General features: G+C 39.0%; 1 protein-coding gene across 2 annotated transcripts; it reads right to left on the bottom strand.

Moving 5' to 3' along the window:
* Nucleotides 1–10,038: 10,038 nt before the first annotated feature.
* PDE3A (phosphodiesterase 3A) lies at nt 10,039–102,869 on the bottom strand. 2 transcript variants are annotated; one of them, XM_035550854.1, is made up of 15 exons: nt 102,819–102,869; nt 53,481–53,741; nt 50,564–50,718; nt 45,763–45,878; nt 42,297–42,516; nt 38,380–38,465; nt 37,768–37,937; nt 36,308–36,445; nt 29,510–29,621; nt 25,907–26,020; nt 24,272–24,471; nt 22,424–22,627; nt 19,193–19,348; nt 14,637–14,877; nt 10,039–10,431 (listed from the first exon to the last, which is right to left on the bottom strand). In XM_035550854.1, the coding sequence occupies exons 1-15, from the start codon at nt 102,864–102,866 to the stop codon at nt 10,184–10,186; spliced, it is 2,469 nt and encodes an 822-aa protein (XP_035406747.1). In that variant the 5' UTR covers nt 102,867–102,869; the 3' UTR covers nt 10,039–10,183. The 2 variants fall into 2 exon arrangements, with proteins under 2 accessions (XP_035406747.1, XP_035406748.1); XM_035550855.1 differs by lacking the exons at nt 38,380–38,465; nt 42,297–42,516 and having other exon boundaries at nt 37,777–37,937.
* Between the last annotated feature and the right edge of the window lie 9,418 nt (nt 102,870–112,287).

Below are 112,287 nucleotides of genomic sequence, written 5' to 3'. Positions count from 1 at the left end.
GACAGATGTTGAAATAGAGGTCTTCATTAAAGAAGGATGTTTATAATGAAGCCTTCTAACAGATTGTCTGAGTCATGCAGCATTTAATGTGGTATTTATTAGTGATCTGAAATAAACTGCAGAATTCTACTGGTAAAGTTACAAATAATCAGATACCAATAAATGTGAGCAAGGGTCACAATCACATACAGAGCAGGGCTGGCAGATAATTCAATATTTACCTGCTTTATGGTATAGTCAAACATTTCAGAAGAAGGAATATATGATACATATGCACCAGCATAACCCTGCCATACCCAAACAGGAGAAAAAAACAAGATGGAGAAAGGGTAAAATACCTTCTGCATTGGCAGGACACACAATGGCAAAATGTGACCACTTTTAATGGCTGCACTTTCAAACAGCTGATGGCCAGCTGGTGGAAGTTCAGCAGAGGATTACAGGGACACTGAAGAGCAGGAGAGGGGCGAGCTTGGCAGCCACCACAAAGCCAGCAGCCCTCACCTCACCCTCTGCTCAGCTCGGTGTTTAAGTCACATAACTGGCCTTGAAACAAATTAGAAATCTGCCTTGTCTATGCTGAAAGTTATGTAGTATGAATGACGCCCAAGAGAAATCCTTCTTCAGGATTGTCTAGTATTATCAGTTACCTCTGCAGTTTGATGCTCACCTATTTTATACCCTCCTCCTGAAAGCTCAGAGAAAGCACGTGATTTTGGACATGATATAAAACTTGCTTAACTCCTCCCACAAACCTTACTGAATCAGAGTTTGAAGAGGTGATAGATCATCCATTGCCTGGCACTTAAGCAGAAAGCTGAGCACTGAAAGCAAATTTGTTCGATAAAGGAAAAAGAAACACAGCAAACAGGATACCACAGAATTATATTTATGTTGTACATTTGTCTTCACATTGCAACATCCACATTGTTCATTTTGTGACAAGTATTTCTAATAATTTTGAATACATATTTACTGTATAATACATTTTACCAAGAGGCACTTCCAGTAATTCTGGCAAAAAGGAGCTTCATTATAGTGTCTAACTTACAAAACAGTAAAAATAAATAATGTTTATCTAAAAGATTTTTTTTTCCTGTACAGAATCTATTTTGTACAAAACATTTATCAGGCATTAACTAAATCACTTAACAAATAGTTGTGAAGAGAATATATTAAGTATTGCTACATGTATTGAGTGCAAGATACTAGTGACAGGAAAAGAATTATTCCATTTATGAAAATCACCTAAAAATACAAGGCCTTTTTCCTGAAGTGTTTAAAAAGGAGAAGCTTGGTTACAACAATATTGACAATATATAAATATAAATTAACGTATGTAGTACTTAGTGAAAAGAACACTGTGTTAAAAATTGGTGTGTACAAATCCTGAACAAGATGGCACTCTTCTGCATTGCCACTTTGGTTGGCAGTTATTTTTCAAAATATTGCTTCAAAGGAATTACAATGGTATCCAAAACCCTTTCCAAATGCAGCCGTAAAAAAATTACGTTTCCCCCCTTTCTCTCACCTTCTGAGGTGAAAAAATCCAGGAGGGTTTAATTTGGAAATTCAGTGGTGATTTGCAGAAATGTGCTGCTCAAGCTGAATCTGAATGAACATCACAAAACCTGTCTGGAGCGCAGTGCCCTGGGGTCCCAAGGCAGTGCTGGGAGTCAACAGGAGTAAGGGCTCACAGGGTATGAAGGGAGATAATTCCTCAGGGTTTTCTGAACTCAGAAACCTCAGTTGGGCTTTTGTGGATTTGAAAATACAAAATTTGTATGATTTGGCCCCAAAATTTGGTCGGGAAGCAAGTATGTCAATTATATCAACACACCCAAAATTTTCATTCAGCAAGTGTTTTGACCTTGCTGGATTGATTTTTTTTAATTACTTCAATGAAAATGGGATTTTATTTATTTATTTATTTATTTAAATATAGCTTGTATGTGTTGTGCATACTTGCATATTTTTAGCCAGATAGCAAAACTGTGTTGGAAAACCACCATTTTTGAAAGGTACTACTTCCACTGGAGTTGCTGAGGCAAAGGTTAGAAAATGTGTTTCTGTTGGAAAATGTCCCAGATGTTCTTCTATCAAAAGCACTAAGAAAAAATAAACTGCCACCCCTCAGTGAAAATGTTATCTGTTAAACAAACATAACCTACAGTATGAATCACATCTTTTTTAAAATTGAACTTAAATTACTTTCGATCATGCAAACATCTTACATTGATTACTCAAGAAAAGACTTGACTTTAGAAAAGTAATGACCAAATGTATGTTGACATGGCTGAAATATTAAAAATACCATCAACACCACATGGCAGTTATAAATGCTGTCTTTGATCTTTTAGATACCATCTGCAGTACTGCATTAAGGTTTATAAACACCTAAAATGAAAATTTTGCATACAAATATAGATTTTAATTGTGTGTCAGAATCAGGGAGGAGTTTCAAAAAAGGAAAGATAGCTTTAGCAGATGATGGGCTTTCTATCCAAAAAAGTATGTACATGCCTGGCAAACTAACTGCTTTCTCTCTGCTCACATTACAGACCTATTTTTATATTTATTTTTCCTTTTCATAAAAGCATGGGGGCAAAATGACTGGGGTCGGGGAACAACATAACAAAAACAATTCTCCTTTAAATAAATATTTAAAAGCAACAAGCAATTGCTAATTCACATTAATTGTTTGCAAGTGTTCGCTGTGATAAAGGAAGACGGTGTTGGGAAACAAAGCATCTAAGCCCACTGCGCTTGGGGCTACAGCTGTGAGCCAACCATGGCGAGGTGGGTATAGAGTTGGATTGCTTTATCCACAGGTATTTCTCCAGCTGCTTTGACAACAGCACTCCGAAATCTGACATTTGTTCCCTCCTGCTGCATCCTCCACCATTCACAGGCTGATGGTGTGAGCACAGCTCCTGCTGCAAGCCTGAAGATGTGAGAGCAAATGCATGCCTGCCTTGCTGGGGCCACGGCATGTGCTGCACCTTGCTTGTTTAATCTGACTTCTACGGACAGGAGATTTCAGTCATAAAAGGATATGCAGCCCACAGCTGTGGCAAAGTCCCTTATGTCTGCTCTTATGCTTCTACACAGCCAGAAAACAGAAATGCATGTGTTTTCCCATCCAAGTCACTGCTGGGAGAAAAGACTTCCCATGCTTGCAAATTTTGGCGTGCTCCTGAGTGTACCCAGGTCTCATATGCCAGCAGCAGCAGGACAGGTCTCACCTCTTGTCCAATTTCCACACCGGACATACCACAAAGCACAGCTTAGGAAGTAAGAAACAACAAGCACAGTACAGCCACCTAAAAAATCTCAATTGAAATAAATATTATCATTTTTTCCTCCTCTAGCACCAAGAAAAGTTTTCTTTGATGACAGAGGACTAGAACACTTCAACCAAAAATCCTTCTTTTACTTCATACTTCAGCTCAACAGACCACTGACATGGCCGGTTGATTATACCTAAACTAATCACCTTTAAGAAGGAATTGTTTTACATCTGCAAGCACTCAGGGGAATTTCTGCGTACACCTCAAATGACACTGGCAAGCTTTCAAGCTGTGCAATGCTTTTTGTTGTTTCAGTTTTGCCAAAGAAGTATTGTTAACTAGCTCAAGCTTTTGCCCCCATCTGCCATTGTGAGAATGGACTCCCCAGAAATAAATCAGCGCTCATCTGCCTGCCAGCTCCTGAGGAGCTTGCATCTCCCTAAGACTTCAGGCAGGGACTCACAGGGGCAACGTTTGCATCCTACTGAGGAGGTGTGATGAATTTTTCATCAAAAATCACCTGCCTGCCAAGCAAATCATACTAAAAGACTCTGAATAAATTATAAGTAGGAAGTAAATGGAGGGTAACTCTTGCACTGCTCCCTCCAACATGGAGATTCAATAACTACCACAGCAGGGGCTAAAACCATGCTTTGATTTACCTCCAGAGGAATGTTGTTTTGCTAAATGAAAGTGATGAAATTCAAAGAAAGATTTATCTTACTCAGTTGTTCTCAAATGTACTGGTGCTATTTTGTTCTAATTCAAAGTTTGCCTTCAAAAATTTATATTTTTGCTAGTTTTTCCAATGATTGATTAAAATAGTTTTCACCTTGATTTCAGTTATTTCCCCATTCATTCAACAACACTTAACAGGTGCATTTTCTTCTGGAGGCCTGAACACTGAGAACACATCATAAGCGTATTTTCTTTACTCCTTCCTTTCAAATTTATAGGCTTTTACTCCTACTAACATTAAAAAAAAAAAAAAAAGTCATTCAGATGTCAAAGGGTGCTTTTATTTGTTGAGTCACTTAAAATTTGAAAAGAAGATTCCTCTGCCCTAGTTAATGTGAACATTTCTCTTTAATGCTGTGACCATTTTGACTAATGCTGCAACATCAACTAAAAACCCTGAAACTCCAGGCTTATTTCACTCCAATGGGATTAACATTTGATTTTGAAAGAAAAGGAAAATTAAACATGTTGCATAAAATTTGTTTCATGCTGGACTATATTTTCCTTTTCTCTTTCCTATGAATTGCCACTCTGACTCTCCCTGTATGTCTGAACTCAAAGACTACTTACAGCAGCACTGTGCTGCCAACCGAGGAATACCCAACTTCTCAAACCAATATCCAGGTCCAAGACTAGAGAGAACAAGCGAGCGTCCACATCTGCCTCCCACCTGCAGCAGACCAGGGAGAGGCACGTGCCCTGATTTAATGCTCAAGATTCTCATGCTCATGCTTAAACTGAAACCTTTTTGCTTTAAACATGTAATTCTGGAACATGTCAACCATAACAGTGCTTGAAAAAGAAATAGCAACTACTATACCTTTTATGAATCACAAGGTTTTCCAACAGTCAAGCCTCTGCTGTCTGAGAAAGAAAAGCCACAAACTCTTTGCTGCCCTCCCAGCCTATTGAGTGTCCCTTCTATTAGATGGTTCCTCTCTAGAATGAACTGCAGCACACCTGTGTTGCCTCTCCCACACTTGGATCAGCCGATGCATCTCTGAGCTGTTTGCTGGTCAAGCATCTTTTGCCTGCTCTGGGTCCCAGCCCTGGGCACAGCCAGGTTTGCTGCCTGCCCAGGTTCACACTGACTGGCACTTCTGGCAGTGCCTATGGAAAATCAGTGAGAGGGTGGATTCAAACCTCCACCCATGTACATCATCAGCAACCCCCTCACCATCACCCCAACACAGGATCACACCCCCACACAGGCCAAGCAGGATGTGCCAGGTAACTAATGAGGCTTTGCAAAACTACTTCATTAAAACCTGGGACCAACCACAAACCTTTTGCTGAATTACGCTGATGACAAATTTTTTCAGAAGTGCTTAAGGTTCATTTTGAAAATAGACAAAATTCTCTAACATCCTAAGTCCCAGCCTGTCAAGTACCTAAACTGACAGCCACTCCACACCTACTCAGTTCACAGCCTGGTAGCATGGATGAAGCACTGTGTGTGGAGGTGCCCAGACATAGGAACATCGGAACATAGGCTGGGAAGTGCTCATGGGCTGTACCACCGACTGATGCTCAGTTTGGTAAGAACCTTGGCCTCTCCACACTGCATTCTACTACCTGAGGCATTTTGGAGGGAAGGAGGGAAGGAAAGTAGAGAGGTCGGTCCAGACTTTCAAAAATATTTTTGTATCTAAAAACACATGTTAAAAATGCAGTCTCCAATCACATCTGCCTAGGAACCATCTATTCTCAGAATGTGACAGTTATTTGCAAGGAGAGCCAGCACCCTGCACAAGGTCACAGGGGAGGGTATTGGTGACACACAGTCATTTCTCCATCTTTCCGTAAGGGATTTCATTTACAGAGGAAGAAAATTTAAAATGCTGCAAGAAACACTGGAGAATTACTCTTTCCTAGTAGATTCCTACAACTTATTTCTGATCTATGGCTCACAGCATCACATCAAATGCTTTTTCTACTGGAGGAAGCAACTGATTTTTAGAGGTGTGTCAACACATTCTGTACATCAAATGAAACGTAATGCCAGGTTCCCTCAAAAATTGGAACATAAGAAGTAAACTATGACACTTTGAAAGTGGTAGAAATTTTTACTTCCAGACATTGTTTTGGGTTCTTGAAAACCAAAGTCTTAGACTCCTCATAAGAGAAAATGTAATAAAACAATTAAATTGAGTCTTTCATAATCTCTACTTCATTTTGTTCCTTCTGCACCACAAGCATAAAGAGAGAAGTTACATTCCACAGTAAACATCATATGACTACTAAGCAAACTGGGAATATGGGGACAAATGGGTTTATATGTAATTGCCACGTGATGAGGAGAGCATTCTTCTCACTGCACAAGAAGCTGCAAGTCCTACAAAAAGCCTCCAATTTAAGGAAACAGCAAACCTCCTAGACTAGAAAGGAACAGGATCATCCCCCAGGTGCCATTACAGTGGAAAAAGCAAAACATTGAATCTGGAAAACATAGTCTGATACTTCTCTCCCTCTCTGTTTTTAAAGAATTGAAAACTAAAATACTTTTTTTTTTTTAAACTGCAAAACACTGTTTAAATAGGGCTTACTTTCTCTAGCATTTGATGAACCCCTTTACACAATGTACATACCAGAAACCCATATCAACTCTTTAAAGATTCTACCAGAAATCTGAACACTTTGATGATATAATCCTTCCTTCCTTCCTTCCTTCCTTCCTTCCTTCGTTCCTTCCTTCCTTCCTTCCTTCCTTTTCTTTCTTTCTTTTCTTTCTTTCCATTTTTTTTCACCCACATACTGCACAGGTTGTGGTTTATTTAGGGTTTGCAACTCCAAAGGATTGCACAAAGTGGAAAACCATCAAGGTCTAGCCTCAAAAACAGTGCTGTAACTGCAGGTCAAAAGGTTTGCCTCCTTTGGACAAGAGACTAGTATAAAAACCAACAACAACAATAAAAACTAAAAACCAGTCTGTTTCACTATCTACTAAAAAAAAAAAAAAAGGCAAACAAATGTATTCACACATTTGATATAAAATATCTCTGACATTTTCTTTGTGTTACATTTAAACCAACCTGGGGAATTCCCTGTTCATTTTTTCCCCAGAAATACAATGCAAAGATGCAAAATCAGATTGATAAGGAGTGAATACCTGCAGAAATTGGATTTTACCATTAATTATGTGGAATGCAAAAAAAATCACCAGTCCCAGTCCCAGATACTTTTGCTTCTTTGCTAGCAGTTTGGATAAATTGCCTGTCAGAAATTCCCATACTGTAAAAGACCCCAGTTAATCAAACTGTACCCACAAATAGGCTTGTGTACCAATGTAGTAATTTATAACAGCTGCATTGTTATTATAGAAAGAAAGCTTAACAAATTAGAGCAGACAATGATTTTACCTATTGGCAACCAAAAATGATGAATAAGAAAAATATAATAATTCCCTTTCAGAAAATTTTTAGGATATTTTTTCTTGGTTCAACCCTGTATATTTGCTTAGATGAGTTAATGAAACTTTAGTCATGGGAACTGGCCTCATTCTTGATTGGCTCATCTTAATTTTACCAAGTGGGCACCCACTGACACTTTGTGTAATATTTTTTTTTCTTCTTCTAGCAAAAGCAATATAAAATCAATATAAAAAATCCAGTTCCAGTGAGCATGCACTGAAAAAAAGAAGAAAAATATGCTTAGAGATGTGATATTTTAAAGCATCTCTATGTTTAATTTTTAAGGGCAGAATTAAACACATTAAATAATTCTGGTACTATAACATATGCATGTCACTTGTACAAGAAAACCCCAAATTAAATGGTTAATTGAAGTAACAGAAAAGGTATGAAAACAATGCAAGCTGAAATTGGTGGAGACTTGCTGAGATCTTGGAGAACACTCAAGTGATGGCACTTTTTCTTTTGAATTAATTCTATCCTTTCCCTTTAAAACAATAGTGGAATTTGGATCTTTGTTCTTCTGATTTCACTGAAAACCACTGACTAGATTTTTCTGCTGGTAAGAGCATCCAGAGCCATGCTCTATGGTCATTCTGTCAAAATGCAAACATCCTCTCTGCTGGTAAAAAAACACAATCCTCTTTATGCAAAGCAAAAAGAAACTCTGACAACACACATTGGCTTTGATAGAGAGGGTTTTCTAACATTTTTGGGGAGGTATCAATAGGACTAGGAAATACTGTGAATGCATAACAATGGCAAAAAGCGATGGATGCAATGTCAGCAATTTAATATAGAAAGGACTTCTACGAACTCTTCCTTTCACAAGCATTCTCACTCCCACAAGCAATCCTCTTCTTGGCAAGGGACTGCAAGATTAGCATATAAAAAACATACATAGTCAAACCATTTTTGAGAGATATTGATCTTCATATATATATATATATATATATAATTATTTTTGTGGGGAAAAACAACAACAACCTGTAAATTGTGTGGTACTGGTTGGTGCTGCCAGTCCCAAAGAGCATTAATATGCTAAAGCCATGATTCTGTAGACCAGTGGCTTCCCAGAAAGTTTTACACGTATTCAAGACTTTATTTGTTGGGTTTGAAAATGGCTACACTGTATAAAAATGCTTTTGTATTTATTCTTAAAAAAATTAGCTTTACAAAAAAAATCCCTTTTTTTCTTTTTTTCTTTTTCTTAAAGATATCATTATCTACAGGAACCCATAAAAATTTCTCCATATTTACATCTAGATAGCTAATCATTGACAAATATAATATTGTGAAATAAAATATTGAAAGTGAATATTCAACCTTTTAAATAGACATTTGGCTCACAGCATAAACAACAGAGAAAAACAAACAGAACAAAACAAAAATATCTGCTCTTCTACAGGCCCGACCTTTTCCTCTCATTAAAAAAAAAAAAAAAAAGAAAAAAAAAAGAAAACAGCAAACAAAAAGTAAGTATATTGGTGGGATCAAACACACTGCTTCTAAGCAGAACGCCATCTACAAACTGCTCCCAACCAGCACTCACACTGAAAAACAAGCTCTCTGAAGCTCATGTGAGTGGTTGCTGAGACATACGCAGGACTGGCACCATTCTCCCATCCCTCTCCTAATGCAACATTCGCATTTATTTTGAGACATGACCCCCATGCTCCCCTTCTTTTGCTCTCAAGAGACGTTGGCTTAGCTTTGCTCCAAAATCGTTATGTTTGGCCACTGATGCACGGAGGCATACGGTTAGGGTGGAAAGATGGCAGCGTGCCTCTAGTTTCCATGTGCACACGTACATTTGCTTTCTTCTCTCTCCTGCTCAAACATATATGCCATTCACACACTCAGAAGTGGACAGAGGGCCAGATCCTTACGAGAGCAGTGTGCTGCACAACCCCTCGTAAGCCTCCCTGGAAATAAACGCCCTGGCACTTCCTTTTCACCAGCAGTCTGAGAAATGCCAGAAGAGGAGGAGGAGGAGACAGAGACAAAGCTAGCATGGGCCCTACTGCAAGGCTGCTGCCTGCAGCCGGTGTGCAACGCAGGACTTGGAGGATGACGGGAAATGCAGAGCTCCTCACAAAGGGCTCCGGCTTCCTCATGGGCACAAATTCTCTAAAATTCACACCTCCTGTTCATTGTCATGTATCGAGACATGTGCTACAGCTAGTCTAATGAGAACTCAAACTCTGCTATATGACACACACACACACACAAGCACCCCCCTCACACACACATGTATGTTGGCAGGATACATTGGCATTCATGTAAAGCTTTGGAACTGTTATCCCTCAGCATTAAGAGCAAAAGATACTTAACTGGTACCTCGCTGTTAACTGCAAATGTGCTTTAGAAGCAGCATTTCTTTAGATAACTTCCTTCTGTAAATATCACAGTGACCATAAAATATCATTAAATGTATTTTGCTGAAGTGCGCAGCCAATAACCCTGGCTATACATATATATATATATTTATATAATTCCATCCCCCACCCCCACCTCCAAATCTCTGTAAAGAAAGTCTGTAAAAGCCGGTGTCGCAGTGTGAAAGCTTCCTTGAGCATAGGAGTTTAAACAATGTACCTCACCATAAAAAGGAAAGAGAAACACATTAAACAGCTGTAGGCGCATAATCCCATACTTCTACAGTGTTGTGTCTAAATGCTGTGCTGGCTTGAGAAAGAGTTTGTGCACAAGTCAATCTGTCTTAAAATACTGCTGTAAATATTGTCATTGGTTTGGTTCTACAGTTGTGTCCTCCTCTTCATCCCTCTTGGGCTTCCCTTTCTCCTCCTCCTCTTCCCTGATGGCCTGAATTTGTTCTGAAGATTGGTGCAGTGTGGATTGCTCTGCGCCTTGCTTCTCTGTCCCAGCTAACCTCTCCTCATCCTCAATTACTTTCTTCCACATTTTATGGTTCTGGAGCAGGTGCTGAGTGATCTGACAGTATATTTTCCTCCTCTTGAACTTCTTCTTTCCTGTAAAATACCATGTGATGTTAATGTTCTGTGAGGGAAGAAGGAGAACAGACTGAAGGTGTAGGAAGTAGGGTGTGTTATAACATACAGGAATTGCACCAACAGATTTTTAAAATCACAAACTTAAAGATCCTTAAAAACTCAGAAAGTCATGTCAACCCAGACCTCCAGGAGAAAACTTTTCCCACACAGTTTGAGCCCCAGCCTTGTCTTACCATGGACTGCATGCTGTCCCTTACTGTATAGCTCACAGAGACATCTAGTGTTTGAACGATGATGCACAAAATATGTTTCTGAGCTGTTTCCACTCACTGTTTTGGGATTAAGTGCTTCAAGACAGCGATCATCTTACTCTGTAACACAGACATTAAATCCCCATCCCAAAACAGATCTCTGCTCACTGCTCTAGAAAAAAAAAATCCTGACTGTTTTCTCACATTTTGCCTTTGATCTGAGAAGTGTTGTAGGAGGGTAACAAACTGAGTAAGCATTAGGAATCAAAGGAGAGAACCCGTTCCTATGTTCCCTTGTCAAAGACAGAGATTTACTACTCTACCACTACAGTGAAGATGATCATAAAGCCTTTGCACAACATTGCTCCAGCAACAGAGTTTGATCACTGATGAAGTGGTCACATAGCCAAACACTATCAGGAAGTAACTCATATCTCTGTTTTTGATTCATCCGTCCCCTCCTGTAAATCTGACAAATGCTTTTGTCACTGTTAGTTCTCAGGGCTCCTGACACAGCTGCACCACAAGTGTTTTGCTTTCTGAAGTGGCTTTTTTTTTTCTTTTTTTTTTTTTTTTTTCTATGCCTGTATAGCCTGTCCAACACAAATTGTTAACAATACAAAGCTTGAAAATTTTCCCTGATCATTAACAGTGGCAACGTCAGTGATAGAACTGAAATAATAACCCCTCCAAAGACAACTGCTGATTTCTTTTTTTTTAAAGAAGGTGACGTACAAGAATGTTTTGTACCAAATAAATTTGCATGGATTAGCACTTGCAGGTTGCCTGAAGTATGTCTGTGTCAGGGTCCAAAATGTTTAGCCCTTGAAGCTTCTGAACTGGAAACAAAGAGCTTTTCACTGAGCACAGACCAAATCCAACTCAATCCTTCATTAGAAAGCCCTTGGTTCTCTGTAGGAAACCTTCAGGTTTAGCACTAATAAGAAGCCCCTACTCTGCCAATGCCACAGCAGGACATTCCCTCCTGGCTTTCCTGAGTGACCTGCATCTTGCTGCTCTCTGCCGAGACCACTGAGCACTTGCTGTGGTGATAAAATTTGCCTGAATCACTAAAGACTGTTTAATTTTTATATTTACAACAGAACTTTGAGAAAATTACATGCTCCTTTATAGTAACAAAATAAATCAATTTTAGGCTACCTTAAATTTTCATAACTCTACATATATCTCTGCTGTTTCAGTGAATTATCAGGAGCTACATTTTCTGCAACAACTATACTTCCATCTACCTAAATTTCATTTCCATCAAGAAAAACATCACCAATATCTCCACAACACATAGTATTTATGTATCTCACATCTCATCCTTTTATTTGTAAGTTTCATGAAGGTTTAGAACATCCATAACTGTGTTGATAATAGGAACAAATTTCTAATTACTTTTAAGACCTCTATATCCACACAAAAAATTCTGTAGATGCCTAATGCAGATCCATACAGTCACAGAGAATTTAGGGAACCAGAAGAAAACAGTTTTTAATACGTTCGTATGACTGAGATGAGCACCTCACATTCAGTAAGAAGGAAGCAGGAAGAACTTCTTTGGCTATTTCAAAACTTTTGATACATTCATTTTTAAGGTTTTGAAAAAGATGCAAAATGTAAAAGCAATAGCTTGAATAATAAAATATTATTATGAGGTAGAATATCATGAATCCTAGGGTCCTGAGGGAATTGGCTGATGCAGTCACCAAGCCACTCTCCATATTTGAAAAATCATGGCAGTCAGGTGAAGTCCCCTGTGACTGGAAAAAGGGGAAGATCACTCCCATTTTAAAACAGGGTAGAAAGGAAGACCTGGGGAACTACAGACTGGTGAGCCTCACCTCTGTGCTTGGAAAATCATGGAATGAATCCTCCTGGAGGCAATATTAAGGCACATGCAGGACAAGGAGGTGATCTGGGACAGCTAGCTTGGCTTCACCAAGGGTAAATCGTGCCTAACCAATCTGGTGGTCTTCTGTGATGGAGTAACTGCATCAGTCAACAAGGGAAGACTGACTGATGTCATCTCCTTGGATTTCTGTAAGCCCTTTGACACAGTCCCACACAACATCCTAATCCCTAAATTGGAAAGATACGGATTTGAAGGGCGGACCAGCTGGTAGATAAGGAATTGGCTTGACAGCTGCACCCAGAGAGTAGTGGTCAATAGTTCTATGTCCAGATGGAGACTGGTGATGAGTGGTGTCCCTCAGGCGTCTGTCTTGGGACCAGTGCTTTTCAATATCTTCATCAATGACATACATGATGGGATTCAGTGCAGTCTCGCAAGTTTGCAGATGACACCGAACTGAGTGGTACAGTTGATACCAAAGAAGGAAGGGATGCCATTCAAAGGGACCTGGGCAGGCTGGAGAAGTGGGCCAACATGAACTGCATGAGGTTCAACAAGTCCAAGTGCAAGGAGCTGCACCTGGGTCAGGACACTCCAAGACAGGAGTACAGCCTGAGAGAAGAACTCACTGAGACCAGCCATGCAGAGAAAGACTTGGAGGACTTGAGGGTTCTGGTGGATGAAAGGCTCAACATGAGCCAGCAGTCTGTGCTTGCAGCCCAGAAGGCCAACTGCATCCTGGGCTGCATCAAAAGAGGTGTGACCAGCAGGTCGAGGGAGGTGATTGTCCTCTTCTACTCTGCCCTTGTGAGGCCCCACCTGGAGTACTGCATCCAGGTTTGGGGCCCCCAGCACCAGAAAGAAGTGGACCTGTTAGAGTGAGTCCAGAGAAGGGCTACAAAGATGATCAGAGGACTGGAGCATCTCTCCTATGAAAAAAGGTGAGAGAGCTGGGGATGTTCAGCCTGGAGAAGAGAAGGCTCTAGGGAGACCTTTCAATTGAGACCTTTCAATTGAGACTTTTCATTGAGACCTTTCAATATTTAAAGGGGTCTTTATGGATGGAGAAGGACGCTTTACTTGGGTAGATAATGATAAGACAAGGGGGAATGGTCTTAACCTAAAAAAGGGTAGATTTAGACTAATCATTAGGAGGAAATTCTTCACTGTATGGGTAGTGAGGCACTGGAACAGGTTGCCAAGAGAAGTTGTGGATGCCTCATCCCTGGAGGTGTTCATGGCCAGGCTGGATGCGACATTGGCCAACCTGATCTAGTGGGTGGCATCCCTGCCTATGGCAGGGGTGTTGGAGTTAGATGATCTTTAAGGTCCCTTCCAACCCAAGCCATTCTATGATTCTATGATATGATTCTATGAATATTGAAAAGAAAACAGAAGATGACTAAAAAATGGTTGGTTTTCAGTATGACAGGTGTTAATGATGGCCCGTGCTTTTAACTTAAAAGCAGCATTGTCGGACTTGACTAGCAGGGACACAGAATATTACACAATACAGCAATGAGATGAATGGCGACTAAGAATTTAAAAGTAAGGCTAGACCCTAGAATGGATAAATGAGAACATACTTCATCTTTCTTCTTAATACAGAAACGTCAGTTTCAATGCTTTGGGGTCTCTGTTGGTTACCAACCTCATAGCTTTCCATCTGGTAGACAATTCCATAAATGTGAATCTGCCACAGAAATGTGTAGTTCTGTCTGCTATTAGAGAGATGATCCTGTAGAGCTGGTGGATGCTAAAATAAACCTGTGCACACTATATTATTTAATGTTTACTTTGAACTTTTGGCATGAAACGATTTGGGGAAGAATAGAAAAGGTAAGGTTGTTAGAGAAAAGGCTATGTATCAGTGTTTCACTAGGGCACTAAAGGCTGGTGCTTTCTAGACAGATGAGATACAGGGAAAGGAGTGCCAACGTTGACTAACCTCATGACAACTTCACCAAGGACAGCGCTGAATCACTGTAACTCTGGAGAGGTTCACGTAGAACATGACCAGCTCATGGTCTCTACGCTTTTACAATATGACTTCTTAGTTTTTGGTCATAATATGGAACTTTTTCTGTTGAAAAAAATAAGTGTGAGTAACTTACTGGATTCAGCATTTTCACACGTTTCCATTTCTGCTGTATCTTCCTCTTCATGCTCATCAGTGTCTCCTGATTCATCACTATCTTCTATCCATTTTCCTGGCATCAGCCCTGCTGAGTCATAGGAGTTACATAGTGGTCCCACAATGTGAGTGATGAAAGATTCCTGGAGGTGTGCCAGCTGAGGAGCAGAGCGATCCATGAAAGGACTGATAGGCAGGCCCAAGCTAGCCTCTTCATCACCCTGGAGAAGAAAAACAGCAGTAATTTCTCTGAAGTGAATGAAAGAAAAACCGTGTCATGAAAAGGAGCAATGCACATCAAACCCATTAAAAATGATGAAAGAAAAATAGTTCTACTGTAATGCCACTTCCATACCATGCCAGCGTGACATTATTACAGTGCCATCATGTCAAATGATTCATTGAAGTTACAGCTCTTTTCTTGTAAGAGGACCCACTACCAACAGTGTGAATTTAACAAGAATGTTACTTTGATGACTGCTCAAAATGATGCCTACCACCACTGTCCTGTACTTTGCACTGAGTTTGAAAGTTTGAAAACTGATGATTTCCTTATTTCTTTACATTATTTTCAGAAATGTTTTCTGATTTTGTGATTGTTAGCTCATTCTCCTTGTACTCAGCCAACTGTTTGCAGGGAACAAGACTGAATTGCTGCAAGCCAGAGCCATCTCATTGACCTAGTTTTCTTATGGATTTTGTCCTTATTACACATTTCTTAAAACGAAGAACTCCTTTTGGCTTTGGGTCATAATTATCTGCTTTCTGGAAATACTAGAATGATCCCCATCAAAGTAGGCATAACTCAGAAGCAGTAAATCTTTCCCATAAAGCTTTTTGCTATCTTTTCTTGGGGAGAGAGAGCTGAGAGGAGGTATAGGAAGACTTATTTGCCTCCTCTCATGATGTGAAAAAGGTCAAACTTTCTTGCAGTACAAAGTCTGATATTCTCACTCACCCCTATCATAGCAAAGCCTCTGGTGATATCAGCGAGTTTTCAGCTGAGTAGACATGTCAAGACTGAATGCCACTTCCCCAGTAAAACAAACAAACAAACAAAACAAAACAAAACAAAACAAAAAAACCACATCCCTTTAATCAAACCTGTTATGCAAATTAAGACATTAATACAACATGGAGGGCTATTTTTTGAGAATACAGATTAGAATCTGGGCAGACATATTCACCTTCCATGAATTTACATGTTGCCTGAATTTATTTCCTGGCAATCTACATTTTCCAAAAGTCAGAGACAATGTTATCTGGTCAACAACTCATTGATAGCTTGGAAGGTCAATGAATGAAAGTTCGATTTTGAAGCATGTACCACAAACATCTCACTTCCTTGTGGTTTGTTTTGTTTTTATTTTTGTAATAACCTACCAAAAACATTATACTCAATCATTAAATGCAGAATATTAGTCTTAACAAAACACTGAAACATGTCATCCATCCTTGAAATAACAAGCAAATTAAAAGAAGTGGCAACTCGCTCTTCTTCACAGTAACACATCTGAGATTTCATAGTTGTAAGTTGTCACTAGTGGGAAGAAAGCTGACTATTAAAATGTTTACAAGTTCTTTTTTCATGTCCAGTTAAAACATGATTTATTATGTGAAGTATATTACAGCGCATTTTTTGATTCTTTTTAATGTAAGTCTAGCCTAACTTTGAATAAATATGCTGAACACGTGGAGGGAAAAAATGAAACATACTGTAACAATATGGTACAGGTTTTTGAACAATTATATGCAATGCACTTGTTATTTTATGGGAGTTAAATTCTTCAGAGGAATTGGTGTTTATTAAAGGAAACCCAAGAAAAATATTTCACTATTCTCACAGCATAGGCTGAATGTATGCTTTTTGATAACAACAGTTCTGGGGAAGTTCAAACTTCCCATAAAATTTTCCTCTTCAGAAGTGAGAAAAAGAATGCTTTTCCCTACTCAGAAGAAAGTTGATGATCAAAAGCATGGTGAAGATGGTTTAATACAACACATATAGTATATTTCATTAAAGAAAGTCGGGTTTTGACCTAGGTTAAATAAATTGAAAATCTAACTTATTGTCCTTAATGTCAAAAGTAGGTCCTAGGAAGAATATGCTCTTTGTTTTCAGCCCCATCATAGAATCACAGAATTGTTTGTGTTGGAAGGGACCTTAACAACCATATGGTTCCAGCTGCCCCTGCCATGGGAAGGGACACCTCCAACCAGATCAGGTTTCCCAAAGTCCCATCCAACCTGGCGTTGAACACTTCCAGGGATGGGGTGTCCACAACTTCTTTGGGCAACCTGTTCCAGTGCTTCACAACCCTCTGAGTAAAGAATTTCTTCCTTATATCTAATCTAAACCTACCCTCTTTTAGTTTACTACACTTCTACACCATTAACTACACTTCCTGACAACTATACTTCCTGACAGAGTCCCTCTCCAGCTTTCTCAAAAGTCCCAGTATCCTGTCAGGAATGCAACAACTCATGTCAGGCAAAAGACAAAACAGAAAATGTATCAGTACATATTGATTTCTCACTATAGTGAATATACATCTTTTATTAAAACAAACAAACAACAACAAAAACAACAAAATCACACTGACCACCCAATGTCTTGTAATTCGCAAGGGAAGGTTTCAAAGACTTTTGCCCACAGTTCCCATGCCAAAAGTAAAGTCAGTAACGAAGATAACAAACGTGCTATTCTGAATCAAAATTTGCAGAGAAGATAAATCTTAAGATTATTTATTTTTAATTACAGTATTATGAGAAAGATTATCTGCAGCAGTCCTTTGGAGCAACTTCCAAGAGCATGAAAATATTAATAGCACAGCTTTCTGACTGATGGACAACGACATAGATTTTACTGTGGAAGAGCATCCTCTCACACATGTTCCTCCCAAGCTCAACTCAGAGCTCACTTTCTGACACTCTGATGATACCACTGTATTGGAGCACTTACTGCCCTCTGAAATTAGTTATTTTGGACCAAAGAAAAGTCATATCATATATATGATTAACAAGTTTTGTTTGCATGCAGTGGTCACACACATAAGCTATGATCATCACCAGAATTAGGTGAAGTACAATTTGTTGGGAGAACTTTAATGAGAATAAACAAAGAAAAGCATTTCCTGAAAGAAAATGTGGGAGATGAAGGTTAATTACTGCTGTTATGGGATTCATTCTCTTCTACAAAGAAAAAAAAATTAAAAGAAAAATTGAACTAACTATATTTGTAATATATTTAAGAATCTTTGCCATTTCTTTTCCTCAGGACTGTTTAAAGAAATGAAGGACCTTCAGGGCAATGTCTTAATTTTGACCCTTCTTCCATTTCTTTACATACTCCAGAATGCAGCAGCAGAAGAAAATCCTACTTTTTCCAAACTCTAAGTACAGTAAATTTGAGTGAAGATGACAAGGCTTTAAAAGGGGTTATCCTGTGACTTTAAGTCAGTCTACCTTCCCCTAGAAGACTGTCCAGTGTCTGATTCAGTGATTTAGCCTGCATGCTTCCTCCTGAAAAGACAGGATGTGAAGTTCAGTCTAACCAGCACATTCAAAACGTCTTTCCACTCAGGAAACAGAGGAATAACGTGGGAACAGCTCTGTCTCTTGCACTCAGCATGCCTAAATAAATTATAATGAGAAAAGTTTCAATTAAGAGCACCCTTATACCTGGCAGGAGAGCACCAGTGCCTGGCTATATTCCCAGGTCTTTGTAAATCAGTCTGTGGCTGTTCTCCTTCCTTGTGCTACCATCAGCTGAGTCTTGCATTATTATTGCTGTTGTACTAACAAACCTTTGGAAAGCTGAAAGTGATGTCAAAAAAAAAAAAAAGTATGAGCTAGGGAAAGCTGAAAGTGATATCAAAAAAAAAAAAGTATGAGCTAGGATCAACATGTAGGGAGCAGATATGGTTAGTCTGTAATAAAATGAAAGTCAACAATGTTACAATGGCATTCATATTCATTACACAAAGGTTCTGTGTGTGTGTGCATGCAGGGACATGGCCCAAGGGGAAACTGAAATAACCCCTCTTCTTTGTTTAGATCATCTCAATAAGGATGTCGTGTCCAGTTTTAGAGAGCACATGTCAACAAAAGTGTGAGCCACCTGGAGTCAATGCAGAGAAGAGCAATGAGAACCAGCAGATGTCTTGAAAAGATATGGAAGAAAGGATGAAAAGATAGTTTGTACTAAAGAAGACTGAAAGAAGGATGACAAGCCAACAGAAAAAAATAGGAAAAGAACAACTTGTTCACCATGTACATGGTAAGGATATTGACAGACTAGATTGGCTAAGCCTGTACAAAACCCCATCATCAGATGTCTTTGAGGACAAATTAGAAGCTTGAGTGCCATACGGACTATCACTGATCCAGCATACAAATGGTCTATTTGAACTCTAGGCATTCCCTTTAGCCCTGTTCTCTGCAATTTTCACTCATCATCAGCATTAGCACACTGCAGGACTGTTTAGCCCACAACATGCAACCAGCAGATACCACCTTGGACATGCATTTATTTACCTGTTCATAAAACTCATTGACAATGCCTTCTGTCCACTGCAGATGCAAGTCTTTGCATTTTGCAGGCCCGTTTATGTCAGCCAATTTGATGCACATTTGGCAAACCAGCAAGCGGTCATTCTCATTAGTCCAGTCAATCCCAACGTCATCATTCACCTGGCAGGCAGAGAAAGGAAATACATGACAGTAATGCTCAATAAGAATGCATCCACAGAGGAAATTCTGCCCTGGGATACCTTGTGGTTCAGCTACTTGACAGAATCACAAATGTAAGCAGGTGAGCTAACTTAAAGTTGAAATTTACAATCACCCGCATATCAACCTATAAAAAGAAAAATAAGTGAAAAACAAGGAACATTGAGATATATTATGAGAAATTAATATTTAGCAAATAATGTGTCTGTCTGAAAGCATTTACTAGGAAAACAAAACAAAAAAAAATGCAACATTTCCATGACATTTTCCAAGAAATTACTACCTAATTTGTGCACAAAAATAAATTGCCATTAAATGACATGCTGATTTTATTATAGCATGAAGATGCACGTAACAGGTCTATTTTTCTATTTGATCTAAATTTTTCTGACAGGATTCATATTTTTCCTTTTCTCAATTTTTCCCATACCTTCCACAATGAAATGTGATATATGCTATCGACTGCCTTAAAATCAAACCGTAACTTTCAAAGAGTCACAGAAAGGCTGAGGTTGGAAGGCACCTCTGGACTTGTCCAATCCCCTTGCTCAAGGCAGGGCCAGTTGTTAGACGCTGCTCAAGATCGCACGCAGTTGGATTTTGAGTATCTCCAACAAGAGGAAAACTCCACAGCCTCTTTGAGTAACTTTTTCCAGTATACAACACCTCTCACAGTAAACCAGTCCTTTCCTATTTTTAATGAGATTTTCTGTGTTTCCATTTGTACCCCTTGACTCTTGCCCTGTCACCACATAACACTGCAGAGGTCTTGCTCCATCTCCCATGGACTTGTGTATGTACAGTTTGTTAAAGTGTTCCCTCACTGAAGGTAAGTCTTCACTGCTCCCGACTTTCTCTGACATCTCTTGGATCTGGGATTCCCGAAGCCAGGTCTTACCCACAAAGACAGAGTCAGAGAACGCACTGAGGACCTTGGCCTTTTCCATCTCCAAATGGTCAGTGATACCAACCTTTGCTGCCATTAGCCACATTTTCCCATCTCAGCTTTTTTTCCTAAAACATCTCTGAGTGTCGGAGGGACTTTACTGTGTAATTAATTTTTTAAATTCAAATCCCTCCTTGAAACACAGCTTTAATTTTCAAGTTTGCAGTAGTTGAAAATGGATAGGAAGTTGTGTTATGACTAGACAAAACTTACATGTCCTCTGTCACCAGGTCCCCTGTCCCATATAGGAGTAGGTCCACAATGTTGAGGGCTATGCTATTAATATACATGATTTGACATAACTAGTGTCAGAGGACAGTAAGTGCTCTGATGCATTGATATCACCAAAGTGACAGACAGTGAGCTTCCTTCATTATTTCTTGTACTTTCCAGACAGCAAGATTTTCTCGTAGGAGGATGATTACATTACATGTGCTTACACTGACTTCTACAGTCTCTCTGACTATGGTCAATACACTAAACTACAGTTCAGCAACTCAATCAATAACATAATCATTTAGAGCTCAGCTTATCAGAGCTGCAGAAACTCAGATACAAACGTGTGAGGTCTGCTCTCGGAGGCCACTCTGGTACAAAAGAGGTTTTTCTAACCAAGTGTAAATAATCTCTTTTTAAGACAGTGATGACAGGGAAAGCTAGGATCAGCCACAAATACTGCTTAATAATTTCACTTTCTCCTCCTCTTTTTTTTTTTTCCTTTTTTTTTTTTTTTTCCCTCATATTACTTACTTTCACGGAAGTGAAGGTTTTGGTCCAAACTGTCAAAGGCAAAGGATTTATTCAGACAGCCTGAATTCACTGTACTTTATTGTCATGGGAGCCCTATCAGCTGAGAATCTGCCAGTAAGTTTAATACTTTAAGAGGAAATTAGGCAGGTGAAAATTGCCCTGGGGTTTAAAATTAAGACCTAAAGAAACCCCTCTGGTATCACCAGCAGGGATGTGGGACATGTCTAACAGGGGTCCAATGTTAAGGAGTTAAGACTTTTATGGATCTTCAGATCAGTTCCCTGTCTACCCTGGACCATAATTTAAGGCATTTCTTTACAACTCCTTAGAGCCAAACAAAGAGATATAGGGTAATGGAAAACAAAACCAGTCATACATCCGTAGGCTTCAGACTTTCAGGATACAGGTCCATCTTAAGCAATACCCCAAGAAAACATTTTATCTATGAAACTAAAACAGCTAGGAGGTCCCAATCCAGGACAAGAAATACACTGTGTTTGGTTTTATACAAGGAACAAGTAGGCAACATCAGCTCCCAAGCAGATATTATCCAGGTAACATACCTACAGCTTGGATAGATGGTGGAGTTTATTAAAATAAACTTATAGATAGTAATTTCCAATAAATTGAAACTAGATGACACTGTACAATAATTTTTAAAAATAGGTTCCCAGGGTTGTAATTTTATACTCACTGAGTTGAGCATAAATAAAAGATCTTTACTGACCTTTCTCGGGGGTTTACCCATTGGGAACAAAGTAGGAAAGAAAGATCTTTTACTGCATTTCAGATCAGAATTTCAAAATCATACAATATCTGTGTTTTGCTAATAGAACAGTACAATTAAACAGATAAAGAGTCACGTTAAGTATTTAGACATTACGGAAATGTGGTAAAACCTCTCCTTTTTTTTTTCCTTTTTTTTTTTTTTTTTCCTGAGTGTTTTGCTAATGTCTAAAATGCCAGCGGAGAAGAAAACAATATTGAAAAGTAGGATGTAAGTGGGATTTTCATCAAATTGTCCTATATTACATAATATCCTCAACAGGGCAAATTAGCCATTCTAAATCTGCTTCTGTATGTTATCAACAGGACAACAGATCCTGCCTTAAACCAACTTCTGAAAAACACAAGCATATATAAGAAAGGAAGCTGTGGCACTAAATTCAAATAGGTAAAAGAAATGCCAGATTAATATTCATCGGAATGTTTTACAGCAGCTGAGAGGCCATTCGGAACAAAAAGCAACACAGCAGCATTTTTAATCATTTAACTGTGATGCTACCAAGCCCTGGAAACTTTTCTGACTATCCACCAGAAACCCAAATGAATCTTTTTACCTTGGCATTGAATCTGGCAACAAAATCAAAGTGTTTTTTCAGGTCAGTAGCCAAAATTGCCTCAATGACGAGGAAGCGGAAATGCTTGAATTCCACATGGTCAAGGTTGACCAAGAAGTTGTATTCTGGCCTCGACATGAAAAGGTTCCAGGCAGCAGCAGCGTGGTGATTCTCCAGAACAGAGCGGTCATTGTACAGCACTGCCTGTGAAAGCAACATGGGCAGATGTTCAGCAAAAGAAACACCACAACTACAGAAATAAGAATGATGTGGGGATAATGCATGAGGGGCATTCAGGTTTGGATGATTTCATTTTTTTTTCAAGATTTTCCTGAGGTTTCAAATGTTATTTTGGCAGGAATAGTAGCTGCTTATTTGTAAAATCTGGATCTTTCCCTGCTTAAGGGTCTTCAGTTCCTGACTGAACCTCGTCATCTGACAACGAATGTCTAACATAATCTAGGCATATACATATGTATATTTAATATACATAGGCATGGTCAATATTATCCGCTAGTGTTTCCCTGTTTTCCAGAACAAGTCACAGTACTAACAGGGATTACTGCCTATGATGTTTGTATATGGCAATTTTATCCACATTAGATTGATTCCAAATGCAGAAACAAATGAAATCCCAGTTTGAAACCTGACAACATGCATTCAACATGGCAGATTTATCAATGCTAAAATCCAAATTATTTGGTTTATGGAAAGAAATGTTGTGTAAAGTCTCGTATATTTTTACACAAATATATATGGATAGTTTCCAGTGTTAGGACTTTTTTCATTACTTTTCAATTCAATTATATACTGTCATCTTGAGATGAAAAAAATCTACTCTATCATAAAGAATAGAATCTATTCTTTATCCCAGATGTAACTTCCTTTGTTGACTTTTACAACCACAAAGGTACAGCATTCATTTCTTAAAAATGGATTTAAGAATAGTGTGTCTTCCATCAGTCTATTTATCCAGCTAGAGTGTCAGAGTTCTTGGTCACAAAATATGTTGCAAGGATGAGGAGTATTACTATATAGACTGATACAGAGCAAGGCCAGATGACTTCCTTTTGCTAAGAAACGAATTCTGGATCCAAGGTGGGGAGTAAATCCATAATTTCTGCATCCCTAACCAAATTCTCATCATTACACCACCTTTCGTTCTTTCTTTCTGCTCAGAAATATCTTTCAGCAGAGTATGCTGAAGCCAGGCAGGTCAGCTATGTAAGGTAAGGAAAGATGATCTCATAATTAAGCCAATAAACAGTGCCTCAGAATTGCTGAATTTGACTGCCAGCATTGGCAGCAACATCTGTGTAACCTTAGGTAAGTCTCAATTATTCATTTGTAAAACAGAGATGTTTTTTTTTCCCCCGGTAGAGTCATAGTGTAAAGATACATTCATAAATGACTGCAGCTATTCATATACTACAGGAGCAACAGAAAATATATGTTATGATTGCGCACAAACTCACTTGCATGGTGCACTGGAAACTACACAGTTTGTTTGTCTGTTTGTTTTAATCTTTCTGTGCCTTATTGTGTAGAGTAATATTTCCCTTAATTTCACAAACAGTTACAGATTCTGTGACATGCAGCAGAACATTTGCTTCTCCTTCACAAAGACATTTTATCTATACCTTTCTTAACACTCCCCCTGAGTGTAGTGAGGGTGTGTAAGGAGACTTACTGGCAATCCCCAAGTGATTATTTCTTTCACTTTGATAAGCTATTTCAAAATATTTGGTATAACTGTGCTTGATGTAAGCTTCAGGTATCACCGACAAGTAAAATCTGCTACCATAGACCTTCCAAACTTGGCAGCAACACTGCCTGAGATTTATTTACCTGAGGAGCACTTGTTGCTACCAAAAAGGCATTGGTCCTTCCTGGATGGTCATAATCATGCATGGCTGCAGCTACGTAAAGAGCCATCAACTCGAGGGCTGGGATGTTGCCAGCTAGGCATCCGTAGCTGTCATCTGTAGGTGTGTATGTCTTCGAAAACACATAACCCATATGGCCGTGAGTGATTCCACTGTCAGAATCTGAGCAGAAATAAATAAGTTTAGAAAATTTCTTATCACCTTTTCAGTGACTTACTGAAACAGCTGGGAGCAGCAAAGCAGGAAGAGGAGTGGAGGATTCACAGTACCTAACTGAAGAGTAAACATGTCCTGGGCTGAACACTTTATGATGCTGTGTACATGACCCAGTGCAATAAGACATGCTGTTGAACAATTTCAGATCCCCCAGGGATCTTCCAGCCATCCAGCAGAGCCTAGTCTCAAACTACATAAGGCATTAACAATAAGATACGGGCCAACAGACATGCTGGACCCTTGTAAGTAACTCAATCTTTGCATTCCTTCCTCTAAGTGCTTCACCGTATAGATTAATTTATGAAATACTATCAGTTCTTAAAGTAGTGGAATACCATTTGTTAATTCAATTGGTATAGGTGCATGTTTTTCAATCCAATGTCTAGACTTTACTTTTTTGATGATAATTCTCTTACCAGCCTCTTTTTGAATCAGCTTGAACATACCACTGGCAGATTTTGAGGGAGATGCACTGAATGGAACTTGCATGCAAACGAACAACATCTTTCAAGTTACAAACACCGAAAGCCCCAAAACACAAGTCCTTTCATTCCACCCAGTTCACCTCAGCTACAAAGCCTCCAACAACATTTGCTGGTATGATTACTGACAAAATTTTCCAGGAATAGCAACCTTTCACACCACCAAAACATCCTGAGGAGTTTCATAAATGATATTCTAATGCCACACAAATGCACACACATGAAAAGTGGAAATGTTCTCTGTGGACCAAACTCCTGTTTTTTCAACAGCTCCCTCAGAATCCCCACAAAACACAGACAGGTCCTCTAGTTGCTACAGCTCAAGCTGGTGAAGTTAATATAAATGTGCAATAAGAGCTTCCTGTAAGTAGCAATCATAAAAGAGCAGACAGAGGGACTCGCAAACTAATTGCAAGGTGGTAAAAACTCTCCTTTGGAGACAGTGAGGAATGGCAAAGGAACACTTCACAACAGCCAAGCAGTAGCAGTACATGCCACTACCTGTGTGTCCCAGTAGTTTCATAATAGCAAAACAATGCAGGGTTTGAGGATTAAAAAGTCTACACTGTTTCTTGTAGCAGCATTAGAAAGCACTCCTAACACAGTTTCCTAGAAGAAAAACTATCGAAAAATCAAATGGTAATAAACATCTGTTATTACGGGTGACCGCAAAGGTTTCCATTCACACATTAAATGTAAAATATTAGGTTTTGGAGGACCAGCTACTTTCTCTTCAACGTTATACAAATATACATGCAGCATTCAACAGGCCATTGAATTTAAAAGTCTTTGTAACAGCAAGTACTGCACTCAACTCTCAATTGTTGGCCTTCTTCCAGCAAATTTCATGTCAAAAGCTTTAAAAAATACAACATATACACTAGCATATTTAAATATACCTGAATCACTTGCTGACCCATGATCATTAATCACAGTTGGCAGTCCTGGAATGGGCTGAGTAGTAAGGTACCAAACGGCATGCAGAACATCAGTTGCATGGATTCGGTTGTGATCTGTGATACAAAGCAAATGACCTTGCTATTAAACATGAGTATTTCCTACGGAGAGAAATCAGCACCATCTAGTGGGTACTGCATGACAGTCAATCGAGCAGAAACAAATCAAATGGTATCAGAACCATGAAAAACAGCTGTATAGTGTAAATGCTCAGCTTTTTACTATGGCTCAAGCAAATTCATTAGCAAGTCTCAACACCAGTCCAAAAAAGAGAAAAACAAGAGCAAAGCAGTGGTACCTGCACTGTAGGAAACTTTGTGAAGAAAGCATTAAGCAAGGAGTCTGACCCACGCTTCCAGCTCCATTCCTTTACTCCAGTGGTTGCTTTTCACTAGTTAAATGTCATAGGCTAAATATCTGTTGTTAGCCTTTGATTCAAATGAAATCATTGGGAAAACCCCATCTACTTCAGCAGATGGTTCTCCCAACTTCTAAACACGAGGCAGATAACACCTACCTGACTCTACTTGAGCAAATGTCAGTGCTGTGTTAATGGCAGCACTGCAAAGTCAAACTCAGGATATGTGTACACTGCACAGTTAAAACAAGTTCTTTCTGCAGTTTTCTGGCCAGGGATAAGATTTCAGGCCCTGACTCCTGTAATCTGGCTTGCTACAAATTCTCTTTGCAGAAATGAGAGATAAAAGTCACTCCAAGGCTCTTCCCACCAAATCCTTCAATGCCAGATAAACTATCCTACAATCAACACAACTGGCTGAAAAAGGAATCACACACTAGTTCAGCACAAAGTATCATTTAAACATACACTGGCAAAAGCAAACACGATGCTGAAAGAGGAGTAACACTTTGCTGCACGAGGACCAAAACTTACATCTGGAGTAGAATCACTGAAAGACAAGTATTTCAGCTTGTGATTCAGGCTAATTTTGGGCAGAGCACAGGTATATTCTACAGTGACTAACTAATGCTGCTAGCTGAATTATAGCTTGTGGCTACACTACCATTGTTGCAGTTCTGGAAAGATGCATTTCAGACGCCGAAGTACAGAAATGTGGGACTCCATCACTGGGTCGCCCCCATCAATATGACTCACAGGAGGCGGTAACAAAAACTCTGTACTCTGCGGGATGTAGAATGGTCTGTCATCAAGATGTGTAAGCAACCTGGTTTTATACCTGCCTCATCCTCAAGACAGGCAGTGTGCAGCTGACAGAGAGTTTCTTAGCACTGAAGCTGAACTTCACACTAAAGCTACCCTTCTGTGGGAAAAAAAAGAGAAGAAAGGAGAAGAGCTGGGATGGAGAAAGTACCCTGGGGAGCCAGATTTGCCTCTTTGCCACTGCTGGGGCATGGATGATTGCCTGTTCCTGCTGGGAAAAGCCACCTGCCTCCTCCAGGGAAGCAATGCTGCTACCATATTTCTAACCCTTGTCATCAGTGGGGCAAAAGCTGCCTGCCTGCATTTGCCCAGTTTTGGCATAGGAGGTGTAAAGAAGAGCTTCACCATCTTGCTAACCCAAGACTATGATGCTCAAGGCAACTTCCTACTTTGTCTACTTCTAAAATTGTCCTAAAATCCTGCCTGCCAAGGGCAGATGGGTGTAACACAAAGGCTTATTATATTCACATTTTGCAGTCACTTTGCTTACTCACTATATGTGAGCATAATGTCATGCCACTTGGCTTTGGTATTTACCCCTTTAATCTCTTGCTCTCCTGTGACTTTCTCCGTTTAGATATTTAGCTACTTTTTTATTAGTAGTATTAAGTAAAACAGTAAGCAGCATAGGACTGGATATTTTTTGAAAAGAACAAAGTAAAATATGGAAGAGATCTCCTCGCTGCTGCCTTTCTTTCTAAGTACTAAGAACATCTATCCTGAGAAACTAATCTCATGCAAAACCTAGAGGATGATCCTGCATAGGGGTCTAATGCTTTTCTCTGGAGTAAAGGCTGGATGAACCTCTTGTGAAACTTGTACTAACTTAATCCAGCAGGGATAGTCATAGTTAATTTTGTATGAATAACTCATTTTTCAGTTCAGCAACCAGGAGAAAAGACTGGTTCAATAAAAACAAATTGCTTTGGTTTTTACTCCTTCACAGAAATTAAAAACTGGAAGGTAAATTAATTATGTATTAGACAAAATATTCTTCTTGACTATAAAATTAAACACACATAAGAAAAGTCAAGGAAATGGAGGCTATATTTTTATAAATAGCTAGATTTACAAAAAAGTCCGGAGCCCCTATGAGTAGTTAAGTGTTTAAAACAAAGAGGAACAGCTCCAATAGGAAGGACAGACTGTGGAACATCCACCTATAACCCCTCTGGCTATAATCTGCTGCTTAAAATCCCTTCTCGGATTCAAACACAGGGAAAGATTTGAAATTTGGTCTCTCACTTTCCCAGAAGAGAGTCCAAACCACCTGGCTTGAGAGCATTTTGAGGCAGTTTTCGTTCAATCCCTTACATTGTAGCTGTTCCAATTTGTATTTAATATTTTGAGAGAGAGACTATATGCCTTAATAAGCCAATGTTTCAGACATTTTTCTGGGAGGTGGGAGAAAACAGGGTGTCCTATATTCCTCAGCACAGGAGTTATCTGCCAGCTAAAAGGGGGAATAACTGCCTCCCTCCTCCTGGAAAAAAAGAGTCTTTTGCAGTAGAAGTGGTTTGGTAAGTTTGATTTGAATTAGTAAATACTTTGGGAATGACTGAAAGCAAGTTTTTCTGTGAATAAATTATTCACACTGAAAAATACTAGCTTAGCTGTGATTGCAGAAGAACAGGAGACACTCAGCTACTGGGTATGTTTGGGCTTTACAAAGTATGTCTCTTTTGGTAGCATAGCACTGCTACTGTGTAAAAAAATCCAGATCTCTCACTGAGGGCAAATGTTTCAATAAAATCCACCGGGGCAGGGGCATACTTGCATAATCAAGAATACACACTTCAACAAGCACTTTGTAAGTATAACATCTTCACGTGGCTGCAGGCTTCTACAACTTTCCCACGAATTATTATTATACAACATGAAACAGTAAATGCAATGAAAAAGGACAAACGAAATTGTGGTGCAAAAACCACCCCCTGACTAGAGAGAACTGTCCATTTGGTAGTGACACAGCAGAAGAAAAATCTGAAGAAATATTCTTCTGTTAGTGCTCAAGAAAGCATGTATGCTTTCATGCATTGAGTAGAGTCTGCTATTATTACTGAGCTTTTCTTTTTTTTTTCAGTTTTTGTGCCCCCCCCCTTTTTTTTTTTTTTGATTTACACATTGCACCACTGTCTTCTGAAGCAGTTTGCTGTGGTAAATTATTATATTAATCAATATCAGCAATATATGATTTGAATTTATGGTCTCAGCCAATACATATGAAGGTTTAATGAAAAAGGCATCTCATTTAAAAAAACAATGTATCTGGTATATTGAGAGAATAAAGTATTCAAAACAAAGTGTGTAGAAAATACCCAAAACTTTAAGGAAGCACTATTGTCTGCTGGGAATTGTTACTTACAAGGTATCTCCCGGTATCCACATTCCAAGGCATGGAAATAGTTCATAAACTCCCTCACTGGAATTTTAAAGGTTTCAAACAGCCCCATGTCCTCAAAAAGCTTGTATGATACCTGAAAAAAACAAAAACAGCATTCTGCTAAATAGACGAGAAAGAATCGAAAAATTAGATACAAAACTCATTCTGTCAAATCACCCCATGTAGATGTGCTTTCTTCACAGTATTTTCTCAAGTGTATCACCTGATCCAGCTATAGCAGCAGGTACTCGCATTTCCATAGTGATGTGGTTACACAGACAAGCAGACAACCTATTAGTACCAAACAGTCCTCTCCATTCCTTCATTGAACCCTTCCAAATGTTCTGCTCTTCCTTTCAGGCATATGGACCCCCAGATTTTGCAGGCACCTCAGAAGCATATACACATAAAGGAAGGTGCCCAGAGCTCCTTTCCAGAGTCTTGTGAAAAAAAAATAAAATTAAAAAAAAATAAAAATCCCCATAACCCTCTCCAAGGAGCATTCATGAGTCAACTCAATTCCCAGAAAAAAGGGAAGCACGTGAAGGAATAAGAAAAGGAGAGGGTGATTTGGATCCTCTACATCATCTCCTTTCCCTCACTCAGATTTTGGCAGTGAAATGGTAAAACCGACTTCAGGATCTCAGAGGCAGCAAGTAGCTTAGGAGGCAGAGCTGCTCAAAGAGTTCATGCATGGCAAGATGACCACAGACATCCAGGAGAGGATACATCAGAAGGGAGAATGTGATGGATGAATGAGGGGGCATTCAGGAGAGAGGAAAGCTCAGAAATGTAGGAGGAACTGCAAAATAGACAAGATTCAAGGCAGCTTTGAACTTGACATACTGAACAATAGGACATTGTAAAATTACTGTATGACCTCTTCACTTCCTTCTTTCACAAGTCAGCTTCTTTATTTATTTACTGCCGTTAGCTAAATTCTGTCCTTTTTATGTCATTTACCTGGTAATGGTCTGTCTAGAGCAAAGCAATTTCAAACACGTTTAGAAGGATGAGTGCTATACTGATAAGAAATTGTTACAAATTCTGTTCCATGTTTCACACCTGAATTCAAATCAAATGGGTATCCACAGATGTTTCTTTCTGTATACTGTGTATATAAACTGGGACCTGTGAGCTGCACTTAAAGCTTAAGGAACAGAAATTTCAACTGTCCTGCCACTGTGTATTTTTATAGTAATAATAATCAAAAAGTATATGAATTTGCCATCTTAATAATCTTTTCTTTGCCTCCCCTCCTAGGCATTTCCCACCAGGAAAAATCAGCATGTCAACTAACTCTGGCAAAGCACTGCAACAGACCGTGACGATGCAGAGACAGGCTGAGTGTGGTGCCTGACACCATCTGGGATTCCTCTCTAATACTAGAAACATCTGACAGTTGTGGTTCTGGTGGTGGCCTCAGCTCTTACTTCCGTTACTGTCATAATCACTGAAGTGCCACTAGCAAGGCAGTCAGAAAAATACTTGCTGGTGGTAATTTCTCTTTGTGGCCACTGCTGTTGGCCATAGAGCGAAAAGCTCTTTGTAGTAAAGTAACTAATATACTACTGAGTCAGAGTGCACTGGAAAACACAAGCTTAGAATAAAACTAACCCAGCTTTGTATTTCCAGCTAATTGTCCCTGTCTACAGAGAGGAAGCATAAAGAAATATTGTTCTGCAAGACCAAATCTTACTGGGCTGCACTACCAATACCGGACAGGTATCTTAAATAAAATGTCATACAAGCACTTTTTTTATCCCCTTTGGATTTTCGGAGTGGAGCTGTGCAGCAGTTGAAAAGAGAAGCTGACTGGTGGATATGAATGATAGCATTATTCTTTCTCATCATTAGAGAGTGTAAATATCAAGCAAATAATTTAGACATTTTGAAATCTTTCCTTCCTTCCTTTCTTCCTTCCTTTACAATGGGGAGGAGGAAGAGGCAAAGGAAGATCAGAAAAAGGAAAAAATGCATTGATGTCTTTCAGAAGGTCAACTGTCTAAATTCTTTCATTAACAAAAAAAAAAAAAAAGGAAAAGTGTGAAGTTGTTATTATTATTATTATTATTATGTTATGTGAACAGAAAAAGGAGGACCACAGAAAACATAGATCCACTACTTGATGGGGAAGGTCACCTCACAGACAAGGACATAGGCAAAGCAGAGATGTTTAACGCCTTCTTTGCCTCTGTCTTCAATGCTGATGATGGGCCTTGGGACCCAGGGTGCCATGAGCTGGAGGATAATGACAGTGGGAATGATAAACTCCCAACCGACCCTGAACGTGTGGGGGATTTGCTGCTCTACCTGGATCCATACAAGTCCACGGATCTGGATGGGATTCATCCCAGGGTGCTTAGAGAGCTGGCTGATGTCATCACGGGACCTCTCTCAATTATTTTTCAATGGTCTTGGGAATCTGGAGAGGTCCCAGTAGACTGGAAGCTAGCAAATGTACCAATTTTCAGGAAGGGCTAGAAAGAAGACCCTGGTAGTTACAGGCCTGTCAGCCTCATGTCAGTGCCTGGAGAAGATAATCCTTGAAGTTATTGAAGCGCACCTGGGGGACAATGCAGTCATTGGTCCCAGCCAACATGGGTTCACGAAGGGTAGGTCCTGTTTAACAAATTTGATTTCCTTTTATGATAAGATCACCCACCTAGTCAATTAAGGGAAACCAGCTGATGTGATCTTTTTGGACTTCAGCAAAGCTTTTGACACGGTTTCTCATAGGATCCTACTGGACAAAATGTCCAGCACACAGCTAAACAAAAACATCATACGATGGGTGAGTAATTGAGTGATGGGCAGGGCTCAAAGGATTGTGGTAAATGGGGCCACATCAGGCTGGCGGATGGTCACCAGTGGGGTCCCCCAAGGCTTCATTTTAAGGCCAGTCATCTTCAATGTTTATATAAACGATTTGGAGGTAGGACTAGAAGGTATTTTGAGCAAATTTGCCAATGACACCAAACTTGGAGGAGTTGTGGACTCGGATGAGGGTGGAAAGGCCTTGCAGAGAGATCTGGACAGATTGGAGAGCTGGGCGATCACCAACCACATGAAGTTTAACAAAAGCAAGTGCCAGGTCCTGCACCTGGGACAGGGCAACCATTGCTATACATACAGACTGGGCGATGAGACGCTGGAGAGCAGCCCCGCAGAGAGGGATCTGGGGGTTGTGGTTGATAGCAAGTTGAATATGAGCCAGCAGTGTGCCCTGGCAGCCAGGAGGGCCAACCGCATCCTGGGATGCATCAAGCACGGCATCGCGAGTCGGTCAAGGGAAGTGATTGTCCCGCTCTACTCTGCGCTGGTGCGGCCTCACCTCGAGTACTGTGTGCAGTTCTGGGCACCACAGTACAAAAAGGATGTAAAACTGTTGGGGAGTGTCCAGAGGAGGGCTACAAAGACGGTGAAGGGCCTAGAGGGGAAGACATATGAGGAGCGGCAGAGGTCACTAGGCCTGTTCAGCCTGGAAAAGAGGAGGCTGAGGGGAGACCTCATCGCGGTCTACAGCTTCCTCACGAGGGAGAGTGGAGGGGAAGGTGCCGATCTATTCTGCTTAATCACCAGTGATAGGACCCACAGGAATGGTGTCAAGCTGAGGCAGGGGAGGGTTAGGCTAGACATCAGGAACAGGTTCTTCACTGAGAGGGTGGACGCACACTGGAACAGGCTCCCTAGGGGAGTAGTCACTGCACCAAGCCTGTTGGAGTTTAAGAAGTGTTTGGACTGTGCACTTAGTCACATGGTCTGAATTTTTGGGTAGACCTATGTGGTGCCAGGAGTTGGGCTCAATGATCCTTATGGGTCCTTCCAACTCGAGATATTCTATGATTCTATGATTCTATTGTTATTATTATTATTGTTATTACTGTTGTTGTTGTTGTTATTCATTGCTCTGGATTAACCACTTTTAAATTCTTCCACTTTTAAAATCTTTCCTCCACAAACTGCATGCTGCTTCATGAGCTCCCTGGCAGTCACCATCCCATAGACTGAGCCCAGTGCTCTTGCAGCCGTGGAGTGGTCCCTGCTGCCAGGGGCAAGCCCTGGGGAAGCTCTGACAGCATCCAGCCACTTGGCACTGGGTGCTCCACACAGCCTTCTCCCTCCTGCCTCCATTTTCTGTTCATCTGTGCAATGACTGCTAATGCTCAAGTGAATCATTTATAACTCAGATACTTCTGGTATTGCTGCCTGAACAAGTGCTTCTCCTGAATGATTTCTAAGGGAAGCTTTTATAGAAATGGGGATCATCATTCACGTGCAGCTCCTCTCTGGGGTGTTACAGGCACACGTAAATGTCTTGGAGGACATGTGCGAGGTTTAGGTTAGTGGTTCCCTATTCATTGCTTGCAGGCTGTAACTCCTTTTTTTGGCTCTTGTATATGATTTCTGCAAATGTGTGTTCCTTTTAAGTTGTCAGTGCTCGGTCTCCAGCTGTGACAAACATGACTTCTCACAAGGGCGGCTGTAATGATCCAGGGAATATTCCATCCCCCACAGACAGATTTCCCTTGTTCCCTTGTATAATGGCTGCAGTTTCTCTCTACGGAAGTCATACATGATGACTACGTATTCCTCTTGGCACCACAGAGGGACCAACTAACACGCACTCCAATGATGACCCTCTGTCTTGACGCTGCTGGTGTACCAGAAGTGTAGGAGCACCACCAGCATTTCTTGTCCCTATGGGCCCAGCAATAAAAGCTGGGGAGAGATCTTAACTCTAGCCTGTCCTTTTTCACTTTCACTATTTGCTTTTCAAAGCAAATGAGCTTCTCTTCTGCAGATTTTTTGTTTTTATAGGAGATGTAAGAAGAGCGTTAAGTGTGACTGAAAACATTATCTAAGTTTATGGCCTGTTGTGAAGCAGCAGCTCAGCTGGAGGGCTTTGCTGTTCCTTTCTGAAATGGACTGGTATGTAAATTCCTCCCTAGCCCCTATTATGCATATTTGTTAGTGCCACATTTAGAGTGTTTTCCACTATATTTTGCACAGATGCTTTTATGGCTGCTGACTGGTTCAGGGTCTCTTTACATGTCTAAATCAATTTAACTTTACAAAAAGGAGAAACAGACATCTCAAGCAGCCTTAAAGATGCTATGCCAGCATTTGCTTTCTAAACCAAATGCTTCCCTAGAGGCACGTGTCAACTTTGCAGTGTTCCATCTCATAAATTTAACCTAGCAAGGCAAACATAGTTAATCCAGCTTGTTAATTTACTTATTTTTTTTAATGGATGAGTCCACTTAATGGCAAAAAGCAGAGAATAAATCATTAGTGCTTTTGTTTTCCTTTGTTGATAATATCCCAGGATTTAAAAATTATACAAGAAAAATAATACTTTTAATTGCAGAAAAAAAAAGATTTATTTATTTCAGTTCTCTTATTTCTAAAAATTATTTTGTTAGGAACATATGAGTAGGTCGGGAAAAGAACTAAAGGAATGATCTTTATTTTACGAACAAGTTTGAACTTGCTGCATTCTGCTCTTAAGGAGTGAGAGTTAATACAAACAGCAGTTACAGAAGATACTGAATTTTGATCTTGAATATTATTTACTTAAGCTTCTCTATTATATTTCACAGGCTTCATTTTGTGTTACTGCAACAGTGATAATGTGCTCAGAACCTGATCAAAAAGCAAATATTTGGAAACAGTGTGGAGCTTTAGTGGAAACTGTGAGCAGCAGAGGGAAATTGTCCCAAGAGGTTCAAAACTCCATGCAACTTAGTAAAGTCCTTAACACCCATAGAAGTACCCATGAGAAAACAGAAGAATGTTTGACTCATTCAAACTACTGTTTTTGCCATCAAAAACATTCTGGTTTTCCTTATGTTTCATTTATGACTCTGTAAGATGCTTTGCTGCTAGACAAAAACATGATGAAGAAGACCTAGAAGGGAATTTTAATCACTTGTTCTCCATGTATTGCAAAGTTGTCTCAATGACCACTGGTGAATGTATATCAATACCCATATCCAGCCACAGTTTGCCTATTTGTCTAAAACTAACCTAGAGAGCTGGTGGGCTGGTTAAACATAGATGTTGCTTGGCAAGCTGCAGAACGATAAAAGACAGACCACAAGTAAATTTAAATTCATGCTGTGGTTTTCCTGGGTGACCACTGGAAAATTGAATATAGCTGAATAGTAGTTAACCCCAAAGGGACCAATATTTGATATAGCATTCTCTGGAGCTTGTTGCAGTGAGATCTGCTTGACCCACTAACCTCTGTGTTTGTGTGTGTGTGTTAATCTTCGCACATACCAATAAACATAATCACTTCTTTCCAGCGCTCATCACAACATAATGCCTTGCATTGCCTGACTGAAATCTCCAGTACAGAAAAAGATTTCCTGCATCAAAACTGAGTATTTTTACTGTTTAGCCCTCCCATGGTGGGCCCAAGATAAATCCTTTCACTAAGTACTTGGTAAGGTATGAGAACAGCTCCTGCAGAAAGGAGAGAATATTCAGAAGGGTTTACATAAACTCATTGGTGGACAGTAACAGGCATAATAGGTGTCTGTTTTTTTTTCCTTTGTTTGTTTTTGTTTTCTTTCACATTCTTAAATTAAAAGAGATGGGATTTTAAAAGTAAGGAATTTAATGAGAAGGAGTTCATATTGTCAGCTTTGAATTAGATGTCAGGGATCATAATTTATCAAATGAACAGCTTACAGGTCTTAAAAATACTTTGTCTAAATCATATCTCTAGATAAATAATCAAGCCAGTCATCACAGATGAGATACCCTTCCTACCTGACTGAGAATACGACCACATTTCTTTCCAATTTTTTCCACCAAATCAAAGATTGGAAAATTCCAGCTGTTTAGCTGCTCCATCAGGGGATCCAAGTTGTCCATAACCAGAGGCTCAGGAGCAAGCACAGGCTTGTCCTATGGAAGAAAGTAAAATAAAGATAAGTTTTAGTTCTGTGAAGCATCTAATGCAAAAGAAAAAAATGTGGTGTTAAAAACTAAGGTCATGTTAGCATCATTTCTAAGCCGATGGTACTTTATTCAGCTCAGCAAAGATGTTCCCATTTCTACCAGCCCTACAGCTAGTCACTCTCCTTTATAATTTTTTTTCACTTGAATGAATAGGAAATTCTGTATATGAAACATCATTCTCTGAACTTAGCCATGAGAGACATTCATTCGTTCATTCATGGGAATCATTCATTCATTTCCAAGGGAGTCTGTCTTCTTCATTGTTAAATTTGCTGGAGTAGAGAGGGAAAAATGTTCACTTTCTCCTTCCACATCAGGACACATTCATTATAATCTATCACATCTAATGGAGCATGTTCCATGAGAAGAATTATCCATCTTAAACTGAGACCTACCTCTTTTTCAAGGTCTGCAAAGTAAACATGGGGCATTCCCCTTTGTTCAAATTTCTCTCTGAACACTGCCTTGCATTTCATTATTACTAAGAAACTGTAAATGAGCGAACCCTAAAATATCTCAAGAAAGACGCCTTCTCTCAGCATGTCCAACTCCAATTCAACAGACTACAATATTTTTTTCAAGAGCTCAAACCATCTTAAAATTTATTAATCCAGTCCTACAGAAGGCTGTGAAAACAAACAAAAAAAACCCTAAATTTTCCTTCTACCTCTGAATCAAATTTACAGCTGAATACAGCAGTTGTGAGAAGATCAGCACCTGTCAATGTTCACCATACTGCAATGTTCTTAAGTTATATGCATGCTCATAATGTTATTCTGTTCAAGACAATAATATCATGTTGCACCCTCAGGGAAGTGTTAATTTCTTTAAAAGTAAGAATCACTGTATATATTAGCCAGGATTGCAAGGCCATTGAGAATTTGAAGTCGCTGAACAGGAAGACAATACTTTATGCTAGTAGTTTGAGATTACCATTTATTTTCTTTCCAATCTATTCCCTTTAAAGGCAACACTAACACAGAAGCCAAACATTTCTTAAGTGCCTAATGACAGATCTATAAGCCTGTATTCATTCATCAAAATAGATGGTTAGTGTCTCACGAGTGGCCAGTGCTTAGGAGCTCTCACACACTTCAGTGTGTCCTTTCAATTCTTCAGTCAAACCTCTTACTACAAGGTATTAGCTGCTGAAATTTTTGCTTAAAGTCATGGCCATAATCTTTAGATTGCTCTGGGGTTGTGTTAGTTTGTTTTTTCATTTCCATATACATTCAGTCTACGGTGACAGTGGAATTTAAACAAGCTACCTCAGGTGCTATCAAGGGATGCAGAATGATGGTCTCAGGTGCATATGTCCTACAGACGGATCCCTTCCGTGTCTGTTCTTTGGAGCAATCTGTCTCATCATCATTTTGTACGATATCACTGCTGTCACTGTTGTTGGTCTCATAGTCAGAAGTGGCTTGCGCAGGATCATCTACAACACAAATCACAGAGCTTGTTGTGTGAACAGACCTTCTGAATAATAGCAACAGGATCTCTGACTCATAATACATATGTGCTGCTTGGCTGTGTCTAATGTTGAGCAATCTGTCCAAAGACATTAAAGCATATATCCTGCAGAGAGTGAAAAATGGGATTAGTGATTGAAGAGCAGGAAAAAACTTGGTGACTGTTATTTGTACTGGCAAGGTTAGACAAAACCATATGGAAAACCATATTTATTATGCATTGTATCTATATTCTTCATGAGGGTTTTCCCCATCTTAAACAAGCAAAAAGGAAAGAAGTCTCTAAGGCAGTTTGGATGATCTCACCTACATATGTTTTCCTTCTGTGAGACAGAGGCATATTTGCCCTTCCAGTGAATAATTATTAAATTTTAAAGGAGGAGGAGTTTTTGATTGACAAAGAATTACCTGCTCTATTCAGGGAGTTTGTGGTACCATCACTTCTATCTAGCGTCCCATCACCAGCTTCTATTTGGTTATAGGGTCTGCCACAGCTGAAATACAACATCAGGAAACATACACCATATAAAGAATCGTGAGAGTTAGATAGTCTTATGTAAAACATATTCCTGCTGACAGTATACGATTATGTCACACATTTTAAGCTATGGTATAGGCTACATTCTAAAGACAAAATTACAAGAGTGAGCTGAAGTTTTACTGAAAGTCAGAAATGCAAAAAGACAGGTTTATACCTTAGACATAGCCAACACCATTAATTTGTGTTGCCAACAGTTAAACTATACCATGTGATTTTTTATAAATGCCTTTTTTTTATTATTATTTTCTAAGTTTATCAGTACAAAACAAGCAAACAAAAAGCTGGCTTTGTACTACAACTGTACTATAAACATGAATTAAAGAAAACAGTGAAAATTTGCCAAAGTGCCATACAATCTTATGTTTTGAACACAATCATGCTGAGGCTTCTTTGCTCAAAGTTTGAATACATTCCTCTTTAATAATGCAAATAGTTGTTTTGCCATTACTTTAGTGACAACAAACCATGTACAGCATAAACAAGGGGGCGTTTTGGATAGAACAAGAGGAGGGTGATTTAGCATCCAGACACTTAGCAAACAGAGTTTGCTTCATCATTGCCAGAGAAGAAAGACATTGTGGGAGGGATTGCAATAGTGAGGCCTTTCCAATGCCTGGTTCTTCCCTTCTGCTAAAATGCTTTATTCCTTGTGCGCTATTCCCTTTAAGCCCTAAACACGTATTCAGTACCAGCTGGAATATCTCAAATAACTATGTCCCAATATGACTGAATCTCAGACCTGAAGGAAGAATGATATAGCATGAAATCACAAGAGAAATTAACAAGTCTGAAGCCTCATTTAGCTTTTATATCAGATTTATATCAGATATATCAGATTTATATCAGATCTTCCCATGAAAAACTGACATTTTAATATCTTTCTCTGTTTGGACTTAGTCTTTTGTGGTGTAAACTACATATAGCAGTCTTTGTAAAGAAACAATTATAAAATTATCTAAATTGGTCAAACTTTGGATTAGAAACTTTGCACCATTGTTAGTGCACCATATAAAAATGGCTGAAATCCTATGCCTGATGATTTTGATGGGGTCAAAAACATATTCTGGAATTTGGTATGCGCTGCAAACATAATGTATCCCTGAAAGAATTCAAAATAACAGTACAAATCCACAAATAATGATACACATGGTGCACTGTCAAACAAATAAATCTCATATCACTCAGGTTTATAAACAAGATGAGAAAAAAAATCTCTCCCACATTCCTTGTGGTTGCCATAAGGTCAATGATAACAAGTAAAAATGTAAAAGTTATAGAGAAATAGAGTCTTTGGTTGTGATACTACAAGGCTTCTGCATTATTATGAGTGCACCTCTTTAATTCCAGAACATACACAAACTCGCACTGATTTAGTATAACCGGTCCACATAAAAAATTGTATTAATAAATAAATACATAAAAAATACTGAGCTACCTATTAGAACACTTGAAATCTGCTCTTTGTCAGAATTAAATGCGCCCATGCAACTTTAACCCAATCCCCCTTCATATGCAGGCACTATAATATACTTCTTAATCACAGGATTGTTTAACATTTTTTTTCACAGGATCCCTGCCACATCCACTAAGCAGAATTAAGAGTGATTACTTAAAAAGTATTTTAGTAGCATTGTTTGGTATACATTCTTGTTTAACATAGCCTTCAAACTCCATTGTCCTACCACATTTCACTTTGTATGTAAGTAAAACTTCTTGATGCCGTTGCCTGTGTAGATCTGATTTAAAGCACTGAATCCATTGAAACTTTATTTCCTCTTTTGTTGTTGGGGGAAGGAGTTGGTGGCAGAGGTTTGCTAACTCTAGTATTATTTTGTAGCAAGGCTTCATTTTTTTTTTTTTTTTTTTTTTTTACAGGAGATATAGAGCACTGCACAACATGACACATGAAGACCAGCAAGCTACACTGTGAATACTCAAACATGAAAAAATTCTTTTCCAGTTTTTGCTAATTTAACTCAGTTTGTCTTGGCCATTTCATCTCTTTATTGTGTGTGTGGTTTTTTTTAATTGTTTGTTTTCTTTTTATATATATATATATATATATGTTTTGTTTTTTTTTTGTTTGTTTCTTTATTGTGCTTATATTACTGAAGGGTGCGTTATTTATGTGCAGTTCAGTTTCTGTCTGTGGATATGACATCCCAGTATAGTAATGGCTAGAAATGTGATAGTGGTTATGATTTTTCAATAGACGTTAAAGGGACAGTGACTATTAATAATAGTGGATGTCAGTTCTATTAGCAGTCATTATACCATAATATTTTAAATAAGGTGTTTGTTTCAAATAATCAACAACAAAGTCTACACCAGCCAATGTCACTACTGGAAGTTCTTACACAGTCTAAGCATCTGAAAACAAGGAAATTAAGAACCAAAGTATGCTATGCAACTTCCACAGATCAAACAAGATAATAGCTATATAAAGGTTAATAAACATTTACCAGTGATTATATTGAAATCAAATTCTACACCTCTCAAGAAAATATATTTCATTACTACCTACAACAGTCTTAGATTGATCGGGGTTTTTATTTATTTATTTATTTATTGTTATTTTTATGAGATACCTGTTCTTTTTAACACAATATTGCCAGCAATAACTGTTACTAGTTAAAGTAATTTATTTAAAGTTTATTTAAAGTTAAAGTAATAATAATCTGTGTATGTAGTAATAAAGGCGAAGTTTAACAGGACTTACGTATATGTTCTTATGTATAATATAGGTTTCATTTCAGATGAATCAGTGCAAATCCCAGTTTTGCAATATCTTTGCAAAGCACTTCATTTCTATTTAACCACCTAACCTTGCCTTAAAAGCCTGTCAGGATCCCAGTCTGAATTCAAGTGAACATGGCTCCCTACAGGAAGCTTGCAAACTCAGTTATGAGTTTTTCACAGACTTCCTAGCCCTGTACACAAACAACACAGCAAGACACATCCTAAGTCACATGGCTGAAGCCAGAAACTAAAAGCTATTTTCAAAGATAGTTGGTACCTTGGTAACATTTAACCCAGCATATTGGTCAGACAGACATGCTGTCTGCTGTCTAGCCGATAATCACAAATACCCCACTACTATGACCAAAAGTAACATCTAACCAGTAAAGTAACCTTGAAACTGCACTGGAGCTGGCTTCTAAATACTGGTATTTGCAACTAGACACATACTGAAAACTCTATAATATAATAAATAATCTAATTTATCTAATTTATAATATAATAAATAATCTAACTTTACAAACCTAAAAATGGGCTGCCTTAAAGTGTGAAGTTAAACTATTACTGTAACTCTTAGCAGTTGGAGGAACTCATCTGCAGATGATTTCTGAAAAAAATCCTAGTAGGATATAACCTGACATTACCCTAGGGAGGTCAGGATTCACCCCTTTCGAGCCAGTGCTCAAAATTACTTACTCTTCAGGCATTGCTAGAACACCTGTATCACAGACACTGAGCACAGGGCTACAGGACAGCAGCTTTAAAACCCTAGCAGTCAGATTTTTGTATCAAACCTCAGGTGCCCATTTTGAAAGACTTGGCCTGGGACTGTTCATGTTAGCAGCATGGCATGAGAAACTCAAGTTGTTAACATGAAATCCAACTTTCAGATCTGAAAGTTATTGATGTAGAATTTGTTCATGAATCAAACAAGTAAAAGCTGAAAGTGTAGCTAACTGTCTTGCACTGTAAAAGCACTTTGTATCATCAATCCACATAATCACTCACATGCTAAAAAGTGCTTATGGTCAAACTACCATCTTACCTGCTGCAGATAACAGAGGGGCTGATGATAGGGTCTGACAGGCTAGGTGCACTCTGAGTAGCAGTTAAGACTTTGTGTGGCTTTAAACCTTGCTTCATGTCAGTATCTGTAGAGTCTGGAAATGACACAGATGATGTTTTTCCGGTAGGACTTGTAGCAGGCGTCCCCTGAATAGGTGAATGGCATGGGGAGGTGAGAGGTGAAATATTTGGTGGGATACCTGGCAAGAGAAAAGAAGAACCTTGTCAATTAACAGTAGCAGCAGATGGTTGTATGAGTTCACCATGCATAAATACTCCTCTTGCAATATGCAGGCACTAGCATAGCTTCCAAAATGAAAAACAGAGAGAAAACCCTCCCCTACTCTGAGTCAAGCTCATGGCTGTCATAGAATGATGAAGCTCCATCATCATCAATTGTTTCTGCCTTCTGAAGATCTGACATTAGCTGAAAGGCATGAAATGAAAGATGTGCTTAAGAGGCATCACTACAGGTATCACCATATTCTAGTGACAGAGGCACCAGACTCCAACTAGACTGTTCTGCAGAATGTCTTTGCTTCACTGTTTCCACCTGTACAGGAGGGACAAGAAAGGCTTACCCACATTCCTATCATATTTGAACTTCTACATGTGAGATCACAGAATCATGGAATCATTTCAGTTGGAAAAGACCTCTAAGATCATCAATTCCAACCATTAACCTAGCACTGCCAAATCTACCTACCACTAAACTATGTCCCTAAGCACCACACCCATGCCTTTTCTCTTTGAATCCACCTTATATTTTCCAGTCTCAGATGGAAAGGTCCCATTACAATAAAGTACAGGGGAGCAAACAACATCTATCTTAAAAGGAAATGTATTTAAATTGACATACCTCCTGACCTTTGTTCTAAAGTTTGAAGGAACACAGCCCCAGTTCATTTACCATGCTCATCTTCAGAGCTGAATGACAAAGACCTTGGGAACTTCAAACTGGTTTTATGTTTGAATTGTGCCCACTACCTAAATGCATTCCAGACACAATTAACTTAGAATAAGGTCCTATATTGATCTAAGTTTATGATATACTAACCTTGCAGTATATACGTGCAAAGTTCCAGCATTTTATCCCCATAACTTACTGTGATGTCAGCTTAAAATATGATTTACTGTTGACAATCCAAGAGTTAAAAATAATCTGTGAAGTTGCTACAGTGTAATTTTGAGATTCAACATCACCTAAATTTTGATTGGCAATTTCCTCAGAAAACATTATATATATTGCTGTCTTAATTCAACAATTGCAACTAAGATATTACACTAGTCTTGAGATCAGAAACGTACAGCCTACGAAGGAATTAAAAAATTATCAGATGGCCATGATATGGAAATGTAATTAAAATACAGATATCTGCTATTTTAGATTTTCTAATCCTTAGAGATATCTGCTTTCCTTCCAATGAAAATATGTTTTTAAAAACATTCCATAGTCTGTTAGTTGCACAAGGGATTGAGTTGGATTATTAACTATCTTTGAGGTATATGCTACCAGGTAATCTTTATGACTGTCAAAGAGTAAAATATATATGGTCATCTTTCAACAATTTAAAGCAAATCCAAGGAACTTAAACAATGACACAATTTCACAATAACATTCCTAACTTTGATGTGACATGAACTTACATTGGAGTTTACCTGAGAGTTTTGCCAAAACAGGTATAGCTAGAAGTATTTTAAAATGCTAAAGCTTTCAAGCATAATTAAAGACACATTTTGTAAATTAATAGGTTTACAAATTTAACTAGATCGAATCCTAGAGCGGAATTTGTATATATTGCCAATGGAGCTAATACACAAATGTTTAATTGATAATAATTATGGCAAATTGAAACAATTCTTTAGTTGGAACATAAAAACAAATCATAATTAAAAGTGCATGATTGTAAATATTTTAAAGCATCAAATTATCAATCTTCAGCATAAAAATCTGGGCCAAAATTTTTACTTCTGTGAATCGGTGCCCCTAGGAATTGCTTGTGATGGAACGGAGCTCTCCCTTCATTATTGGTTAGCTCACATCTTTGGGCAGCAAAGATTGCTACTAATGCTTTCTGAAAGTGGAACAGATGAAATGTAAAGCTGACTGATATGTGTGCTAAGTCTCGTTTTCCAAGTAGAAAATATTAACTATGCTTTTCCAAGTTAATGGGTTCATCTCTGAAAATCACAAGTCTAAACTGCTTTTGTTAAATTCTACAATAAATTCCTGGATTCCTGGTAGTATATCTCCATTATATTCCAGTTTATTTTTATTTCTTTTTAATTTGACTTTTTGCTACACTTTTAAGATAATACCGGGTTAGTTAATCTTCACTATGGCATAACACAGCTTCCGTACAAGAGGAGATTTAATAGACTCTTCAGTTTGAAAAAGAGATGTAATGTGACAGAGCTAGATATGCAGAACAATTGTGCAGCCATATCTTTAAATTCATTTCTAAGTTTGGATTCCCTGACTTTTTGAATGTCAGGCCTCAGGCATCTATCAATTGCCATCTGATGTCTCAGTGACGAGAACCTCTGAATAACATTATCCCAGCGTTATTCTATGTTTGGAAAAATAAAATAAAACAACAACAACCAACCAATCAATCAAAAATCAAACAAACAAAAGAAGCAAACAAACAAAAAAATGGGTTCATTTAAAACAAAAAGGAAGGCCTTGTGATCATTTTCAACTGCAATTTAAAGCATGGGTAAATTATATCTTATCCCTCCCTTGTATAGGGAAGAGAACCATGCTATTGTAGATTAAGACTACTTCATGACTGTCTTATTGAACGTTCCATTATCAGTGAGGAAGTCACCTTCTCCATTTCTTCTCAGTTAAAAGAGAATTTGTTTCTTTAAAGGCCCTACATGCCAAGTAAAACAAACAAACAAACAAACTACAAAACAAAACACGTTTCTCTTCTTTAAAGATCTGTAAGAGCTACCTGAACTTTTTTGATAATGAACGTACAGTGACAGACCTATGAGTTATATAATGGATTTGTCTTGGACATGTTTGTGTAAGAATGGTCACGTGCTGCCTCCAGCTCCAAATGGGCTTATGTAGGAAATCTCAGTGAGGCAATATACAAAGGCATTTAATTTAACATATGTTATAGAAAACACTCTTTCCTCAGCCCCATTTTAGTCACTGGAATTGCATGGATATAACTCACAACTAGCTTTAGTATAACACTTGCCACATCATGTAATGACTAACCTCTATAAATCATAAATGTCAAAACATTTACAATGGCATAACTGTGAGTTACAGTATTTTAAGCCACTGCTTTTTTAAATAAAGTAAAAAACTATACTCATACTGATGGAAAAACAAGAAGAGACACAGAGACCAAAAGCAGCTGCATGTGCTAATCACCAAGTTTTCTGGGAGCTAAGTGAGCCTGACAAAGTCATGGGTACCCACTCACCTTGCCGGCTCTGCCTTTTGGCATTCAGGTGGTTGGTAGGAGACATGGCATAAGATGTGGAGAAGGAGCGGCTCTTTGTGATTGTCATCATAAGGGAGCTGTTCCAGGAGTCAGTGCTGTAAAATGAGAGTGCAAACAAACGTTGTTTGACATAGGGAAAGCCTACAGGGAAAATCTGAAGAAATTAGAAGCCACAGCAAGAACAATGTGGTACTGAGATGGCAAAATATTGCTGAGGAGTAAACCAGCATCTATCTGCTTGCTGAATTGTTATTTGTGAGGAGTATTCAGAAAAAAAATGTTTACAATGTAGGCACTCCAAAGCTGGACTTCCTTCAATGCTTAGCCCTATTCACATTATTTATACAAAGATGTCTTCGGTATATTGTTCTGACAGTACAAAGAGGCTTAAAAGAAGACTTTAAATATGTTAAATTTATACTCTCTTTTAATGCCTCCTTACAACAACCAGAAGTACCCGAAGTTCTCAGTATAAATGAAAAATCAGTCTCCTCGATGTCTCTACTGCAACTGTGAAGACAGATACCCATTAACCCTTTGGGCACTAGAAGAGCTCCTCAGGAAGCCAGAAGAGGCTCAGCAGAGCCCTGCACTGATGCCACTGGTGGTGTGCCTTGTTGCTGGGTGAAGCACTTCATGCTGTCACCAGTTTAAGTACATGGTGCAAATCAAAAAAAACCTCCTGCCAACAGACCCTGCAGACATTCGTCATGGATCCAAGCTAAACTCTCTGAAGTAATAAGGAGTGTGGCAATGATGAACAAATGTTGGTTCTATATACAAAATGGGTGCATGGTTTCAGCCTTAAGGCTGTATACCAGAAGAGACAAAATAGTTTTGTAAAGTAGGAGAATTGTATTGATCATTGTTCATGGAACGGCACTCATCAAATGTCAGCTTCTTGCAATGATGCAGCACTGAGTTTTATCATAAGGCCAAACGCTTCTCTGCACAGATCCACTAGGCCTCTAAGTCTCCACTTTTTTCTTCACAGTCTTGCATCCTTCCCTCACCAAGTGATAAAAAGACATACAAGGCAGAAGACAGCCTTTTAAAGCAGCTTAGTTCTAGTCAAACTTCAAAAAAATGTGTTCTGAAAGAAAAAAAGTATGTAACATCGTAACTCTACTAACACTTCACTGTTTTGGAAGAGCAAGCACTGTCTATAAAAATGTTTTTTGTCTTTTGAAAATTCTTTTTTTTTTTTTTTTGAGGGGGTGAGGCATTGTCAGTTGGTAGAAAGAATATTAAATACTGGCCCACCATAAAGAAAAACAAAAACAAACACTCAAACAAAAAACCACCCCAAACCCATAATTTGATTTCTTAAGGGAAATCCACTTGATATAGAGATGACTGAGGACAGGAATATGGAAGATATTTTTCCCAAATCATTTGAAACTATAAGAGGACCATGTCTTAACATTTTAGTGACAAAAGGATACAGGAAAACAAGACTCCTAATCTTAAACAGAGATTTCATAGAATCATAGAATATCACAAGTTGGAAGGGACCCATAAGGATCATCGAGTCCAACTCCTAAGGGTGTTCATTGATTTTTAAGGGTGATTTTTGGAAATCTGTGACTATTAAAACTTATAGGTGATTTTCCAGACTATGAAAAGATCCTTTTTCTGTGTTCTATGGCATGCTTGAATTTGGTACAGAGGAAGTGGCAGATAATCAAGATTTTTTTCCCCTTCAGTTCAAAATTCTTTTCCTTGAAAGCAAATATGTATTGGTCTGCCAGAATTTTTAAAGCTAGACTTACTTATGGGCTTCATTTTTTCCCCTTTCTGGAATTCATTGTTTCTCCTACTGTAAAAGAAGAACTGCAAACAGTAGGCTGGGAGGCTTGACAGAGTTATAATTATACAATTGGCGACATTAAACGTAGGAAGAATTGATAGCCTGCTTAGTTGGCTCATCAAGCATAGTTATATAACAACTGCAGAAAAGGACCAACAATAATATTTAATAGCTCTCCTTCCTCCTTGGATTTCCATCTTAGGGTGCTTACATACTACATGAGAGTCTGGGATCAACAGTATAAATCAAATGCACCCTGGGAAACAAAGACGGGTAACTGAAGAATATTTCCATTTGGTTATGGCTTCTTTATATTTACTTTTACTTAGATACATGGGACTCCTTGCAAAGGAAAGTTTGGCTACCCATGTATTTTTCTTGCACCAGACATTCAAGTGTACTCTGCAGACTGCCTTGAGCACCTAGGCTCCCTGTATAAGAAAAACAGTGCTCTAGGGCTATATTCACCCAAGCTATCCAACAGCAAACACTGAGGATGTTGGGCCTTCTCAGGTCCTTTTGTATTCTCCACTACTGGCTCCAGATTTTGAATTGCAGAAAACAAAACAAAACAAAACAAAACAACAAAAAAAACATAAGTTTTCTGAGACCACAGCCTGAAATTCTGTTCTTGACTTCAGTGCCTTTGCTCTGCAATTCCTTCCCTGGTAGCAAAGCATGTTTGCACACTCTGTCCTCACCCAACAGCTCCAAGATCATAGCCCTTGGTGAGGTAGGGAGGGGACCTGAATTTCATTCTTGCAGGGTGGCACTGTAACTACTAGGCTGCAAGGCTGGCTACTCTCCATCCTTCCTTTGAAGGTTCTGCTCCGTTCTGATTGGAATAATAATAATAATAAAAAACAATAATGGAGCCAGAAAAGAGGAAATCCTGTTGAAATAGCTACACAATATATCATAGTTAATGATGCCTAGGACCCAAGCCTCTCTTTTCTCACAGACAAGCACCCTTCTCAAAAGGCTAACAGCAATTCAACTCCTTCCTTCACTGGTTGCTACTAGATTACATGCTGCTGCCCTCATGGAGAGCCCCCAAACACAGTTCACCTGAGGCCACCTCATAGCATGGAAGTCCAAAAATGTGAGGAACCTTTGTCTAAACCACCTTAGGCAGGGGGGCAACTTGGTTAGGGTAGTCCTCCACAAATGCACTAAACCAGTCAGCTATCGGCTGTAAGCAGGCTCAACTTCTCTCTTTCAATTTCATGAGAGGCTTATGTATTTTATAATACTGGTTCATGGATTAGGCCCTTAGAAAAAGAGAATGAGTGGAAGTAGGAAATATCTATTTTAGATAGTCAGTCATGAGGAACTATAGCCATCAGCTAAAAACCCGTCTCTTCAGAAAAGTGAGGACTACTGTGCTTCTGGGTAACTCTGGAACACTTTCAGGGACATGCTTTAGCAACCTGGAACTAAATTTTGGGTTTGAGCACAACATGAATTAGGCATTAACTTGGCCCATGTAAACCTCTTTGTGGATCTAGTGCTCTGTTTCTACGATGCGCTATATGAACATACCCTTATGAAGTATATGTGTCATTATTGAATCCAGAACTTTTTCTGGCAAGACAAACAATTAATGTACATTTCCTCCAGAGATTTTGCTGCAATCCATTTCAAAGATTTATTAAGTATTACTTTGTAGTTGTGATTCTCTCAGTATCAGCATCTGCTTACAGAACCCTTGAAAATATGGGGCATCTTAAATAAATTAGTAAATAAATCATAAATAAAAGACGACAGTTTGCATCCCTATAAAACAGCTGTATTTATTTGCTTCTTGTGGAAAGTAAGGAAATACTTTTTAACTAGATTAGATAGTTGGGTTTAAGAATATTTTCAAACATCATCTACTGGTGGAACAACAACATTTGAAGTCTTGTGCATATTGACAGAAACATGAATTATGACTTTAGCTTTTGAGTTTGTTTCTATATCAAAATTACAATATAATGGCAAAATCTCAATCTGAATACCAGAAGCTGAACGCTGCTTCAAAATTAGGGAATGTGGCACCTGCTCTTGCAGGAAACCTTGATGTTGCCCTTTTCATTTTCAGCTTTGCTTTCATCTTCTGGTAGTAACTCTTCCTTTGTAATAATATTCCTAGATTACACTTAAAAATAAATAAATAAATAAATAAAGCAATGATAACAAATCTACTTAGAGATTAAACCCCCTTCTTTCTGTTAAATCACTTTTTGACTTATCTAATTCAATGTTTTTCATTTACCATCCAGTGCTGGTGTTGTATTTACATGAGTTCATTTAGGGAGCCCTAAGCACTCATGATGTTCTGGAATTAAGTATGTACATGAGACACAGGGTTTGTACGGTGCTGTAGGGTCTTATGACACTATTTCTATGGACAGGAAAACACTGAACTGCATACGTTAGGAAGTTCTACCCCAAATCAGGGTTTGTGTTCTGGAAGTTACCGTCTATAGAAGGTGGAGATGAACTGGTTTACTGACAGGGACACATCATTATGTGTGTTCTTAAAAGTGATGTTCAGCACTTGGATTACCTGTTAGATTCACCTCTTGGCTAAGCAACATCCATGGAGGAAACCTCAATCTGCATATCAAGAGGACTTTAACAACATAACCTTTTATTGTTTCCAATTTTATTATGTAATTCTGCACTTTGCTAGCTTAAATAGATTTTTTTTTCTTTTTTTCTTTTTTTCCATTTTGCTTCCCAGTAATAGGAAGCAAACTGGAAATGATCTGACTAAAATTGAGAAAGCCACTTCTTTGGTAACCCAACTCATGGAGATGTGTGGAAGTTATTCTTCTACTTATGCAGTTTCTTTTCTACAGTATGGAGCTGTTCTAACTCCATATTTTGGAGTCAGCACTTTTAAACGGTGGACATCATCGCACAGAACTAAAAAAAAATAATGCCCAAAGACAGTCATAAAAGAGAGATGAAGTAATCTGTAACCTGGATGAAGATGATTCATGAGGTTTGATGCTGGCACTGCGATCTCTTCTCACTGGGGCTGGTTCCAGTGTAGGTAAACCTGTGGCTGACGTTGTTGTGGTCCAAGTGGAGGACACTCGTCTCAGCAGTCCTGGAGGCAAACTTCTCCGTAAGCGCTAGAGAAAGATCAGGTGCTTAGAGTTTATATAGGCTTATAAAAGCTTTAAACATGCAGAAGAAAAACGTTGCTAGCATTTGATTAATTCTGCCTGATGATACCTGGTGAGGTACCTTTGGTCTGCATTTACCCAGGTATTACAGTGCCTACCTGCACTGAAATCAGCACAGGCTGGTGCTTTCAACACTTGGAGAGTCTGGACCTTCCTCCCTATTTTAAGTTACAGAAAAGCTATGCATCCACAGCCCCATAGCCATAGATGTTCAACACTTGTAGGTCACTGGAGTCAGCCAGTTTTGACAGTGCTCTTTAGAAATTTTAGAAATGATGTGGCCAAAGGCATGTCATCAGGGCCACAAAGACGACTGAGGGATTGAAGCATCTGCCACACACAGATAGGCTGAGAGAGCCATGATTGTTCAGCCTGGAGAAGAGAAATCTTAAGGGAGATCTTATCAATGTGAATAAATACCTGAATGCAAGGAGGGGAAGGAAGATGGAGCCAGGCTTTCTGAAGTGGTATCCAGTGATAGGATAATAGGCAGTGGGCACAAAAATACAGGAAATTCCATTTAAATGTAAAAAAATAAATAAATTACTGTGAGGATGATCGAACACTGGAATTGATTCCCAGAGAGGTTGTAGATTCTACTTGCATGCAGACATTCAAAATCTAGTTGGACATAGTCCTAGGCAACCTGAACTAGGTTTATCCTAGAGAACTTGCTCCAGATTCAAAATGCTTGAGATGGAGAATTGGACTAGATGATCTCCAGAGGTACTTCCAACCTCAACTGTTCTGTGATTTAAAATGTCATGAATGTTCAGACATCAAAAAGGCAAGGCAAGAAAGGCTGTAAGAAAAATAAGGTAGGGAAGCTTCTACTTTTTTTTTTTCCTGCTATACCTCCCCAATTTATAATAAAACTTTTATGATCTGACATTTTGAAAAACTTACAAAAAGCAACACTTTACAGAAGATTTTTCTTGGCCACTTTACATTTTTCTTTCACCTGATTCTTCCTTTTCTCCAGTAATAGGACTTGTATCATTTTTCCAAAGCTTTCAAAGGCAGACAGATAATAAGGGATGATGATAAAGAGTCTTTGTGGAGGATTCTACCATGATTTTATAAGATGTTTTTCTTGTAATTATTATGTCATTTTTATAGCTAAGAACTAAAATAAATGTCTCTGCAATTGAGAGCTTTGACTCTGCCAGAGGGTTAAGAGAGATAAGATGGAAGATACATGTGGGTCTGAAGCTCAAGCATACAGATAAATATGTTAACATGTTAACTCCATACCCAAAATACTCAGTGTCAGATGCTTAAGGTAAAGACCCTAAATCTATATTTAGACACACAAATAAAGGACTGCAAACATTAGTTTTATGAACCATAATGCATTCAGGTCAGTGAATTCTTCAGTCAAATTACTCCTCTGTAGCATTAACTGATTTCTTCATCCTTCATTTCTCTTTTCACTGGGTGTTATGCAATCACAAACTGGTATGTGTTCACTGTGTTTGCTCATGTGATGGCAGTATTATTCCATGTAATTTTTCTCCTTACAGCCTAGAGTATAGCCATTATAAACATGTACACTAAACTTAACTGGAACATGTGCTTCAAAACCTGTGAACATCCACTTATATGCAGTTGCTACACAGGCAAGAAAGGTAATAATTATCATCATTAAAATAGGTTTAAAAAAGACTCACAAGTGTTGCAATTCAGATGCCAGGAAATGCTAAAATGAGTGCTGTCTGTGATATTTGAACTATCAAATGTTAAAAGCATTTACTGTGCAATATATTTAATTGTACATGTGAAATCGCATGAAAAAAGTAGTTTGGTTTGGTTTGGACAGTGAAATGTAGGCCTCGCAGGACAGCTAATTAGCAATGAACATGCAATGCAAACTTCTTCAAAGCTGATATATTCTTTCTAGCTCCTAACTTCCTAAATGTGGATGGTTAACAATGATAATATCCCTGTTGAATTCCTGAGCATTCCTAAAGCCATCTGTCAAGGCAGTAATATATATATTTTTCCAGTTCAGTATTCTTTTTTGTCTCAAGATTATTTCTCATGAGCTCACAATATTTGTCATACTAATTATTGTCGTGATCTGTTTTTGTTTGTTTGGTATATCATTTTGAACTTGGTCCAAAGCCCATGGAGGTCATCACTAGCAACTTTTTTATTGACTTCTACAGGTTTTGCACCCCTGGCTAAGGGAAGGAAGAAAAGGCTGAAATTTGTACAAAAATGTAAAATTCCAACCTTCACAGTGGGCAAAAAGGTCCCTTACATTACTACTTAATACCCTGCTGTTCATTGAGTTTGATTGTCACCCCACATGCAGCGGCTCAAATATTTTGAGTGTGAGGGGAATTTCTGTGTAAGAATTAATGGGGCAGACTTGTGATTCGGATGCTGAAAGGCTTTTGCTTGTTCTGCTCCTAATCATTTTTCTCTCTCTTAAGCTCCAACCAACACCCACGAGGAAAACATGCACATCATCTGTGTGAATTATCTTTTGTCAAATATCATCTTCTAAAGATGCCTGAACCAAAGTTTAGCTGGCCATGAGTTGAAAGATACACAGGGATTGTCTTGCTATGAAAACCACAGTCTGTTTAACTGTTCACATATTGGAGAGTATGATTAGTGCATAAAATGATAATCTAAAGAGATCTCCCATTAATCTAGTGCTATCCCTTAAAGAAAGGTTAGAGTTACTGTCCAGTACTTACCTTGGGAATAGCTAGTTTTTCCCCTTTCTCTGGACATTCCTCTGAGTCAGAGCAAGTGTAGTTCTCACTGAAGGACACCAAAGGGTTCACCCTTGGTTTGTGGATGGCCTGGAAGGTTAACTGCGTATTAAGCAGGTTGCTCACTGTTCTCAGCGAAGTACACACATTGGGAGGCAATGAAGGGTCTGCTAGAAGGTCTGTAATGAGCCCATGTGCTTCTCCCATGACAGCGATATCCACTGTGATACTGGTACCAGAAGACTGAAGAGAACAAAAGTAGTACAGGTAAGGCAACAGAAATAATCAACCTCCTGAGCAGTATGAGAGGTAATGGTGAACTTTGTTAGCAACTTTTGTTAAATCCATTACAAACAGAATGGAAAATTAATAGCATGAAATAATTCTTTAAATAAATCATGCTGAATAGATCAAGCATCAGGCATAACGCTCACAGTCTGCGATGAGTTTAGAATTTCATCATATCTGATTTCCCAGCTTTCAGCACCTGCAGCTTACTTAATCCATCTGAATGAATTGTTCAGGCTCCCTACAGAGACATAGACAATGGCCAGGGGCTATTTGCACAAATAATTTTGCAGACATAGCTTAGGATGGGAGTAGTCCCTCTTGAAAGATGCTTTTCTACTGTCCACAGAGGAATCTAGGACAAGTAATTTATATTCAGTGATTATGCTTAGATGAATTAAATGAATCCCAAGCATATTCTGAGATTTTTAAAATAATTCCATGATGTTAAAATATAGCATTCTGGTGCAGTGGTCACAATGTTCTTCTCCAACCAAGTGTGTGTTGGGCAGTTATACCAAAATCAAAATAGAGCAAGAAATGGATTTTTCCAGTCCTTTTTTCATTCAGACAGAAGTAATGAGAATAATTACTCTACAGGCTTGTATGACCAGTTCAGGTGGTCCTTAGTCTCCCTTGGGTTTGAAATATATACCTACTTCACATATATCATTTAAAAAGAATTATTAACCAAAGTGATGTGTAAGCAGAAATAATACCAAGAAGCAGTTTGCACCGCTGACATATCTTGCATACCTTACTCAGTACATATACATAATTGTTCTGCACGTTACACACTGCAAACCAACTGTGGTCCAGGCAAACTGCCTTTGTACATGTAGCCAGGCCACACATCACGCACGCAGGGAATCTAACACAGCTGGAGCACTGGGCTCCCAGCACATGCACAAGAGGCTTGATTCATAACCGCATCTTTGAACTTCTCCAGATTTCCCAACATTCAGCAGCTCTAATTGCCATCCTTCCTGAAACCCAGTAGGGCAATACATTACCACTGACAGAAACAGTCCATTGCCAAAAGCACAATAGGTATCAAATCTGTGAATTGACAACTATATGATACAATTGCAGAAGACTGAGGATCTTTAAAATCTGCTAGGAGGGAGACTGGATCTGTACAGAAGCAGAATAAATAGAAAGGCATCAGGCACATTGTTTGTTGGTTCTGAACTATGAATACAGCAGTGACATTTCAGCCTCACTAGCTGGTGCGCTATAAATCACCATAAATTCTATGTGGAGTCACTGATTCAAAACACTCCGAACATTTTTCCTTTGCTATGCTTCTGAAACATAAACCCAGTCCTACTGTTTGGGGCTTTTCAGTAGGCGTATGTGCAGTTTGCCTGAGATTCCATTCCAGACAGTTTTGTACTCATCTGTTTTTGTGTATATCTTAGTGAAATCTATAATATGCAGTTTTCCAAATGGGGAAGTTATGCCTGTGAAAAGAGCATATGGGCTTCTTGGAGTGGCAGGTACTTAGCATGGAGAATTGGGCAGACTGCTTAGCAGGAGAGTGATCAGAGCCCTGGCCAGGAGTGACTCACCAGTGACATCATTTATGGACCTCACAGTACATCAAAGAACAGCAAAACCGAGCTTTACATAGCTTCACTCTCATGAAAGGCTTCACAAGCAATAGCAGAGCAATTCTAAGGAAACTGATATATTAGCTAGGTGTAGCTAAACCTCTCCACTCTACCTTCCCAATCCCATAGTGTGGGTATCATGTCCTTGGCAATAGCTGTTTCACTCCACTGATCCAGTCCTTATGTCCTACTTCTTGTTCACACAAAGGCAGTATCAGAAAATGGAACTCCACATTCCCCATCCTGCCATGCAACCAGAAAAAACTGCTTCTTCCTCACATTTCTGGTTGATTTTAATTTGCTATCATGACAAAGAAAAGAAACTACTTGATATACTGAAGTGCTTCTTCATCCTACTGAAAAAAAAAAAAAGGCTGAAGTTAATTTAATGGCTCTCTTCATTGCTTAATCTCTCAGGAGTCCATGCTGAAGATTCTGGCAGATGCTAAAGAAAATTCTTAAATTAAAAGTCAAGGCTTGGAATAGGAGGAATTAATTATCTGTCTTAGCCTCCACCATGTAAAACAGACCAAAGGGGAGAGAGGGAGAATACATCATTCGAAGTGCGATAGAAGCCTCATACTTTCAGCAAAACTGCATAATCTACAGTTTGAAATTCTATTAAGCCTGGAGCCTGGAGTTGTTGACTGCCGATCAGAGACAGAGATTAATACTTCAATGAAGTAAACACGTCTGACTCAGCGGGTCATATGCAGAGGCCCAGATTTTGTGCTGCAGTACTAATATTTTGCAAAGCAGCCAACATTGTTCTTGTTGATAAGCACCAAGTGCGGCAAGGGAGAGCCTTGCTCTTCTCAATGGTGTATTTCTGTCACACGGCCTCTGACACATGGGGAGGCCTTGAATCTGTGATCCATCAGGCTTGCCCAGCTCCAACACCGGGCTCTGCTGTATTACATGAGGAGCTGGTGCAGGGGCCACAGGGCCCCCAAACAAGGACGCCACATGCTGGGTATCATCCTGCCCCTGGGCTGTGCCAGCACCTCACTGCCAAGGACAGCCAGCACTCAGATCAGGTTAGGCACCTTACAAACAGCAACACTGCTGTTGCCCATGTCCCTGCCAGGGGAGATAAGTTAAATATTGTGTTATATGCAATTATTATAATATAAATATCATATATTGTAGTACAGTCTTGTTTGAAATACTTGTACTACTACCACACTCAATCCTTACAGCATATTTAAAAGGAGAAAAGATCATGCTTAAATTCGGTTTTAAGAAAAAAGCAGGAAGGGCTTCTCTCTTTCACCATTTTCAGTACATGAACACATTAACAACACATGCTAAATTTATAGTTTGTATACTAAAATTTAATTGAATTGAACCTCTATATACGAAAATATTTGTTGTTGTTTGTTTGTTTGTTTTCCTGGCAGTTTGAATATTTAATCAATTTCAGAATGAACTTTGAATACAATCAAACTACTCTGACTAGATAAAAATACAGATACTTAAATGACTATTTCCTTAAAACTATTACAAATTGAATGCACGAAACATTTTTAAAAACTGTATTTTTTGATTCTCTAATATAAAACAGTAAATTGCTGACAATTTTAGATTGACATCATAGTATATATGCATATACACCCATGTACAGATATATGTACAGTCTTTTTTAAGGGTAAAAGTGCATACAAAATCTATGCTCAGATTTGATATGTGGTTTTCTATTAATGTGCATAGCCCCTGCATGAACTGATCTGGATTCTTTCCAAACCATTTTACTCATCTAAACACAAAGGCCAGATACTTGGGAATACAGGCACGAATAATGTTTGCAATCAACAAAAACAAACAACCCTCTAACCTGATAAAAGAAAAGAACAAACCAAACCAAACCAACCAACCAAAAGCAAACAGCCATGCTAAAGTGAATTTTAATTTCACACTGGTGGGTATTCATTTATCAATCTATGCTAATAATTGTGAATTCAGTTTCCTCACAAGAATTTTGGAGAAGGCTGGCTTACTGCTCACTTTGTGACTTCATTCTCACTCTGATTTAAGCAATGTCATTCAGTGACTAAAACCAAAGAGTTCTAGGGTATGAGAACAAGAAATTGAACAGACAAGCAACAAAAGTAAGACCACACCAACTAAACATGCTCTTTGATAACTAAGTTAATGAGTAATATAAGTTCCCTACAATGCTGTAAAACAGTTGGTATTGTTTTTATTTTTATTTTTAATTATTATTTTATTTTGTTTTATTTTATTTTGTTTTTTCCTTTCTATTTTTAAACTGGCATTCAGGTGGGTATTTGAGGCTGTGGTACCACCTGGGAATCCCAGTGGATTCCCATTTTTTGTCTGTATTCAGTCTTCATTTTAGGTACAGAAATAAAAGAAAGGGGTTCTCTCCTAAAAAAGTCATATGGATTAAAAAAAAAAAAGTGGCAATATGACGGTAGAAAGCATTACAGAGCAGGGACAGACCCACACACTTCCTAGCACCAGCTGCAATCATCCATGTTTGCATGGGTGGGGGCTTACTGGGAACTTGTAAGAAAACTTTCACATACCATGAAGTGCCTGTATTGCCGCCAACTTACAATACCAAATCACAGGCAGCATGTCCTACTGTCACACTGACAATTTTTGTCAGAGCAGGGAACTTTTATCTTTTAGGAACACTCTTAAATGTAATATGAAAACAATGTTCTGGTATATTTTAATGATCACTTGGCATTTTCAGACTTGAATAATTCATTTTGGATTCCATAACATGGCTGGAACAAAAACTTTCAAAATTTGCATAACCTTCTGTATGCTTTTATATTACATTTTGCAAAATCCCATTTGTTTTCTTCTACTAAATTATATTATGCAAAAAAAAAAAATCTGAGAATAGTTTTTTACTCACTAGGGGAAAAAGCAGATAAAATTGTGCAGAAAAAAAAAAAGAAAAATAACAGAATCCTTTATTCATAAGACCTGATATATGAATTTGGTTTATAAATTGATCAGTTGACCCACCTGTGAACCAAATTTGATGTTCTTATACGTAATGGATGCTCTACTGCAAATAAAATTCTGTCCCCCACCTTTCCTCAATTAGTGTTCTGCATATGTTTTACAAGAAACTGGAATCATCTAGCTTAACTAAAAAAATACTTCTCTCTCTCCACCCCACAATAAAGGATGTCTAACATGACTACACTACACAAAACAGTCAAAATTTAAGCATAATAATAACATAATAATATCAGAAAGGAAAAAATAAAACAGTTATCAAATACAAACCACAAATCATTTCACATAACTTCACGTTGAAAAGTAAAATATTCATTTGCTGTGGCTTGTAGAGGGAAAAGCATTAAAGGCAGAGATGCTGGCCTTTCACCACATTACACTTGAGAACACTCTGTAAGTGAAAGAATGGGGGAGGCGGGAGGAGAAAAAGGAAAAGAGCAGCATCCAGCATATCTTCAATCTTCACACAATTATGAGCAACTATAAATCACAATTTGATATAGTTTCCAAGTCACATCATGAGCACTCAGGCCAAGCTGTCTGGAAACAAAATTAAAAGCAAATATAATTCTCCATTATTTTAATGTCCACAGAGCGATTTGAAGGGTAAACATGAATTGGCTTCTATGGAAATAATGAATCATTTTAAAGGCGCCACAAACTTAACTACTCCACCTTTCACTGGATGACTAAGGAGAAAAGAAAAGCATGCATACAATTCTTTGACATTCCGCTTTTCTGCATTTAAAGCTGCAGAACTGCCATCTTACTCAGACTTCTTATTTTTATTTTATTCCTATCTTGTCCTAACATGAGATTTGTGTTTTTCTCTTTGCCTGTGAACAATTAGGAGATTTCTGAGGATCTTTTTTCGTGAAGCATAGCATTTCCACTTCTGTCTGGAGGTGAACGTGCCACAAGCTCTGTCAAACAGGCATATTCTTTGGTAGGACAGAATACAGCACCTTCATTTTGTCCCAGCACACTGATCAGAGAAAACCTTCCCTAATCACCAGTGTGACCACTGATTTTGCTGTTGATGCATTAAAGCACCCAGAAGCACGTAACCATAAAACAATCTTGTGTGAGCCGTAGGGATTACAGTTCTGTCCCTGGGTACACGGCATTTGGGCTGGCATCACCATAACAACTGAGCCCTTCCTGGTAACAGTTAAGCTGAACTCTGGTCTGCTCAGGAGGAAATGCTGAGACCAACACACATGGTACACCTGCAGCCAGAGCATTCACCTGCACCATGCCGTAGGGGCTCCTAGGACCAAAGCGCAGCCAGCAGAAATTTTTACTAGTAGTTCTGCAGACAGAAGATCCAATAAAATGGAGCTCACTGTAGAGCTGTATTCTGTGCCCCCTCGGCACTCGCTGCAGTGCGATGACCCCGTTTCTTGACAACAGCCCTGTAGGTGCACGGTCAGGAGGAGGCAGACGTGCTGAGAGCTATGGGCACAGTGAGGAGCAGGTTTATACTTGTCTCCCCATAATCCCTCTCTGTGTTAAGCTTCCAGTCAGTTACTACCAAAAAAGGCCACTAATTTGGATCTTCCTCTGATATCCCATCATACGTTGTAACAAGACTTCTAGGAAGATAATAATCTTTGGTGCTTCTTCCCATCTGTCAAATTTGCTTTAAACCATCAGATGGCACTATCACATAAGCCTACTTTGTTCAGAAAACCAGTATGAAAACAACACAATTTTTAAATGGCTCTAACATTTAATCTATTCGGCATAGTCATGACTTTGCAAATCATGAATATGGAGTCTTTCAGAAAGAGGCAGGTTTTGAGGAAGAAACACCTTGCTTCTCTTACAAGATCTGTGGAATGCATCTCAATGTTCACAGCAAACTTCATTGGTGGCTGCAGGCACCATCTCCATGTCCTGCACCCCTATTTTAGGTGGCAACATTCACAGAGCTCATGGCTAACGCTGACTTAACTTCTTCCATTACAGGACCTTTCAGTTTGTGATAACTTTGTCAGCCAAAGAGCTCAGACTCAACTGGCCCGTGCCAGGTATTTGCCTGGGGTGAATTATTTCAACATTTGAGAAAAATTGTTCAGACGTTTACAAGAACACTGCTGGAGTGTTTTATTCATGCTAAGAAATCTTAGTAAACTGATACCATTTAATCTGCAGCAGGCACTGAGTGTGCGTTAAGGCCTTTTGCCTTCCCTGGGGGAGGAAAAAAAAAAAAAGTTGGTCTCGCATGATCTCTGTGGTTGGCCAGAAACCAGCCACTAAACTGCCTGAGGCTGCCGCTGGCCCTACGTGTGCACACCTCCACACGCTACTCACATGCCTCATGTGCTGTGCACAACATCCCAGGGGGCAAAGAAATAACACATTTAATCCAAAATTGCACTGTCGGTCTCCAGCTCAGACTTACACCTCAATTATTCTCCCCTCTTGCTAAGGGACAAGGTCATGGTAATTGTTATCACTGCAGTGCTGTTATAATTGTTATCACACTGCAGTGATTGCTCCTCTTCCCAGTGCCTAGGCTTGGGTGAGCATCTCCCTTGCACAGCTGCTCAGAGGGAAGTCTGTATCAGAGCTTTAGCAGCAACATCTGCTTTAAAGCAACAATATGCAGGAGAGTCTTTTGCATATCATAGGTAGTAGGCAACCTGACATTATGAATACTCAGGGGTACTTAAAAAGAAAAAAGAAAAAAAAAAAAGAAAATACATATCTTAGAATACATTTTAGTCCTAAGTAGTTTTGGTGCCATCTGTAATTTTCAAGGGAAATTCACATCTTGCTCTCAGGTCACCTAAACAAGCTTTATTGGATTTTTAAAACGCAACAAAAGTAAATCTTTTTGCAGTTGTTGGCAGACAAATAAAGACAAAGAAAGATGCACATGCACAAATCATCTCAAGGAATGGGGTCATTAGTTTTGGTAAGATTTGAGACCCAGAACTAGGAAGCCTTCATCTGAGTGAATTCACGTACTGGATGTAACCCAAAGCAATGGAAGAATTCCCCACTGTCTATATCTGACAGAAGGCACCTCAAATTTACTAACTCCACCAGCACCAGTGTAAAGTAGTACCTGGTTTTCCATGTTCCCTTCTGCCCCAGTGGGACATAAGTATCTCCCCCCAGAAACCACAGGGGAAGGGGGCAGGGGGCTGTCACCCAGAGCTTGTGGTGTTGGTAGCACCACTGCTCTGCAGGACACCAGGATGGTGCAGGGTGTGCTGGAACCAGATGCACTTGGGCTTGGCCTCAAGGTCCAGGGGAAGTTCCAGCTCAAAAAAAAGACTCGTGGAGGAGTTCTGGTGACTGTCTGCATAAGGCATTCCGCAAGAAGGATCCAGGGAGAGCAGCTCCTGGATGGAGGCAAGAGCACAGGGCAAACTTCCTGGCGAAGAGCCACCGTTTGCAGCTTGGAAACCTTGTGGAAACTCTTACGCTTATGCTTGATGTTCTCAGCAGAGCCTCAGAAACTCAGTCACCCAATTCCCAGGGACTTTCCATGTGATTTGACTGCCTAAAAACCTTAAACTATCATGACTATCTCAGTCTGAAGAACTATTTGATGATGTAGAGCAGATCACAGATTCAGCCATAAACAGTCGTGGCTTATTATTTAAGAAGTAGACACAACTCCATCTAAACTCAGAACTTTAAAAATTATTACTTTTCTTTAAAACACAGCAGACGGAAAAAATTATATTCTAAATGGGGCTCAAATCTGCTTTGAATAACACAGACTGAGGAATACAATTCTGTACTACAGAGACTGTCCTCAATTGTCTTAACATTATTGTTCTTCAATTTGTACATCAGATGGTCACAAATTGGTAGCTTGAAGCTGATAGTTTGCGTTCATGTGAAGAAAACAGTGACAACTGTCTTCAGTCTCAACTTGAGATGCAGTAATACCAGCTGGGGCCCAGCAGGAGCAGGACGCAGGGTGCACACGTTGCGGAAGATATGCCATCTATTAATACCTGGTGATCTTACCCATGTGAGTTTACAGTTCCAATAACCCAACTGCCTGCTTAGCACAGGAAGCTATTTTGATTCTACGGTGAACTGAAACACAGCTGCCAAATACACAGCATGAGTTAAAAAAAGATCCATTGAAAGCAATAATCACCATTCTGCCTCCTGTGTACTAACTAATCCTCCCACATTTTCAACTTGACAGTCTCAGTTACACTAGAACAAAGCCAAAGGAACTGTATACTCCCGTATTTTATCCCTTTCAAAATATCTCACCTCTTTCAGGATGCAGCTTGGGAAGTGACATCACAATTATCAGCAAGTTGCAGAAATACATATGAAAACTAAAACTAAAACTAAAAGTTCATGTCCACCTCAGTCCTTTACCATGGACTGTTTAACAACATTAAGCAGAACAGTATTATTAAATACCACTAAAGCCATAATGCAAATATATTAAGATAAAAGATTTTCTTTGGGGGGTGGGTGGGGGGGTCTGTCAGAGAATTGCTACGGAGAATATCAAGTATGTTCTTAAATACTAGAAGTGAGCTGGCATAAATTGGGGAAGAAATCAAGAAACTGGGGAAAAAAATTGAACTCTGAGGTTTAAAGAACAATTCAATGAGTCTTGCAAACCAGAATAAGACAAAAATTAGAATCTAGAAAATCTTCATCACTGAAGTTGCAGATAAAGTGTCTTTAAAGTTCAGTTTTTTCTTACTGAAATTATGACATGGATTTGGAAATTAGCCAACTGTGTATCTTGTGCCATATTTTGCATGTGCCGTAGGAAAAAGAGCAGGAAGATCTCATGAAACTCTCCAGGCAGACAGAACACTAACGATATTTAGTGGTTGAGTTTTCAGAGAGTGCTTTCACTTATACCAAAGGCAGGCGTAGATACTCTGAACTTTTTGAAAAGGATAAAATCCGAGGTTATGAAAATCAAGTGATTGCCTCACTGCAATCAAATTGGTCAAATTTTAACACTGTTTTCTTCTCCATCAGTCCTCGTGGTTTGCATTATTTTATCTCTCCTGATTTAGAGTGCTCACACTAATACCAGTTAATAACCATCTAGCCTCCTCCTCCTCCTCATGACTTTGTCACTAATGAACTCCTCTGTGAAAAGAATTAAACATTTTTCTTTAAGACTCGGCTTTGGATTCTTACATTATGACTCATCCAAGAAAAGCAGCTTTAACCTTAGGGACTTACAGCCCCCAAATCCTTCATCATCAGCACTGAAGAGTTGTGATTTCTCTCAAGAACAAGCTACTTCAACATCTAAAACCAGGACGTGCAAATGGCACACTAAGCATGCACTCACTATATGTGAAAATCACCTACCTCTCCTAGATTACATATGGGAAGATACTTCAGTGAAGATCAGAGAAGAGAGAAACAGTAATTCATGTACAAGAAAAACAAAACACTATCCTCTACATGTCTTCTGTGATGTTAAAATGATTTTCTTTGCTTAGCACAGATACAAGCTGACAGACCAGCAAGCCCTGAGGACTGTTTCCAACCTACTTCATTCTTGACCTGCAAGGATTTACTTAAAGACACACTAGGTTATTTTATACTATAGGCTTACTTTGCCTTTGTTGTCACAAATGAGAAAAAACATTTCCATGCTGAGATATAAGGTGTACAGCTGATCACAGCAAGAGGTCAGTGGCTGCATAAAATGGCCATTTTTCAGTCCAGAGCTACTGGTCTGGCCTACAATCTATGAACCAGATGCTAAAGGCTGTGTGACTTTCTAAGCAATCTCATCAATCTTTAACTTCTTTTCCGAATCTGGTGACTGATTAGTACTGGGTATCTGCACAGTTTTAGTCTAAGTAAAGACCTCCTTTCAGCTGGTGGCTTTTAGGTTGTGAACAGCTCTTGACTTGCACTTAAAAAAAAAAAAAAAAAGGGGAAGAAAGAAAATGCAGATAATAACCCTAGTTATGATATGTTGATTGCTTCTCAATTCAAATTAGAGATTCATCCGTCTGTGCTTCTGATTCATGAACATCTAACTACACCGAACTCTGAGCACCTGGCTCAGGATCTGCGCTTTTTGATGAGGGTCAAAACACTTCTATGCTTGGAAAGCTTGGATTCAAATTCATGTCTAAATTTAGCAGCACTGGCTTCTCATTTACAAAAGACAACCAAAGCCATAAAGACCAAAAAGCAGATCACGAAGCATTGGTGCTTACACTGGCAATCCATCTAGACAATGATTTCTATTTCTACACTGATATATGCTTTCTGTTTGGATGTAGGTGTTAAGAAAAAAAAAAAAAAACGAAAAAAACAATTGTGGGTTACACATGTGACCCATATGTTATTTAAAATGCTAAATTTTAAAATGTTAAATGTACACATATTACTTAAGATGTTGAATCCCTTTGCAAAGTTGAATTTCAGTGATTCGTCTGAATATACTCCAGTGAGAAATGAATGATGATACATTAGTGAGTGCAAAAGAAGCCCTTATGATTACTGAACAGATTAGGTAGGCTGAATTTGGTGGGACAAGGTGACCCACTGAAACCCCAGCAGTAAGACTTTTTCTGAAGTGTCACGAGAAATACCGAAATCACATTTAAAAGAGAACAGGTGAGTGGAGTCTGCTTAAGTCATTGCATCTTTCTGAGCACACTGCCAATACTCAGGCAAGCATCCTGCTGGTACTCACACTCTGGTACAGGTGAGGCTCAAAACATTCCTACCTCTGCTGCTGCTGAAGAACCATGTGCTGCTATGGTGAAGCTAGAAGATAACTATCAAGTCCTACATTACCACAGAGTCAACTCAAAATAAAGAGCACTGTCTGATGGGTAAGTCACCTGCGGCACTGACATCTATTACTTTTCAGACAAGTAATAAGGTACCTCTGCCAGGGGGCATGCACATGCAAGTACATGCAGAACCAAGCATTTCAGAGCATGCAAATTCTGCTGAGGGTGGCAGCAGCACAGAGAGTGTACTACACTGCCCAGGCAGCTGGCACACAGCGTACCACACAGGTACCAAATCCCGAGGGGTGAAGCCCACCAATGACAGAAGAGAGGTCCTATACACAACCTAGCCACCAGCTACCACTAGGCGCATCAGTGCAGAGATCTTGCATCAACGCAGCGCATCTAAGTGCAAGAAAAGTAACAAGTGTGGAAACCTAAGGAACTATGGAGAAGTATAGAGAATACATAAAAGAAGGACCAGGGATCAGGAGGAAGAGGAAGACATATTGATAAGTTGAAATCAAAGAGGAGGACACAAGGAGGGCTACTTTCAAATCAGCTGGCATTAGTGCCTTAAAACCACACAGAAGTTCATGTTTCCTGGCAGATGGGTTAAAAGGCTGCTCTGAATTTTTAAAAGGATGTGTAGGAAAGCAGTATCAACATGTAAATCTCTCCTTTATCATTGAAAAGCAACTGTTTGAAAAGGTACACCAGTAACAAGTTTTGGTAGTTTAACTCAACAGGAATCTTACTAATCAGTGGACTTATTACTGAGCTATTTGCTGATAACACTTCACTTTCAATCACACAAATTTGCCAAAGAGCTGTCTTCCACAAAGAACAACAGTGTCCTGAGAAACTAGAAACTGGGTTTCAAGCTAGGCAGCTCAAGTGTTCTCACTTTATTGACAACTTTATTGTCAATATTATGTACCATGACAGAAAGGTATTGGTTTGGGAATTTCTGACAACTTAAAGAGCCTATTTTAGCTTTGTTTCAGCAAATTTAAAACATTTTTTATTAAAATATAGGAATGAGAATTCATTTCAACTTTGCAAAATTTAAATCTTCACTTTGAAAATGTTGAAACAAACTTACTCTTTTCTTTTCCTTTTTATTTCCTCTGAAAAGATTATGACTTCTTATCTGCAAAACAGCCTGGTACCCACATTTGCACTTTTTGCCACATCAGACTTCTGCAGAGCCTTAGTGTGTCGCTTGCATTCACAGGTTCTTTGTTGATTTAAGTGGGGCTGATCCATAACTGACTAGACCCTGAAGATGACTTCAGTATTCAGGTTTGCTAAGAGTAGTGACCTAATGTAAGATATTTAAGTTAGAATTCTCCCTCCACAGTCAGCTTAACTTTAAGAGGCGACTCAATAACAAACATGTAAGACCACTTTGATCACAAGGAAACACTTGACTTCCTACCATTGGCCTTGTTGAAGAGCCATGTACATCTCTCACTGCCAAGCTTTACGTAAACATATTTGTTAACTTACTGAAACAGACAATGAGCAAAATTGTTTGCCATACAGTACTCTAACAAAACTGATGAAGAATATGCATTTAGCCTTCCTACGTCTGTATTATCTCCCTGACTGCTTCAATCTGAGTGTTACCGGTAGTCCCAGACACCGCTTTTATTCTATTGAAGTTAAAAAATAAAAAATAACTCTACTGACCAATTCTCTCTGCATACACTCCTCTGCTGCTCCTAATGCATTTGGTGGGATTTTGGGCAACAACATAAGTTCTCCAGAAAAAAAAATACTTTAGTTAATTATTTGTTCTTTTAAAAGAACAAATTCCTAGCAAAATGCAAATTCCTGTAATTGCTAACAAAATGCTAATACAGAGCAGGAAACATACAACAGTAATGCTCACACTGTGCAACACTGGATTTTGCCAGTAACATGAAGCCTGCCCTTAATCTGAATATGAATTTATTTGTATCCATCTCCTCTTTTATTGCAAGCAAAAATGGCTGTAGAGAGCAGAAACATTCTATCTGATATTAGAGCCAAATGAAACAACTTCACCAAATTAAACATGTTCAAAATTTATCCACTTGCCCTTTTAATCTTCACTGATAGATCAAAGATATATGTTGGATTTCCTGTCAATAAAATCAAGGTGGCATAAGAAGGCAACACGATGAGGTTCCACTTTGTTCTGCTTTTTAGGAAAGATGCTTTCAATCAGGAAGGAATTTCTCTGACATGATACAAATATGCCTTTAAGCCATAACTAACTGCCTAATGATCTAATTCTATACAGACCCAAAGTAATATACCTCACACTTAAAGATGTTAATAGCTCAGTTTAACTTGGGGGATGGGAATTAATTGGAAAGAAAGGAATTAACATTTAGTTTGCCTTTTTATAAACAGAGGAAAAAAAAATGCAAATCAAAAGCTGTCTCTAAAGGCTAGCTAATCCTTTGTGTATAAAGAGAACCAGATGAGCCCGTGCCAGTTAAGAACAAACAGACAAGTTGCAAATAGGACTTCATATTTAACTCCAAAGCCTGATTTGTGTGGATTTAGGTGTACTTAGTAACCAGGCAAAAAAGATAATAATCTCATTCTGACTCTATGTATGATTTAGGGGTTTCTTCTCTCCTTTAAGGGCTTACTTATGTGATCAGCCTAAATGAGAAGCAATTAAAAGATGTCTTGCCAAGTGCACAGAACAAATTATTTTACATAAAACCCTTCCACTGACATACTTCTAACCACACACAGTAACTATTTTTGCTTGTAAAATGACGTTCATTTAGGTCTGTATAAACTATTTATGAATCCACCTTTAACACAGCACAATGTTTCCTCCACGCACTGAGCTGACAGCAGCGCAAAACTCCACACGGCTCCAGAAAAGCTGTCTGGCCTCTGCTTCCCCTCCGGCAGCAGCAGCCTCATCAGGGACGGTCCAGACACCAGCCCTTTGTTACTGATGAGAATGTAACGAGGAGATCAGAGCACAGGTCGTCTGCTGGAATGGAGCCACTGCCTCGTTTGTAAACCGAGCAATGCCTACCGGGAGTTCCCAGTGGGATGGAGCGAGGAAGCCTGCAGTGTCACTACTCTTTCTGATGGTCGCTGGCTCCCAGATCGTCTGCTGGTGTCCCCGGGGGCAGGGGCATCAACAGCACAGGAAAAGGGGAGAGGGGGCTATGTGGCACAAGTATGAGGACATCCAGTTGCTGACGTGAAAAGCACAACGGGAGAAGGGGATGCAAGCTTCACAGAGGACATGACAGTGAGAAATTTGTGGAACAGCTGGTTTAAATACACAATCAATGCTAAAGCACAGATACTTCCATAAATAAACACACCACACCACCTGGATACCTGATGCTAGGTAACTGCTTAAAGGGAGTCAGGGCTTCAGAAAGGGTACAACATAACAACAGTGGTGCAACTGAGCAGAACTTTTAATACATCCCATTATGATCATGTAGTTTTATGTGTGGAAAAGACTTTCCTAGGTATCACCAGATGGCACTATTCTTCCTTCAAATCGTGACTTTACCTCTGTTGTGCACATAACATGCTACCATCGTTTTGGGAGGAAAAAATTCTTAATCCTTTTTTTTTTCTTTAATATATATGTATTAGTCCAGTAGCCTCTTGCTGTTTGCAGTCTTTCCAATGATCTTAAAAACCTTGTATAAACAGCAAAGAAATCACTGCATCTGGGGGACATGGAGGGAATCTCATAACATTTTCAATTGACCCTCATGTAAAAATGTTCTGCAGTAGAAGGATTACAGACATTTCTGTAGGAATACAAAACTCCCCAGCAATAAATGCAGTGCTTGACAACTGTATTAAGAAAGCAGAATGTCTTTCAAGAAGTAAGTCAAGGATAGCATACACATACACAAATATATCCTTTTACCCTCCATTTCTTATGTATTCTACCAGAGCTGCTAAAGATGCTAAATTAATAATTATGCTGTGTTTAGTAAGAAAGCATTCCCTAAACTTGTTGAAGATTATTTTACTTACTTAATATTTATCTGTTTATTGTAAAATAGAGCTGCTGAGATTATCCACAAACAAATTGTATTGGAGGATAGAAAATTAAATAATATTGCAAAAAATGCTAATAAAGAAACTGCAAAAAATGAAAAAGACAGTGCTTGCCTGTGCATGCTCATGTAAGCATGATTTATGTCAGCTTCTTGGATGTGGTTTTCAAGAGGATACGAACTGTTTAGCACCAAGTTTGCTATTAGGTACAAGGCTCCAGTGGCTATGGAAGCAAATTCAGAATGCAGCTGATTTGGAAGTACAGAAAGGGCACATTAAAACTGAAGTCTCAAAACCCTCTCATCCTAGGTAGGTAAGGTTTTTTGTTGTTGTTGTTTTTTCTTCCCAGCCCACCAAAGGACTCATCTGCACTCAAGAGTTTACAAATTGGTAACTTCAGGGGCAAATTTAACTGCAGATTGACTCCTCTAACTTCAGCTGATGTCACAGCAGAACTGAAGTTTGCCTGCTATGCTTGAGAGTTGAATTCCCTCACAAAATGTATTTTTGTTTTTCTCCAAGCAACTCCCCCCCTTTCAGCTCCTAGAATTTGACAGGCTGCTTCCTGTTCCATGATCTGTGAATCACGATGCAAACGCCAATCGCTACTCCCCTGTGAAATTAAATTAGGTATCAGAGCACAGCATGAGCAATAAGTTTCCCTGAGACGCCAGCCCTAAAGAAACTGTACTCCCTCTTCCCCCAGCTGAAGAACGGAGTTCTGAAAGCAAGGTCAAGTTGGTTATTACTCTTTGTAGTCTGCAGCCTCCACCAGTCTGCTCAGAGCCAGCTTAAAATAATTTCTCCACTTCCTAGTCATGAGTATAATGGTACCAAATTTAAAGAGTCCAATAATTCATTATATTTATTTGTGTGTTCCTCTGTAACCACTTAACACCATGTGAATTGCAGCAATGCTTAACATACACAGAATACCATAATAAATCACCAGAACTTAGTGCATGTCATACAGCTGGAAAATTGGTAAGACAAGGGTAAGCAATATTAACACATGGCTTATCGAGCAGGAAAAGGGGAGTATATGCGATGTTGCTGTTTCATGCCTTTCAATAGCACTTTGTTAAGCCATAAAACATTCACACTTGGAAAGATCATAGGGTTATGTTGCCCTGTATTATTTTTTTTCAGACTGATGCCCCTTGGTAACTTACACACATCTTTGTCACTGCAGTGTACTCTGAGCAAGGAAGCACCATGGGGGAAGATGAAAGCGGTAGAAAATAAAACAGTAATGTATGAAAAGCTGGTTTGTGAACAAAGATTATTGTACATTCTGGAGCCTTTGGAAATTGGTTTAGAGGAGATTCAAACCGTGCTCGAGCCTAACCAGACTACTTAGCCTCCTTTCTGCATCACCACAGAGCCCATGGGATCCAGCCACTTGCTTCATGGAAAAATAACAAGTTTCATTCTCATTCAGAAATGTATTTCTCCTTCCTTTGGCCTGAGAAACCAGTTCAAGGACTAGATTGGTCATCTGCAAGAAGCATGAGGCCTCCACTGCCGCCTTCTTCAATATCTAGTCTGATCAGGCTTTCCCTTCCTCAGCATCCATGTGCTCCCCTGTGGGTTTTGTAGGTTCATCCAGGATCATTTCCTCAAGGTCTCAGTCCCCTGGAAATCTAATCACAGTCCTTCTCTTCTGGTTTAGCTGCCAGACAAGGACTGCTGTCAGAGTTACCACATCAACAGGAGATTGTTGTGGACTTCAAACACTGCAAGGTCCCCTGCCCAGCTGCTGCAGGGATGGCTCAAGCACAGCAAACTAAATTGGTTTAATCTTGTGCATCTAGTACTGAGTTACCAGTCATCTCTAAAGGAGTATAAAAGGACTAAGTTCCATGTCAGTGCATAGATCATGTCAGAATCCATGCTCCAATTGTATTGTCTGAAAACTTCAAAATCTAAACCCAAATAGCTGCTCTTTGCTGCTAGTACTTATCACAGTGTTCAGCTTGCACATTTGTTCTGCAAGTTACTGAGTCACCTGCATCTGAGAGACTGTTAAATCACCTCAGAGCCAAGCCATAGGTCTGTTTATTGCCCTAAGTTCTCAAAAGTATCCTTCTGTCATTAGAAACAAAAACAAACTCTGCAAAGCACAACCATCTGGAAGCTTTCAATATCTGGTAGCCAAATGAATGCGGAGCAAAACCTTCATCTATGCATACCTCTTATCAGATCCACTTAAGGTAACAATATCCCACAAAAGGCCCTCTGGGTCTCTGGAAAGTGCAGAGGACTCGTTGCCTGTACAGTTAGCAAAAGCTTTAGACCATTTCTGGGAATGCAAATGAATAGGATCCACGTGACCCCAGTAATAAAAGGCTCCTGTCTCTTTGCAAAGCATTGAAATGCCATCTGGCAATTTTGTTGACGTCAGCAGGCACAGAAAAACAACAACCACCTCCCCCAAAAAAGCAAAAGCCTTGAGCAGGAGGGGGAGGAATTCAGCCTCCCTCTGTGCGTGTGTACTTCAGGCTGGTGTTACTAAAAACCTGCAGCAGCAGCAGCAGCAGCAGCAGCGCTGTCAGCTGACAGAGCGGTAATTCTGTGGCAGCCAGCGCAGGCAAGCATGTTGTTTTCTCCCACGTTCACCTTTGCAGATCTCCTCTGAAAAATGGGGTCTCTCTTGCTCTCCTTAAGCTATTGAAGATTTTCAGAGTAACTGGTTAAGTCTCATGAGAAAAAGACATCCGTTTTCTTGGGGGGGGAACTGTTGCAAGCACACGGGGTAATGAAGAACACCAGGCATCTAATCTCTGACCTGGCACAAAGCAGGAGTCTGTTACCTCGTGGTACTCTCCCTCCATCGATAAGTCCCAAAGCACACACAGAAAGCAAACATCAAAACAACTCATTTTTATATCACTGAGCAGTCACGAGTTCCTTGCCCCTCAAAGAGACAAAGCATTAAGCTACATGAACTATATCCTCTCCATTATTCTGTCTTGTCACAGTCAGGTTGCTGAAAGTTTGTACACAGGGAACAAATCTCTCAGGGTAGACTGCAGGGAAAGATATAAGGCTTCCAGCAACACCCTGGTAAATTTGCAGAGTATGGAAAAAGCACTACTCATTTTGGCTACTTTGACTTAATTTCTTGCACATTCATCTGGAACATGAGGAAAGAAGTTCTGTACTATTTATGTAAAATCTCACACAAATGTTTCAAGATGACAAATGATAAATGACCCTGGACACCACATGAATAATGTTCAAATCCTGCAGGGATAATATTATATGCTGCAGCTACTAATTTTATATTATATTTAATAGAAAGCATAATATTGCTCCCAAGAATTACATGCCACACGAACACAGAAGCAAAACAAAACAAAAAAACAACATACATTAATGCACAAAACCAACATTTTAAGTTCTTAAAGCAAGTTCCCTTTCTTGTGATGAGCTAAAATAGTACTGTCAATACACATGCGTGCAGACTAAGTCAGCCATCTTTTCATATTAATGTATATTCTGCTGTTAGCAAAGACTCCTTCAGTTATTTCCAATCTCCACTAACAAGTCATGCAAAAATGCAGAAAAGGGCAACAGGACAACATCAGAAACCAAACACCAAGAGGATGGATGTTTCCTCCATGTGTCATATTTAAATCTTGAAGTGAGGAGCTTCAACTTTCAATGAGGGATGTGAAATTTTACTGTAGCTTTGAGAAAGAAACTGAATACCCTCAACACTGTTTCCCAACAGATGTGGACCCAGAACCACCCAAAATGGGTGATGACTGGGGGGGAGAGATGGAGGGAGGAGGCTGACCTGTCACATACTTCACATACTCTAAGTTGTCCCACTGGAGTGGCATCACATAAAGCATATTCCTAAGGTTTTACAGGACCAAGGTCTCTCTGACTGTATGTAATGTATGTAAATGATGTATGTAAAATGATGTATGTAAATCTGTCTGAAGTAATAATCCTTTTTTTCCCCTGCTCACTCACCATTTTCTCCCTCCTTCACCACGTCCTCTTACTGAATGAAACTGAGGCATTTTTGCTTACTAAACTGCTCTTTGAATTCCTAATCTCTGCCTTAGTGTAATTTTTTAAGAGCAAGTCAAAGCAGCACTGTGTAAATAACTGAATGAGACAGCTCTGTGTAGAAACTGGAAAGTTTTCCTTGCTCACATCTTAAGCTCGAAAGCTTATGCTCAATTCAATTACGAAAATTTATGGGTAGTCCACAGTTTCTCCCCAAATCCTTATGTTCTCAGGCAGCCAACCCAGAAGTGAACAAACCCCCAACAAGTGACTACTGTCTGCTACCATATGGGCAATTACAAGGAAAGTGTGTGTTTAATTGAGTTAGTCATAAATCCTGATATGGGAGTGAATCAGAGGGTGGAGAAGAGATACAGGTATTTTCTGCTGCCATTTCAGCAAATGTTATGTTTAACATTTCTTTGCTGACTTCATAAAATACATAAATAACAAAAACATCCTTCCATAATTTTCTGGGTATTAAGCCCCCACTTGAAGCTGTAGGAGAATAAACTTACAGCTATGAAGGTGACAGACGGGACACAGATTTTCTGAATCCTTCTTCCATCCCTCAGATCAATATCACTTCATGTCTGCTTTAAATATAAACTATTTTCAAACTACACAACTAAATCCCACTCAGTGATTCTGCCTACAGCAATCTGCAGCAGAGCTTACATTCCGCAATAAGTAAGAAATTTTCATGCCTTCTTTCACTGGTTACAGAATACTACTTCAATGAACCCATGAGAAATACAGTCCCCATACCCAAATAGCTTGTCCATATTATTGCTTTATCTCCAAAAGAAGCAAGATGCCTCAACATCCACTCCAATCCCTCACTCAAAGGCAAGGCAGTCTCCCAGCATGAATGTGAGAAGTGTGAGCATTTCACCTTCTGAAGCTCTTGAAGATCCCAGAGCTCCTCAACTAAGATGAGAAATGGCTGTTGTGACACTTCCCAGGAAGACTCTTAGAAGCTCCACTCTAACAAACTTTCAGCTCCTAGTTATCACAAAGTCCAGATGGGCAGCCAACACTCTGGATTCCAAAGTGAATTTGTTTCAGGCTTTGTAAGGACTATTCAGACACTGACATTCCCCGTAATATGCATACACTTAATGTAACTTATTCAAAGGGATGCTGTCATTGACTAAAGGAAGTGGCGTGGGAGGAAATCAATGCCACGTGCAGATTCTTTTCCACAAACATTTGTTTATTCTTGTATGGATAGCGCTTCTTAATTTTCGGTTTGTTGTGGGGCATTTGAAAAATCCACATCTCCGCTCAACAGATAAATCTATTGTTTAAAACTGTGTAAGGTGCCTAAATGTTTCCTCCTGATTCTTACACTTCCTCACTACAGTTTCACAGGTCATTGAAGGATACATTTTTAAAACAGTTCACTTTTGCTTAGCAATATTTGTACATAAGTCTTGATGTGTTATGAGTTTGGCACCTGCTGTCCCCATCTGAAGATGTCCACCCATTTGAAAATCAGGAACCGAGGTTTTGCATTTAGGATCCAAAAAACCCCAACAAACAAAAAACAAAACATCAGGGCAAACAGGATGAGCTTTATTGTTTCTGCCTCAGGCTTCCAATGAAGAATCAAGGGGGAACTCAGACTACAACAGGGATTTCATCCAGCCCTTTAGATATATCCTGCTAAATGGACATACGCAACCAACTCACCAGCTGCAGTTGGTGACCCTTCTCACAGCCAGTCCTCAGAGGTCATTAGCCCAGGAGTCTTACCTCAGGACATCTAGATTTCCAGTTCTAGAGGCATCTGGCTGACCCAGGTAATGGCTGAAAACATCCTCAGCTGCTCTTCAAACATGGCACCAACTCAGACATCCCTAGAACATTTTTTTTCGGGGGCTAGGAGTGAAAGGGAGCAAGAAGAGGTGGACAGAGGGGTTGTAAAATGCTGTGAAGATGATGAGAAAACCTATGGCTACAGAATCATTGCATGTTGACACAAAAGAGTGACATGCTGCAGCAGCATTTTGGGCTTTTCCTCATGTCTGCTGATAACTGGAGTAACTAATAGACTATTTCATGCTTAGCATGACAGTATTTCATCAATATTATTATGTAATAGGCTAGATTTGAAGGACAAAAATGGATACTCATTTTGTTTTCATCACTCACTAAGCAAAAAACACCACTGTTATCATGTGTCCCATGGAGCCCTTGCCAACTTCCTCCTAAGGCTGCATGACATCACCTGAGGACAGCTTCAGAGAGGCCTACGACACCACTACAAATCACAGTCAGAAGTTGACCAAAGATTTACAATGCAGGTGCTACACTCACATTTTTAAAGGACATTAGGAAACAAATTAACTAAACTTTCGAGACCAAAAGTGAAGAAAATTTACTATCCTAGGAAGAATAAAAATGACAAAAGCTCCAGATAAAATCTTTGTGGTAGGACAAACAACAGTAAGACATCACAGGTAATTTGATTACATTACTGATATAATGACCACGCAAAGTTGTAGATCACCTAGGGACTATCATCCTACCCTCTCCAAAAAGACACAAAAGAGGGGAGAAAAAAAAAAAAAAAAGGTTAACAGATTGCAATCCAACAAGTTTTTTAAAATAGGTGTTTACCTTAATTACTGAATTTATTCATAATGATGTTACCAAATTTGGTTCTCATACTAAAGGTCCTTTGACACCTTTAGAGCAGCTTTCAGAAACCTAAGCACAGGTGCACACAACTATAATTTTTTCAAGGGAACATACTTTCAGTTTGACTAGTGACGGTGGACCTCAGTAAGATAAGTAACTAACACCTAACTTTAGCCCCATTTTCACTATCATCACAGTGAGAAAGAGAGGAATTCAAGGTCAGCAAGACACCATGGAGAAGCCACGCGCAGATTTCAAGCTATAACTGTGCTTACAGTCAAGTACCTTACCAAATCAGTAAGAGAAGGAAGTCAGTACGTCTAGCATTAGCTTATACAGAAACACTCTGTACTTGTAGCTGAGCTCAGCCATTACTGCTTTAACTTTCCACTTTTAACAAGGCAAAATTATTTCTGACAAAGGTAGCTGATTCACATTTGTGATCTTGCCTTTTTAGTAACCCCTGCATTCTCTGCTGTGTGAGCCAATCTAGCACATATATCCTTTTGAAGAGTTTTAAATTTACTTACCACTGTGTTGAAGTCTTTAGCATGGAGCAATGTGACAAATTTTACTGACACTTATTAAAAATAAAAACGGAAGGGAGCAAGCCATAAATAAAACAATGCACTGGCAAAGACTGGAACGCAATGAATACATCTGCACTTGCAGCACTGGCCAAACCACAGTACTTTATCATAGAAAAGTAGCTTGAAATAACTTTTCAGAGTATTTGATATATGATACTGCTTTTTTAAAACTGAGACTAGAACAACTTTTGAACTTCAAAGAGAAGTTATTTCCGGTGGGAGGTTTATTTTGTTATGAACTTGACACACTGTAGTTGTGACACTGAACAGAGTTGCAATGTTGAAGTTTGGGAAGTTCATCCACACTGTAATGACAGCAAATCACACGAGCCTGACTCCAAGGATTGGGGGGGGGGGTCTTCTGAAGTTTAATTTCCCAGACAGTGTATCTTTCACAGATTACACCCCCAATACTCACAGCGCAATGTAGAATGAGGGCTGAAGTGAATGTTTGAATTTCTTTCTGTCTGGTGTATAATAAATCTAATTCATGTACAGCAGTTTTGGCACTGAGCTATGTATTTGCACATTTCTGTTGGCTTAAGTCACACTTTCTGTTAGGAAAGCTGTTCAGAGAAGGTTTATTTCCTCCACTCTTATAAAATGTTGGCATAAACAACCATTCAAAAATTTAACCTCAGTTATTGGGCATTCTAATAATTTACATTGAAGCCCACAAACTCGGGTTTCCTGTTAAAATCTGCATGTGAATGTAAGTGTATTAACCTTCAAAATATTTAAATTCAAGCTAAGAGAATAAGAAGGGGGTGGATGACAACTACCAGCGACAACTTTTGCTTCTGCTGCCATCTCACTGGCGGGTGGCACGGGATAACCTGCACAGAAGAATCCAAAATTGGCGGGAAGATGAGACAGGGAGACATCGTCATTCTTTTTCATCTTCCATTCCTATCTAGGCTCCTCTGCAACACAGAGTTCCCCGTCTCAGCATTACCTCCTTCTTTGTGGCTTTCTACTTCATCCGCTTTTCGGAGGGAGGTGTGGGGGGATCTCCACAAATAGTGTAAATATTTTTTAAAATGAGCTACATAGTAACTTCAAACAGGAGACTAGTCAGATGGGGCCAGTGGTTCGGTATTAAACACCAGAGTACTTCAGCAGTCGCACAGATCCACCTGAGTCACGCCTGCTGGGTGCCACAGCAGCGCCTGTCTGAAAACAGCTAGATGAATAAAACATACATTCAGTCACTGATTCATACACAGGCAAATGCACGTGGTCTTTGGCATTTTGCCCTTTCTGAAATAATGCAGAGGACAAAAAAATCTAAACAAAAGACGTCAGGAAAATTATTTTGTTCTTCAGAAGTTCTGTTACTGTAAAGAAGATTTATATACAAGAAAAGTATTTGTCCATGCAGCTGGAACTGAGCTTTTTGAGAAAAGTACTGAAGTATTGACTAAGCCTTCTGTGTCTTCATTAATCTAACTCGATTAGCATAGTGACATGCAAAACAGACACTTCCCCAAAAGGGTTACAACACATCTACGAGGGGAAAAGGAGCAGTGCCAACACAATGTCATACCATTCCTAGTTTGCTATAAACTCAGTAACTCTGGTCAGTTAACTGGTCCTTAAGTGATTTTCCTGACATCTTTGCTACGTCGTCTGTGACTGGTAAATCAAAGGCAGCTTTCTTCCTGCTCCCACAGCTTCATTGGTAATAAACACTCTGCAGCCAGCTATGAAGACAGTGTTGCTAATAGTTTATAGGCAGGATTAGGGTTGGTTCACTTGCCCAGAGCTCTTCTTTGTGTCCTGGTAGGGGAGAGCAACAGGAGGAAGCAGACCAGTTGGGTCAGGGGCACTTCTCAAGGAGCCATCACTCCTCTGACACAAGCTGCCTGTTTAGTGCAGGGGCAGCAGCTGACTTTGCAGGAGGTCAGGAAGAGCAATCCGTCCGGTATCGTTTTCTGCACAGGGTGTGTAGAGTTTCCACATCCTACAGTATCGGACCCTTTCTTTACAACACAAATGCAAGACACTTTGATCTAAATAAGAGCAAAGGTGTTTATGTCAATCAGCATGAGGATGGAAGTCCCACCATGCTCTAGAACAGGCGCTGGGGTAGGTTTACATGCCTGAAGCGACACGTGGTCACCTCCCCTTGCCTCCCCTCTACTCCAGCTGCTCAGGAGCTCACACAAGCACATTGTTTGAGATATTCCCAATACCAATGCTAACTTGCCTTATATCTACACATCATTGTACTGCCAAAATCAAGCCTTCCCAAGACAGGTTGACTTCAATGAAGTAGGGAAGAAACAAAACCACCAGACTATAAGAGCACTGTTATCTTACAATTGCTTGCAAGCCAGCTCCAGTCAAAGACATTTTTAATTTTTCATCCTCTTCCCTATATCCTTTAGTGTAACTCACCATGAAGTTTATACTCTTTGGAAGCCTTACAAACAAATAAACAAATACAGATGCCCAAAACCTCAAGTAGTGAATAGGCACTGTTATTTGAAGACAGGCTAAGAAATCAGATGTGGGAGCAATCAAAATCGAGACAGAACAACAGATTCTTCTGTGCTGTATCTATTCTGTGCAGTTAACCCTTTCAATGCCCCTCACAGCCCCGTAAAAAAAACAACCCACCCCAGAATGAAAGAGGATATCAGTTTAAGCATCAGATCCTCTATCAGAACAAAAACACTCTTTGAAAACAATTTAAAAAAAATCACTCCAACTTCTATAAACAAATTTAGATCTTAAGATTTATACTTTGTCTTATGAATCAATACTAATTCTGGGCTCATATGGAGGCCAACATCATTTAGGCTGCACAAAAGATGGTATCTGCTTTGAAATCTGTTTTGCTAGTGTGCCCCCTTGCTGTGGTCACATGCTCCTTTTGTTCCTTTTAATGTTAATGTAATTGTATTAATTTTATCAGAAGACACAGGGAGGAAAGGTGATCTAATTTCAGTGGGACAGTCAAAGAAAATTTGTATCTGCTGTGGCACCAACTAATGATGTGTCTGTATCAAAGAAAAAAAAAAATGTTCTTTCAACTGTCCTCCTGCTGGGAACTGCAAAACTTGTTCTGAAAAACCTATGACCCTGTTCTCTAATTTGCGCATTTTACATGAATGCTGCCAAGTCTATTATTCATTTTACATTCAATCAGGGAAGTAATCAGGACAATAATTACAAATACATGCTACTCCATGATTAATAAGCACTCATGGAAGTACTGTATGCTCCTATGTATGTCAACAAACTGCAACACAGAGCAACCAAAAAAATTACCTGAGGAGGTTAAAGGAATGCTCTAGTCACAACAAAATATTCTTGACTGAAAATCTCATCAGTTATTTATAACAGTCTAATAGATACAAAATGCCTAGCATATCACCTTCCCTTTTTATACACATGCAGCATTTGACAGAAATAAAGCTAAGGTGGTGGGTAGTCCTCTTTCTGCCCATCCCTTGGAAGCCTTCTCCTGCAAGAGCTGAAACGTCTTAGCTATTCTCAACCCCTTAGCTGCTCAACCCAATCTGACAGCAAAACGAAAGCCAAATATATTTCAGTTCTTGCAAGACACCTTTATGTATCATGAGCTCTGATGAGAGGCAATGCCTTGGTGTGACTTCCAAAGGGGAGAGGGAAAGGCTTCACCACGAGGCCAACAGTGACCTGGTCAGCCAGCCCTGACCCTCTGCTCTCCGGCTGATTCCTAGTGGAGTTACAGTACTGATAGGTATTAGGGAATTGGGGTGTATAGGGGATGTGAAACATAAATTACTTACTAATTAGGCTTAATTAGATTATCTGCCTGTAGAGCAACCCATTTAGGTTAAGCTGTAATTGCAAGCCATCTAAACTGAAATGATTACATTTACACCAGGAGTGCTGCCTTGCTGCTCTCTATTTGCACTCTGTGAAACAGGTCTTTCTTTCCTAGGATTAGTACTTTTTTTTATTACCAGTTAGAAGGCAAGGCAATGGTAGTCACTGCTGAGTTTGCTAGTTAGGTGGCTCATTCAGTCAGCAGAAATTGAAACACCATTAAAAAATAATAAAAAATAATTATTTCTCAGAAAGCTCCCCAAATTAAGAAGAGTCTCATGTGACTAGCTGGAGAGCCAGAAGACCTGGAGCTGCAGACCTATCTCAAAGTTGTGGTGGCCAAAACTACTTAAAAAAAACTATTTAGCTTGAGTGACATTTCTCCATGAGACTCTTATCAGGGAGCAAATAACAAGTAAGAACTTGTATTAAAATCCTGAAGTACAGACATGTTTCATAGTCAGGAAGTAATTTCCAGAGCTGAAAATACAGGGTCTGCACAGACGCTGCTTTTGCTTTTTCAATGCCCAGCTCTTGAACCAAACAGCCCAGCAGCACGTGCACCAAATCTTTAACTGGTTCTCCAGAGCAGATGTGTGTGATATATCAGATCCAAATAATAAGCAGTAGAAATAACATTTTTGTAACAAAGACAACACATTTCCTCATGCTTTAAAATATATATATTTTTTGCATTATATAAGATGGCTTTTTTAATGCAGTGTACACCCACATTCCTCCCACATGCCTACATATATGGTCTATCTATATACCTATGGAAAGTATATTATTTAAACATTATGGACAAAAACTGTAAATCTGAAGAAAATCCAGAGGAAAAAAAAAAAAAAAAAAAGGAAAAAACACCCAAATAGCAGCACTGAACTGCTAGATTTGTCCCACAATATCTGGCAACCCGTGTGTGAGAAAGGAATGGCATCAAACTCCCTTTCTTAGATACATAAAAATATATGCTAGAAGCTGTAACAGTATGAGGTCATCCAATGTCACAGGCATTAAGTGCTGTCCCTCTCTTGCTGAACCTCTGCCAGAAATGCCTTGGGTAACATCTGCCAAAAGGACTCTGCATCTGGAATTACTAGCTCTCCAACCAGCTCACTCAGCTTGGTGGGGAACACTAACAAATGTTCCCAAACTTGTTTTGGGCTACACTACAATTACTTGTCTGCAGTCATGATTTGTGCCATTTATCAGACAAGAATTCAAAGTGCTCAATTTCTCAGTTACTTGCCTTCATGTTAAACTCTAGAGAGATAAAAAATCTTAAAAGTAACAGGGTAAGGTCCTGATTACAAATTGACAGAAAAGCTGTAATAACGCAAGTATTTCACTAAAATGCAATTCTCGATTTATTTAAGCACTAGATTCTTCTTTAACTGATCTCATGCATCAAGCACTAACCTAGGGAACAGAAACAGGTGACTACCAATTTACTCCGTCTCCTGGGGCTATTTACCCTTAAGAGAGCTTCTGATCCCATTGTGCAAAACAGAATCTTCCTCCTACCTTTTCCTTCAGCTATTTTTTCACACAGCTTATTGAAATTCAACTTCAGGAAGAAAAAGGCCATGAAAACTCAGTTCTTGCTCTCTAGTACTGAGATCCTCCTGCTCTCTTTCTCTCTGGAATCAAATGTGAATACAGCAACCACAATACTTCTGTCTTTTGGATTTTATACCTCTTTTCTAATTGATAATAGAAAACTTTAATTGTTAATTACCAACTTTATAGTCCTTTTCTAATTGCTAATTAGCATCTATATATATGTATATATTTATAGCTTAACTTAGAGAGTTCTGGTTTTCTGAATTTCCAAGCATGCTACCACTTATATAAAGCATTCACTAAATACATTTTGCAAAGCCTCTGCCTTGCTCTTTGCTCACTATACAGAACACATATGGCCCATTGACCTGCCAGTTTGGACCACGCATTTGTCCCTAAAGATCTTAACCTGTATGCAGCTGAATGGCAGTTTCTCCTCTCACTACTATACTCTGGATAGCAAAGACAAATTCATTGTCCGAGTCCCCTCACATGTTCCCCTCTGCCACCTCACACTCAGTTTTTCTTCACAGTTGTGGTGCTTCTGTTACCTACATTAGATAGAAATCTATAGGCCTGGCTGCTGCTGCTGAAGAAACTGGTGACAAAACTTCTGAGGAGTTGCCTATGTGGAAATGTCAGTGTAGACTATAGAGATTATTTGTTGAGTTTCACTCAAAAAAAAATAAAAATCAAGAGCGAGTTTTAGGAAATACAATTAATATTGTTATCAGTGATACTTCACAAGAAGCAGAGTCAGCAAACGACGTGCTGATGACAGCACTGGAAGTCACTGCCCACACAACAGACAACTGGGACACTATAACAGAACAAAAATGGATAAGGGTGTGAGTGATAAAAATGGACAAAATCCAGTAAAGCAGTTAAAAGTTGTACTCACAGGGACTATCACTCGATCAGCCCAAAGAAAGATTCTCCATTTCAGATGGCCAAGATCATGTTCACAATTCAATTCAAGAACAAATATGATGCACTGATGTTGCAACAACAAAAGAAAACATAATAGTTAGATAATTCAGAAAAAGGCTTTTCATTAGGTGCAGGGAAGTTTTAAGCCACTGTACAAAACCCATGTCTTTGGAATAATACATAGATTTTTTTTTTTAATTCTCTGAAGTTGAACAAGATTTACTTGATTTAAGTTATCTATTTAAGGAAAAGAACAAAGTGGACTATAATTTGTATCCAATTTTTGAATAAAGTTGAATTCTACCTGACTGCAACAAATACAGAGAAGTGTCTTTGAAGGAAGGAAGCAAATATTATATGGGTAGACTAGAAAAAGCAAACCCTATTAAAAGTGGTAGAGTGATGGCTGAGAGAGATATGATTGCCCTGTAAAGTACTTCAGAGAGGGGTCTTGTTTATGCTACAGGGTAATGTTGGACTATAACAAATGGGATGCACACAAATACAGGTAGGAAATGAGAAGACTGATCCTTATCACTAAAGAGGAATTTGGGGAGGGGAAAAACAAGTGGAGCAACAGTAAGGTAGAGCTCGTACTATGTTTATGAAAGGATTACATAGTGCTCTCTTGCTAGCAGGAGGCAGCATTGGAGGATTTCTCCTTGCTCATTAACTCAAAAGTAAATAGTGCCAACTGCCTCCTATTTCTTCCTTCTATACTGCATCAGACATGGAGCATAGGAAAAAATCTTCTCTTGTAGCAGGAAAGCTAGCACAGGAGAAAACCGGCAGAGTTTTGCATGTGGCCTCAGAACTTAAACCACAGAATCACAAAGTGGACAACATGAGGCAAATGGTGACGTCAAGTTCTTGCAACACATCCATCCACATCTATATTGGCTTTAAATGAGTAATTGAGAAGTCTTCTGACAAAAACTGTGCCCAGAAGGTAATTGCTGCTGAAGAGATGGATTCTCTGACACAGGACAGAGGAGATTTCTGCCAAGTTTTATTTTGGAACCTGGGTATGCAGCAAGTCCTCTGGCATCCTGGCAGCAGCAGAAATCCACAAACTGGGCTACTGTCCCCACAACAGCCTCATACCATACTATACTCAGTGCATAAAAGAAATCTGGATGCATTGGTACCGACTGTATTCTAGATGCTGGCAAAAAGTAGAAGGGGGTGGTGAGTCATTTTCTTGCACTTATGCAAAAGTCTTATTTGATGTTAATATAATATCCTTACACAGACATAACAAATTAAGGCATCACCTGGATGGCAATTCTCACAGAGCAATATTTCCAGCTGCCAGGAATTCAGAAACCAGGTTACACCCCGCTAAGGCATCCAGAGCTCATTATACACAGGGCAGCCTATTCCATCCCCTAGACACAGTGGCAACCCAACCTTGGATTTTCAGAGCTTTCACCACATACTCCTGTTTATAATTCCATCCCTCCAGTACTTTAAAACTATTTATCCTCATTAATGAATCACGATATAGTAAAATAAAGTAAAAATATTCATTGATAAGTGACTTTTTTAACAGAAAGAAGGAAAATAAAATAAAGTTGAGCTACTTCAAAGGCAAAGAATGTATTTTTACAAACTGAAAGAGCAATGCCAAATTCACTTTGTTCTCTGGGTGGCAAGCCAAAAAAATTGCAGAAAACACTAAAAACATGGTCACATCATCTGTTATGATGTTTCTGTGAAAGTACTGTTGCAGAGACGGGCATTTTTTCTGTCACCTAAGTAAATATATATTTATGTATATTTATATACATAATAGAACCAATTTTTGGTCTGTAAACTATTGATATTCTCATGTAAGATAACAGGTGTTGTAGTACAATAAAGACATAGGATTTGAGTTATAAAATGTAATGGCAACAAAACAACAAAAAAATAGAAAAAAGTCAACAAAAGTTCTGCAGAAACAAAATGAAGTTATAAATAAATTTGAGAGTCATCTTTTGTTTTCTTGTTTTAGACAGCTTCACTAGGTTATGATACAGTCATTTGTCACAGTGAAAGAGTTAAGGCTAGACACAGGGTCAAAACTGAAAGGATCTGATGAGAGCAGGTCAAATTGTTAAAAGCAGTAGCTGATGAACAGGAATTATGAGAATCATTTGAAGATTTTGTCCTTAACTGAAAAGGGCATTTTTAAATATCAAAGCAATGGATGTTGCAGGGAATAAGGCTTAAATACTGAGAACCCAGACCTCATTTTGTGGATGGGAAAAGTTTCAGATTAAAAATGTTGCATAAGGAGAAAAAAGTTTGGCAAGGATAAGTCAATCTTGCTTGGATTCAAGGGCCTACACAGAGCCAAAGATGATACAAAGGAAGCCTGTAAGAAATCTAGACGGGTACTGGGAGGAAGCATCTAGGTCTGTGTTCCTATTAAGAATTGGCTTCTGGTGAATCAAGAAGTAAAGTTAAGAGGCTTTAGAACTTTTTTTGAAGGGAAAAAGAAAAGATAGAGTCTCTAATACAGTAAGCATTTAGAAGGTCATCAAGTGTGGAGCTGAAGAAAAGCTAGTAAGTGTTAACATGCACTCTGGTCTGATGAAAACATCTGTCTAGTATGCCAATAATACACAGCAATTTTCATAAAGCACTGGGCAGTCATTACATCTGAATGGGAAAAGTAGTTTGACCAGGGTCCCTGAAGTAGTATCTGGAAAAATAACAGTTGTGTATTACTGAAGTAAAAATTTGCATTTAAAACGGATCCAGGATCAATATGTATGTAAGATTTTATGGCACTGTGAGAAAATTCCAGACAAGACTAAGTTAAATTCCAATTTCATTATAACAGACAAAAAAAATACTTTGAAGTCAACAATGGTACTGAAACATGGCAAAGGACATGAGTGGGACAGGTTATAACTTGTGGTCATACCACAAGGGATGATCAAGCAAGTGAGAGTAAAACAGAGTAAAGTCCTCCAAATGACGTCAAGTACCACAATGGGAAGAACCATGCCAATTAAAATAGTACTATTAGCTACCTCCCTTGCAAAGGCAACTGAGATCAAGAAACATGATTTCTAATTAAAGAGAAAGAGAAGGTGCACCTCCAAATATCATCAGAAGAAAAGTCTGACCCCAAAACTGTGCAGTGCCTTTATGTGATTGCCACATCCAATGATTCTCTCTAGAACATGAGAGATGTTGAGAAAGGAAGATTCGCCTACCCTACTACAAGGACTCTGAAAAGCCCAGCTTGAAGAAACAAGCAGAGTGCAGTTTACATATCCGTTACACAATAAGTACCTTCCGAGCACTGAAAGACTGGGGTAGAGTTTTCTGTGAAAGACAGTTGACCATTACAAACTGGACTAGGATCACCAAATTATTTCTCTCAAGTCAGCTGCTGCTAACATTGTCTTGACATTTAAGTAGAGCACTTCCCTTTGGCAACAGCAGAACTATGTGTGCCATATTAAAATATCTTGGATTTGTTTCTTTCTGCTCCCATGGTGAGGACTTGCTAAAAATTCCTGGACTTCAGAACTCCAGCAATAATTCCAAAACAAAATGTTGGAAGCACATTTTTTTTAAATGCCTGCAGGAACAAAAATAGCACATCCCTAGGACCTCGAGCATCTCAGGAATCCACCAACCAGTTGCATAACTTTTCCATTTTCTTCTTCCCAACTCTAAGACTCAGCACTGGAGTAGGGGGGAAGGAGTATCACAATCTTTTAAGAAAGGTGCTGCCTAAGCAGTCCCAAAGCCAATGGGATACCCCATGCCAAGAGATTATAAGATTTGCTCCAGCAAATGTGTCTGTTACAGGATAAGATAATGTACCTCACTGATTCACACCCCTCTTAAGGTACTTCCATTTCAGTTTCTACTTTTCCTTCTCCTGCATGCTCTGTTTTCTCTTCAGTAAAAACTTACACTATAAAGCAAACCCTTTGCTGCTATAGCCTAAGAGTGTTGGGGGTGAGCTATCACAACTGAGATGCTGACATGCCACTGTCCGTCTGCACTGTGTCCTCTGATGGAGAGCCTGTGCCTTGTGCTGCTCCTCCACCAACATCAAGCTGCACTGATCATTGATGCTAATATTAAAAAAACAGCTCAAAACAGAAAGCTGGTCTCTTTATAAGTCAGGAGGTAGCAGCTACACATAGTTGTTAGAAAGCATGATTGTCCAAGTGGTTTCTATCTCAACAGAAATGAGTCAAAATTTACAATGTGATTTTGCCCAGCGCCTGTTTCTGTGATGAGAATGCAACCACACCAAACTTCTAGCAACAAACTCCATTTTGAGAGAGCACTTTCTCAAATGAAACCTTGATCCTTTAAGATCCTAATCATGGACTTCAGATGTTTATCACTTTCACTTCCCACAGAGTTGTAAGGCATAAAAAGTACTACCACTGCTTCTCCTGTCAGCTACTCCCCCCTTCTATTCTCTGCATCTTAATGAAGAATGTAATATAAAATAATTATTTGCAGATTGTTCACTCAACTCCAACTGTTAATTAAAAAGAAGCAAGCATATAAAATCCTCCAGGAGTCCTAAAACACAATCTCTGTATACAGACAGTTATTATTTTTAGACCTATAAAAACTGGCTCATGATTATACAACACACAGAAAGCCCATTGCCATTCCACATTTCTGTCACATCACCTAGCTTTGAAGATTTGAGTCCCTCTATCCTGGATGTGAAAACTGAAAATGCCATATGTGTGAGGTTTACTCAGAAGCTGAGGGCATGTTTGTGAGAACAGCATAGAAACTTTCAAAACTATACATTAAAGATTTCAAATTGTCTGTCAGGTACCAGAAGAAGAATAGATGTTATTAACAAATGAATTGTTCTCATTTTTAGAGATTTTTTTTTCCTGGGTTTCTACCAATATACTATCTATGCAGTCTGAAAAGGGATTACATGTTTTAAATCACTACCTTTGTAGCCAATTTTTTAAATAAAGCTCCAGCTCTGTTTGGAAAGATTTTTTTTTTTTTTCTGGCTTCTCTTCTCCATCTACAGCTTTTTTCCCATCCTCCCAAATTTGGTGTGTGTGGTTTCTGTGTGGGGGATATGCAGAGAAAATGAAAAGGGAAACATCTGCTACTGCCACGTGTCTTCCAGCTACTGGATGGGACTGAGATGTAGAGAGGAAGAGTATTTAAAACTTTTCAGCTCACCTTCTACTTCCACATCTCAACAAGCAGGATAGGCTCATTAACACTGTATACCTCACTCACTCTGTGAGCTGCAAAGGATTGATAGAAAAAGACTCCATTCCCCTTCTGTCTAGATTTTTTCTGATCCTTTTACCAGCATCGTCCAGAAATGGGAAGGACATCAGTTGATGAATTATGATCTGCAAGGGTCACATAATGGTACGTTGTGGCATCACTCTCAGTAAGACATTCTTGGCAATTCTGATACCAGTAAATATGTGAATATTATCAGAGATGAGTATCAGGAATCTCCATGTCTCTCTTGTACTCCACGTGTGTCCTCATCAGTGCTGAGGGGAAGGCACACCTCCCCAGCCTGCTGGCAACACTCTGCCTAATGCAGCCCAGGATGCTGTTGATTTTTATTGCTCTAAGGGCACATTGCTGATTCACGTTCAACTAGGTGTCTACCAGGATCCCAAGATCCTTCTCTGCCAAGCTGCTCCCAGCCAGTCAGCCCCTAGTTTGTATTGGTGCCTGAGGTTACTTCTCCTCACATGTGGGGAGGACTTCACATTTCTCTCTGTTGAACTTCATGAATTCCTGCCAGCCCATTTCTCCAGCCTGTTGAGATCCCCCTGAACAGCAGCACAACCATCTGGAGTATCAGCTACTCCTCCCTGATCCGTATCATCTGCAAACTTGCTGAAGGTGCACTCTGCCCATCACACAGGTCATTAATGAAGATACCTTTTTCAAACTGAACCATTTTTGCCTTTTTCTGTAGTTCAATAACTGGTGACTCTACCTTTCTTTTAGAGGCTTGTCTATTCACCATAACAAGTAGCTTTTTCAGTCCTGCATAAAGCCCAATAACTCAAAATTTATGAACTCTAGATTCAGGTCTTATAATCTCCAGACTTCCTTTATGGACTGCAAGAATTCATACAGCTCTTGTAACATTCAAGGTTATTCAGGAATTGAAAATTGAGCAATGCAGACCTATTACACAATGAACCTTTGATCTGTAAAATCTAACCCAACATGAAACTTTCTTTTTTATGACTTGACTTTAAGATTTACTCCAACTCTGGCTTATTCAAAAATCTCAGGAGGCTGCTCCAATAATTCATTTTGAAATTTTGAAGACTGATCCATCAGACACAGAACAAAATTATGGCTCGCTACTAAAGTCAAGCAGAAAAAGAACATCTGGTGTTGAGAACAGAGCTGATCAGCTGTGAGCTTTTCCACTGGGAAACTCATAAAATGAGCTACTAGAGTGTTCAGCATGTGTTCCTGTAAGGAAGGAACAACAGGAAATGCTTTCACTTACTTATTCTTTAAAACTATCTCATATAGCAGCAATTACAGCATACATGTCTACCCCAGTATCAAAACAAAGCACAGAAGAAAACAAAACAAAACAAACAAAAAAAACAGTATTAATAAAAATGATTTTAAACCTAAGTTGTTGTTACAGAGCACAATCAGTCCTCATTTTATCCTCATTACTGAAGAAATCTTCCAACAACTAAGACACTGCTGCATTGTGAAACTCTGTAAGGAAGAACAGCCCACATCCCCTAGCAGTGTTACTATTAACATACCAGTGGAAGCATCCTGGCTGAAGAGTAGGCATAATTGCTGTTCAGTAAAAAAAATCGAGTACATTAACTGTGTTCATTCCATAATTGGTTTCATCTCTGAAAACAGGAAGGCAAAAATTCATAATGACTCTATTCAACACTTTGCTTAGGAAGGTGACAAATACCTGAAACATACATACGCAGTAAGTGGCATTTAAGATGTTGGAAATAAAAAGAACACCTTGTGGCACAACTCTCAGTATTAGTAGTTAGGATGATCTGAAATTTGGTCTCTCATCATCTCAAAAGCTACAGCACTACAAAAATTTACTGCTTTATATATATATATATATATAATTACTACAAGGAAGCTATCCGTATCACCCATTCTTACTATGTTGGACATCAATTCCATTGATTTCCTGAAAACGCTGTTTTCACTTGCTTATACTTTTTGTCAAACTTTCAATGTTTGCACTGAAGTTTTCCTTGCAAATGTTAACCTGTGTTTGGAAATTTTTATCCAGTATAGCCATTTCCAGAAAACTAAGGGACACTGTTTTGCTCATCATTAATTGCTAACCTTTTTGAGGTGCACCAATGTGTACTCAGAACATTCTCAGTGCAGTTCTTGTTTCAGGGATTGGCATATGGACACTCAAATTTTAGCAATTTGCAATCTGAAAACCTGCAGATGGCTTTAGCTTGTGCTAAAGCAGAGGGCTTTAGCTTCAGCTAAACTCTGTGAAAGTCTTCAAGTTTTTGTAAAGGTACTTAAAGGTAGCCATAAACTTTAACCATCAAGATGCCAATACACTTCAACACCCCTAAAACCAACAAAGAAGTATAACTGATGCACCAGGCATTTTTTTATAACAGTTTGTACATGGGAATCTGAAAAACAAAAAGTACACATGGATATAATCTCTTAACTTTTGTCTTTTAAAGAGAAGACTGAGTTAGAAGACTAAGACGTACAAGCTCTTGCCAGAAAAACTTACATTGTATAAAAAAATAGGTATCTGAAAACAAACAAAAAAAATGGTGAAAACTGCTGGACTGGAAAGATACACTAGGGTTCTGAAAGAAATGCAGGGAGATAAATGAGTATTTCAGGAATATGATCAACCCAGAGAGAAAAAGATCCATTTCCTCTGCTCCAAATGATGACAGTTCACAATCTTGTCCTCCCAATCCAATTGCCATAATCAATCTCTATTTACGTCACAGAAGTGGATATGCACTCTCCACTCTAAGGTAATGCTTGGGAAAAAGAAGACAGCATATCAGCTTCTTCCACTACCTCTGCTTTTCAAAAAACTAAGTTAAATGCCATGCTCCCTAACTGCTTATTCTCTTAAAATGCAGCTTCAAGGAACCATTTCCCTAGGAAGACATTTCAGATTGCCATTTGCATCTCAATGCTGATTTCTTTTACAAAACGCAGCATAGCTATGATCCTTCAAATTGCAGCCTTCCTGCATTGGGAACATCCCTTCTTGCTTACCCGATAAAGTAAAATACAATTGTTGCAGTTGACTATCATCAGCCAGCTTCTATTCCACACAACTGGATTGCCCCAATAGCAGCAGGACTTGCACTACAAACCTGGGAGGATTAATGGTAGAGAAAGATTTACAAGAAGAAAGGCAATATTTATGGAAATCTATGGTTAGATCCTGCTTAGCTACAAAGAATATTGACATAAAGTGACTGAGTCTTAACAGGGCTGTCATTATCAAGCTGACATTTCACTCTACCTGTCCCATTGCCAATCATATTGGAACAGAGAAGTTGATGGAGTAGGTGATTCAGAGAGTGTCCGATGCCATGTAAAAGTTTTTCTCTCCACCCTACAAGTGATGGATATGGAAGGTTGCAGGAGGTTTGCTTGCATCACGTGTCTCAGCTGTCAGTGAGACATATCCTATCTTTTGTTTTCCCAGTCTCTTTCAGCTCTACATCAACAGAAAGTGCAATTTCTCTATCACACTTCAGGTTCTTTTGTATCAATTTATTGATTTGATCAATTTATTGATTATTAAACATTTTACTGTCATTTGCCAGCATAGAAGGACATACAGTGCCAAGATTTCCCCTCACAGCTCTTGCCTGGCCAAAGGCATGCAAGATGACAAGCATATTTCTGGAGCTGATCCTACTGAAATGAACTGGGCCTCTGTTGCACTTTGGAAACATTGGCTCCCAGTCCTAAAGTACATCCTGACAATCCTGACCGCCTCCAGAACATCTGTGATCACCACCGGTCATCTGCTAAGCAGTGGTGGTGATACATGGGCAAGAAAGGTGCCAAGTTCACTGCCACACCATTCACCTCCTGCACATTCACTACAGCAGGAGGGTAGAAAGCCTGGGGGCCAAGCAGAAATGGATCCACAGCCACAACTAGTGCCTGTGGCTCAACACCTCAATTCTGAAAGAAGCAAGGCCAAATCTAAGGCAGACTATTTCTTTGAGATAACTTTCTGCATTATATTATTCATTTGCTGCATTAGAAAATGAGGAAATGTTTTATAGATCATTTCTTGGTCTCAATTTCAGCTCTCTGCACTTCGCCTGCTGTGCAAAAGCAACTCTCCTCTCCCAGCCTCAGCATCATATTCCCACCAACCCACAAACCTCCCATAAGGCCTCTTTCTCATAATATCCCAACTCCACAAATCTCTGCTTTGCCATAGAAAAGCTATGAAATGTGCTGAATGAAAAGATAATGTAAGGTTTTATTAACAACAAATAACTGGGAAACTGCAAAAATATACTTAATAGAAAACAAATTTTTGAACCATTTTCAGGTGGGGTTAGATACAGGGATCCCTGTTGTCATGTATCCCACGGAAACTCGGCTTCAGCCATGTACTCTCCCTGGGCCTTTCTGATGTGGAGGTGAGGGAGGGATGAGCTATGAATGAAAAAGCTATAAAATCTGGGTGCATGGATGGCATAAGATGAAGATAGAAGGGTAGTTTGGGGCTTCTTCTGAGTTCCTTGGTCACTTTCATTGCTGCTCCTGCAGCCCTTCAGGCTGCATGCACTCCTTCTAAGTAGATACAATGACTACAACTACAATTTGCATTTCTCTTCCTCAGTTGTGCATGTTCATTCTTCTTCTTCTGCCACTGAAACTTCCCAAAGGGACCACGTGCTGTTGTGGTGGTGGTCCCATGATGAGTGTGGCTTCAAGGACTTGGTGTAGTCTTCCTGGGAGAGGTTTTGTGGAAAAGGAATAACCAGGCACAAGCCGCCAGTAATGGGCACTTGAAAGGATGGCTCTGTCGTTTATGTTTTCTCAATCCTTAGGCAATCTGTCAGCCAAGGAGACCTAGACAGGCCCACATCAACTACTCCATGGCCTCCTTGCCCATACCAATTGCTTAACCCCTTGTCTATAAAGAGCTTAATGATTTCTGCACAGAAAGGATGTGGGTACCAAGAATCCCCATTGCACTGAAGATTTCCAGCATGGTCCCAAAAGATGACAGAGTGGTGTCCCTTTCATCAAGGGAATGGAAGGTGGTTGCCCTGTCATCTGGTACTGTCCTGTGCCTGCTTGTAAATCTCAGCCATGGCTGTCCCCTGTGTAATCATCCATGCTGATGCATTCCTTAATGCTGCTAAGAGGCAAGAACTGCTGCCTCGCAGGGGCACACGCTTCCTCAGCATGAACTTCCCAGTGAAATTGGCTCTGGACAAAGACAATAGGCAGTGCCACATTGCTGTCAACCTTCTGTATGCAGCTGGACAGCAGGCAAAAAAAGAGTCCGAATCTAATGGACATCTCAGAGAAAAATAAAACACAGCAGCTCTGATCTCACAAAGATATCAGATATGATGTATACATCCTCAGGGATGCATAGAGTTTATAAGTGAGGATCGTTCAGGGCAGAAAGGCAAGGTACAACTAGCAAAAATGTCTATGTCTAAGTGAGCAATAAATCCTGCAAAAAAATAGAAACATAGTTCCAAATGGTGACAAGGCAAAATCCTTCAATTTCTTCAAAACAGCTTTAATCCAACAGAATGACTTCATACAGAACAGAATGAAAGTCTGGGGGCAGCATGATGTAACGTTATATCAGACTCTCTCAAAAAATTCCTGATTTTATAATTTCACAAAGTTATGACTTAACTCATACTGGGATCAATTTTTCTTTGCTGTTTAACACCCTGCATGGGTTACAGGCTATGGAAGTTTTTCCTATCTAACGGAACAGTGGTAAGGATCAGGATTTTGACCTTACAAACTGTACTAGGCATAGCTGCGTAGTAAACCAGTGGCAGGTGAGAGAGGCAACACTTCCCGGGTTTTACACAAATGTGTCAAAATATAATCTGGTAATTTAACAGTACAGAAAGCATTACCATTGCTTGTACTCTTACAAGCATGCATTTCTAGCTAAAGAAATATTAACTATGTCTTTGTTTAGCTGCACTGTACATCCCTTTGAACTCTTTATAGCTATATAAATCTGCATATCAATTACTGGGCTTCTATATTGTTGTATAAATCCAGTTTTTGTTTTTAAACTCAAAAATAATCAACGACAGACAACGTCATTAAAATTTTACGCCATAGGCAAATGTGTGAAGACTTTTCTTCTCTTAGGATAGGTATCAAATCCAATTTATACTCGAAGACTATAGCTCATGTAATCTACAGGGAATTTTCGGCAGGAGGAAATACTCAACAACCTTACAGCAAATATTTAACACTTCATCACTTTTGGCTCATTTGGTTACCACAGCATTTATATGTGTATCTGTTCAGTGAAATCATTCTCGGTTGTAGTTATCAGGGATAAAGAATTATCATCAGTCCAAAAAACAAGATCCACAGGCACACACATCAAATAAAAACAACAGTTGGAGAATTTCCCCCAAAACCATACTGAAACTTCAAACTTAGCAGCTTTAAAAATATTTTCCAATGCAGATTATGTTCAGGTAATTCTAACTGATGGATGGGCAAGAAAGAAAAACATTCCTAAAGTCTTTCCTCAGATCTATAAAGGTAGTTCCTTCTGAAATTATTGAGAGCTACACAGCATTCAAGATCAAGCACTATGAGATACTACAGTTTCTTGAAGATGCTAATATGTTATTTATCATCATACTGCTTACACTTACCCATGCAAAACGCCCACAGGATCAGGCTCTCCCACACATAAAAATGTTTAACTAGGTAAGACGTTTCTCACCAACTGAAACCATAAAGCTCTAACTCAAGGTTCAAAACCAAACCCACTTTCCTCACTGTTTCATACATGCACACACCAAAACAACAACAACAACAACAACAACAACAAAAAGGCTTGGTGTACTAGACACTAGAAGCCATAGGCTTCTCTAGTGTGGTCTCTGTGAGCTTACATGATGATCCTCAAATCAAAAATAAAATTATATAACACCCCCTGACCTCAAACAGTATTGTCTATATTCATCATAATTACTCATGGGTTTTCTCTCCCCTTATTTGGAGCCTGCTCACCGATGCCTTTACTAAATGGTTCTGGGTTAATTTTATTTGATGGAAAGCATATAAGATGAGGAATAAAAAGCAGTGGATAACTTTTAAAAAGATAAGAAGTATGTTCAAATACAGTACCAGGCTTCACTGTGAAGTTATGGCTTTCATGTCCTTAAAAGTCAGATCTGCCTTATTATTTTGAACTAGAAACAATCTCAAGTCAAAAATCCCACATTACAAATTAGATTTTATTGCTTTCCTTTTTGTTGTTGTTGTTTGTTTTTTAATGCCAACAAAAGCTCTGATAATAGCAGTAAACCAATTTGGAGGTTTTTTTTAACATTCATTAACATAAATGTTTCATCTTCTCTGAATAGAGAAATAACCTACACTGTTAGTAGCTGCTTACTTATAAAAATGTAACATAATTTCCTCACAGTTAGCCTGGAACATAATAAGCTAGTGTATCCCTTTAACTGCTGAATAATGAATTGGCACCAGAAGGCAGTGCTCTTATTTTTGTATGATAACTATTTGAGCAGGATCAGCCTAAAATGCTGAAGAAGTTGCCTCTTCCTTTGTGGCTGTGATCTTGCACAGTAACTGCTTCTCCTGTGAGGCATGACTGAGCAAGGGCAAGGCTCCTGCTTGCTGCACAGAACAAGCACAAGTAGCCCCACTGCACCTGTGCTGCCCAGCGTAACTACAGCACAGGAGACACAAATCTCCTTGGGACTGAAATCGAACACTGTCTTCCTCCCCTAATTTACCTTCAAAAAATCCCTACAGATTCGCACTCCTCTCTAGTCAACTCCTTCTGCATGCATCACTTACTGAGTCTCGCTTCTCCCCAAGTGGTAGATGGGTCGGGGAAATTTCATTTTCTCTTTTAAAAAACTTTCAGAGGCTGATGATGGAAAGGATACACGTCTCAGGGAGGTCAATAACACCTCACAACTAGGTAAGGAGTATCTATTTTTTCTAGATATATCATACTGTAATAGTATGATGCAATGCAACATTAGGGTTCGAGTGAAAAAGGAAACACCAGAAAAATGAAATTGTTAACAATCAACATGCAAAAACAGGCATCCCTTGCTAGTCAAGTATTTGTTCATAATAAGTGAAAGATCTGCATTTATGTCAGAGAAAGAATGAATCCAAGAGGCTAAAATATAGCTTTCCTTAGAGGAGGCACTAATCTCCCTACGTCTTCCTTAATAGAAACAGCATGACAAATGACACATCATAACACGGCATTTATTTACTTCTATTTTACCAGGACATTTATGAATGCCTGATTGAGCTGGATCAATTTGTGCTTACCAACGATGCCTTTTTTTTTTTTCCTTTTTTCAGTTACCAGAACATCCCTTGAAATTTAATGTTTTAGATACTTTTAATGATAGCTGTGAAGTAGAAAAATAACCTAGGTAGCTGTTTGGGAAAAAAAAAATCTGAAAAAGGGCTTTTTACATTTGACATTCAAAGGTGTAGCAAATTGATATGGTTGCAGATTTAAATTAGACAAAGTCATATGAAAAGGCTTTATTTAAAGGAAAAAAAATAAACAAACCAAAACCAGGCAACATTAAACAAATGGAAAAATGTTATCAGAGAATATGATGAATTATTATTCACCTGAAGACTTTAAATTAAGCCTGGATATATTTCTAAAAGGCATATTCTTATTTACACAGTAAACATAGGCCTGAGATGACAGCATGTGACAGCATGATATTATTTGACTATTACTAAGTCTGAGATCTCTAGATGTTCACAGAAGTCCAATTTGGCTTTAAAACCTACAGCTCTACAAAATAAGGCATGTAACGCTCCCCTTCCTCCCCTCTCTCAACAAAAAAGGTACAGGATGATGCTTCTGAAAATAATAATAATAATAACAATAATAATATTTCTTCCTTCCATCTTTCTTTCTGTTGAAGAAATTTCTTCCAGATTGTTACTTTCCTATTGGTAAAGGCATCCCAAGATGCATGGCATAGTCAACCGCTCTATAAACAGAAAAATCGAGTTGGATCATGTAATAAGCTACTTTCTCCACTTTCCTTTCAGTATTACTTCTAGAATTATTTCTTTTAGCATCTTTACATCCCAAGTAAGATGTAAAAATGATTTCACATAACCCTACAGTGCCTGGCACAAGAGTAGGAAATGTACTAATTGTACTCCCATTTATGACATTTTAGTCCTACCTATGATGATGATGCTTGTTCCAAAGAGAATCCCACAATTTTTATATTACATCTGGTCCATATCATTTACATCCACTGTAAACAAGTCCTTTTTAACATACTCAAAATGACACATCAACCAAGATGATGCTGGAAAAGCTGAGGTTCTGCCAGTGCATTACAACTATTTGTAACCAGTGATTTCATACATACACAGATACATGTATGTGAGATACGACATGCAACAAAGACATGCACCAAGGAACTACCAGCAGTAACTACACATTTCCTTAGCTGATCTTTTTAAAATACTTGCAACATCCATCTTCCTTTTAATTTAACCTTTAACAAACATCTCATCTGGGTGAGAGGAAAATCCTATTGGTTACTTAAGTCTGCATTAGTGGGCTGCAGTGGCACCTCCACATTCACAAGTACATGCTCTTGCAAAGTTGGCTTTGCCTACACTTTTGTACTATTCATCGTGGAAACAAAAAGCAAAGATCAGATGGATCTCACTGTATTTGGAGAACCCCAACCATCACTGCTAAATCACTGCAGGTCTGTTTGCAGTGGTATTGCAAGGGAACACAGTGACACAACAGATTCACCAGAACACAGTACCTGGTCAGTAGCGGGAATCGACTCCCATCTACGCTTCAGCAAGTACAGAGATTTCCGGCTCATGATTCTTAATCTGCTCTAGAGGTTTTTCACACTCAAGAAAAAGGCTTCTCCCAAACAAGCGTCGAGAACCTTATTTCTGATTCCTCTCCTTCATGGCTATAGACGGCAGAGCTCCGCGACGTATGGAAGTTTTGCAAGCTGCAAGGTTCAGACCAGTTTTGCCAAAGCTTCCTCTGTTTCTTTAAAGCGTCTGTCTCCTTTTAGTACCATGACAAAGAGAATCGGGCGAGATAGTGAAAAGCCTAGTTTTCACTGACGAATTACCTCGTAGAAGCATGAAGTAGGTAGACAACACCAGACGCACTCAATCTGAAATAGCTGTTGCTTAGGAACTGGAGGGGTAAAACGCAGCACCTCAGATATATAATTGAGAGCTTTTATATTTAAAGAGAATTAAAAACACTGGACCTCTCTGTTTCTCTCCCAATCATCATCCTTTTATAATGCTGGAAGAATGATCACTCGATTCCACTGAATCCTGGGGCTACGCCTACATCTTCAGCAAGCCAAACAAGGCTCGATGACAGAGCAACAAACAACTCCCATGCATTCAAGGTCCCTTGTAAAAACGTCTGCACAAAGTGTATTGTGGATCCCACCTGAAATGTCTTAGAAGTATCAAGTATTACATTTTAGTAGAATAATTAAAATACAGTTTACCTATTTTGTCTGCAGAGGGATAGTGTGCCAAGAATTAATTCTAGTACTCATATTTTCTTGTAACACATACTAATATTAGAAATAAGTATGGTATTTTCCCCCATACAAGTTAGATGATACAGTTTTACAGACTGCATGTGTATGTTTGAGAGAGCTTTCTTTAGATGGGTTAAACATTCCTAAACATTTAGAAATTTCTTTAATTTGGAATGCTAATTTTGAAGTTTCTTTCCCAGATCTTAATCTGTATTGATTTTAAAAATTAGGCTTGGAACATAATAAAATTCACTTTGCACTTCCTCCATGGTACCAAATCCAGAGAATAAGTTCTGTGCATGAAGCATTTACAGCAGGAATTCTTATCTTCAGAGATCAAAAAATGAAGGCAAAAATGAAGAGGTAGGTACTCAGGAACTCATCTACTTTTTATAAGTCAATATATAATTCACTCTAGTTACAACAGCTTTAAGAGCAAAAATTATTCTAACAGAAAAGGAAACCTACAATGTACATAGATACATACACACGTGTATAATCTACAGTGGACTGAGTGAGGTTCTGGTGTGGAAGTTAGGAGCAAGTTAAACACTGTTAAGACAGCTTTTTATTTGTCCTATTTACATCCTATTGAATTGCAGATGCTTCACATTAGACAAACTCCTGTAAACAGAAATTCCCATAAGCCTAAGTGTATTTCATTTGACATCCAGTGCTACCTGTAACTACTTCACTTTGCTTTTAACTCCCACAAGCAGAAAAGCAACGTATTTTCTAAGTGGTTCATTAAGAAATACGACGTGCACTGTCGTAGTTTCCTTTTATGTTTCAAACACAATGAATAGAAAACCTACTAGTTCTAAAAAAAAAAAAAAAAAAAAAAATCTTGATGGAATTTAGTTTTATTTTATGGTAAACCAGTGGTTCCACTTCCTTTTCTTTCAAGTGACATTGCTTACACACACACACAGAGATGGCTTCATAAGATCGATCTTCCCACATTCTTCACTTCATAAGATTTAAAAGATCATGGAAGACTAATAAACTGGCTTACAATAACACAAGCCAAAAACCCTTTCCTTCCCTCTCTCTACTTGCCCAGCCACTGGCCAAGTGAGACCTCTGCTTCCAAGTCCCATTTCCTTGCTGAAGTAAAGCCCCATGGATCTAGGGAAACATCACAAGCAATCATGTGGTGCAGGCAACTGCCAGTCCTATCTTTAAAGAACTGATGTCTGAGTGTATCCACCAGATTACTCATCTTAATTTTGAAACAAGACCTTATTTAATAAAGGGTAAATTTATTAAGGATACGATTTGGAAACAATGCAACTGAATCACAGAAGGATTAAAAACAAACAAACAAATTTTATATTGCATGTGAAAATCCAATCTTCCTTATTTTTTTCCTAAATTTTCAAGGAATTAAGTTTAACACTGTCCCTATCAAAGACAGTTTTCAAAGACATGTAAAGAATCTGAGGCTACAGTGCAATAAACTAGATTTCTTTCTTCTCCCTAATGAAACTTTTCTTCCTTATTTCCTGTGACAGGGCACTAGGATATGACATGATAGAGAGCTTGGGTTATTTTCTTTTCCCACCTTATTCAAGTTCCCTTAACATTTCTGTGGTACATATTGTTTGTTAGATTTACAACGTTTCTGCCAAGATTTATGATGTTTAGCTTTCTAGAAGCTTTGCAGAGCACCTATACACAGAAAAACAACAACAAACAACAACAACAACAAAGATTGCTTAAAGAAAGAACTTGATCTAAACTTTGTACTTTTTTTAAAGATGGATTCTATTCTCTATCAAAGAGACCACATGTATGCAGTTTTTCTCCTGTTTTGAAGGTACACACTGAGGAGTTGAAGTATTTTTTGTGTATTTTGTTAAAAAAAAAAAATCAAAAGACATTCAGCATAAGGAAAAAACAATCAACTGGAAACTTCTACATGAAAATCTGATACAGAGATTTCTAGAAAAACATTTTTAAAACTATGACTGTATTCTCCAGGAAAGTTCAAACTACTGCAGGTTGACCTGCAGGGAATGCCAAAGAACTTTTCTTATCCCGTTATCCCTGAACTTTATTTATTTATTTTTTTATTAATACAAAATGGTAGAGGAGTATCTAGAATATCACACAGGGAAGGAACAAAACCATACTCAGTCAGATTGAGCAAATCTTAAAAGTTTGTATAGAGCTATCTTCTAACAAGTATCTCCTCCTCAGCCTCCACTGAAATCCAGAGGACTCCACCTATATTTTTTTTAGTAACCAGTTATCTCATTTTGACCAACTACAGCTTTCTCTCACAGTGCCCAACAAATGGCTTTACATGCAGATGGCATTTGCAGCAACTGAGTGAATGTCCATGTGACTATTTCATTTGAAATCAGACGATGGCATGCAACCCTCCTTATTCTTAGAAGGGGGTGAAAGAAAGAGTCCAGGACAGTAGTTCTCTGGAACCCTTCTTGGAAGAAATCAGCCTCATCAGAACAAATAATCAACAAATTCTTCAGCAACTGTTTCATCCCGTGAGCTCAGTGTTTTTTTGTTTGTTTGTTTTTTCAGAAAACACAAAAGGGATCCATTAAACAGCACAACTCCAATTTCCTACAGAAAGATACCTTTTTGATAGTCAAATTCATCTATTTTTATCTTTTAATTTAAAATCTATTTAAATTAGATTGATACCACTCACCTAAATCACTTTCTCTACTGTTTCTATTAGATAGCTATAAACCTTCAAAAATGTCTACCCAACCAACCAACAAATAAAAACAAAACATAAAAACAACCAACCAACCAAAAAAGAACAAGAACATCAAAACATTCTTCAGTCATGAAAGCACTGATGTAGAGTATACAAAAACATACCCATATTTTCATATACATTAAAAAAAAAAAAATCAGATGAAGATTTGTAATAATGTTAGAAAAGTTTACGCCATCATAGGACTCCTTCAAGTGACCACCTCTACTCAACAGTAGGTTAGGAGTCTAATTTACCTTCCACTCTTTGGACCAGAAGGACACAATATAATGAACTTGTACATTAGATGAGGCCAGAGAGATTAAGTATCGAACAGTTCTCACCTGACTGGATAGGATTTCTGAAATTCCTAAGTTTCCATTGAAAACTAGCTTGTTTTCTGGTTTTTATATTTTCGAAACGGCAGATACTGACACCTGGAAGATCAGAACTGCAACCCATCTTAAACTGTTTAATGGAATACTAAACATCCTGCAAATTTCAAGATGGATTTGAAAAAAGATGCAAGGCAGAAGCTTGGAAAACAGAAAAAAATGTAGAATTCAACAATAATAAGGGCTAAAAAAACAAAAGGACAACTTAGTAAATGAGTTCTGCATTGGAAATAGTAAATCTTGTCTATTAACGAAACAAGCAACAGCTTTGTAATTAACATACAGAATTTTCTCGTTAAAAAAGCGGATACTCCAGTGATTTTTGCAAGGGGGAGTATGAAGGATACTTCAAGAACTAACCTACTGAAATTAAGGTTGCAAATAGCAGGTAGCTTCACAGTAACAGAGCCTGTTTATAAATTATTTAGACTTAGATGTTTACATTTGTATAAAAATCTTTCAGCTGAAGGAAAAGAAAATCTGAAATACAGAAAGGCTAATAGTGTATTTATATCATTTCAGCACCAGATGGAAGAGACTGCTTTTTCCAAACAGGAAAATTCCTGAGCATCACATTAGTAGCAATGTCTCCTCTGCAACAATTCTTATTCTACAGAAAATTTAAAAATGTATGATGCCATTAACCTTACTAGCGTAACTTCCCTTCAGCCATGAGTCAACAGCAAAACATGAGCTACAGAGTCTTCCCCCACCTGCTTGTACAGTTTTAACACCACTAATTCCTCTATTATTGAACAAGATAGGAGGGCCATCTGAGTTTTACAAGTTTGTTGGGTTAAAAAAAAACACACACATGTTATTTGATATTGCATTCCTTTGATATCCTGGAGATAAATGGAGAAAGCAGAGTAAGAAATGATTTTTCCATACATCTAATCCATCTTTCTGCTACAGAAAGAAACTTCTTTCTGTTGCAATACTCAGCTCTGCTGGGATCACCTGTTTCAATTAGAGCTCAAAAAATATAATAATGAAAGCTGTCATGGTTTTATGATTTCTTTTTATGGTTCAGTCCTGCAAATATTAATAAGATGAACAATTTTGCCAATCACAGACAGAAAACCTGCTTAAATACCTCAAACTGTCAAAAAGAAACACAAAATATTGAGCTACTGACCTGTGATCCTCTGGGTCCTCGTTTGTGATCCCATTCAGAATGCCCCATGAGCTTTAAAAAGAAAAAAAAAAAACCACAGGTAAGTGATAAATCGCACTGATTGGCTTTAATTGAAACATTCACACTCTAAATAGATTACAAATTGTCTTTGGAAAAACAAACAAACAGGTTTACTTTTATGATTTACTTCACACAGCTTTTAGCTTCATAATGAGAGTGTTACTGTAACTTTGTACCTGTGCAGTCAGAGCCAAATCACACCTAGCATCATCTTGAGCACAACACTGCTCATGTCAATAACATTCCCACTATTGAATTCATTAGACAAATGTTTATGATTGAACTGGCAAAAGGAGAGATGACATATCAACAATGAGATCACCAAAACCAGTGGACATTTGATGAAGCAGAAATGCATTTTTTATACCCAGCATGAAAGTCACTGACAGCTTTAATTTTGTCTCACCACCAAATTTTTCTAGAACTTCTCAAGGTAATAAAAGAATAGAGGTACATTCCCTAAAGGAAAACATGTCAGGGTTATTGTATAAGAGAGGAAAGCAAAGAGACAGTTTAGAGATGGTGGGTTGGTTCTTGTGGAAATTAAGATTTGTGATGGTATGCAGCTCCTCAAATTAAAGAGAGGTATTAATTATGTTCAATTTCATCTCTCATTCTCTGCACAACCCTACAACAGGCTGTGTTGTGAGAAGTTCTCAGGCATTGGATTGCATATTTGGACCAATCTATAGAAAAAAGAATTTGTCTTTCTCCATCTTTTTCTACTGTAATTTATAACTGTATACTAAGACAGGTGTTCACTCTCTTACTCTAAGCAGCATGCAATTTGAATACAACAGCTCATTTCATATGTGCCACAGCAGAGCAAAAGAAAAGGAGAGAATACCCAGTAGGCTTCATGACTGCTTTATGTATCCACAGATTATGTCCAAACGTGAACAGCTGACAATGAAGATATTCTCAGACCTGCTGAAAAAGTGTGGAAGCACCAGCGAGTGCCCAGGAAGAGCTGCCACGCAGTCTGAGCCGCACAGTGCTCAAGTCCTGCCTCTCAGTGCTCTGTTGACACACATGACAGCCTACGAGCTGACTGTTTTACAGCTTCTCGGGGATCTCTTCTTGGTAATGCTTTTTCTTACTCATACAAGTATAGCTTAATGCAAATATAAAAATAGGATGATAAAAACAGGAGGGTTAATGTGACACACAGTGACTTACAGTCATAAGCATTTTCTTGTGTGTCCTTCCCCTCAACACACCTTCCTAAAAGAAGCATCTTCTCCCAGATTAGAGGTATGAAAGGAGACTTACAACCTATGCTTATTGTGAAACATCCTTTCAAGACACTCATCCCAGGACTAAAGAGATTAAAACTACTTAGAAAAAAAAAAAGGGGGGGGGGGGGGGGGAAGGCATGGACATCTCATATGAAATCTGTATTTTCTCCCTCCATCAACTGTTCCTACACATCCTTTTCTTCTTTTCTGTAAATTGTTACTTATGCTTACCTACCCCCACAATTGGAGACAAACCACACATGCAGATAAGCATCAAAGATCAGAAATGTCACGCTTTTTTTTTTTTTTTTAACTTGGTACAGCCTTATGAGTGACACCCTCATTTTAATGAAATTCCTTTCCCATATCCTGTTGACGGAAATACTGGCTGTGCCAGGTTTCCCTGTTTGTTTCTCCATATTGTTATGTTTGCTCATTACTGCATTAAACACAGCTTTAATGTTTATGAAAGCTGGCCTCTCAGTAAATAACCATTGCACAAAAGCTACAAAGAGATGCATCTAGCAAAGGCTGTATGCCTCACAGAACCTTTGCCAAAATCCTCATACTTATTCTTCCTCCCTGTCTCCTGCACCTCTGTAACAAGAAAACCTCTTCTGTGTTAACTACTCAGCCCTACAGGTAGGGCACCTACAGGTGCCCTACAGACCTCTGGCACATACCACACCCTCGAAACTCGATGTAGCATGAGACCCCACTGCAACGGTTTTCATGCTCCCACCTTTGCTGAGTCCACAGTCCATGAAGAGCAAAGAACTGTTTAACTACTGTCAACAAAACTAAGCAATGCAGTTAAGAGTCAAGCTTGGAGTAACCATTCCCATTAGAGGAGGTGGACCAAATGTAAGGCAGCTCCCCATCCAGCCAGTCCCAGGAAACCAGGCTGATGTATCAGGGGATGTTACTTGTGATCACCACCAATTCTCAAGCCCAAACCCAGTCTTCTGAAACATACCATCTTCTCTAGGCATGGTTCACCCAGCCTGGTCCTCAGTTACTGCCTGGTGCTTCGCATCACCCCAGGAGTGCCGTCCCGCATTTCCCTGGCCCCATGGGCAGCCCCTGCTCTGCCCTGCTGCTCCTCATCCTATACGTCTTCCAGGGGCCTTTTGTCACAGGTCGGATATGGCAGCAGCAGCTAATGTTACAGCAAAAAATTAGTCCAAAAGCTATAATAACTAGTCCTTTAGTCCTTTCTCCACCTTTCAGCATTTAACTATCAAAACCAATTACTGAAAAGAGGCCAAAGTCATCAATGAAGCAACCAGTTATAAACTCATCAGGACCAATGGAGTGAGACCTTGCTTATTCTGGCAATGAATCTGGCACCACTTTATTAGCAAACTGCTAATTCTTCATAGCAAATGACACAAGCCACATTTCATTTAATTTCTTTACAAACGTGCCTTTGTGGAATCAGATGTGTTTGTGTATTTGCTGATGGATCCATTGCCCCTAGTGTAAAAGAATTTCAACATCATTGTTCTCTCTTTGCATGTCATGTACTGTGCCAGTATGCTCTACTGAATTAACCCTGTGGTTGTTACCTGCTAAAGTGGTGAACTAAAGGAAGTAAAAGAGGAGTTATAGGACACTATGAGACCTTGTCAATTCTAGGCAGTTTTCAAGCATAGTCATAAAATGCATGACCCTATAAAGCCAACTTTTTCATACCATTTTTTATAATCTACTAAACCTTACTTGGCTTTAAAATATATTTCTTCCTCACAGTCTAGAAAACACTTTTCATCTCATGCTAGAATGTTCTTGGCATTTCTACAATGGTCCATAGTAACCAAGGAGTGAAGGAGGAAAAAAATAAAATAAAGAGTATATCACACTTACAGAAGAGCCTCAAGTTTTAAGACAGAAAATAAACACACAGAGCTGTTGCAACAAAATCTCTGCCAGGCCATCCTACATAGGGACGATTGTGTAGGTATGACACCCTTTACCTCCACAAGCCACACTATCCTTTACTTCTGAAAAAAAAATTATTTGAATAGAGCACAACATCCAGAAAAGAAGGAAAGCAAGTATATCTGACCTATAAGGCTACTCAGAAATCATGATTTCTACAAGCTTTATAGAAATCAAAAGATGAAGAAAATGGTATTAAAAATAATAACAATAATAGTAAGAATAAGTCAGAATCAGAGAGAATGCACATAGTCCACTTGAGTCAGAGTCAACCTTTTGAAACCAGAACAAGAGAAAGAAATATTATTTAATTGGTGTGTGCATGAAAACATGGAGACAGACATAAAATGCATTTGGAAGTAGAAGGATTTACGTTGATCATTAACAGAAGGGTTTGTTCCAGACCCCTCCACTTCCTCCAAAAACTACCAGGAATTTATTTGGTCCAGAGAAATGGTAAATGATCTCATATCACCCAATTACTTTTCTTTATTATTCTTACTGCCAGGCCACTGGAGCTAAGCATATCAGCAGCAGAAAAGGAGGGATAAAAACAAAATCAAACTTCCACATGCTTGCATGCGTGCAGTCTGTCTCACTCAGAAGGCAAGCATCTACTTTGAATTTCATCTAAAACAGTCCTGGAAACCAAGCTCTGACAGTTTTAACACCTAAAGAGGAAGGCAGCTCTCAGCAGCAAGAAAAACTCTTGCATGCTTAAGAATGCATAAAAACAGGGGCTTCACAGAAGCCAACTAGTTTGCTCTACCCTACAAACTGACTAATGGTTCTCTAGGGAAAACAGCCTCTCTCCCTTCCCAGCTGAGTATGAAGTTTGGGAATGGAAGGAGGGCAGGAACAGGGAAGACCCTAACACCAAAATCATAGTTAGAGAGAGAAAAAGAGAAGTGAAACAGAGCTAGCTCACTCGCAATATGTAGGGTGGTATCCTGTGCACTACAGCACAGGCTTTTTCTATAAACACTATAAAGTCAGCCTCGTGGCTGTAAAAACATATTTTATATATAAACCACATGTATGCTAATGCAATGGTACCTGCAAAGGAATATGGAACAGTAAGAGAATCTGTCTGAAATACCCATGCTAAAGCAAAACAAAGACATTTAAAAATTAGCATCTTCAGCTCAGCTCCCACTCTAAGTGCACTTCTATTTGGTGATTTAGTGAAAGCCCCAGCATATGATTACATAAAATTCTCAACTTTCATTAAAATTCATAAGCCACATTTCTAAGCCTCCTCAGTATTAGAGAACTGCAGGGAAATGTGAGCCACACATACTGCAGAAGATCTAAATACATAAAAAGACAGAAAGTAAAGAATGACAAATCAAATCTTTATAAACTGGGGTTTTCTAGGTCTTGTTTTTCTCTTAAATCATCTTTTCTGGCCTAGGTTTTGATTTTGGCACTCTCGAACTGATAATACTGCTAACTATGCCATGGCTAGAAAAAAAAAAAAGAGAGAGAGAGAGAGAGAAGAAAGAAAGAAAGAAAGAAAGAAAGAAAGAAAGAAAGAAAAGAAAGAAAAGAAAGAAAAGAAAGAGAAAAGGTATATTATTATACATACCTTCACAACCAGGCACAAATAGGAAGAAAATAATAATAATAATGGCATTTAAAATAGGAGCACATATATTCTTTCTTTGGAAGGGGAAGGAGACCTCAGTAACTGAATGCCTTTGGAAAACCACAGGGTTTCTGTATTTGAGCAAATACAATACTGAACAGAGTTTTATTAGAGAAAATGGGCAGATTTTTTCATGTTAAGTACTTCTCAGAACCAATAAAGCAGTAATACTTAATGTTTAATAGAAAACTTTAAACCAATTCAGACTCTACTTTAATTCTATACGGACTACAGAGTCTACTGCTCTGGAATTTTATTTAGATATACATTTACAAATATACAAACTTTTTATCACTATAAAAATAATTAGATAGTGGTGACTATGAAAGGTGAGTACAAAGCAAAGTACAAGAATGACAGAGAAACAGGTCCTTTGTCCCATCTGTGACTGCGAGCCAAACACTTAGCATCCAATATTCTCTGTTGAACTGGCTGCAATAGGATAACATGAGCTCCCCCCCAAAAAAATGAGAACCAGGAAAAAAAATAATAAAATAAAAAAGTCTTTTTACCACTTCTGAAAGGATTTAGAGCATTTAATAACAACAAAATTAATCACCAATGATCTTCTCAGAAGTTTTGGCTTAGTGACAGCCAGCAGTTTTAAGAGTTGCTTATAATTTGGAAACCAGTGTCCGGAAGAGCTAGATAGGAGCATCCAATCATTTCACAGGCTGGCACCTGGCTTCAACCTTTGCCAAAGAGCAGATCCGGAATTTAAACACAAGTATAACATCTTCCCTTTTTGGAAGAGATTTTGTTGAATGAGCATGTTGAAGATGTGAAACAGTGTCTCACTGTTGAGTTCTTTGACACTGCCTCCTTACAGCTTGCACTGAATGGTGCACAGTATGATACATATTCTCTGACTGAATGAGTATTAGCTATGTCTCAGGCCGGATCCCATTTCCACTGGTAAAAAGAAACTGTTTGTTACCAGCATGTAGGCACAAAATGTTCCAGATACATTTCTTTTTCAGTAACAAAAAAGCACAAATTATTTCCTTGATCGTATATTAGAAGAAATATTTATTTTTACAAATATGGAGGAGTCAGGTCATACAGAAACTAACAGTACTTTTTGTACACACTGTTTTGAGTGGGACTCCTGACATTGGATAGGCTGATCCCTGCACTCTCCTGATAATAAATGAAGTGATTTACTGACTTGCCTATCTTAGGAAGCATCGCTTTGGTGTGGACACCATCAGCAGGAGAAGTTAAGCAGGCAATAGCTGCTGAGATCCAGCACTGGTAGGTCTCTATAATGTAACAGGGGAGCAGCCCTGTGGCTGCACCCACCGCCTCCTCCATCAAATGGCACAGCTGCAGTTTGCCCTGCAGCATCCACAGCATCAGAGACGTCTTCCTTGCTGTGTGGTGAGCATGAGCATACACAGGCACGTGTAGGCTAGGACATACTGATAGCCAAATGCTCCAATATTTGGAAAAACAATCCTTTTCCACCACTGCTTGCCAACTCCCAAGGTCAGCTTCAGCACGAGACATCAGAGTTACACTGCTCAGCCAGATATGTGAGCTGTGCACTCGCCCAATCACATCCTCTGGGTATGCCATTAGTGGGAAGGAAACTCTCCACCCAAATGCTCCCAACGCTTCTCAGTCCTGCAGATCATCAAGGTCAGCCCTGTTTTTGAGGATGGTTAAAAAAACAACCAAACAAAAAAGCCCCAAACAACACAACAAACTAACTAAATGACTAAAGCAATGAAGGAAAAACAGCCTTTCAGCTGATTCCTAATCAAATAAGTTGTTTCAAAAGTTTGTGGGCTGCTGGACGACAGCTGGAAGCAGAGAGATGACTTTTAAACTGAGGCACAGCCAGAGAAACGTTTTGCTTTGAATCTTGGCACTGCTGTGAAACGGAGGCAGGGGCAGTGAGGTGGAAGGATGGGTCTGGAGCACCACTGCAGTGAGCAGCTTCCCCGCAGGAGCAGCCCTGTGTGGGCGTGGGGTGAAACCTCCGAAGCTGGGGTCCTGGTGAAGCTGGCAGCTGTGGAGGCAGCCACCTCCTTGACTCCTGCAGCCCCAGGAAAGCCTGACTGGCAGGCCAGAGACTGGCAGCTAACTGCAGCATCACCAGCATCAGGAAAAATACAGGCATCAGGCAGAGACTGTCAGGGCAGAGGATGTGATGCAGAGCCATGAGCAGAAGGGAAGAGAGGAAATATGGCACTGTGCAAGCTACGGCTAAGGGGAGGTGGATGGGTGCTGTGGCAGAGGAGAACAACCCCAAAGGCAAAAGCTTGGTGAAGAAACCATCCCAAGCACTTACCCAGGGACTCTGCTCCAAAGGAATAAAAGGCATGAGATCATATCTGGCGCTGGGCGAGACAGCAAGAGAGACTACATTTTTGAGGACTTTTCTCATGGCAGCATATGACCTTTTAAAATATTTCCAGACAATAAACTGCATCTGACTTCTTCAGGGATGATGGCCTCCCTGCATGGGGGCAGGAGGTAAGGAGATGCATGGCACAGCAAACTGGAACAGGCAGTGGTGGCTCGGCGGGCAGTTGCTGTGCCTGTTGCTTTATGCCATAGCCTGAAATGAGCAGGTTTAACTTTCGAGAGCGTGAAGTGAAATAAAAATTGTAGGTGGGAAAAAGAAAAGGCAGGGGAATATCCACCTCCACACCCTGTCTCTGGATTTATATAAATTTTTGTCACAAGTACTTAAACAGATGACAGTAGTAAAACAAATCCCCACAGGTTTCTGTTATTTTCAGTCCTACTATTGAATTCATCAGTTCCCTATTAATCTTTCATACATCAAATAGGATTTTAAACAGTGGGTTTTGGAGGCAGAGCTGTAATAAACTACAGAAAAGAAATGGATATTTTTCTGTTATTATTTTTAAAGAAAAGCAACCATTTTCATTTAACCTCCCCCGGACTCCTCCCTCCCCCCTCCTCCCTCCCCCCAAGGATGGATGCCATACAAAGAACTTGCAGATGTGGAACAGATTTCTTCTAGCAAAGGCTTCCTAAGTCAATAGCTTTATCTGGATATTTAAACGATTTTCATAATGAACAAATAAAACAATTTAAATGATCATAAGTAGATTTCTTATACACTTAAACTGATCTGGGGGATGAATAATCGGCATGTTGATCTGGTGGCCACATATTCAACAAGCCAAAGCAATCACCAAATTTTCCATTTACTCACTTTCCCATTCTGGGCACTGTGATGAAATCTAAAACCCTAGAAAAAAAATAGCTGTTCTGGTGAGATAAAAATGATTATCTGATATCCTCCTGCCTTAGCCATGGCCATAATTCACTGACAGTAACACACAGAGGATTCCTTGGTATGGGGATGTCAGGACAACACAGCAATATCAAGTCTCCTAAGTGTAGCAGCAAGCTGGCAAAAGAGCAAGAATAGAATGTTAAAAAGATGAAAATCACTATTTAAACCTTGCTTACTATTCAAAGTAGACACATTAAGTCCCTGGATTTCAAAGCTACACAGTCAAGTCCATTCTGGTGTAATTAAGTTCCTCAAAAAAGTCAGGAAGCTTATTTACTTTTTTTCCATTGGGAATCATTCACTATGCATTAAGAACCCCAGTCACAACACCAAACCTGGCACAGGCTTGATAAAGCTAGCTAGCTGCTGTAGCAAAGTCAACATACATTCTGAAATATTTTTTTTGGTATCTAATGTCTTTTTTTTTTTTTTAAGGAGTCGAAATACTTCTATCAGAAATCCACTGTATAATGTATGTTAAAAATACCACTTTCTCTTTAGTGCACTGTTTTTCCCCTCATTTGCCATCTTTTCTGAGATTCCAGTTTAGTATTTGCACTTTCTGTTGTTACTCAACACAAGCTGACTTGCTATTCTTTGTTGTTTATCTGTGAACAAGGGGATCTCTGCTTCCAAAGAAATTAATTCCTTGAAGATACAGGGGACTCTTTTTTTTTTTTTTTTTTTTTTTTTGCATAGCAACTACAAACACACTGAAAGAGCAGGAAGACTTTTAAAGGATTTTCAGTCAAGCTCTGAGTATTTTAGGTGAATCACCCAAAATACTAACTCAAAACATGAAAGGTCATATTGAAGGCAGCTGAGTCTCAATTAGTTTAATCAATGCACTAAGCTAACAGCTGACCACTCTCTGGCACACCATGTAGAAATAGGAATTTCCCAATGCAATTCCCACTGGCTAAGTGTCTACTTCACTGGAGAAAAAGAAAAAGAAGAAAAAGAGAAAACCTTGTTGAACTGACATCCTTATTGGCAGTCTCAGCAGGGGAAGAAAAAAAAAAGAAAAAAGAAAAAAAAAAACACCTGAGGACTGAGTAGGTATAGAAGCTCCACCAGACATTTACCCTTCAGAACTGGTTCCTCTATGAGGGAACCGAACCCTCATAGGGACTTCCAGGCAATGCTGGAAGCGTCAACCATGACTTTCTTGTGTCTCCACGCTGCACATCCTTTGTGCATACAGGATGGCGTTTCGGCATGGCTGTCAACTCAGAACCCCTCACCAGAGCAAAAAGACACTTACAAGAAGAAAGGTGATGGACAGGCAAGGTGATGGACCCCCAA

Source organism: Cygnus atratus, chromosome 1 (genome assembly GCF_013377495.2).
Source record: "Cygnus atratus isolate AKBS03 ecotype Queensland, Australia chromosome 1, CAtr_DNAZoo_HiC_assembly, whole genome shotgun sequence".
Classification (NCBI taxonomy): domain Eukaryota; kingdom Metazoa; phylum Chordata; class Aves; order Anseriformes; family Anatidae; genus Cygnus; species Cygnus atratus.
Note: the sequence above shows the minus strand (reverse complement) of the source record. Positions and strands in the feature narration are given on the sequence as shown.

What these genes read in the sequence shown, in the direction of transcription:
- PDE3A (XM_035550854.1), bottom strand. Translation starts at nt 102,866, where the DNA reads ATGGGGCATTCTGAATGGGATCACAAACGAGGACCCAGAGGATCACAG. An exon ending in AAAAACTAGCTATTCCCAAG is followed by an intron (nt 50,719 to 53,480) that starts GTAAGTACTGGA and finishes ATCTTTCTCTAG; the next exon opens with CGCTTACGGAGAAGTTTGCC. An exon ending in TGGGTCAGCAAGTGATTCAG is followed by an intron (nt 24,472 to 25,906) that starts GTATATTTAAAT and finishes ATTTCTGCTCAG; the next exon opens with ATTCTGACAGTGGAATCACT.